The sequence below is a fragment of the Plutella xylostella genome, chromosome 17 (genome assembly GCF_932276165.1).
Source record: "Plutella xylostella chromosome 17, ilPluXylo3.1, whole genome shotgun sequence".
Lineage (NCBI taxonomy): Eukaryota > Metazoa > Arthropoda > Insecta > Lepidoptera > Plutellidae > Plutella > Plutella xylostella.
The window spans coordinates 4399544-4543722 of NC_063997.1; the positions used below are offsets into that span (position 1 = coordinate 4399544).

At 36.9% G+C, this 144179-nt stretch overlaps 4 protein-coding genes and 4 long non-coding RNA genes across 9 annotated transcripts; 4 read left to right on the plus strand and 4 right to left on the minus strand.

Moving 5' to 3' along the window:
* Positions 1-7148: 7148 nt before the first annotated feature.
* Positions 7149-16529, plus strand: LOC119690350 (nudix hydrolase 8). The gene is made up of 4 exons (XM_038108777.2): positions 7149-7514; positions 7740-7831; positions 8745-8952; positions 15158-16529. The coding sequence occupies exons 1-4, from the start codon at positions 7406-7408 to the stop codon at positions 15538-15540; spliced, it is 792 nt and encodes a 263-aa protein (XP_037964705.1). The 5' UTR covers positions 7149-7405; the 3' UTR covers positions 15541-16529.
* LOC125489822 lies at positions 12545-14899 on the minus strand. Its single transcript, XM_048627057.1, has 2 exons — positions 14532-14899; positions 12545-14245 (listed from the first exon to the last, which is right to left on the minus strand). The coding sequence occupies exons 1-2, from the start codon at positions 14644-14646 to the stop codon at positions 13206-13208; spliced, it is 1155 nt and encodes a 384-aa protein (XP_048483014.1). The 5' UTR covers positions 14647-14899; the 3' UTR covers positions 12545-13205.
* LOC105391707 (Golgi to ER traffic protein 4 homolog) lies at positions 16109-19185 on the minus strand. The gene is made up of 4 exons (XM_011563232.3): positions 18979-19185; positions 18610-18892; positions 17744-18054; positions 16109-17489 (listed from the first exon to the last, which is right to left on the minus strand). Exons 1-4 carry the CDS (start codon positions 19089-19091, stop codon positions 17249-17251), a joined length of 948 nt encoding a protein of 315 aa, XP_011561534.1. The 5' UTR covers positions 19092-19185; the 3' UTR covers positions 16109-17248.
* A 26191-nt stretch (positions 19186-45376) lies between these two features.
* On the plus strand, positions 45377-46979 carry LOC119692536. The gene is made up of 2 exons (XR_007267232.1): positions 45377-45682; positions 45948-46979. It is a non-coding gene; the product is annotated as an uncharacterized LOC119692536 (long non-coding RNA).
* A 710-nt stretch (positions 46980-47689) lies between these two features.
* LOC125489775 lies at positions 47690-48558 on the plus strand. Its single transcript, XR_007267233.1, has 2 exons — positions 47690-47990; positions 48091-48558. It is a non-coding gene; the product is annotated as an uncharacterized LOC125489775 (long non-coding RNA).
* Positions 48559-57356: 8798 nt separating this feature from the next.
* On the plus strand, positions 57357-58334 carry LOC119694689. 2 transcript variants are annotated; one of them, XR_007267249.1, is made up of 3 exons: positions 57357-57496; positions 57793-57986; positions 58129-58334. It is a non-coding gene; the product is annotated as an uncharacterized LOC119694689 (long non-coding RNA). The 2 variants fall into 2 exon arrangements; XR_007267248.1 differs by having other exon boundaries at positions 57793-57891.
* On the minus strand, positions 57787-59142 carry LOC119693634. Its single transcript, XR_007267247.1, has 2 exons — positions 58637-59142; positions 57787-58311 (listed from the first exon to the last, which is right to left on the minus strand). It is a non-coding gene; the product is annotated as an uncharacterized LOC119693634 (long non-coding RNA).
* Positions 59143-84158: 25016 nt separating this feature from the next.
* LOC119691429 lies at positions 84159-109736 on the minus strand. Its single transcript, XM_038108768.2, has 5 exons — positions 109477-109736; positions 93767-93886; positions 87640-87754; positions 84489-84604; positions 84159-84417 (listed from the first exon to the last, which is right to left on the minus strand). The coding sequence occupies exons 2-5, from the start codon at positions 93819-93821 to the stop codon at positions 84296-84298; spliced, it is 408 nt and encodes a 135-aa protein (XP_037964696.1). The 5' UTR covers positions 93822-93886; positions 109477-109736; the 3' UTR covers positions 84159-84295.
* Positions 109737-144179: the final 34443 nt, after the last annotated feature.

A 144179-nucleotide genomic window follows, 5' to 3' on the forward strand; every position in this document is an offset into this window, starting at 1 on the left:
TAGTTGTGCCAGTGACAATGATTCATTGTTTTTATGATATGAAGCAAAATTTTGCAATGCATTGTAATAGATTGAATGGCTCAGTTGGTATGATAGTAGACTTACAATAATCGGTATGGTGGTTCAAATCCCTGTGAACTTGCAAAATTCCTTTTTTGATTTTTTTTATACATTTAGTTTATTTTTTAATATGGCTAATAATAGTATTGTAGTATATACGAATAAAAGCAACACAGAAAGTAAATGAAACAAGTTATTAAGTGTTAAAATTACAAAATTTATTCTTGCCGTAACATAAACATTAAGGATGTTACGTTTTTGTTGTTTTTCGTTGTTTATATTAATAAGGAAAATTTTCAATTTGCAGTTTTAAATCATAATAAACATCAGAAAAGGATGGACTGGCTGTTTTACTAAAGTAAATAGGCAAGTCATTAGTTATATGAATCAACATGTTAATTAGCTAGAAATAAGATAACTTATTCCAACCTCAGTAACAATAACATCATTAACACATTGGCTTACCCATAATTGTAAATAATAATAAGTATTTAACAAAATAACTAAAATCTTATACAAATGGAAAACTAAAAATGACTGAGCTAACCCCAATAACTATAATTTTCACCACTTTTTCGCCATAATATCTTACCATCCATCCTTGTCTGACTTAAAGGACTTTTCATCACTAAATATCACCACATTGTTGCACCAATCAAAGTTTAAAATAGTCAGTCGCAAAACGCACTCTGTTTCGACGATGCTGATCGGTTAGAGCAATTTTCTTCGTCGGCCTCCGACACCGCAACCCTGCAGCACGCAAGTGAACCCGTACGGTTTGTAGGGATAGATTATGTGTTGTGGCCGTAGAACGGGTGCTGCGGAACGGATCAGCGCTATGTTCAGCTACGATTTCTCGATGGCGTGGTGATGCATCCGAATAGACGACTACTGTCCCGAATCTGCGTATCGGTGAACCCATAATTGAACAGTTCTCCTCTGCAAACAAAAAAAACAAATACTTAGCTTATACAAATACAAATATTCTAACAGTCAAATAAAATATTTACAATTCTATGTTACTTACCGTTAAACGTCTTGCGATTTCACTAATTGTAATATTTTGTTCATAGAATACAATTATCTCCGCCTTTTTGAACATGGTCAAATGACTTTCCATAGTGACTGCGAAGATAAATTAATTATAAATTGACAAATCACAAAGTGAATCACTATGCAGACGCAGAGGTGAATTGTCACTAAAACTAAAAACTAATTTCGTTTATTCATATTGTATGAGGGTAGAATGGTTTTACTTCTCAAATGAAGAACGAATCATATATTTTTAGCGAAGAGAAATAGTCGACAGCTATGCAGCTTGTAGTCATTTGTCAATTTCAAATAAATTTATTTTATACTCAACAGCGTTTAAATTAACGCTAAATTTAAATAAAGTAAAATAAAAATACCCATCAGTGGACTCGAACTCACGACCTATGTTTCATAAGTCTAACATACTACCAATGAGCTACGAAGAGTATAGCTACAAGTTGTGAAATTTTGCTTCAAGTCAATTTTATAACTATTTGACTTACTCGACCGGTTGATATTTTTATGTCACAGCTGGTGTAAGGGCGTTTGCCTACGCGCAAACTCGTTTGTGCTGTTGTGTGTGTGTGTGTGGTTTGTTACTGGTGTATTTACCGATTTCTGCTTTATTGCACACATAGACCACGTTAGTGTGCACACATACACTACGTTTGTGTGCCCTGCCAACCATTTGGAGGTGCCGTGTGTACCTATATTCTTTGAATTTAGTGGCAAGTGTGGCTGCTGAATCATGCTCAGAAGGGCTAGTACGGGGCGCATTTAAGTCGTGACAAAAGTTCTACGTCGTCGCGCTCGCTCTTGAGGCTGCGCGATGTGAGTGAGCGCGATGCATAACTTATGTCACGTCTTAAACTAGCCAAGATTAACGCTTTTTCATGCTGCTACAGGAATTTTTTGTAAACTCGACACAACGCTGGCTTAAATAAATGAGTGAAATCGGGAAAGGCAAAACCCGGAATAGAGTGAATTTGAGACGATGGTCAGCCAGAAAAGAAGCATGTAATAGTTAAAGAGATTCTTGGCATGCATATTCTTTGAAATCAATCAAATATGATATTACTAAAAAGCCTGTAATGCTACAAGAAGCGGCGGAAATACTTTCGAATTTGGAGAAACTGGAAACGGCTGTAATGGTTAGTTATATGTGGATAATGTGGAATTTTGTCATATGTACTAAGTACATCAGTGATATTTTTGGACCAAACAGTCACTTGAGTCTACCAAGAATTCGCAATTTGAAGCTTAATATTTCGCAAACCAGTCACTGAATAAAAAAATGGTTTGAGAAGACCTTTGATATTTTTGAAAGACCTGTACAATACCTTACACCAACGAAAAAAATCATCCCCATTTTACATGTATGGAAGGTAACATTTTTTTTTCATTAATTTATTTTACCAGTTTGTCGATGCCGTACATTTGTACAAGGTGGATTAAAAGAAGTCATCCTATCTTGATTGGCTCTAATTTTTTTCTAAATGAAAAACTTCGATTCTTTTTTTTATTAACTATGTTTATTTATACATTTAAAATTTTATTGGTAAAGTCTAGAAGATGATATTGGCCAAATGGGCGCCGTCACAATTGATCGCCCTACGGGCTCCTTTTATGGCATTTCTCATCAATTCAGCGAGACCTTCGGGCGAGAGATTCTCGCACTCGTGTCGAATGTTGTCCTCAAGGGCTTCCAGAGACACGGGCTTATTCACATTAACACGGGTCTTGAAAAAACACCCACAAAAACTGTCTGAAACGGTTAAATCGGGCGATATTGCGGGGAAAAATGACATATAAAACGAAAAAAAAAGGCGACCCGAAAACTGAATATACAAAAATATTTGGCGTTCTTGGGAAGTGTGGCTTCCATGGCTTGTCAACTTGTATTCTGCATTTGTCTAGTCCACCAATATCAAAACAAATTTGAAATTGGCGGCCATTTTTACAAATGAGAGCAATTTCCAATAGGGTGATTACTTTTGGCCCACCTTGTATATCTTTGCGAAATGTCAGCTTTGATATTTTTACCCGTTTCTGAGAAAAAGACAGCCGGACAACAAAGTTATACCTATAAGGGTTTCTTTTTTCCTTTTGAGGTACGGAACTTTAAATAAGATTTGATGAAACATTTGAAGTTGGTGACAGATAGACATAGAAATATCCACATCATTAAGTTCACAATCATACTAATAACGGGATTAAACTAACAAATTGAATTTCAGAAGTCAGTAGGGGCGGCAAAAATTGAATGGCCTACGGGCGGCAAATTTGTAAATCCGCCACTGCACACAGGCGTGGAGAACAGTCTACCCGCGGACCGAGACAAGAAGCGCGGGCACCGGAGGGACAGCCTGCTCACCAGGTAGGGCGAGTCAATATGATTGTTAAGCAGCTTAAACAAAAATAATTGGTCACGGTGCTCCCTTCGAGTTTCTAAGGATATACAACTGGCATTATATTCTGTAAACTTGTAATGTAGACGTTTAATAAATTTATTCTGAATTCGTTCAATTGAATCAATGTGACATTGATACTGGGGATTCCAAACAGTTGAAGCGTATTCTAATATGGATCTTACAAAGCAATTATGTTTAGTTTTCTTGAAAAAGTAATAATGCAGCATTTTTTTACGTTAAGATATAGTTTGTTTTGTACGCAATACTCTGATACCCGGTCTAGGTCACTTTGCAGTTTGAGACAATCGTGAATAGAAGTGATTTTAACAAATATTTTAGTATCATCGGCATAAAGAAGTGGCAAAGAACTATTGAAACATTTAATGACATCATTAATAAAAATGTTAAACAATAAAGGACCAAGGTGGGATCCTTGAGGAACTCCGGAAGTGATAGGTACAAAACTAGAGACGTAACCCTTGACAGCTACTACTTGAGTCCTGTCGCGAAGATAAGACTCCAGCCACCGTAGCAGATCGCCGTGCACACCGAACAATTCCAGTTTTTTTATTAAAGTATTATGACATATTTTATCAAAGGCTTTGGAATAGTCGGTGTACACTGCATCTACTTGGTGGCCTTTGTCCATAGCATCGAGAACAATATCTATATATTCGCAAAGGTTACTCTCCGTGGACCGTTTGTCAATGAAACCATGTTGGTTTATTATTAAATAAGGTCTGACTCTTTGATTATATACAACCCTAGATTCCCCTTAGTAGAAGCAATTGCTGCCATACATAAACTGGGGTACTACTGCCCCGGTACAAATTTCGCTCTAGCAGTGTCTATTGTGTCATAGCCGGTGCTACACATATTTGACAATTGGCATTAATTTCGATTTTGACCTTTTAAAATGCGTGTATGTGCTTTAAACGTGTGCAGAAATTACAAAGGTCGACTAAAAACCACACACAAGGTCACCTACCATCTGTAAGAAATGTATTAATATAAATAATTTAAGAAAGTAAATATTGATATAATTTTCTTCGGTGTTGCCAGTTTTTACTTGAAAATAAATATACCAAAAAGTGAGTATAATTTATATTAACCGCTTGAATGTCCTATCGACACACGGTCGACATGACAAGTGTACCATAAATTGTTTCGTGAGTGGATTCTCAAAATTGAAATTAGGCACATACCTACCTTGAATTCATTAATAATGGATGGAATTTGAAAATCCTACGCATTTATTAAAATCATTTCTTTTCTTTGTTTCTATGGGTGTTGGTTTTGCGATTTACGAAAACGAAAAAGTTTCGGTATTCTTTTGTCAACTGTATACCTACATCATAATGTCTAAATATTCGTGATAAGTTTCAGCTGAGGCGAAATTGTATTCGACAAAACGTAAACTTTTACACAACTAAATTCTAATACACGTACAGGTATTATCAGGATACCGAATGATCCCATTATACGAAGCAAATGGATAGAAATAATTAGAAAAAGCAGCGGAGAGGACTACTGGAAACAAGCAACCTCCTTAATAGTTTACCTCAGGATATACGACAAGAGCCTATATTATCTAAATTTAAAACTAAATTTAAAAAAATATATTTATATTTTACCTACCTTGATTTAAGTAAATCTCAGAATAAAAGTGATTATTTGTTGTGATACTACCAATTATGTATAAAAATACCAACTTAAGTACTTACTTAAGTAATTTGTTTTGTATAAAGAGACTCCGATCCCACAGACAAACTGTATACTGGGTGGCCCAAAGAGTGTCCTGAAAAAAAATGCCCTGTATAAACAGTTTTGTTGGACACATTGTAAAACTACAATCATTATATTTATGTTAACCTAATAAATAAATAAATTATTTAAATTCCACATTCCAGGCATTATTTTTATTACCAGCGGTGGTAACCCATTCGAGTGAGTCGGATAAATCATAATGTAAACGATTTTAACTAATTTAAATTTCCCAAAAAAATATCACCACATTATTATGAATTTTCTACCAACTTAGTAGAATTTTTTTACGTTGCCACCTTTTTTCATGTACTCTATGACATGACAGGAGGGAATGACAGTACAGTCACGCGCAAAAGTAATAAAATATTGGCCTGTTTACAATGAGGGCGATGTATGGGATGAGTCCGTCTAGGGTTGTAAATGGTCGAAGGTCTGACTGCAGGAAAAAGCGCGTCGTAAATAATCTTTTCAAAGATTTTAGGTATTATACATAGTTTAGATATACCTCGATAATCTTTCGCATTATGCTTATTGCCGCTTTTGAAAATTGGTGTTATTAAAGATTGCTTCCACCTAGCTGGAAGATTACCAGTGTCAAGTGACATACGGAACAATACTGTTAGAGGAGTGGCAAGTTGCTCACAACACTGCTTTACAAAGAAAGGATGTAGTTATGTCATCAGGACCACAACCCTTGTTTACATCAATATTCTTCAGATACTTCAATACTAAGTCGATGGTTATATTAGTGGTACTTATGAGGACAGTGTTACTTTCTTCTGTGTTACCCGTGACATTAATTTGACATTGACTGGGTTCAAAAACAGATGTGAAAAATTCATTAAACAAGTTGCATATTCCTTGGCCGTCCGACGCTGTGCGATTATCTAGGTTTATCGTATCCGTTATATCATTACAGCTTTTTTTGGATTTAACAAAGGACCAAAAATGACGAGAGTTACGACAAATATTATTTTCAGCATTGCAAATGTAGGTATTATAGCATGAAACTTCAAGACGTTTTTGATCTCGACGGAGGGAACAAAACGTTTCATAGTCCTGAAGTCTACCATAAATTTTCCACTTTTTGTGAGCTTTTAATTTTTTATTAATTAATTTTATGAGAGGGCGTGTATACCATACAGGGTGTTTTTGACTTGGGATATGTACTTTGACAGGAACATGTTCCTCGATAACTTTGTAAATGACAGAATAAAAGTTATCCACGGCAGTTTCTATATCATCAACAGACAAGTTGGAATCCCAGTCAATTTTGGCTAGCGATTCATTGATTGCGAGATAGTCGGCAGCATGATACCTACGCGCAGTCCGCGGCGCCTCGGGCAGGCTCGCGGGCGGGGACGGGAACCGGACAGTTAGTCTCAGAGCGGGGTGGTGGTCGTCTTCACGAACAAACGGCTCGGCCTTACTTACCTCACACTCACAACTCGAAATCACCAGGTCTAGCATTTTATTGTTTTTATTTAATATGTGGTTGTACTGGCCAAGACCGGTCAGGGACAATAAAGCCGACATATTATAAGTAAGCCCGTCAGCTTGTGGGTTAACAAGTACATGACAGCCAGAGTGTGAAGAGCTCAGAGTCCACAGGCCATTTGAAATATTAATAATCAAATAAATTATGATACCTAAAGGCCGTCATCGTATTTTTGTAAATAGAGGGCCTTTTCACGGTATTTAACTCAGAATAATAAAAAAATATGTGTATATGTGTATGTATGTAACTCAGAATAGACCAAGCCGTAGTAGAGTGGAGACTGACATTGACAGTTAATGTTATGTCATGAGGTCATGACATGGTCATGAGGTGACAGGGTGACAGACAGAAGTTGAGTTGACAGAACAGACGTCAGATTTTACAGGTTGTTTTCAGCCAGCTGTAGCTGTAGCTGTATTTCATGATTGTTCATGATCTTGAATTATTTTTACGTTTCGTCAGTTTCGTATTCGTTTTATTGTCTACGAATAGCAGAGGTCTCCACATAAACTACTGCTGAAATAAGTTTTGCGGGCTACCGACTTCGTATGCAAACCGCAATCAAGAAAATACATTTTACTATTATTCATTTTTAATTTCGGAGATTACTGCTGAAATAACTACGGCTTTGAAAATCATGGAACCCTCCCCGCACTTCAACGGCTCTACCGACCGCTACAATGGTGTTACAGTTGATTCAGTGGAAGAACCTTGTGGTGAAGCACTGTTCTTACCAAAACTAAAAGGTATGTATATTCCACCCTATTTTATATCATTTGAAATATTTTATTTAAAAGACTAACTACTTATATTATACGTACTAATATGTATATTATAGCTCAAAGATTACTTATCTATATTCTTACAAATTCAAAACCTTACATAATATTTTCTTCCTTATCTGATGATTTGTGATAAACATCAACTCAGACAATACTATTGCTAAGTGACTTCCAATATTTTTTTTGCAGACTCATTGAAAAAATGGCAAGACGAGAAGAAGCGCTGCATTTGGTTCAAAGTAAACATCAAGGATGCGGCATGGGTGCCTGCGCTTGCTAGTGTAAGACTTTAGTTAGCAACCTTTTCTAAAAAAAAATAGTATCATGTTTACAGTATGTGGTATAGAACAGTACTGTTAAAAAAGAGATCACCAGTAATTAAATTATCATGGCCCCATGTGTCCAAGATATCCGAGATAGGGTTTTTTTTTTTTTTTTTTGTCCTCTTTCTCATCTGCCATCGACATTCTGTCTTCATCAGATTGTATGTTCATTATCCCGAGATAGGGATAGATGTTGTTGCTGTCCTATGGTACCCCGGTGGTACAGAGGGCCTTTAAAAGCGTGCGCCACGCCGTTCTGTCCTCAGCAACCGCTCTGGCTTCCGTCCAGCTCAGGCCTTGCGCTCGCAGCTCGCCGTCCACTGTGCGCCGCCATGTGTGCACGGGGCGACCGCGTCTGCGGTGGCCGCCAGGCGGTTTCCATTCGAAGGCAATGCTCGCTTTGCTCTCGGCTCCTTTTCTGATTGTGTGGCCAATCCATCTCCATTTTCGCAATGCGATTTCTTGTTTGATGGAGGTCTGCTTACACACGTTCCACAGGTCAACGTTCCGGATTGTGTTCGGCCAGAAGATGCGGAGGATCGACCTCAGGGATTTGTTGACGAACACTTGTAGTTTGTTCATCAATCCCTTAGTCACTCTCCACGTTTCACAACCGAACAGCAGAACCGATTTGACGACGGAGTTGAAAAGGGAGATTTTCACGCGACGCTTGAGCACGTTGGAGTCCCACACTGGTCTTAGGGATAGGGATAGATAATATATTTTATTCATAATACATATCACAAAAATTCTAAAATCTACTGTACCAGTGACAAGGGTAAATATCAAAAAAAGGGAAAAATAGGACATGATACTGGGGTAGCTTCTTAATTTTGCCAAAATCAAATGTAACCTAAAATCATAATTACAGGAGGGTTTCAACTTCCACCACGCCCGCGGAGAGTTTGTTATGATGTACAAGTGGCTGCCGGACAGCCGCTCCAACCTGCCTCCCGCGTGCCACACCAACCTCGGGGTCGGGGGGATGGTGTTCAATGAGAGGAACCAGCTGCTGGTCGTGACCGAGCAACACTACGAGTACCCACACTGGAAGCTTCCTGGAGGATATGTGGAAAGAGGTGAGTAGTATACTATTTGCTATGATACAATAATAGCATACACAGTACAGTTCCCCAAAATTGATAATGCACATAGAAATCTTCGTCATTGTTCGGCAACGGTCGTATTCCCGAGCGTTAGAAAACTATTATGTGTTTAGAGTGGTTAAGTGCATTTTCTTCATGAAATTTTAGTAGAATTATGTAATTGATGCTAAAAGAGATAATTGATTTATCAGTAACGAAATTTGATTCGATAATTCATAATATTCCATAATATTAAAATTTACTTCTAAAATGTTACAGTAGGTACTTTTCAAGTGTCTTACTGAAGCTGATGTAAAGATGGATGAAAGAAGGTTTGAATAACACAAGGTTTATATTATAAGGAGAAATGGATTTCAAACAAAGGTTTATATAAAAAAATTTAAATCTCAGTTCAAAAGTATTTACAGCACTGATTATTTCACATTAATAAAAATGTTTACATTAAAATCTCAGTTCAAAAGTATTTACAGCGCTGATCATTCACAATAATATTACAATTACAAACTTGGTCTTTTGGGTGTAGCTTTATTGGCAAAGTGAAGTCTATCAATGTGACGCATATTTTATTCTTAAATGTGCCTCATAATATGGCATCGTCAAAAATAATTAAAGTTGAAATTAAATTCACATTTGAAAAAAATAACAAGAACGATGTGTAATTGCAGCTCTTTATAATTCCACAAAAGTAATATTGATCTTGACCTTGAGACCCTTGACTGATCGGTGACAGCCACCGACCGCCCAAATTGTTTTCGATTATGTGTCACATGATATTTGAAGATCAAACGAACTTACCAAGTGAAGTTCGATCATAATTATGTGAGCAGCTTCATTCGATGCGATTTATGTTTACGTATTGTAGTAGCGCCATCTACTGTAGGCCTTGCACGATAGTTTAAAGTTTCTTTTTTTTTTTTTTTTTAAGTTGGCATCTCTGACTGTGTCGTGTTGGTGACAGGAGGTTATATAAGCCCCTGCTCTAGGAATTTCTCGTCATTTTGTTTAAAGGTATAGCAATTGTAGGGAAATATATTTATTTTATAATCGTCAAAATATACAGGGTCGGGATGGTTAATTATAAAATAATTAACTTTTCACTTTTATTTAGGGTGGGTGATTATAAATCGCATCGAATGAAGCTGCTCACATAATTATGATCGAACTTCACTTGGTAAGTTCGTTTGATCTTCAATTATGTTTCGCAGCTTCATTCTTAGCGATTTATGTTTACGTATTGTAGGATGTTTATAGCTTCGATTATAGAATAAATATATTGGTATATTAAGCAATGTACCGAAGGTATGTTGGGTAAGTAATACAATAAGTACTTATTTTTATGTAATCAACATTTATTACAGTAATCATCTTAGTAGGTAAGTACATCATATTATTATTACAATCATTCTACAGAATTAAGAAGTGATTCAGCGAACTGATCATCATTAGTTACAATATCTTTGTTATAGAAGCGAGCAAAGGCGGAGGATGAACTAGACCAACCAGCCGTCCGTTTGATGACTTCTATGCTTACTCCTAATCGGTTTGCTTTCGATGTGGCTGCATGTCGTGTACTATGTGCACTAAATATTGAAGTGTCTACACCACTCTGTTGTAGCATATCTTTAATCCAATGACTAATGGTCTGGCTAGTAACACTAGAATGAGGCTTTTTTGTACTTAGAAATAAGGTTGTCTTGTTATTATTACGTAAAGGTTTTGTCTTATTTAAATACACTTGTAAACAACGAGCTGGGCAGATTTCTGGACGTGGATTATAGAATGGAAGCCTTAAAACGGGTTGCAGTGAATTTAATTTTGTTGTTTTAATTGTATCTGGAATTTTTATTAAAATTTCGTTTTGATTAATTACTATGTTATTTATTTTGATTAAAGATAGCGTCTGTGCACGATGTGCAGTCACAAGAGCAAGTAAAGTGAGCGTCTTCTTGGAGAGGGTTCTCAAATCAAGACTTTCATTGGGATATTTTTGTCCAAGAAAGTTAAGGACGATATTGGGGTCCCATGTTACATTGTATTTGGGATTAGTTGGTCTTAATTTGAATACTCCCTTCATGAAGCGCTTTAGTCTTTCATCTTCTAAATTATTTCCTAATAATAGAGCTAGCGCAGATTTATAAGAGTTTATTGTTCCATATTTAGCACCCTTGTCAAATACCTCTGTTAGGAAATGGATAATCACAGGTATAGATGCCTTAGTGTATTCGTAATTATGTATATTACAATAATTTATCCAGGCTTTTATTGAGCCGTCATACTGTTTGTAAGTGTTATTTGACAAGGACGCTAGCATAATTTCGACCGACCTTGGTGATAAAAAAATTTTCAGTAAAGTCTGCCGGATAATCTCGCGGCAACCAATGTTAGACTGCGATGAAGCGTGTGGGTTGATCTGTAAGGTGATTTTAGGAGGTTAACATCCGGTGGGAATTGTATGATTTCAGATTTACATATTCTTTGGAATAATGGAAACCAAGGTTGCGTTGGCCATAAGGGAACAACAACTATTCCTTCCGCTTTATCAGTAATTATCTTTTGAATCATTTTTAAAATCATTGAAAATGGTGGAAAAGCATAAAAATTTAATCCACTCCATAGTACAGTAAATGCATCGATAGCCCATGCATCAGGCTCATTTCTCCAGGTTACGTAAGTATCACATTTAGCATTACAACGGCTGGCAAATAAATCAATAGCTGGAATACCTAACTTTTCTTTTATTTTATCATATGCGTAATCACCTAATTCCCACTCTGTTTCTTGAAATTTTTTCCTAGATAAAAAATCAGCCTCTCTATTATCTTTTGTGTTAATGTATGATGCAAAAGGTATAATTCTACGCTGTTCACACCATTTCCAAATGTCGCGGGCCTCATCATTAAGATGGGGATATTGCACACTGCCCATCCTGTTAATGCACGATATGGCAGTAACATTATCTATTCTTAGTAACAATTCACAATCAGAACAATCACTAGCAAAAACTTTTATTCCAAAAAAGGCTGCTTTGAGCTCCAATTGATTAATATGCAACTTTGATTCATTTTCCTTCCAATAACCAAATGATTCCTGGCCGTTGCAATATATCCCCCATCCTGATGATGAAGCATCGCTATAAATTTCTTTTATGTAATTATTAGTTTTTATATTAGAATGGCCATTATCTATATTATTTAACCACCAATTTAGATCTTCCCTTATGAAATTAGGTAGTTTAATTGTTTGATTATAACTGTTATTTTGCAATAAAGATTGAAATTTAACTTGTTCGAATAGTTTTGTATGATACCACGAAAACTGCATCGCTGGACATGCAGATACTAAAAGACCGATCATTTGGGCGAAATCTCGCAATTTACATTTACGAATATGTAAAAATCTTTGAACATAAGTTTTTATTTTTAATCTTTTGTCCGTGGGTAATTCCATAATCATTTTGTTCGAATCAAAGATGAATCCAAGAAATTTACATCTCTTATTTGGTATTAAGCTACTTTTTCTTCTGTTTATCATAAATCCAATTTCTTCTAATATCTTACAAGTTTGTTTAACATTTTTCATACAATCATAATAAGTTTTACCTACACAAAAATAATCATCTAAGTAAATTACAGAGATCATGTTCCTTGAGCGTAAATATTCCATTACAGGTTTAAGTAATTTTGTAAAAACGTAAGGAGCTGTGCATAAACCAAACGGTAAACAGTTAAATTCATAAAGGGTTCCGTTATAATTAAAACGTAAGAATTTTCTATGTAAACTGCAGATATTTATAAAAAAATATGCATCCATTAAATCTATGGATGCCATGTAACTGTCTTTTGTTATTAACTTAATAGCTGTTCTATAGTCTTCCATTTTAAAATGGTTTGTTGATACAAATTTATTTAACAATTTTAAATTTAGAATAAAACGTTTTTCACCGTTTGGTTTAGGCACAAGGAAAACGCTCGAAATAAATTCTCCTTCCTCATGTGAACATCGAGAAATAGCATGTATAGAGGTTAGCTTATTGATTGCCAAAACAAAGTCATCATGCTCCTGATCAGATTTTGGTCTAGTTACAGGACAAACATCTTGTATTGGAGTAGATATGAAAGGGATTTTATATCCCGTTATCCATGACAGTAACGTTGAATCATCGGTTAATTTCATCCATTCTTTATGAAAATATTTTAATCGACCAGCGTACTGCGTTACCTGAGTATCTACCGGCGGTAGGGCCTCCTCGTCGGCGACGGCGCTTTGGGCGGAGGTGGAGGCGGACGCGCGTACGGTGTGGCGCGTTGTTGGCGCGCTGGTGGTCGTCCTCTCGATGACTCGCCCTGTCTGTTCGGTGGTCTCTTCTGAGTCTGACCCCTGTAGTTTAAATTCCGGTTTCTTGGTAAGGCCAAGTTTTTATAGTTTGAATTTTTGCTTGAAGTTGCTACTGGGTTGGGTTTGAGCAGTGATTCCCCGGTTCTTTGAACAGATTTAGCGGCTTTTAGTTTTTCTGTTAGATCTTCGCCAAATAAATACTTGTCACGGCTGCTGTTAGTGAGAGTTTCACGTAAGCTAGTATTTATAGTGCTCATCACAATGCTTCGCCTTGTCTTGGTCTCCATGTTGTGGCTGTCACACAACAAGCGGCAAGCATCACTTAATGGCTGCAGAAGTAGCTGTGTAGCAGTTTCTTTCTTTACAATCATTTCTATAACTTGAGAGAGCGCGGCTAAAGCCACACCGATCTGATTTTGTTTTTGCAATAAGGTGCAGTCTCTCTTTGCTAATATATCAGGAACCGCAGCTTTAGCTTCGGGATTTAAAATCGGTGCAACCAGGTAGTGACAATTGGCGGGAATGAGATACTTTTTAAAAAGTTGTTCCTTTGACTCTTTGGTCATACCTTTTAATAAAATATCTTGCCAGCGAGATGCAATATCTCTATGAATGTTTCTGCCTAAAACAATATCCGGCTGAGGTGCTTCGCCAAGTATCTGCAAGATATCTTCCTCTAGCTGAGCTTCAGACTCCTCGTTGGGAGCGCCAGTTGTGGTGGAGGGCCCAGGATCTGACGGCAGGCCTGGCTCATGTACTGTCACATCCGCTGTGGTAGGCTCCGGGTTAGGCTGTTCAGAAGGCGATGTATTCTGCATAGGAGACAACAAGCTTGGCATGTCTAAGCTCATTATAATATTACTTCGTGGCGAAGTTGCCGGTGAACTGGACGGCGTCAGATCGGGCAAAACTTGCTCCTCAACGTGTGAGTCTGTAGACAAATAAACATAAAACATGTTATTTTTATAAATTCAACGTAAAACTATCCGTTAACAACGGTAACTATATAATTTAACAAAAAACTTTTGTTAAAACAACCATAAATAGGTTATGTCTCCAGACAAAATAATAAACGTCAACGACGTATATTCAGTTTTTGGCCGTCAACGACAGTCGTTTTTTATTGGTTTAGTATAAAAATAACTAAACGCCAACGGCGGTAGCTACGATTTTTTCGCCAACGGCGACAAAAAACATTATAAATTTTGTTCACTTACCGCTATCATCCGATGAAATTATTCGCCTCCCTCGTCGTAATTTATTTTCCAGTAGTTTTATCTTTTTAGCAATCCTGTCGTTTTCAGCGTCTCGAATTTTCCTTTGCTTTCCCATCTTGTTATTTGCTTGGAGGGTATTTGAAAAATATCGCAGAGTGCCAAATACGTGCGAAGGCTACAGCACGATAACACAGAATGACGAGAAATTCCTAGAGCAGGGGCTTATATAACCTCCTGTCACCAACACGACACAGTCAGAGATGCCAACTTAAAAAAAAAAAAAAAAAAGAAACTTTAAACTATCGTGCAAGGCCTACAGTAGATGGCGCTACTACAATACGTAAACATAAATCGCTAAGAATGAAGCTGCGAAACATAATGACTACTATTTCTTTCGAACAAGGATCAAAATGCAAGTGCTTTGTTTAAGGCACTGATTCGGGTGTTTCCGGGAATACGACAGTTTGCGAAGATTTGCATGCGCATTATTAATATGGGAGAACTGTATCTGTTTTATTGTATACTTTTTTTTCAGCACTAAATTATGATGAATGTTTAAAAAAATATATTTTTTGATGAATATTATTTAAATACATTAACTAACAAATATCATAACTACATTTCAGGTGAGGACATAAAAGATGCAGCTATAAGGGAGGTAAAAGAAGAAACAGATATAGATGCAGAATTCGAATCCATGGTGACTCTCAGGCATACGCACAACATGATGTTCGGAAACTCCGACATCTATGTCATAGTGAAACTAAGAGCTACCTCAGACACCATTGCCAAGTCCGAAATCGAGATAAAAGAATGCAAATGGATGGATGTGGAGGAGTTCCTGAACCATCCGCATGTTCACGAATTTAACCGCTTCATAGTGCGCGAGGCCTTAGAACATGATAAAAGGAAGCTGAAGCTGAATTTACAGAAAAATGCTGTTAAAATTGGCAGCATGTCGCGTCAAATCACAGCTCTAGTGCTACAAGACGTAGTTAATACATCGTAAAATAGATTTTACAATGATTGCCATACATTGCGAGGTCAAGAGATAAGACATGTTTAGGTGATAAACGATAAATACGCAGTGTGTTGTTATGGAGAATGAAATGTTCCATGTATCTACGTAATTACGGGTTTTTGGCTGGTGCAAGTAAAAGTAAATAGGCCTTAGTTACCATAAGTATTCATAGAATTACTGGTGGTACGAACACGTTAATTAATAGGCATATAATAGAAAATACTTTAAGATGACTCTAAGTACATAGTACCTAATACCTACCTTCCTTGTAATAAAAAAAATTAAAAAATGCAAGTAACATAAAATAATTTAACATTTCAGTCAATCATTCAATCGTGAAATATATGCAGGTCTGGATTCGAAGCCTAGTCCTTTGAGAAGCTCGCTCGCATTAAGAATTCTGCATTATGTTATAATTTGTCCTGTATACTTCCCTCTTAATTTATGCGTTAAGTTCAAGGTTTTAGACCTACCTATAATACATGATATGAGTATTGTAGTGCCATTTGATTTTATGATGTAGGTAAGTATATTTTTATTTAATGAAACCAATTTATTCTACTTTGTGATATTTTTATTGAAATTAGGATTTTATGCTAGTTGACCATAATGTGAACAGAATTATGTTATGAATACTTACTGTGTATCAAATTATTAAGTTAATGTTATCTATTTTAATCACCAAAGTTATTGTTACCCAATAAACTAAACGTGTGCTACCTCAACAACAAGTAGGCAAATGGTTAAAGGTCATTATAATTTACATTTTCCACAAAGGTATATTGTGTGTTCCATAGATTTTCAAGATAATGTATTTAGGTATTCTATTCATATGTACATAAATAAATACAAAAGATAACAAAGTAAATCATTGTTTTTGAGAAGGTAAATAATTATGTTGACTATAATATTGTTTTTAGTTGTGTACCACATCTTATTTTACATTAAATATTTTTAATAAATAACATCCCACCACACAGTTCATTTAATTCTTGGTAAATTTTAATACATATAAGCTGGTGATTTCTTTACAAGTCTTCTTTAGCGCTGAGGATAAGAATTAAACATTTGGACAGCAGTGTTAAAAATAGCCGACATTGTGGAAATGAATCCAGTTTCATGAAAATACTTGCCCACTATTATAATAAAATTATAAAATGCCGCGTCTCCTTTTAGCTGTGTCCTTGAGGTTGAGAAACAAATATTTGGTGGGCGAGTTGTTTTTGAACATTTTAGTTGTATCCACATTTTATCTACCTCAAATGAAGATGACATTTTATAACGCCGACCATGAGTATAAACTCTTTTGGCCAGAATAGTCTGGCTATGGCCACAAAAGCAAGTCTGCCATGTGCATCAAAACATATTTAACTATGATATATTGCACTTTACCATAAGTACCACACCTCAAGGACCAGTGAACCGGCACCCAGAACGCACAAAACAAGCCAATTCATTGCAGCAGGGAGCAGTTAGATGAGTTCATCAGCATCAAGTTGCTGATAAGTCAGTAAAATAAGGGTCACTTACACCAAATATTTAAACATATTTAAAGCATGTCTTGCAACTGTCCTATCACCTACCACGTCCTTTTAAAGCAAGCAAGCCATGGATTTAAATACGTTTAAATGTTTGGTGCAAGTCACCCTAAGGGTAAGTTAAGTTAAACTCATAACTGATCTATAATTACATTTAGCTAATCTAAGTCGGGAGCGGCCGCGTTGCCCGCGTACTCTTCATCGTCAGAACTGTCGTCTTCGCCTATGATAGACTTGAGGAGTCCGCCAAACATTGTGTTGGGATTTCTGTTGGTCTGTGGCACCTCCAGACCGAACCAGATGCGGCCGATGTTGTCGAGGTACACAGAGTAGTTGGGGTCGCGCTTTATGCTTATGGAGTACCAGTCTCTCAATATTTTGAATTGTGGAACTTGTTTTCTGTAACAAATGAAAACATAGCAATTTAGTTAAGTTAAACATTCCCATTCACATTTAAATCAATAAGGCGCTTAGAGTTTGTTGTGTCATTTCTCCCATGGTTAATTCATTTTTGTAAAAGAAATAATAGTTTATTTCATCAAGAGTTGTGGTGAAAGCCTGGGTGAAAGATTGGTCTGGTAACAATACTTTTTTCCTTGACATAATATTAAAATTCATTTAAAAATTAAAGCAGTAAAAACATGGACACTTACTGTTCAACAGCTACAAGTAGAAACCATAGGAAATTTAGCAATGGGAACAAGTATGGTGGTCCTTTATCATTCTTTATGGTCGGGTGTGAGCCCGTGTACTTGTTGAACGTCTCTCGAGCCATCTGTATGTTGCGGAGGCACAGGAACTGCAGCACCGCTTGCGCTATGAACATGTCTATCTCTGACTTTAGGCCTTTAGTTGTGTGCAACTCTATCAGCATACTGGCATAAACAGCTCCATCATTTGAATGTAGGAAATGCCTGTGTGCCGCTGTGTATTTTTTTTCTTTCCAGTAGACTTCTGCTATTTTCTGTAATGATGGAAAACATTTGAAGTTAGTTTTAAAGTTGAAACAATTTTTTTTTTTTTTTTAGTAGGTCTTATTGGATAAATAAATGTTTGTGTGACTATATCCATTATTTATACACTAAAAATCTATCTATCCATGGCTCCTCAAACAAGATAATTAATAATTCTAGGCACTCTCATAGAATATCAATCCTCATAGCTATGTTGATGCAATAGGAAATATCATAGTTATTGTCTATAAGACCACAGCTCAGAGGTAACCTATAAGTCAAGATCGACTTTCACTTTGCAGTTTATAGCTTTCTCTAATACACTACCACATCTGTGGAATATACCTAGTAGCATTCTTTAAGGCATAAAACTGCTTGATGCCTGCTTAGGTTCACTATTGAGCACACTAAACTCAGTAGATCTCTTGTTTTGAAAGTGGGCCCTGGATTTTTCCAATGGTACTAAATAATAACTTCATACTCATATTTATAGTACAGTGGTTTGTACAAAGCTATTCCCTATTATTATCTATAGATTTTTGTAATGTAACTGAACTATTGTTTACCTGATGTAGTAATGGGTGTCCTTTTTTGTTGCTGTCCATTGACCACTTCACAGAGTTGGTAAGAAATGTTTCCCGCTCCGGTATGCTGTCGCTCATGAGCTCGAACAGCCGTCCTAATATCTCGATCCATTCCTTGTTGGGCTTAGTTACTGACTTGTTGAGAACTTCTACAAGTAGGATGGCCAAGTCTGCGCCGCTGCCCTGCTGGTCTCTTTGCAACAGAAGTGTTGCTCCTTTGTACAATAGATTTAGTAGATCGTCGTATTTCTTTTGACCTAGATACCTGAAACAGAGCACGCTGATTCGTTAGACCAGTCAGTCTTTTAGAGATATGACACAATTCCGATTGGAGTTTATGTTGTTGCCCACCTGAAATACAGTGTCCTGTACATTTGATGTGCCTCATAGTATTGACCAGAATTTATGGATGCCTCTAATTTTTCTAAAACTCTAGCAACCCCTCTTTCCGTTCGTCCAGCCATCGTTTTTTAACCAAAATATTGTAATTTTTTTCACAATTTACTTTTCACTGCGCCACATGAAATCATTTTTTGAGAATCGCATTGACAAATTACTCGGCTAAATAAAAAAGTGTAAATCTAACTCAAATATTTCAAAATCCTATAGAAATGACGCTAGTGTCAGAAATTGGCTTCATTTTAAATTTGGCCGTATAGTACTGCGTTCAAATATCAACTGAAGACCGAAGCGAAAGCCACTGTAGACTTCAATGCTGTATAAATCACTGATTATTAATTATTAATGGTCGCATTTATAAATTTATGATAATGATCCTATTTTAAGTGCCCTACATTATAAATTCACCATTAACTTTATATTTATAAAAAGTAAATATAGAAAATTTCCTACGCAACACACTTGTGTAGCTCATAATAATGATTCTGAAAAAGCAAGAAAGAAAATGAGAAAGAAAAAATAAAGAAAACGTCAAGCAATAATCATTCCGATTATACTATAGTAGTCTTTGGCAATAATCTAACCCACACAAACCCACAATAGCGAAAAATCGTCGGTTGGTGTCACATTTCATATAAGTATAGATAAGTGCCAATTTCTCCATAGTTGGTTACTTAGAGCATAACCGAATTTTATATGGAGATGACGTATGATTGATAATCAATCCTTGGTCGGTTAGATATCCGACTATGGAGAAATTGGCACTAATGTTGTCAAACGGGTTCTCTACGTCTCTTGTACATGTAGGCTTCGGCCAGTTCGGCCCCATGCACGCCTTCCAAATGCCCGGGACCCCATAAAATAAGTCCCTGCAGCTTATTTCAAAATACTAAATTATATGATGATGGGCACTAATCTATGGAAGCTGGGACCAGCACCAATAGAAATGAGCGAGGTCGTTGAAACGGTATTTTTTTTGCAGAATATGAATAACGGCTAAGCGCTAGTCCTGATTTACTATCCAATTAGAATAATCGTACCGTTATTGTACCTTGAAAGTTTTATAAGAAAGTAGGTATTTTATTTCTGTATTACTTAATTTTAATGTTTTTGTTATTTTTTCACATTCATTTTGAATTTTTATAACAAATCATCATCATTCATTATAATTATTATCTCAGTAAATAAAACCAGTTGAAAGTAATTTCGCCCATTTTAATTAATACGCGTATTACGCCCTAACTGTCATCAGGAGAGAGAGTGCAATGTCGCTGAAAAATACTTGCTTCTGACGAATATATTTCAAAATGGACAACTTATACGGATTTGTCGTCATAATATTTTTTTGCTCACTTGAACTCACAAGAGCTTTCCAACGATGTTGACTCATCTTTATTGGACATAGGTCCCAAAACGCCCATCCTCTTTTAGTACACAAAGTAGTAAGGTACCTTATATAGGTAATACCTACCCAAGTAAATCCCTGACAAGTAAACTTTAACTTCCATAACAAATTAAGGGTGGATTCGTCCAAACATCACGTTACACGAGAATAACTATACCGGAATTAAAATTATACGCGAGTAAATATCTAGGATAAGTACATTTGCATTCTACCAAGTTATACCATGATTAAATTGAATGAACGAGGAACGAAACTGTAATGCAACTAAAATAAAAATAGCTGCGTTTCAAATCATGCAATAGAAATGACATGCCAACTTAGTTTGAATGGATTATAAAAGTATGAAATTGTTTATGTTTTAATATTTTATTCGCTGTTGTTATTCTGAGACTTTGCCTTTTGTTTATGTTTTGACAGATGTGTTTATATGTCATTATGACGGTTTTCTAATCAGCTAATGTGCTGCCGCCATTACAAAATTACTCTCGGATAAGCTCGTTACACGGTCAATTTTGGCGGTATAACATTTTATTCTTGGGATAAGCTAGTTATCTTGGTTTCAGGTTTGATAGAATGCAAAATCTGCTTACTCGCGAGTAACTGGTACTTTACTCGTGAGTAAAAAGTTACTCGACGTTGGCCGAATCCGCCCTAACACGCGTAAAAGTTCTTCGCAAATTTTCTCATCGATGGATTATAACTTATTCAGTTGGGACTGACCCGACTATTCGATTCCCTGAAGGCCTATTCCTATACTTACAAGTCTTACAAGCCTGTTGGATGTTGGTTCTTTTTATACCCAGGTGTTCTTTTTTGGAAGGCAGCCAGGGGAGACCAATATCGCACCTCCTGAATCAGATTGTGTGGCCGTGGCTCACACTTTATGCCTCACATTGTAGCAGAAAGAGGGTTAGAATTTCTTTGAATTTAATATTAAATATTGAAGTAGGAATAATTGGCAGACAGGTGTGTATTTATTACATTTTTGACCGCTTATAAATGTAATGGTACGTACTCCGTGCACTCGCGAGCAATGTAGAAGTTCCAGTGACAATAGCACTAAACTACTCCTAAACGGAAAATGCTAGCTAGAGTACTATAACTTACTATCGTCCTACCTTACCGTACCTACTTTATATATTTTTGTTTAGGCAGGTAGGTGCACCTAGGTATACTTAATTACAAAAATACCTTACCTACCTAAAGCACAACCCTGCCATTTTAGCAATATTGAATAATGTGCAATCTCTAACTGGCAGTCACACTCTTGCTTAATGCGCTTATTATTATGGCCGGGTATAAAGGGTGTCCATGAAAGAATAAATCCAAGAAACGGGTCATTAGTTATAAACAAATTTTGTATAGTGACTTTAAAAAATGCTTTGGTCTTAGGTAACTAGGTAAGTATATAGGTAACAATTAAACTCAACTCCCCGTAGTAAAATGTTACGCTAGTACGTGGCCAACAAAGTTTAGATAGAAATGCTTAAGTAAATACTTTATATGTAGGTAAGTACTTATTTATTCGTGAAATATGTAAGTATCCTTAATACTTTTTAAATTTGAGGTTTTTTTATTTACATAATTTATATAATTTACAATTACAAACTAAACTACCTATATATTATACAAACTAAACCTATGTACATAACTAAAACTATATGTAGAAGAGACCTTCTAAGCCTGGTCCCTGTGGGAGGGTTCCTTAATACTTACATATTTCAAGAATAAAAAAGAGGTTTAGAATTAAAACATGAGTGACCCCTCCCCCCATATTTTATCTAAATAACCCCCTTTTATCACTTGTATAGCATTTTTGCATCATCCTGTATGTATGTTTATCACGGTTTCCTGGTGCTCTCGAACTTGAAGCCGTGCAATCGCAGTCTGTCCTGTTTTGGTTCCCAAGACGCCCCATTTATTATTCTTACGGGTCGCCATTTCTTATTCATGCCGGGATTGAAATGAATTTATACCTGTATTAAATTGCAATTTCCTCCTGTAAAGAATCCACCCACTTGAATAAATTATACTTACCAACAGAATACCTAAATATTGTGTGATACAGATGCATGATAGAAGTGTAAGGTGAGGGAGGATTTTAAATAATACATAGTTACCCTAACGGTATAAATAAGTAAATAAATACAATGATATATTTTTAATAAGTATAGGTATAGCATATTTTTAATAATGCTAGAAAATCGAAATGTTCTAAGATCTTGACAACAAGCCACCTGTTCTCAAATGTTACAGTCTGCCTACAGTACCCGTATCACGAAAATTCGAGCTAACGTATAGAATCGAATGCGAGTGCGACAACTGTCAATTTTATAGGTAAAAAGTGTTCGAAAGTGCTGTCAAGTTGCCACTAGTCGCACTCGCATTCGATTCTATATTGTTCGTGATCGCCCTGCTGTTTACTCACGGCACAGGCTTAGCCTAGTGTGAGAACCCCAGCTACCATAGTTTTTTTTTAATCTGGTCCAAATAATTTATAACTGTTTTATATTCATAATATTTATTAAGATAACCTGTGTAAATTTTTTGGTTTAATAAACATTTTTTCATTTTCATTTTTCATCTCCGGATAAGCGATATATTAATATACGCAAAGAAATATGATATTCATAATAATTATATAAGTAGAATAAATATTTTTTCCCTTTTTTCTACTTCGATGATGATTATATTAACTATTGTTATTTTTAAAGCAAATCGTGATATACTTAGTAAAGTTTATGCCTATTTTTATCACAACTTTTGTTTACTTACTTGCCCTATAAAGCTGTAACAGAGATTAGGGACGCATCAATAAATAATACCCTTTAGGGGCAAAACAGAAATTCCTTTGGTCTGTGAAATAGAATTGGTTTCCGCTGGCAACACTGAACTTTGAGCCCGTGTTCACTAGCGGCTGCAAGGAGCTGGTTGCAGCTTTGAGTCGCCCCGGGCTATACGGCGTGGTGGGGTTGCCAGATAAAGATGTGTAACTTAATACTCGGCGACTGTGAAATAAATTGAATGTACCTACCCCTGACTTACACATAATGTACTTAGGTACACAAAATAAGTACCCTACAGTTCTGTGTAAGCATCGCACCAATGTAGTAACACGGAGACTGACGAAGAGTCATCCATAGAAGTAAATAAACGAATGGACAGGCCCAGGCTCACTAACTAATCCTTTGACCATGGTGACAAACTATAGTCAAGGTCTAGAACTTCTCTGGTTTTTGTCACCAAAAAGCTAAGTAACAGAGAAGGAGGTAAAAAGTTTTCCCGCCATTCCACAATAATACAGGAAAATATGTTAATTTATTAGTATTACTGAATGCGGATAGGAATTTAAGGGCAAAAAATATAAGTACCTAATTTTAATTATTACCCGTAACTTTTGCATTTTTTCTCGACTGGCAACCCACTATCCCGGGCAAGCTCGCTCGACAACGTAGACGGTGTACATAAATACATGGTTGGGTCCTCTGTAGGTACCTACGTGTATAGAAAGGACATGCATATGTTTGCATGTAATTTGTATCGTAATTCGTAATTAACATATGTAAACGGTAAATGATTTCATTCAATTACGCCTGTATTACGATATAGTTCATGTGTCTGCATCTATAATATAAGTAGGTACCTAGGTACTTATGCATATAACATGGCGGGATTTTATAATGTAAGAGCTAATTAAATCATAGGAGATAGTCAATTTACACATTAAATATTTAAAGGTTAACTTCATTATAATTATTGTTATTGTTGTAGGTAAGATAAGGTATTTCGGTCGGTATACGTATGTTAAAATAATGTAACTATTTACCTAATACGTCTGTAAGTAATCATGTGAGTTTACACTAGAGACGGTGGACTTTTATTAGTGTACTTTTGGATAGCAACTATACATAAGTAATATATACTAAGCCACTTAGCCGATATACATTTTTAGGTATGAACAACTTTCATTATGACCACAAATATTTTTTATTAATTACTTACCTAGTTAGTTCTAAAATACTTAGTAAGTATTTTTAACATCTCTGAAAACACGAAGAAACAATTGTTGGACGGTGTCTGGTGACGTGACCTGAAACCTTCCTGAAACGTTTTCTCTATTTCCCTTGCGAATGGTCTTAGAATTTATTCAGTGAAAAATCATGAATTTTTAAACCTTAGAAAGACCAAAAATATTCTGTGGTCCACTACAGGTTCTAAAAAAACACAGTTTTCCACAGTTTGATGAACTACAGTTTTCTGGATATCGCATGTTTCATAAAAACTGTTGGTAAATAAAGACATATATCGTACGGTACGTAAAACCGGTGGCTACAGGAAAACCAATAAATTACTTCCAACTTATATATGAGCACCTGCACATGTACCTACCTCTATGATTGTAAGTATGCTCACACACAGACACACGTGCCTGGAATAGTTTGACGATTATCCACAAACACCTTTGTGCTTCATTCGTAATTTCAGGCACGGAAATCGAGGTTTTTTTATTTCTACACGCACTAGCACGCGACAGCCAGGTGGAAATGTTTAAGGCAATCCATCGTTAAGTTTTGAGAACGTTTTGAGCAACGATATTTTTATAGATGGAGTGTCAGTGGAAAAGAATTGTCTCGAGAAATACAACCCCTCTTCTACCATTCCTTGAAAGTCCGTTTAGAAGAGTTGTGACTTTATTCATTATGTTGTAACTAAACGGTTTGACAGTAATCAAAATGCGGACAGTTTTTAGCTTTGTTTTGTATGTGATACTACATCTATTTCGTATGTCGTTAATCTAAGGTCTTGAGCATCGAAATTTCGAGGATCTTGAGGCATATTTTTACTCAGTAGTAGTGTCAGAAGCAGCAGCATCCGTCAACGCGACGAGGTATGAAATATTCGGGGGGTCAGCGGGGGCGGGGGGAGTCGTCTCGGAGCGAAATATCATAAATACTGGAGCGCGGTCGCTGTTACTAATACTCTCTTAGAGCGTTGGAGCGCGGACTCCAATGTGCACAAATTTGCGGAAAACCACTTGCGCAGAGCCTGCCCGGGTCACACTTCCCCATTTTATAAGAGCACTCATATCCCATGAGTGTTTTATAATTTAAGCGCTGAACTAGAGTCGTACAATACGTACAAAAATGTGTAGTCTGCGATATTAGTGGTCCGACTCCGCCGCGCTTCCGGGTTCGTGTACGCTGCGGATTAAAATCTACAAACGTTTGCTTTTGTACGTGCCACCGGTAGTAGTTTGTGATACTTTTAGTACAGTCGACTCTATGAGTAAATATGTATGTATGCACTTGTCAAAAAGTCAAATGTTAATTCTATTGTACCTACCGTAATATTAGTGCGTTGCGTCGTCGCTGCCTACTACAGCCACATAATTTTATGAAAGTTGGAAACCAATGGAACCTCCCCCTTACGTAGCAATGAGGTACTTACCCGTATATTATGTATTGAGATTGTTTTTATTAAAACACTTTGTATCCAGGAACGACTTTAGAAATCGAAAAATTATCGTAGTACATGTATAACCTGAGCATAACCCACAATTTACTTAACAGCATTACCTAATAATAATTTTGATCCGTAATTGAGTAAATGTCGGCCTCATAAATTGTGTTTACGAGAAGGTTCAAACCGATTATGATTATATGATGAACGATGTACCACTTCGAGGAGATCATGCCTCTCACTCTTTCGCCACATGATCGATGGAGACAGGTGACCTAGTATTAGAACTGCCATAGAGATAAATTTAATTGTGTAATCAAAAATCAGTCAAAAAAAAAAAATATACACTGCCGGGCAGTGAAAAAGTTTCACAAAATTCCGACAACAAACGACCGCAATTTTTTCAAAGAATCATTTTAAAATTGGTACAAAATATTACCGATTCTAGTTGGTAATATCCTGATGCTCTGTTAAATGTACCTACTTCAATGTTGCAGAAGACGGCATTAAGCAAGCTTTTACCGTTTAGAAGTTATTTAGTGCTTTTCTCAGTGGAACCTTTTCATTGCCCGTGAGTGTAAATATTGATCGTTACAAATAGAGTACATTTTATTTGCTAATTATTGGTCTTGTACACTTCTATATTTAGTTATACTTCTACTAAACACTGAATTATTTTTAAAATCTAACTAATCAAGCATTGTTCTACATTGGTGACAAAAACAGTTTTATGCTATCGGTAAATTTGCTCATCGGCAACAAGGAACCCAAGTTTCTAATTTTATGCATTCTAGTTCGAGCTACTAGTTTATCGCTCTCATGCCTCAGATGAGATGGATAACAGCCGAGCCGATAGCCAATCGTGTGCCGGTATCGCGCCAGAGCGTTTGCCGCGCATTCTGTAACGGAAATGAAGACACAGACGCCGAGCGCATTCCGAATTCAAATTCCATGAAGATAGATGCTCCATAAAGTGGTGGATTGGAGCTCTACGTTCGGGAATGTGCAGTTAGCTGAAGATTTGTTTGTTCTTAGTCACCGATTTTTAAGAGAGGCTAGATGTTTTTTCCAATCTGTATTGTGCTTTGAGGAGTTTTAGGTTTCTGTGAATTATTTGTTATCAATAAATATTGTTATGAATGAATAAATTAGCTGTTAGGAATACAAACTTAGCTATGGTACTTAGAAATAGATTTCGGCTTTTGTAAATAATACAGCAGCCCGACTACTACGGCGTAGCTGCTACGGCGTATCTGCTACGGCGTAGCTTCTACGGCGTAGCTGCTACGGCGTAGCTACTACGGCGTAGCTAATACGACGTGGCTACGGCCAAAATAGCTGTGGTACGGCAACTTAGCATTTTTATTCAGAAATTTTCCTGAAAGTAAAATAATAGTCTGAAGTTAAATAGCACCGTATAATAGGATGATTGGGGTGGAAAGCAGGAACGAATGAAACCTCCTTGAGTGACCACATGCTGTCAGTGACCCATGGTACATAAGTATAAAGAAACCATTGATGGTGTTGCGACACGTCGTTTTCTACAATTTAAATATAATCGTAACGTAAAAATAAATATAAACGAAATAAGTTGCTACATATATGTACAAATATACATCAGTGCTGAAAATCATAAATAAATAATTTTAGCGTGAGCTGAAATTGACGCTAATTCGCCGAAGCTGCTGACATCTCTCGGATGCAATTTGCTGCCACAAAGGCATCGTCCAATTTCATTTTAAATTATTTATGTTTTCATTTGTCAGTATAATTAGGACTTCATTCGGCGTACTTTGATGGTGTTTTGTTTAGTAATACCAAGAACTTAATATTTTTTAGAACTTTATTGTACAAATATTCTTAATAGACTTTGTCTACCTGTCAAAAGAGTTCATTCTTTTGAGAGGTAGGCAATAAATATAAATATTTTGAGACCTTCTAGATACATACAGGGTGTTGCAAAAAGGGTATACTACGCCGAAACCATATTTCCATCTCATAGAAACTTTGTTGGTCACGTGTCTTTATACTATAGAGAATGAATATTTTTATCGCTAATTTTGAAATTCTGATTTCATATTCGGGCTCAGATATAACATGCTGCACATGTAGGTTTCACCTTAGTATACCTTTTTTGCAACACTCTGTATAGGTAGGTACCCAAACAAGACTACATGTACGAGCTTAAACCACAACTGACTGACTCACCAATAAAATCTTCCAATTAATTTAGTCCATAAACCACGCAGACGGAGCTGGCGAAAACAGTCCACATACATAGGTATTAGGTACATAAAACTTCCACATCGGGGGAACTGTACAAACAAATGGATGGAACTTTTTCGTCTCGCGGGACTTAACCCGTTCTCACCCTCTCCAGCCATACCCTCCAATCAATACCCAGCTGGCCCATTCTCTAGCTCGTCACTGCAAAATTCACAAACCCAGCCCGCCGACACTACTTACTGAAATTGCATTCTGATTTCTTAACGCGTTCGCCCAATAAGAAACCGCTATTCCGAGTTCATAGTGTTGCTTGTTGGTGGTGTGAAGTAGGGAAAATATTGAATGTGTCTGAATAGAAAATTATTACAAAGGTACTCAAGTATGTTAAATACCTACATGTTTTTGTTTCTTTAGAACAGTGTTTTTCAACCTGTGGGTCGCGACCCCCTGGGGGGTCGCGAAGCTTCTGTAGGGGGGTCGCCAGAGGTCCAAAAAAATTGCGTACCCATTAGTTGGATACCATAAATAACAATACTGTAACATACACATACATTCTGTGTAAAAAGTATCGGGATTAGATCAATAAAACAAAAAAGTTTGTTATTCATCCAAATTCATTTTATCACCATCGAAGTATGCTCCTTCAGGAACGATACAGATACGCCAACGAATTATCTAATCATCATAACATTTTTTAAACGCTGTTTTCAGAGTTGTGTTTTGTACTCGTGGCGATTTTTCTTTATTGTCTTCTATCGATTGAAAACAGTGCCTCGAAGTGGTAATTTGAGTTTAGGAAAAAAAGAAGCTAGAGCCGTGACCTGCAGCCATATCTGGTTAATACGGTGGATGCTCGACGGTATATGATGAGTGTTTGATCAAAAATTTGTTCACAATGATGATCCTTGTGCGAAGGCGCATTAACGTGGTGCAAAATCTTTTCGATTTTTTCCCGCAAATCTGGCCTTCTTCGTGGAATTTTCTGTATTAAATTCCACATAACGCGCAAATAATATTCTTCACCTACAGTTTGACTTTCTAGCAAGAATTCCGAGTGCACAACACCACGATAGTCAAAGAAAACAGTTAACATGACTTTAACTGTCAATCGATTGAAGTCAAAAAGGAAAATTTTCCGCGAGTACTAAACACAACTCTGAAAACAGCGTTAAAAAATGATGTGATGATTTGATAATTCGTTGGCGTATGTGTATCGTTTCTAAAGCAACATACTTTGAAGGTGATAAAATAAATTTGGATGAATAACAATATTTTTTTGTTTTATTGATCTAATCCCGATACTTTTTACACAGAGTAATACATACAAGATAAAAAAATCGAAGAGTCAAGGGGGTCGCGGATTATTTTTTTATACAAGGGGGGTCGCATCATGAAAAAGGTTGAAAAACACTGCTTTAGAACAATTCTCAAATTACAGACAAAGTTCAAATCAAAATAGAACTCGATCAGTATACCTACATTTTTTTCATGGGAATTTTGAGAGCGGAGAATGTATGCCCTGGACCTAGAGCCTAGATTTTTTATTATTCGATTTTCTAGACCTACTTAGCATTCCATTATCGAAAAGCTAAGAGCAGTTGTAGTAGCTTAGACTAGCTAACTGCTAATGCATTCGCATTTTCTAGGTAGGTTAGGTATCTATGTGTAAGTAACATAGATACCGCACGTTTTCATCAGACGTATAGGTAATACGCGCACGTTAAGCCGTGGGTCCCGGTTGCTGCCTCGGCAGCAGTCGTTGAGCCTAGTCAGAGGCCTTCGGGCGGCTTGAAAACATCTGACAGTCGGGTTGCCCACTTACCCGACGACTCTCTCAGCACAAGCTTGCTTGTGTTGGGGTCCACCAACCCGCACTAGGCCAGCGTAGTGGACTAGGCCTAAAACCCTTCCTTCATTGGAAGGAGACCCGTGCCCCAGCAGTGGGGACGTGATGGGTCGTGATGAAAAAAAAAAGAATGAAATAGGTAATACGAGCCAGCTGTATTTTTATAACATGAGATTTTTTCCGTTAAAATTATTATTTAGCTTTATTTATTGAAAGTAAGTTCAGTTCGTATTTATCCACTAAGTGAATAAATACGCACAAATACGAACACATATATGAATATCCTATACAAAGTTCAAATTACTTGAGCTTCTACTTTCTATAAACTTCAAGAGTTTCCACTAAATTCATAAATCAAGCTAAGTACCTTTTCAAGAAGTAAGATTCATAATTTCAACAAAGTACGGGGGAAATAAATCTGAATTACAATATCCAACTGATCAAGTTTCATAAGTGAGAATTAAGGAGTCGCGGGTCGCGGCCAGAGTTTTAAACAGTCTGCTGTAGCGCGACGAGCTACCCTGTCAAATTGAAAAGGTTTTGCATGCTAATTATTACTTTGAAAACTGGCTTCCTCGCAATTATAATAACTTTCAGTTGTAAAGCTTCAGCGTCGGCTTGTTGACTCAAAGTGTAAAAAGGCGAAGATAGCCTCAGAGTTCTCATGAAAAACGTTGGTTAAACAACTCTTTGAAACTGTCGCTTCAATCAAAGCTGCAGTCAAAGACGCGGCCAACGTTTGCGCGACCACCTGCTATTCAAATAAAAATTGTTAGTAAACAGCTCTTGCACAGTCGCCTGTGCGACTGTCAGTCGACTCATTGCCCGAGATCTCAGATCTATTGCAAGTTACACGTAAATGTATGTAAAGCCCTTTCAATGGAGACATGACAAGTTCATTTGTTTATTCAGGTCGCGCCCTGAAGGCTTCATTTAAGTTCGACTACAGAGATACAAGTTACTGTTATGACATCGATAATTATGATGAGTTTCTCAGTCATCCCTTGTGGGCAGAGGTTCCTAGAATGTTATCAGTTAATTTTAAAGCTCTACTACGACGACGGGACACTCGCGAAGTACCTATCGTAAATATGTAGTTCATAGTGTAACATATTTATTTAAATATAGCACAGCGAGAGCAGGAGCTAATTAAGACAAACCAATACAATATATTATATTTCATATTTATCATAAAAACTATTTCTAAGCTATTTAAACTGCATGACCACTGAATAGACGGCGAGTGCTGACGCTCAACCCTCGCTAGTTGACACCAACAGTCGTGCGTCATACGACACCCGTGCTTCATCTGACACTCGTGCGAGTCGTGCGTCATGCGAGAGTGTGGCTGGACGTTATCGGCAGTGTCAGCCGCTGCCAGCGTTGCGACGGCTAACAACAGCCCGGCCCCGCTGTCAGACAAAGCTTTTGCAAAGCGCCTCCAGGCGTGTGCCTTTGTTTGAAAGGCGCATTTAAAATAGGTAATATAACTCGTTTTGCCTATTTAGATTGTAGAGTGGCTTTTTGAATATTCTTTATTTGTTTATCTCAGTTAGTACGTGTCTTGGCAACGAATGTACATATAAAATAATTAAGAAGGTACACAAATATGTACAGCACTCAAACCTAAAATTTCTACAGAATTGATCTATAATATTTTCCTTTTTCTTTTGCCTTTAATAAGTTTGAAAGCCCACTCAACTCATTACCTAATCGATTTCAAACTTTTGTTATGGCCAAACATTTGATTATTAAACCCAATTAGTCCGCTTAACTGGTTGATTGTTGAATCGATAAGTAAACGAAAGAAAGGGAAACCTTATTGAAAGAAGCCGATGATGTACCCACGGGATCAAACACGGTTAATTTGGCTCAAAGGGTCCCCCGACAAGCCAACAATCCCCACATTCTGAAGGAACCCTAAAATGTGTAAAGCTTTTTCGCAACAACCTTTCCACATGTTTTGGGTAGACGACGCGGCTTGAAAATTGTCCGTTAGCCCTTTCATAAACTAGTATCATGCTCTATTGACATCGGAAATATAACTAGGTGTAATTAAAATTATCATATTACTTTTACTATAAATTACTTATAATATCTCAATTATATAAGTAGGTACGTCAAATTGCCACGAGTCGCCACTCTGTTGATTAAAAACCAAAATATTAGAATACGTCTTGTCTTGAAGTCGGAGGTTGTTCGTTTTAATTTAATTAACTAGAATAAGTACACTCCGCCATTTTATTTCCCGGTTGTTCCAGCCACGTTGGCGTAAGGTAAGACTTTTATATCGATAGAGAAATTCTTTAAGCAAAATAATATATAGAGTTACGTAACGATTATTTTCACATATTTTTTATAGCGAGCGTACGGGTGAAACCGTGAGATGCAATGGCAAATTCATAATATCACCTACATATATATCTGGCGCTAGAGTTACTACAGGTTTCATTAAATTTCAAGCATACTTATTTAGTTTTTCATATAAGTTTCTTGTCTTCAGAACTTATTCACCACATATTAAGCCAAAAACTATTGCCATGATTAGTTTGGTTATCCTCAATGAGCTTTGCCATTGAATGTGCTGCAACTAGAAGTACAAGGAACTGCAAGTTCAGTGAGGTTCGCCGGCTAATTTGCTTCTGCAGAGTGAAGGTCTACTCCCACTTCTCGACTACGACAATTGCACTTAGACCAAGAACAGAGTATCACATCACGTTTCATCCATCGCGGTAGCCGACCACTGATGGACTGTAAGAAATGAGATGGAGCCATAAAAAAAAAAGTTGTAGGTACTATTTATTATGCTCACCACTAACTGCCAGTTTCTATAACTCTATCTATCTATAACTGGTAGTTACTTTCATACGATTTTGACAGATTGTTACTTTTGATTATGTCAAAATCGTATGAAAGTAACTACCAGTTATGGATAGATAGACATATAGAAACTGGCAGTAACTGGTAGAACCCGAGTTACATGCAATATTTCTCCAAGGACAAAGTATCAGTCACCTTTTTATTTAAAAGCGATCTTTCCAGCGACCTCTCTGGTGTTAGTAAATCCGGTGAGCCGCGGGGGCTGGCTGAACTTTCTCCTTTGCTGCATCTTAACTTTACAGGAATTCTGTACGAGTCAAGTTACTCCCTCGCTTGATGTGGCTATGTGCAAATAAATAGATATTTGTAGTACATATACCTGTAAAAATATTTATCCTGATATCATTAGCCCGTAATCGGCATAGGCCTGAAAATGAAACTTATGAAGATAAAATAATAAACTCACAGGTTTCAAAAGTGTCAACTGTTTATACAGGGTGTCCCAAAAGTCAACGATATGCCTTGGAGGGCTGATAGACCAGCTCACGAGAAGCCAGAATATCAAGCTTAATAAAAAATCGATAGTTTTCGAGATATTGACACTTTTATAAATTTGGTGAAAATCGACATCTTGGACCAGTTTTTTGCGTGCCGCCCATACAAAATTTCATATTGTTAGTATTTTTGGGTGTTGCATTATCTAAATTAGGTATATAGAACGATTCTGGTTGAATGTATAACTACCCCACACTTACACAATACTGCATTATGAAATGATGAGTAGGTATGATGACTGTGGATAAGGAAAGTATACTGTATATGTACCTACTATAATAAGTTACTTATTAAACTTCAGTAATCTACTGAACTACACCCTATTTTCGTTCAAACGGCAAATTAATGCAATAATGTAAGAGGCAAGTCTCGCTAATGAATTAGTTGATGCGGTGTAAGTAAGTGCCTGGAGGCGCTCCGCCAACTCATTAGTACACGAATAAATTTCTTAGGGTAATTTCCGCTGGGCGGAAAATAGTGGGAAAAAATAATGTACTTACCTTCTTGAAAAAGAGGTGATAATCGCTGCTGTACAACGGGAAAGGAAACTAGCAAACAGTCTCCATTTGTGCCGATAGTGTGTTGTTTTGATAGTTTTCTTGTTTGCTGAAGTAAAAACAAATAAATGCCACGAATTTAACGATAGCGCCCGGGTACGGCGATGCGACTCGCCTAATACAAAGCAGCTGAAAAACAACATCTCCAAGTTGGTCGTGGAAAGCGTCAAGTTTTCTCAGTGCATTTCACTCGAAACTCGATAGTTTGATCTCGGCCCGCTCTCTGATCTAATTTCCGACCCAAATGCAAAAGAGATAAGATGCAAATCGGCTTAGCTGGGCGGTTCGGTACGGCGCCACACAAAACTTCACGTAAGTTCACTGCTTTATTTTGGTGGTTTGTGAAATTTACTGTACAATAGTGTAGTTTTAAACATTTTTGGCTGCAATATGCATACATTTGGGCATTCTACAGGTTATTTCATTGCTATGTTGGTAGTGGTTCAGCATAGCAGTAAATAGTTTATTTCTTGTGCACAATAAATAAAGAACCTAAACTTACTTAACCATAAACCTGACAAGTTTATCCATGTTTAATGCAACCACATACTCCAGCTAGGTTCCCCTTAAGATAAGCTTTCGGTATAAAAGGTTTTCAGCAGAGTGTTTCAGTTATTTCAGTCTCACCATTCAGAGAAAAGTTTTTTCATCTAAAGATAGGAGTGCTAGATTGAAATTGTTCTTTTCATTTATTTTATGAAACCTTTAACTATGATGTTTGCTGGTAAATGCATACTAAAGAACGTTCAGACAGAGTAATTTTAGACTTACATTTCAGGAATCATCCATCATACACGTTGTTTTAGCCTAATTAAGTAGTATAAAATAACTTGAACAACCCATGACCTCATACTCCTAATTTATCTCATTACACATATTTCATACTCAGGCTTTTTATTTATTTATATGATTCGCCAACAAAGATTACATTAAATGAATGCTAGTAAAAATATAATAGTTTAATGATAAATGCATCTTCAATAACAGGCGAATACAGCATGCTTGTATTATTATATACTAGTCTGTTATGAGTCACTAGGTGAAACTCCTTTCCAACAGGTACCGACCGATCGGCGAACAGGTTGCCTACTGGGAACGCAGCCACAGTGAGCATCAGTGATGAATTGTCATGGAGCACGGGGGCAGGAGGGTTATTCTATACTGACGAAATACAAACGAACGTGAGCTGTCGTGCAATAGGTACGTTTAGGCCCGGGTCTCCTATTACGCGCCGTAGATCGCGTCCAGCGTCTCGCCGTAGGCCGCGTCACGATGCTCACTACATCTACGCGCCAACGTCGGCGTGTGAGGGAGACCGCTTCAGTACATTTCTATAGTGAGCATCGTGACGCGGCCTACGGCGTGACGCTGGACGCGAACTACCGCGTAAATAGGAGACCCGGGCCTAAATACAACGAGAGTTGAGAATGACTCGTGGCTCGTACAGCAGCGCTCTGAAACTTAGTTTTCCGTTATATAGAGTGACCCCCCAGGGCGGGCGGGCCGACAGCTCTCGTCCACATAATGTGTGATTACATGTGTCTGCCGCTGAAGGAGGCTGTCAGAGTAAATTGAATTTTGTGGCGCGTCTGCAATCCGCAACGTGATTGCCGGCATTGTTTTGTATAAAACAGTTTTTATTTTAACAAAATTTTTACAAGTTTCAGATTATATTAAAATCTCTAAGCAGGAAAAAAATACTATTAAAAACTTATAAGTTTGAAATTATTATGTTTTAGATCATCATTATGTTGTACATCGATTTGCGTAAGTTATAAAAATAGGATATATATATAAGAAAATGTTATTGTGAAAATGACAATGATATAATATAATATGTATATGTAATGATCGGAAACAATTACTTATATTTATATTAAAAATGTTATCTCTCAATAAATATGTTTTCATTTGTGCCTACCTGTAACAGTAATTCATTCACTCCCTTTGCTGCCCCATTTATCTTTTCTACTTTTTATACTTAATGAATCTTTCACAATTACACAAAGATCAACATGTAGCTGTCCTTAATCCTTAGCTTAACAAAAACCGGAAGTCGCAAATTACCGCGACAACGGATAGCTGTTCCGAATGTTCCGACACAAAGATTACAAGATTGCAGATTGTTCGAGAAAAAAAATATGTATTTTTCCAGCTTTTCCCGGCTGTTTCCTGTCCGTAATCCGGGACACAGCCTCCGCGCCATTTCGTCCTGCTGACCTTAATCTTCGTTAGGAATATTACCGGATGATTACCAGAAATATCCTGATATAAAAAGTACTTGGAAGTGTACAATATCATATTACAGAATCAAATAAGGAAAATAATGCCGGACTTCATGGATTAACCGCCAATAAAAAGGATTACTGGTGTCTGGTGTACTTGCTGACTAATATATGTTTTTAGGTAGTTCTATCAAAATCCCCTCGACAAAATCAGTAATATTTTCAAAGTATCTTTCAAATCAAGAGTCCGGTCGTCGTGGCCCGGATGGTGTCCGGACAAATGGAATAATTAATCCTGTGCAAGGCGCCTCGGTGCCATCTGGCGATGTAGAACTACTGCATGAAGTTACACACAAACCGAAATGCTCTATTACAACTTAGTCCTACAGCTAACTTCACACCATTGTCGAACTTTGATAATATGTGTGGCTGTGACGCTGCAGATTTGATTCTCATAGTGTGTGATGCGCATCGAATGGGTGGCTGGAGTGAACTAGTGTCATGTCAGAGCCATTAATCTCCTTCTCGTTAGAGAAGTAGATAGATAGATAGAGTTCTCTTTATTTGTACACCAAGAAATCATTAACAATTTTACATTGACACTTAAATAGGGTACAAAAGGCGGTCTTATCGCTAATAGCGATCTCTTCCAGACAACCTTTGGATGGATGGACCAGAGATATAAAAGGGGTACAGCGTACTTACTTGTGTTCCTTGATCTCTATACACCGAAAGTATTAGCACACCCATGCATGACCCATGTGACCCACAGATACAAGGAATTTAAAATTGTCTCTAATTTCTCGGGACGTGAGGTGTTAAAATAGAGATTTATCTGTAATAACTACTTCCATATAATCTAAAAAAATACTTATTAGCGTATCTATAAGATAAAATGATTCGAGTGTGGAGAGCTTGGCTGTGGTATTAATCCAGTATTTATGTATATTTTTTTACATCCTAGGGTGGCTATGTATAGTGTGTTATGACTTAAAAAGACCAAAAACTGAAATTTGGGAATAAATAGTCCAACTGAGTATCCCTACTTAATCAACCACCTCAAATACTGTATTGTAAGTATTTCAAGATTATGAATAACGAAACGAAGCACGAAAGTAACATATTTTATTTGTAAATAAAATTGCAGAAATAATTAATTTGTTCGATAACTCATTAAACGGTCATCCTATGCGATGTATTGAATACGTGAGGAAAAGCCAATTAAAATTCTGTTGAACTGAGCTATCAATATTCGATGTGAGTACGAGTAAATGTTTCTGTTCCTTTTTTTCCTGTATAATAATTTAAAAAGGGATCTCTTATTCATTTATAACATGTCACTGATAGATTATATTATTATAGAGGAAACCGTTAAGTATTATGATTACACAATAAACTAGGTAAACATACTTTGTCTATACCCACTGCTCGCCACCTGTCTTTTAGAGTGGATGCGGATATACAGGGTCTTGCAAAAAGGGTTCCTTTTGCATAGAAACTTTGTTGGTCACGTTAATTTTTAATATGGTGAACGGTTTTTGTTTTCTCGCGAAGTTCCAAACCTCTTAGAACCAAAGTTGTTCAGAATGATACCCTGAGTTACCACTTCGGCTTAGTGTACAATTTTTGCAACATCCTTATTATGTATAAATCGTTCCAATTTTTTATAATCAGAAACTCTCATAAGTTTAAATCGGTTTAAATTCAGAATCGCTTTCAATCTCAGTTTTGCAGTAAACCGCGGATTCGTGACATGAAGAAGCGAATTAATCCGGGACCTGATTAGGGTGAACCGAATGTGAGTTAACATGTCATTCGCAGCGTGTAACATTCACAAGGGTTGTTAGAACGAACAGCCGTTCACAATGCGTCTACTCCCGTTGGCAGCTTTAAATTACTTCAATGCGCCTCAATTCGCTAAATACATTTAATGCTATATACCTATAAGGAAGCGTACCTGGAACATGCTCCTGAAAATTATCAAAAGAATAGTTTCTAGATCAATGTTTCATGTCATGTGTCATTAATTGCTCGAATCACCTATGAAAGCTAGTAAACCACCAGGATATACATACAAGACAGAACGCTGTTTATCTGAAAGGTAATATTTTGTACGGAGATACAATTATGAACTTTAGTTCCATTTCATTTTATTAAAATATACAAACAAACCATCAGATCCATCAGAGGCGAACACAATCACGGTCGAAACAAACATCACTATTCCAACAATTTCCAATAAACAGGCAATGCAACGAATACTATGTATACAGGGTGGAGCATAAATATGATTTTGCAAAACGCACAAAAAAACGTAACTGTACTCTAAAATGGAATGGAAGCGTCCGTAGTCGAGCGGGCGAGGTTAAGCAACAACTGGCATGGTCAGCCATTGGATGGGTGACCAATTTCAAGTGGTTCTTTTCTGGACGCTTCCGTGCTTCGGACGGCACGTTAGGCCGTGGATGCCGGTTGCTGCTTCGGCAGCAGTCGTTAAGCCTAGTCGGCCTAGCCTTCGGGCAGCTTGAAAACATCTGACAGTCGGGTTGCCCACTTACCCGATAACTCTCTCAGCACAAGCTTGCTTGTGTTGGGGTCCACCAACCCGCACTAGGCCTACAAACCCTTCCTTCATTTGAAATATTACATGTTCACAAATGTAATCATTATTCAAAAATTCAAAACAAAACTAAGTCGGTATGTATCTTCTGGGAAATAAATATAATATAACGTATTGTTTTTCATGAATATTGCCAGGATGATAAAATAAAATCGCTGCCAGTAGATATTGGCCGTAAAAATGTTTCCGTAGCAAGAAAGGTGATAAAATTGAATCTTACGATTGAAGTGAGATAATTGAATCGTGTATCCCATTCTCAGTGACAGGAATACGATTAAGAAACTCAATACTCCAGTAATTGAGTAGAGAAGGGAGTGGGTGAGTTAATTATTGCCGGCAATAGGTAACTAAATGTACTCAAGTTAATGTTTTGCATTATATTTATTAACATTTGCATTATATTTGTGCAATAAACAATTAAATAAATATTTTTGATTCAAGTTTGATTTTTAAAAATTGAGTTATTTAGGTATGGGTAGATTAAATTTGATCCCGCTTCCTATCACGAACTTGTTTTCACAACAATTTTCGGATTTAACCTGTTGTTATAGACATTAATCAAGTACTTCTCAAATGACTGGCACCACACTATTACTGCCTTTCAATAAACTGTTAACCACTGGCTGGTAGATACTTTCATTCGGTTTTGAATATTTTTACATTTTATATGCTAATAAACTACTTATCAGTAATCGGTAAATTCGGGTTATTTATTGGAAGCTGGCAATTAAACACCTTTTCTTTCAATGCTACGTCGTAGTAGAGTTTCGTAGCGGCTACGTCGTAGTAATATTTCGTAGCTGCTACGTCACCGTAGCTCTCCTTATAACAATAAAAATACAATACGTCATGTTATATAATAAATTATAGCTTTAACTAATAAATTATATAAGTCTTACTACCAAAACTATACACTCGTTAGACATATTGTAACGTTTCGCCCTACCTCCTGCTAACTTAACTCCTACCTAATAGATTTATTAGAAGATATTTGAAACTACAACTTACTATTAACACTGGATATCTACACTGGTTATCTACACTGGATTCTACACTGGATTCTTCCCACAATGAATCAATACTTTTATCAAAGATCTTCGAAAACCGCCAGAAGGAAGCTCAAGATTCAACTGAAAGTCTAGAAGGGAAAACAGCCTAACAAATAAACTGGAGACTTAAAAGTGAAACAAATACTACTTTAGTTTGGCCATGAAACATCCAGGGAACCCCTACGTTATGTAGTGTAACCCAATAAACGAAAGCTAATGAATTTAATAAAACTATGAACGTGAATTGAATACAACCTTCCTAACTACCTGCCTAAAGTTATTGACCTATATATTCACTACAACTTTTATTTGTATGATAACTACATATTTACAGGTAAGTGCTATTAGAGAATTTGAATTTACATAAAGGTAAAAATAATGTTTTTTTTTTTTTTGTTGGTTTAAAAGGCAAGCCCCTCCATACGCTTTGTAGGCCTTGATCACTACAATCGATTGAATCAATATATAAGACTCAAAATAGATAAATAAGTAATAGCAAATATTCAATCGAAGCCTTCGTGGGACACAACCATGGACTTGGACATCCCTCCGCCAACAATCACTTCCCTTGCTCCTAACCTTACATATTTACATGTTTTATTTTTATTTCATGTAAATAAATCAACATGAATACATGTTGTCAAAGCTAAAGGGGACATATTTATAATCATAAACAAACTGAATATTAGAATAATCCAATGATTTCTAGTATAGTAACTATGTAAGTATGAATTTCATAATAGATAAGTAGGTACTTGACAAATACATGACTCTAATTAATAGCCAAGTGGGAAGTGATTTATTCTTTTAAATTACTTAATTGAAAGGTTAATTATTATAAAATAGTTAATATTCTTTGATCTTATTGGAATATGTTCTGAATAGTTGTAGTAAATATATAAGACAACAAAATATCCTAGCTTTATTTATTTACATAAGAATATAAAGCTTTATCAAGGAAACAAATACTTCCACAAGTTAGAATTTACACAACTTTCTGAAATGTGCAAATTGTGACTGAAATCTGATCATACTTCAAGCTATTTGTATCTATTGAGTGATTATAGAACCAGAAATGATTTGGTTTAAGTATCTAGAACCCTTATTTGTGGTATCTTGACACTTATTAGAGTAAATTTCTCCGTTAATCAATTCTACCCCCAATCTGATACAAAAGCTTATTGTACTCAAAATCAAATAAACTCTTCTGTAATATTAATATGGATTATTGTGAAACAATAAACCAAAATAAGCTAGATAGACCATAGATTCTTTAAGTAGAAGTATTTGTTTACCTAATGAAAAAATCAATAATTTAGACAAAGAACTATAGGTCAAATTTGAGGTTATGTGAAATTATTTTATCTGATAAAATTATTAAGTACTTTTGAAGTGATATTTATTGTAAGATATTATTTAATTTATTATTTATGATGAAGTAACTACTTTCCCCACCCTAACCATGAAGTTACCTGCCTATTTGTGTCTAACCAGAAGGCCCTATTCTAATCTAAAATGTGTTGAATCAAAACTAGGGAATCAATCCCACATTTACATTTAATTGTGTGGTGTGTAATGTGTAGGTTTTCTCCGGGTGATTGGAGTGCACCTTGTCTAGCTAGCTAAATACTGAATGAGCGGGGTAGGAGACCCCTAGTGTACCTAAGCCCTATACCTGTGTGTTGGAAATTGCAGCCGTGGGTTAACGGTATGGCACCCGGGCGACTTGCAATCTCCGAGTGTGTGTTATAAGTATATAAATATATATGTGATAAAGATCAAGTAATAGTCCAGATTTTTAAATCAAAGATCTATTCTTGAGGAGTGTATCCCTTCACGTTCTAGCAAAAGAGGGACCCTGGTTACTCCATAGCCAGGCCTAACTAACACTACCCGGGGGCCCTAAAACAAGACTTGGTTGAACGACACCGTTAGGTATCCGTCTTGCCACCTTACCATGAAGGATTTAGACTCTAGAGTACACGTTCCCCCAAAATGCTAAAGATCTAGTCGAAAGCCTTGGCAATCTAAAGATCTAATTAATAAAAGTTTCCAAATTACGACAGTGCTAATCACTAAGGGATGTCCTTGCCATATACATTTACATATATGGACGAAAGCGCTTTCCCAAAGCAATACCACCATCGTACGTTGAAAACTAACAATAAACAAAATAAAAACTAAACCAACGCGAAAAACTCCCAACGTGTACCCGATCGCAAGAAAATTACTAATGGCCGCCGCCGCCTCTCGCATTCCCTTTTATACCTTCCTACTAGTCCTGTAAAACAAAATGGCGGAAGCCCGGAGCAGGGCCGGAGCAGCGCCGGAGCAGGGCCGGAGCAGCGCCGGAGCAGGGCCGGCGCAGGGCCTACGCAGGGACGGTGCAGGGTCTATGCACGGTCGGCGCAGGATCTACGCAGGGGCGGTGCAGGATCTACGCAGGGGCGGTGCAGGGTCTACGCAGGATCGGTTCAGGGTCGGTTCATGAAGTTAGCCGACTCCCTAAACAATTTCATAGACTACCTTTCACAGCAAAAATCTTTTTGAGAAATAAATGTCTTAAACCGTAAAATCCCTCGGGAAAACCCTTCCTAGCGCAACAAACCCTACGGGAGCCTCCTAACATAGTTTAAATTCATTATTTGCGGAATCATTAATGTTTCGGCATTGATGGAACATTACATTCAACCCCTTATATTTTTGTAGTATCGCAAGTATATTATAATTAAGATATGGAAAAAATATACACAATAATATACACTACCCATTTTTGCAAATATCAAATTCATTGAATTTAAACGATGAAAAGTTAGTAAAAGGAAATTCCGATTATCACCTCAATATGTCTGTGTGTATGTGTGTAAAATGACTCAGATGATTAGCCAACAAGATCCCCAGAAATTATCAAAAATCATCGACCATCCCATTTATTATTTATTATTTACATAACTATTGATCGAATACTTAGTAGATTATTCATGCTCCAATAAACCGGGAACAAGGGGATACCCTGTCGATCAGAAGGATCCAATGCTAAATGAGAAACCACAGAACCTTAAATTTATTTTTAAGAATTTTGTAGCATCTTTAACACGCCCTCTTAGAGCACGAACTCTCCCACGCCCTATGTTTTCGACGATGCATCATCAATAGAAATTAATAAAGTTCAAGTCTCATTCTAACAATCCCCAGGAACAATGTCCACCAATCTCCGAGCTTGATGTAGAGTGTAGAAATATCAAGTATCATTTTACCAAAACTAGAAAGAGAATTATTATTGTGAACCATTATTGCATTCATGTTTACAACTGATTCACAACTTTTCAATCCCCCTCCAATCCAGCAAAATGACAAAATTTTGTGTTAAAAAATATTTTTTTTTCTTTAAGTAAGTACATGTTGAGTATAGAATATTATGAAGATACTGTACATACAACAGTATAATTTGACTATGCTGTCCTAACCTAACACCAAAATCTTCATAAATATTCTCTTTTGTATAGTGTTGTGTGATTAAGGTGAAATCGGAATCTTTCCTTCAGTGCAGGAGAACAGCCATGATATTTTACTAAAGCCACTTTCAATTTACTATATGTTTGTAGGTATTATTATTTTTCAATACATAGGTTCTTAGATATTCAATTCACCATAACTCTCATCCTCTTTCTCTGATTCACGCCACTCTAATAAACATCAAGGCCCTCTTCCTCCCCACTGATTAAATCAATAAAATATCATGTATCTAATTAATAATTTTCTTTTCTATCATTTACCTACCTAAATTGAAAAGAAAATACATCTAGTTTATTTACACTTCGATCAGAATGTGTTTTTGGTGTAAAGTGTATTTGTTTTCCGTCATGATCAACTTTTGGTATGCAGGTATTTTTCTAAAGCAAATTGTTTCAAAGTAATTGTATTTTTTTTTTTTTTGTATAAAGTGTAGTGTGTCGTGTGGAGTCTGTAAAAGGTACTTTGTAAAAACATCTATAGCCTGTATAGACGTCTCATGTGTTAATGCGTGCATAGCTAACTTAAGTAATAAATCGACTAAAGCGTTTGTACCACGTTTGTGCCCGAGTAGAACCGCCTTTCTTCGCCAATTTACTACAAAAGCAAGACTAAGAGTGTATGGTGTGTAAATTACTTGAACCAATTTGCACACTACTAACTAACGGTCCGATATTATACCCATATTTCAGGCTCTGCCTAGTTTAGGGTCGGATGGCCGTGTGTGAGATGTCCCCACATATTATTAAGTTAGTAGTTTTTAAATGAAGTTAACTATTTATTATACAAATCTTTTTTTTCTTTCAAGATTTTACTCAGTATTATTTTTTTTTTTTAAATTTTATTAAAATACTTTTACATAAGTAGCAATAATTTTTGTATCTACATTAGTTGATCATTTGGAAAATATTAGTGAAATAAAGGTAACTTTTGGAATAAATTTATTATTTAGCTACATATATAATTGATAACTACTCAATCAAGTTTTACAGAAACAAATATACCAAAGTTTCCCTTATAAATGTGTGTGTGTGTGTGTCTAAACGAAGTATCAATAAACCCTTCATTTCCCAGTTGTATTTGTCATGATTATAAATCGCATTCAATATCAAATAATTAAAACTTCATTCTTCATCATCCTTTAATCAACTTCGTAAGACCTGATCAGGTACCTTTAACATTATTATCATTCAGACTTTAAAAAAACGTTTAAAGTACTTTTCTTCCTTCCACATTCTTTGCTCTTTCAGTTTTTTCGAAACATTATAATCACGACATAATCCCCGGGAAATGGCTATGTAAATACCCTACCCTTTTGTTTTCTCTATAAAAGAAAATTATATCAGATCAATTTTACCAAAATTGAAAGTTCCTACTCTCAGGTAACAGACAAATCCACCCCAATATTCCATCGATACCAAAACACTAAAATACCGCCATCTAGTTTTTTTTTCTACAACCTAATACACTATTTATTTTATCAAATATGTCTAAGTACTACTTCTACTACAACTGTTTTCCTACCCTCCGTAACTACCTAAGTCGAAAATAATGTTACTAGGTAACTAAAAATATTTCTGGGATTTTACAACTCTCCCTCACAACCCCTATTTGAAAAACACGGTCTCCATATCCTTTATTCTTTCCTATTCTTGGCTGTTTGTGTAAATGTGCCGTGCCTTACCTGTCTAACTGTCAAATTTATTAAAACTAAACTGTCAATGTCAACCTGACATAACCTTAACCTGTTTGGCTGTTTTTTTTCCGCACTAATCAAAACAAAAGCATGCGTCGTTGTGTTCTACAACATCGATCGCACGAAGAAATCTAAAGTTTACCCGATTAAACTTACGAAACCCTAAAATAATGAGTGAATCTTACAGGTAAGTGTCATTATTCTTTCAAATACCCTGTATGCATGCTACTAAACTAAGTCCTCATGCCCAAATTATCGTGATTCAAAATAAACAACCTCTGAATTGTTAGATATTTATACATACAATAGCTCTGTTTTACGGATCTTGTGTTTATAATAGACCTATTGTTATAAAAATCTAACTTAATTAAATATCTCCCATACAGTTTTTAATTGATACTGACAAGACTAACCAACATATTTTAACTTATTGTCAACCCCTCACCTTTTAAATAAGTACCTATCCTAATCATTTGGTCTCCAACTCCTATATTTACATAATTTTATTTGAATTATACCTATATCATTATTTGTTTTATTTCAGGACCAAACATAACAATGCAAACCCAACTACACTCTTTGTTGAACTAAAACCCATGATAAACCACTGATCAAACCATCCATTGTGACAAAACATTCATAATGCCTCACTATTTATAGACCAAAGTTACTATTCTTCAATAAGTAAGTACCTATTTCTTTTCTACATATTGTAATACATTTTTTATTTATACTTCCTGTACTTAGATTTTGTTAGACTGTTATGAAAATCATAACCCTGTAGATCCAATATTGATTACCTATCATAAAACCATTCCCTAAATGTATTATCCTATTAATCTACTTAAGTTATAATGAACTAAATAGTCTTTTCATGAATCAATTACTATAATTATGTAAATCCTCATAATACCTAGCTTTTTTAATTAAATTCTATTCTTCTTTTCAGGATATGACATACTTTTTGAATGCTGATGATGATGATGATGTTCTATATTTGACAACTAAACTCTGAGACTATACATATACTATGAAGTAAACATCCTGAGTCAGGTGAAGAAGCGGATTGCAATGGCACTCAAAATAAGAACAACTAAACTACCCACATAATTCTTAACTTACAAAGAATATAATAATATTAATACTAAATCATTTTGGATAAAAGATTACAATCAAACTCCTAGCCTACTTTACCTGGTCTAACACTTTATCAACAACAGTAACTTGCTCTACATTCATTGTTTTCTAAATTTATTATTATGTCTGACCGCTACCCTTTCTTCACTAACATCTTTTTAAAATGAGATTATTGTTATATTTTCTTTTCTTTATTAACTGTAACTCATACTTGTATTTGTTTAGGGAAATATCTGATAACATCTGCTACTAATTTTCTCTTTGGAATTTGATAATTAGACATTTGGGCTTTTCCGGTTACTCTAAGTTAGGATGTTAGCATAGATGGTGTTACAGTTCTATCCCAACTCCTATGATCAATGTTGTATAATATATCTACTTTTTCAAACATTCAAGTACCTATAATAATTTTAGAGCCCAGTTTTTAAAGTACCTAGTCAATGACAAGCAAAGATCCGATCCAGAAGCACAATCAACCACATCAACAAACCAAAGAACCCGCACAACAAAACTCATACAACCAATACCAAACTGAACCAACCCAGCCAAAAGGATGATTAATAATTATAGACTAGTTGCTATAACTACCGATCCCCCCCCAACCAGGCCAGTCCAATCCAGCACCAATCATACAAGCCCCGCCACGCAAACTCCCCGATCCACCGATGCAGCCGACCGCACCTCCAGACCAAAATCCCCACCCCTCATCTACCTAGGCCAGAATTTCTTTATCTATTCTAATCATTTCAAGTTGTTCATAAGGACTAAAATGCGCCGTCTTTTCGCTACATTTGTTTCTTTTTATAAATTTTTATTTTAATAAATTTACTGCTTTTACCTAAAATAAGACCATATCATTATTTTACCTACAACCCCTATTCACTTATAATTCCCTAATCAGCTACATAATCAGAGGAACCGTTCATAGTGATTCAGACCAACACTAATATGACCTACCTACCTACAGATAAATCAGTCTCTATACAACTATGTTTTATGTTATTCTCTTTTATACCTTTACCTACCAAATAAATTTTATAAATAATGTCCTGAACTAGAATCCATTATATATCCAACCCCTGATAATGATGACGATTATTTCCTCTTACTCAACGAGGAGCATAGCCACATACATATACAATTCCTGATGATGATGATTATTATTTCCTTTAACTCCACGAAGAGCATAGCTTAGCCTTATACAACCCCTAATCTTTTGTAATTCATTAATGAGCTACATAACATTACTACAACCCCTACTTATTAAGTAAATTTTAATAAATGGATTAAGTTTTTCCAAATCCGCATTCTAACTTTATCAACTACCTACCTATCTATCTTCACAAATGCTTCCCTAATTACGTTCCGTTCCAATACAAAACCTAGCCTCTTGCGCTTCCTATTTCATGATAAATAATTCTTTCGTTTATAAGTTCGATCACTCCACGGCAACAAATTGTGATTATATCAAGGATATAATCACTTTCCTACCCCTAGTATGTAACAAATCATTACGAACAAAACGCAAGAGACTTATTATAACGTTAACATCTTGCAGTGATTTTGTGCAGTCATGAGTGTGCATTACACTACCAAATATTATACTAGTCTGTGACGCAATAAAAGTTACTCTGTAAAAAAAAAATAACCTTTTGACTTTTTATTGTTTGTGGTGCAATGCTGCATAAAGTTTTTCCAACTAAAGTAAAAACAAACTTTTGAAACTTTATTCTAGCCAAAACTTGAAAAGAAATGCCTTTATGTAGTTTATGTGAAAACCGCCATATTGAGTAAATATATACTTACTATAATCGCAAAGGCAAAGAACAAACCTTAATGTTTTTTCGAGACAAACGTAAGTTACCTGAAAATAATACTATGCAAAAGAGTGTTCAATATTGTGGTTTATTTGTAAATAAGTACTATCTTAATCAAATTGACTTGTAAAATTTCAGATAATAGAACAGAAAACTAGCTGCCTGACACCTAACAAGAAGAGATGAAGCAAAATCTAATATCCTGGTCTTTCGGTACCAAATTGTAACGTTTCGCCCTACCTCCTGCTAACTTAACTCCTACCTAATAGATTTATTAGAAGATATTTGAAACTACAACTTACTATTAACACTGGATATCTACACTGGTTATCTACACTGGATTCTACACTGGATTCTTCCCACAATGAATCAATACTTTTATCAAAGATCTTCGAAAACCGCCAGAAGGAAGCTCAAGATTCAACTGAAAGTCTAGAAGGGAAAACAGCCTAACAAATAAACTGGAGACTTAAAAGTGAAACAAATACTACTTTAGTTTGGCCATGAAACATCCAGGGAACCCCTACGTTATGTAGTGTAACCCAATAAACGAAAGCTAATGAATTTAATAAAACTATGAACGTGAATTGAATACAACCTTCCTAACTACCTGCCTAAAGTTATTGACCTATATATTCACTACAACTTTTATTTGTATGATAACTACATATTTACAGGTAAGTGCTATTAGAGAATTTGAATTTACATAAAGGTAAAAATAATGTTTTTTTTTTTTTTGTTGGTTTAAAAGGCAAGCCCCTCCATACGCTTTGTAGGCCTTGATCACTACAATCGATTGAATCAATATATAAGACTCAAAATAGATAAATAAGTAATAGCAAATATTCAATCGAAGCCTTCGTGGGACACAACCATGGACTTGGACATCCCTCCGCCAACAATCACTTCCCTTGCTCCTAACCTTACATATTTACATGTTTTATTTTTATTTCATGTAAATAAATCAACATGAATACATGTTGTCAAAGCTAAAGGGGACATATTTATAATCATAAACAAACTGAATATTAGAATAATCCAATGATTTCTAGTATAGTAACTATGTAAGTATGAATTTCATAATAGATAAGTAGGTACTTGACAAATACATGACTCTAATTAATAGCCAAGTGGGAAGTGATTTATTCTTTTAAATTACTTAATTGAAAGGTTAATTATTATAAAATAGTTAATATTCTTTGATCTTATTGGAATATGTTCTGAATAGTTGTAGTAAATATATAAGACAACAAAATATCCTAGCTTTATTTATTTACATAAGAATATAAAGCTTTATCAAGGAAACAAATACTTCCACAAGTTAGAATTTACACAACTTTCTGAAATGTGCAAATTGTGACTGAAATCTGATCATACTTCAAGCTATTTGTATCTATTGAGTGATTATAGAACCAGAAATGATTTGGTTTAAGTATCTAGAACCCTTATTTGTGGTATCTTGACACTTATTAGAGTAAATTTCTCCGTTAATCAATTCTACCCCCAATCTGATACAAAAGCTTATTGTACTCAAAATCAAATAAACTCTTCTGTAATATTAATATGGATTATTGTGAAACAATAAACCAAAATAAGCTAGATAGACCATAGATTCTTTAAGTAGAAGTATTTGTTTACCTAATGAAAAAATCAATAATTTAGACAAAGAACTATAGGTCAAATTTGAGGTTATGTGAAATTATTTTATCTGATAAAATTATTAAGTACTTTTGAAGTGATATTTATTGTAAGATATTATTTAATTTATTATTTATGATGAAGTAACTACTTTCCCCACCCTAACCATGAAGTTACCTGCCTATTTGTGTCTAACCAGAAGGCCCTATTCTAATCTAAAATGTGTTGAATCAAAACTAGGGAATCAATCCCACATTTACATTTAATTGTGTGGTGTGTAATGTGTAGGTTTTCTCCGGGTGATTGGAGTGCACCTTGTCTAGCTAGCTAAATACTGAATGAGCGGGGTAGGAGACCCCTAGTGTACCTAAGCCCTATACCTGTGTGTTGGAAATTGCAGCCGTGGGTTAACGGTATGGCACCCGGGCGACTTGCAATCTCCGAGTGTGTGTTATAAGTATATAAATATATATGTGATAAAGATCAAGTAATAGTCCAGATTTTTAAATCAAAGATCTATTCTTGAGGAGTGTATCCCTTCACGTTCTAGCAAAAGAGGGACCCTGGTTACTCCATAGCCAGGCCTAACTAACACTACCCGGGGGCCCTAAAACAAGACTTGGTTGAACGACACCGTTAGGTATCCGTCTTGCCACCTTACCATGAAGGATTTAGACTCTAGAGTACACGTTCCCCCAAAATGCTAAAGATCTAGTCGAAAGCCTTGGCAATCTAAAGATCTAATTAATAAAAGTTTCCAAATTACGACAGTGCTAATCACTAAGGGATGTCCTTGCCATATACATTTACATATATGGACGAAAGCGCTTTCCCAAAGCAATACCACCATCGTACGTTGAAAACTAACAATAAACAAAATAAAAACTAAACCAACGCGAAAAACTCCCAACGTGTACCCGATCGCAAGAAAATTACTAATGGCCGCCGCCGCCTCTCGCATTCCCTTTTATACCTTCCTACTAGTCCTGTAAAACAAAATGGCGGAAGCCCGGAGCAGGGCCGGAGCAGCGCCGGAGCAGGGCCGGAGCAGCGCCGGAGCAGGGCCGGCGCAGGGCCTACGCAGGGACGGTGCAGGGTCTATGCACGGTCGGCGCAGGATCTACGCAGGGGCGGTGCAGGATCTACGCAGGGGCGGTGCAGGGTCTACGCAGGATCGGTTCAGGGTCGGTTCATGAAGTTAGCCGACTCCCTAAACAATTTCATAGACTACCTTTCACAGCAAAAATCTTTTTGAGAAATAAATGTCTTAAACCGTAAAATCCCTCGGGAAAACCCTTCCTAGCGCAACAAACCCTACGGGAGCCTCCTAACATAGTTTAAATTCATTATTTGCGGAATCATTAATGTTTCGGCATTGATGGAACATTACAATATGTTTTGGTGCTGTCTGTTCAATAATTCGCTTTTAAATCTGAAATAGAAATATAAATTAAGCCATGTAAGGAGGTTGGAGTATTAAATGAAAACAACGACCATATTGTTAGGAGTATATTCCAAGACTGACTCGTATACACTGAGTGAGCTTACATTATAGCTATGTTAGTACATTACATTGGTATATAGGTTTTAGTTATTATAGTAAGTTAATATTAAAGTAAGAGACACATACTCCCCTACATCTCCCTCCTTATAAAAAAAAATAAAAAAAATACATAGTTTATTGTTTTTTTTTTTTTTCAAATATTTATACTTATACAATCTTACTAACTATGGCATATACTTATTCTAACATTATAATGTAGCTAGGTTTAAATAGGTGACAATTTAATCTTTAAAATATGGTTTTGTCCTGTTTTTATGGACAGTTTCGATTTTGTTATCTTTATTAATTATGACATTCGGTGAATTGTCCTGAATTACAACATATGGTCCTATCCAAATAGTATCAAGTTTATTACCTCCTTCATTTTTTATCAAGATTAAATCGTCTTTGTTATACTTTACTGGCTTAATTGATTCATCATATTTCTGTTTCCTTTCAACTTTAGATGCCACTAAATTTTTTCTAGCCTCTGCTTGACATTTTTGTAATCGATATTTTAATTCTAATGAATAATTTTCAGAGTTATACAATGGTTCAACAGTTTTACTTAAATTACTAGGTAGATTACAACGTTTACCAAATACCAATTCATATGGTGTAAATTTTGTAGAGGTATGTACGGTATTATTATATGAAAATGCCCAAAATGGAATCCAACTACTCCAAAATCTTGGTTCGTTGTCTGTTTGTATACGTAAGTATGAGTTTAAAGTTTTGTGAGTATTTTCTAGGGCTCCTATTGATTCATGATGATAGGCTGTTGAAGTGAGTTGGGTTATATTTAAAAGTTTGCATACTTCCTTCATTGTTGCAGATATAAATTCCGTACCTCTATCACTGGCAATTTCGCGGGGAATTCCGTAACGTAATATGAAATTTTCGACGAATGCTTTAGAAACGCTTAAAGTATGGATCCTTATTTTCTAATGCATATGCTTCTATATATTTAGTTAATTCGCACTGAATAGTTAATATATATGAATTGTTATAATAATCCCTACATAATGGGCCTACAATGTCTAAAAACACTTTATCAAATGCAGTAGTAGCCGTTGTAGTTACAACCATCGGCTCTTTTGTGTGTACAGAATGTTTTTGCTTTTGACATTTGTCACACTTTTTAACGTATTCCTTTATTTCATTATCCATGTTTGGCCAAAAATAGTACTGTTTTATATTGTTAGTCATACGCCTAGCGCCAGCATGTCCACTCGTTGGTAAGAGGTGAAAGTCGTTCAGAATAACTTTTTTATCATCTTTGTTATAAATCCTTTCTACTCCTTTTAATAAACAAATTCGTGGTCCAGACCACATATTATTTTCTTTTATTTCCTTTTTTAACCAGTTAATATATTTTTCATTATAATTATTTTTTATTATATAAATCTCATTAATATTTATTTTCATACAAAACTGCTCCAGCTCTCTCACATATACGGCTCGCGTTAAATATGATCGAGATGATGGGCAAGTATATATTGTCAAATTAGCAGCAAAGCAATTATACGCAAACAATCCATTTCTTTCTCTAATTTCTTTCATATTGTTTAAATTATTTTCTGTTGTAAATATTAACTCAACAGAATCACTCGGCTTTTTAATCATATCCAATAAGTTTGGAACATGATTAGTTTGTTCTTTGATAGACACGTTATTATCCGAATTCTCCTGATTATCTCTTTCTAACTTGGCTTTTTGTGCTCTTGTCACGACGTGTACTACTCCGTCGTACATACATTTTAATTCATCTGATGTTAGAATCACTCGAGATAATGCGTCTGCTGCCACATTATCTTTGCCTTTTACGTACTCGATCTCAAATTCATAGTTTTCTAATTCTAATCGGAACTTAACTTACTTCAGAAATATTACATACTATAAACATAAATTAAGTACTTATATGTAAGTAAGTAATACAATTTTTGTTATACATTAAGTATCAACTTTTCTACAAGCCACCTACGAGTATATTGCCATAAATGTTCCGCGCAGTCATGGGCATCGTCCTTTCAAAGTATCCTCATAAAAAGGTTCGCGCGTGCATCAATATTTCACACGAAGTGAAGTGAGGTAGTGGCGGGCGCCGGGCCGGACCGACATTTACCTGATTGATATAAAACGCCCTCTGAACGCGTAACGATGCCTATTTTTAAACTCCACGCGAAAAACAGCGGTTTCTGTATGTTAGTCGATCTGTCTGTCTCTTAGTATCTAATTTTAATATGGACCTACTAATAACCGATGACCGGTGCGGTAAATGAGTATTGGAGTGTTGGAATGGACTTGGAGTTGGATACCCTATGGCTCGCTTTTTAACTGGCCTCCTAGTAGTAGACAGGTAGCCGGTAGTGGTTGTGGGCAACGGATATGTTTCATGAAAATCGGTTTAGTCATTCAACCGTAAACGTAAAACGCACTCAGTTTTTAGAAGAGAGATCGGCAATATTTAGTGTTTACTTATTGATAACTAATTGTATAGTTTCTCTCCTGACTCGGTTCTTTTTAGTCTAGTTTATTTTATTGTTGATTTATTTATTATTTTCAAGCGTTAAACAACATTTTAGAGTTATCCATAAAACCGACATAAAATTTCCGTCAAATCAATCATCTATTGAAAGAGAGGGACATAGCATCTTCTCGAAGTGTCGGTCTTGTGAGGTCTCTCATTTATCATAATCGTTAATGGCTTAAGTAAACTTTCCCGTGAATGCAAATTTATGATTGCGCTCACTCCCTTCCGACTGATACTGATATTTGTATTTTACATATGCGACAGAGTCGCTCTAATTTTTTAAAATACATAGAACAAAAGTTGTTTAGTTATCCCCTGAGTTAGCCTGTTTCTACTTATATTATTTTTATCCCATATTTCCATCCGCGTTGAATATTCTTACAAATAGGGATAGCACAATCGGATTTCATTTATAGGTATAAAATGACTTTGAGCAAAAGACTCAAGTGGACGTATCGATGTACTAAGACCTGGTTTGTGTGTGAGAGTGTAGGTGTATGTGTGCAGTACTCATGCCTCAAGTTGGAAGTAATTTATTGTCCCTCGTATTCTCGGTAACAGGTTCACGTAAGAAAAGTCTTTATTTACAATTCCTCTTTTCCGACATTGTTTGGATTCTCAACCAACTTTATTCGTATACCAAAGTACTCTTTATTCCTTCAAATATACGTAATTATGGAACGAAGGAGATGTCTCGAGCAGTTTGTTTTTTACTGCTGTGGAGTAATAGTTTCATTAAAGCAGAATAGTTCACTACAAAACAGGAGCTAAATTGAAATATTTCTATTCGGGCCAACATAGTAGTGGCAGTGGCGGGGTTTATTAATAAAATGCTTTCCTCTGAATACCAGTTGATCCACCATTTAATTACTCCACGTTTATCGCATTCGATATCTTTTGCAGGCGCGAGGTAAATCTGTTCACTAATTAATTTAAATTCAGATCGCTGGTAGGTATTTTTTGTTCGTGGTGGCCAATTTAAGTAATATTGTATTCACAAGCGCATTCGCATACGGCATTTTTTTTTTATTGATTTTATATTACTTAAGTGTATAAATTATTTACAACAAATATAAAATAATAACGAAAACAAATTAAAAAATCAAAATATAAAATTATAATTGAACTAAAATAATAATACTGTTTTAAAAATGTATGATTGCTAAACGGTGCAATACGAGTAGATAGAAAGCTGACGTAAAATAAGATAATTATTTGTACCTTTTACTTAATACTGTGATTGCCTGAAAATTAAATCGAAACAAAGGTATTTATCAAAACAAGTATTCATTATATTCTTAACGATAAATACGGTGAAGATGAATGTACCTACATTTACACCACGGACTACACGAAAACAGCGTATTTAGTTGATGTAAGTATGCACTTGCAACAAAATAATAACCCACAGGAAAGACGAGAAAGGAAGAGGAATAAGTCTAGCTCACCGAAAGTACCATCGGAAACCATTTGTAGAGAAACACAAAGCACACCTGATACAAATAACACCATACAACCTGCAAAGAAAAATAAATATGATATTAAACGATTCCTGCAAGAGCCCCCAAAAACAAACACCGAATACTAGCAAAAACAAAAGCCTCCTTCATGCCTCCCAGAAAGGCTGGTCCCCGTGGGAGAGTCAGACAAAAACCTTCCATCCCCCTGTATAATACAGATAGAATGTAAAAGCAACATATCAAATTTTTGTACCAAAAACGGAAAACATAGAGCAGCGAACAAATGTAGAGAGCAGCGAGAGAGGATGGACGCAACAAAATTAAACATAGCTCAAAGCATCAATTTCCCCAATCCGGCTGGTCCCCGTGGGGAGAACGACCACTACCCCCTAGATCCCCTAGACCCAAACAAGAAGAAAGAACCCAATTTAAAAGAGAACATAAGACACAAAAATATAAATAGAAAGATCGAATACATCCACATAGCAAGTTTTAATGTACGAACATTACTCTCCGATGAAAGAATTATAGAGCTAAGCTATGCCATCAAGGAATTGAAATGGGATATAATCGGATTAAATGAAACAAGAAGAAGCAATGAAAGCTTGGAAGAATACCAAGATTTTATATTGTATCATAGCGCCACTACCAACGGCTTATACGGAGTTGGTTTCTTGGTAAAAAGATACCTAAAAGAAAATATTATCGGATTCAAGAGCTACTCCGATAGAGTAGCGACACTGGAATTAGATTTCTCAAACTACCAATTTTCTCTCATTGAAGCATACTCTCCTACTGAAAAATGTAAAGATGTAGAGCTAGATCTATTTTATGAAACGATAGAGAACGCAATAGAGTGCGCTGATTCAAAAAATCTCATTATCATGGGCGATTTCAACGCCCAAATTGGCGAGATACAACCAGGCGAGGAATCCATTTTTGGAAAATACTCGCACGGAAAAAGATCTAAACACGGCCAGAGACTTGTAGAATTCGCGCTGGAGTAAAATTTGAAGTTCTCAAACAGTATTTTCAAAATAAAACCTGATGAAAAATGGACTTGGCAATCCCCTGACGGACTCTACAAAAACGAAATAGATTACATTATCCTTAATAACAAGCTGGATATAAAAAACTTTGATATCATAAGAAATTTGAATTATAATTCCGATCACAGAATGATAAGATGCAAAATAGCTTTAACAAACTACAGGAAAAAAGGAAATGTATCCCAAAAAACATAACAAGAAATCTACCAAAACTAACTGGAGAAAGCGGGAAACAATGGGAAGAAAAGCTCATAACTGCAGTCAAATCGGCATCAGATACACAAACTCAATACAACAACCTAGAAAACGTTATGAAAGATTTGATGAACCAAATACCAGTCTCTACAAAAGCAAAAAATGAACTATTAACTACCGAAATACGATGTCTACTACAGGAAAGGAAACAGTTATATACGACAAAAAGAACTAGAGAAGTAAAGGAACAAATTTCAAAAATCAGTAAAGACATAAATAGACAGATTAAATTGCACAAAAAGAGTTACAGATTGAACATTTTGGAGAAACACATAACGAACTCAGGAGCTATAAAGAAAGCATACAAAGATCTGCAGCGATCTTCAAAGTGGGCTGTAAACATGAAAAATAAAAAAGGTCAATCTCTATCCAAGCGTCCCGATATCATAAACGAGGCAACGGAGTTCTATCGGGATCTCTACCACTCAGAAACAACTTCATCTATTGACATAATTAATTCTGAATGCCATGCATACATCAATGAAGAACTTCCTACAATAATCGAACCTGAGATCCGGCATGCAATTAAATCTCAGAAAAACAACAAATCACCTCAGCAGCATGGCTATCACATAACTTCACTGTCTTTGACTTGAAGGCAATCCTTGCTTTCAACTGACAATTTCGTATCACGTAACATGATGGTCAATGCAAAGCCAGAATACGGAAAGCCAGCATTGAAAAGAATGAACTAATTTAGGTTTTTGACAGTTAATCGTATCACGTAACAATTCTGTCTTTGATATCCATGGATTTGAAAGAAATTATTTCCTTCGATTTCTGCCATTGAAGGAAGTTGCTCTTGACTAACTTCTTTCAAAGTTTTTCAACAAATATTTTTCAATATTTGGGTACTAACTGTTTGGATTGTGTCTGTGTTGTGATGGCACATATATTGTTGATAGCATTGGTGGAAAACGAAGCCTGAAGAGGGAATTGGCAATAAACCGAAAATTTTAAGGACACGCAGTGAGCCACTTAATCTACCCGACGAGGAGTTCAGAAAAAAATTAGGCTCATCCGACTACAATTTAGCAGGTTGTGCGAATAAGCAGCTGATTTAAAGGTGCGTATATGTTAGGCAAGTTTTACCCCCGTATTCATAGAATTATATTACTGCCTACCCCGCAAGGGAGTACATTAGTACAAGGCGTGAGTGTTTGTTTGTTTATTATTGTTATTTATATTTTATCGGCGCGAAACAGACTAATTTCATCTTTTTCTGGCTATTCCTTTCAACCCTTGCCCGTATATACAAACTGTATACTGTTAAAAGTCACCGATTCACTAAGAATATTTTAGAACACTGGAACATATTAAATCTGTTTAACATATCTTAATTTTTTTTTAAATTTCTTTTAGATTCTTGCTGCTGTTGCCTTTTATGGGAATGGAATGTACTTACCAGAAAAAAATTGTGGCCTAGTATCACCTAACTATATAGGCCTCTCGCATAAAAAAGTACCTATAATATTATGTTTTCATTTGTTGCATTTATTACCTAAACATGGCAATTTTAATAATTTACCTTAGATCTACATAAAAATCACAGTTAAGTATGTATTAATTTGTTGCATTTATTATCTAAACAGTCATTATAATAATTTACCATGGATCTACATAAATATCACAGTATATTATAGCAATATTACAATTAAATAATAAAAATCACAGTAAGTATATTATAACATGTTTTAGGGGGCGAGTTGGCGTTCCTAGTTCCTGCTCAAAGGCGAGTCGTCGCTCCTCCACGGCGAGTTGTTGCGTCTCCACAGCCAGCCGACGCTCCTCAAAGTCGATGCGACGATCCGTCTGGCGGAGCCGACGCTCCTCCAGCTCCACGAGCCGAGCACGTACCGCCTAACCAACCCCTTCCGACAGCTGAAAATAAAAATTATATGTTACATTACTTATTTTTTAATGGACCACATAAAATCCGAGCTAGCTCGTCTCAAACCATCTTTATGGCAGGCACTAATCAAAGGGCAGACACTAACATATTTTAAAAATATTAATGAAATACCTTAGGTATTTATAACCCTACTTAACATAAACAGTCACATCTACGCCTCTGCTCCTTAACGGGGTAGGCAAAGGTGCACTATTGAAAGTTATTTAGTAAATGTAATTTTAAGTGATTTTGATATTAAAGTAGGTAGCATGATTTTACAATGAAAATATGTTGTACAAACTAAACTTTACTTACTTTTTGCATAAAATCCGGCTCCGGCAGTATAGACCTACTCGTATATATTTCAAACAAAGATGAAAACACGTGGAAAACACTTCAGATAAAAGAAAACACGAAAATTTACGAAAACTTAGTAGTTTATGTTGGGTGTAATTGACATTTAGCAAAGCGGTTTGTTTAACCATTATAAATAATTATGTTGAAAACAATAAATTATTATCGAAAAAGATTATAAATATTTATCTTATAGTATCTATAAGATAAATAATCGCTCGATATCATCTTTATTTAAGGATTTAATGAATATAATTTATTCTGGACTGATTTTTTTCTATCTTAACTATTATGTAATTTGAGAACAAAACGCAACGGTATGTCTGAAAACAAATATTGCACAAGTGTATTTACGGTCAAATGGCTTTCAGTTTGGCAAAGCCAGTCGTTCACTCTACCATTCACAAATGTTATGTGATACCACCAAAGCAATAGCCATTGGACAGCGCTGTCTTTCAAAGTTCAATGTCTTTAGTTATGTGATAGCAATGCACTGGTGAAGACAAGATAACAAATGAACTTCTCAAATCAATGGCAGAATGTCTAAACAGACCTCTACAAGACTTATTCAACAATGTGGTGGAGACCAAGCAAGCCCCGAAACAATGGTCCGCATCGATCACGACCCTACTCCACAAAAAAGGAGATAGAGACAATTTGGGAAATTACAGGCCGATAAGCCAAATGTCAAACATATACAAGATATTCTCCAAAATACTACTAAACAGACTCTCAAAAATTTTGGATGAAAACCAACCACGAGAACAGGCGGGTTTCCGTAAAAACTTCTCAACTATCGACCACATACATGTCGTAACGCAGCTAATAGAAAAAACAAAAGAATATGGAAAGACTCTATATATATGTTTTATTGACTTCACCAAAGCATTCGATTCACTGGAGTACAGTGCAATATGGCAAGCACTACTAGACCAAGGAGTCGACATTAAGTATGTAGAGATACTTCATAACCTCTATACAAAATGCTCCACTAAAATACGTCTAGAGAGAGACGGCCCAGAATTTCAAATCAAAAAAGGAGTGAGACAGGGTGACCCCATATCACCCAAAATATTCTCATCTGTACTGGAGATGGTGTTCAGGAACATTAATTGGGAGAGTAGAGGTGTAAATATCGACGGAGAACGCTTAAGCCACCTTCGATTCGCAGACGACATTGCAGTGTTCGCAGAAAATCCTGCACAATTACAGAATATGATCCAAGAACTAGCAACAGAGAGCAATAAGGTCGGCCTATCAATGAACACCTCAAAAACCAAAATACTGACAAATGGTAGAGAAGAAATTATTTCAATACTTGGCGAAAATATCGACTATGTCAAAGAATACATATACTTGGGACAATCTATCTCATTCGATGATCTAACAGAAAAAGAAATCAACCGAAGAATTGCTTTGTCCTGGAAGAAATACTGGAGCTATAAAGAAATTATGAAGAACCAAAACATACAAATGAATTTAAAACGGAAACTATACGAAATAGCCATACTACCTTGCCTCACATACGGATGTCAAACCTGGGCCCTTCGTAAAAAAGATGAGACTAAACTTGCAATACATCAAAGGAAAATGGAACGAAGTATGCTAGGAATACGATTATCTGATAGGATATCAAACGAATCAATTAGAGAAAAAACAAAAGTAATGGATATATGCGAAAGAATAAGAACACTAAAATGGAACTGGGCAGGGCACGTATGTAGAATGGAAAATAATAGATGGACAAAGAGACTAACCGAATGGCTACCAAGAGATGGAGTGAGAAAGAGAGGCAGACCAAGGAAAAGATGGGAAGATACCTTTAGAGAGAGATGCGGGCAGACTTGGAGACGACAAGCCAGGGACAGGGTCACGTGGAGGAGGTTAGGGGAGGCCTACGCCGAAGAGGCGACTTCCATAATTACAAAATAATTAGTATGGCCTATAGTTAATGGAATGAATGTTTATCTAATTTAATTTAATAACTAAATTGTGATTAAATGATATGTACTTAATGAAATAAATGAATTTATATTTAGTAAGAATTGTATAAATAAAAAAATAAAAAAATGTTGTAATAATTGTAAATAATTGTAATACCTATATGTATAATGAAATTGTATTGTATTGTCTGAATTTAATTTTTAATTGTGAAATAAATTTATAAGTGCGAATTGATTATAGCATGATATTAAGTGTGATTTACTTGTAACATGAGGGCCATAATACTCTAACTTGTTAATTTAATGTTAATATTTTATGGTAGAAATAAAGGCTTTTTTATTTTATTTATTTTTATTTTATTAAGTATGCACTTGCACACCTATTTTTTTTAAACTAACGTCCGGTGAACGGAAATTGCTTTGAGGATTTATGTCTTCTCGAATGAACTCCTACTCCACTTTCAAACTAAACTGAGCCGAAATACTTCACACTACCCTGTTGGACATCGGCCTACTGCAGTTGGACATACTGCGGTAAGGACTTACCTGCCACTTGTGGAGATTATTGCAGTATGAATCAAAATAAATGTCTCATCAATGTGTAACAAGAAAGGTGCCAGTACGTACTAAAAAAGTACAGATTTACAATATACCGTAAATATCATTGTACTCATTGCAAAATAGAAAAAACAAATGCCACCTATTACGTGCGTAGGAATAAATATTATTCAATTGGGTTTCAGTTGTGATCATGCGTGCATAAAAAAAAAACTACTGAATATCTAAGAACTTATAAAAAATATATTCCATAGCTCAGCTGGTTTTTGAATCTGCGTTTATCGGTAGGAGTTTATACAACTATTCAGCAGTCAATAGGTACAATATTACAAGAATACAAGAATAATTAATTTACTGGCACGCTCTATTTCTTTCATTATTAATTTTACACATGAGAAAATTTCGCCTAAGTCTTCAAAGTAATTAATCAAAGTTTCTTACTGACAGTCCAGTAATTTGATGAAAGCGATCAAATTGTTTGCCTTGTAGCCTTTGGTAAGTAATCTTTCTTCAGACAGTTTTGCAACTTTAGCCCAAATTATTTGTAGTAATTTGTACTAGTACAGTTGTGTCCAGGACACAGCCCCAACCATTTTTTTTTTCAATACTCTATAGCTCTATACTTGACCCGTAACAAAGGAAAAGGTATTCATTTAGCCAAACATTAAAATGTCAACCTCAAGTAGGTACATTTAAATGGCCTTTAAAACTCATTCCACTATTAATATAAACATCTAACATTTTACGGAACAAAGGACTCTGGAAATAAAATGGGAAATTTACTCCTCCGAGTTAATTAAAACACAAAGTTACGATGCGACGCGGTCTCTAGCTTCTATTTTTAATAAAAGACGCAGCATCGATAAGTTCTGCTGTTCTCTTTTGATGTCACTATGCAATATTACATGTAACTGAATTTTTAGCCGCCCTACTTTAGGAATAACTCCTGCCATGAGTTATTGGGGTCATATAAAAATTAAAAGGTACCACACAAAAACAGTCGTATCTCGTATACATGTATATTAAATTAAATTTCTTATCATGTAAGTATGTCAAAATGCCGTTGTCGCTCCGTTATACGTTCTAATGGTTAAATGATAAACCAGCAAGTGTCTCTATCTACTCACAGATGTAACCAGAAATACCTGTATAACTATTTAATAATAAGCGTTCATGTCTGGTAAACACCTGCACTGGTGTCTTCGCACACTGCCGCTGTATATTGCTGTAATAATTGTTTAACACGGAGCCGTACATTGTGAGTATGCCGGTATGTCCCGCTCTTCCTCTCTGCAACTAAACACACCACTTACTACTCAAATTTAACTCTTATGACACACGAACTAAGAGCGGTGCAAACGTTGATTGTTATAATTTTCGAGCTACAGTCCGGTAAATAAAGATGCAGATTATTTAATTTAACTCCAGCGCCAATCGCCATGAAAAGTTAATTTTGTAGGCTGTTGCACCGAGTGGAACACATTCTCAATGCGAACCTTGACCGGACCATTGTGAACAGGTGTGGCGCTAGCTAAATGTACAGTTTACACCTGGAGACTGTAATAAAATCTTCTTCTTTTGTTGCTACATTCAGCTATATTTCTCGTTTTAGTATACATGCACATACTTATAAAGAAAGTAACAATTTATTTTAGTTGTGAAACACGTGTAAAACATCCAATCAGCAGCATAAAATACCTGCAGATCATGAATTTTGAATGTTGGCGTCGCCCTCTTCATTCCCATAGAGCAGGTAATTCCGCCCAACACCAGGGGGCTCTCTAAGACGAAAAACTAAGTTTCAGAGCGCTGCGTGAGCCCCGGCTAATATTAAACGTGCCGATTGCACAACAGCTCTCGTTCGTTTGTTTTTCATCAGTATAGAGTAACCCTCCGGGCGGGAGTTGTTGCGTCGTTAGATTGTGGCGAGTGTATGTACGGTCAGGTGCAAAGAAACCTGACCCCCCTCTCATACTAACAATGCTTCTGAGGGGGGTCAGGTTTATCTGCACCTTACTGTACCTGCAGGAATTGGTGAATAATTTAATGTGAACGAACTGATAGAATCTGTGGTCACAGCCGCGAGGCTTGCGGGCTATTCTAAACCCCATTAGGGTCAGTCACCATTATTTATTTAATACTTTTTAGCACAAATATAACATACAAGTGTACAAAAGGTGACTAAAAGCATTTTAGTACCAGCCAACCTACAGGAGGCACAGGAAATTAAGTAGAAAGATGCAAAAAATATATATGAAAGCAGAAAAAACAAAATATAGAAGTCGCTTGATTAACTTAATAGAAATACATAAAATATTCGGGTACCCCTCATCTCGCCTAATCTTTATTTCCCAAAACTCGTTTCGCATAACTCGTATGGTCTAAACTTTTTTGGTCGAATCATTACTTTGCCAAGACTTATATGGCATAAGGCTCTTTTGGTCTAAAGCTCTTTAGGCACAATCTTGAAACACCTAAGTCTCGTTTTCTCAAATTTATGTTCGTCTATACCTACGTATAATCTTGATTCCCCTAATGTTATCTTAATAAATAATATATTAAGTATGTAGTAAATGTACAAATTGTGCTATTTTTCTCCTACATCTCGAAAAACACGATATTAAATGATTAAAAAATCGAAAGTTAACGAGCATTATATTATTACAAACCCCATGGGATCGAAACCTAAAGATAGGTGCGTCGACGAGCAAAGCGAGGAGCGTGTTAGGTGCACATTATCGTCAAAACCAAAGCGGAGCGCAGCGAAGCGGAGCGGAGCGTTTTCCAAACAGCGGAAACGAGCTATATAAATGCAAAAATAACTCTAAAGCACTCTGGAAGACCATTCGATCAATATCAAACACCAAAAAAACACTATCACCGTCAAATGTATTGCTTAAACTCAATCATGATCCGACTATTTCAGTAAATACGGTAAATAAACACATTGCAAACGTTGGAGAAAACCTAGCAGCCAAAATTGTTCCACCTCGCACAATGGTATATACTCACCCCCACTCATCTCCTAAAGATTCTCTGGCTATCCTTGAGCTTGATTATAATGACATAGCTATGCTTATTCGTGGCTTGCGAGATGATTGTGCAGTGGGGTGGGATGACATTTCCTCTAAAATTCTAAAGGCCGCTCTAGAAGTCATTGTTCCACCCATCACACACATCTGCAATCTAGCAATTGCTACTGGAGTTTTCCCTCGGGCATTCAAAAAGGCGGTGGTTCATCCAATCTATAAAGCAGGGGACAGAGACAGTGTTAATAACTATAGGCCTATTTCCGTACTGACTGCCCTTTCAAAAGTACTAGAAAGAATCCTTAATAGCTCTCTCGTCTTTTTTATGGACCGCAATAAAATTATTTCAGACAAACAGTTCGGATTTAGGTCAAATATCTCAGCTGAAGATGCTATTACCGCGCTCACGACCTCTATTGTTGATCATATAGAGAAAAAACACAAATGTTTGGCTATATTCTTAGATCTCTCTAAGGCATTCGACACTGTCTCTGTCCCTCGCCTGGAAAAAAAGCTTGAACAGATCGGTATAAGAGGACTTCACATTTATAACGATTATCTACACCAAAGAAGACAATCTATTAAAATAAGTAACTTTATAAGTGATGAGGAATTCATTAAATATGGCATTCCGCAAGGTAGTATTCTGGGGCCTACACTGTTCCAGATTTATGTCAACGAACTTTGCCAAATGAGTATGCCCAACTGCGAAATATTTGCATATGCAGATGATACCGCTCTACTCATTCATGGATCTGACTGGTCTAAAGTAAAGTCACATGCCAAAAACAGTTTGAGACACGTCATGACATGGCTGTCATCCAACCTCTTAACCCTAAATATAGCAAAAACCCAATACGTTTCCTTCAGCCTGAACAGACTATATCAACCACCACCAGAGTTCAAAATATTTGCACATCAATGTACGGAGGAAGAGCTAAGCTGCTCTTGCAATCAGCTGACGAGGGTGACCTCCGCTAAATACCTAGGTGTACATATCGATGAAAGGCTCGACTGGCACACACACATTGAAGCGTTAACTGTCAGGGTGAGAAAATTAATGGCGGTTTTTATGAATCTTCGTCGGTCGGCCGATGTGACTACCTTGATAATGGTGTACAAGGCGATGGTCGAATCTATACTCACGTATTGTATTAACGTTTGGGGGGGTGCCGGTAAAACCATCTTCCTAAAATTGGAAAGGGCCCAGCGAGCTGTGCTCAAGGTGATGCTCTCGAAGCCTTTCCGGCATCCAACCACACAACTTTACTCAGAGTGCAAAATGTTGACAGTCAGGCAGCTGTACATATTGAAAGCTATTTTAAGAATAGGGAATATGCAAGTGGTTCAAATAAAGGTCAAATATTATTTATAATAAACTTTGTTGTTTCATAACTACGACTCCATCATTATTTTTGATTATAATTTATTTTTGAGCAAGTAAATGAAGTTGAAAAGTACAAAAAAACTTCGGTAAATTCTAACTTCCGAGAAACGTCACCCATTTTCTTAGGGCGGATGTGACGTCATAATTCTTTATATATCAATCTCAGAATAATAACTTCTTTGCGTTTGCGTATAGTTAAATAAATGTCAAGTGTAAACAAAGAAATGTTAATGTCACCGAGTATTTATGATGCTCGTTGTGATCAGATACGATGGATCACATAAAAATTCTTCCAATACGAGTAGATCCTAGCCTCCTATAACCTCTCCACTTCTTGTTTGATATGCTTGTTTGTTTGCAAAGTTTAGAACTTTTTATATTTTTTGTTGGTAGTGTATGGGCTGCCACTAGTTGTTCTATTGTAATGAGGCGTAAACAGCCATTCGCTAGTCAACGAGCCACTCAAATATGCTCCATATCGCAACACAATAAAATTAAATTTGTATTGTAAGTATTATGACATGAACATGACACAAGTAGCTCTTTCTACTTTTAGGTTATAATGGCAGTCGTTAGTATATTTCAAAAGTTGTTATTTTTTTCTAAATTAAGTTATGGAAGAATTCTCGTAATCAGAAGAACTGGACACATTAAATTTATTACGCAGTATGAACGAGTAAACTGTGGCCAGCTGCGGAAAAGGACAGCAAAGACTATTGAAAAGTCGAGAGCCGTGTGCCCAAATATTAGGGAATATGCATATATTTTTATACTCTTATTCGATAGTTTAGATAAGGGGGTTTAGACCTTTGAGATATGCACAATGGTTCCATTCAAGAGAGCCAGGTGCAGGTTCTTACACCCCCACAGATAATAGAATAGAATGACCCACTAACCCTAGTCTCTCTTACTGAGAACCAAAGTTACAGTAAGTACTTACATACAATACAAATATTACTTTATGTTCATATTGCCATAATAGCGTAATATTGTGTACAAAGGTCCTCTGGTTTGCGCGCTCCCGTTTCAAAAGAGCTACTAGCAGCTATTTACGAGCTCCCATTACAAAACAGCCACTGGTCACACTTTATTACCATTACAAAACAGCCACTGATCACACTTTATACACTTCCTTTTTCGTTTGTTACCATGACAACATTGGTTTGTTGAATATACAAAAGTACTCTGTGATTACTTGATTAGGTAAAAAATCTATGCCGACTGACGGGACTCATTATTCTGAGCCGTGAAATTAAACGATTATGACGTCACGACAGCCCGCCATCCTGACGGGAATTTCAAAGTGGTCGTGATGGTTGTAATTTTTTAACTTTCTTTAAAATACCTTAAATTACTTATTTTGGCGTTGAATTTTTTTTTACTATAATAAAGTGATGTAAAACTATCCAATAAAAGTATAAAAAAAAATTACGCATATTCCCTATTCACCGTTCCCTTTCTGCAGCACAAATAGCCAAATACTCTAAATCCAGGCCAAATAAAAATGTGCTTCCAACAGTAAAACTTAGAACCCGATTCGCTGGTCAAAACTATGTAGCCTTAAGCACGCGCCTCTACAATAAAATAAATAGGAAACTATCCATCTACTGCCTAAATAGGAATGAGTGCAAAACTGCCGTTACAGCCTTTCTGCTTAAGCTTAATTACAGTGACACAGAATGCTTGCTCGAAACCCTATTGTAAACGCAGTAGTGTTCCCTTTCACAGTATTTATGTAAATTTTTAGACTGTATACAACATAATAGCAACTTTTTTTTCTTTCTAAATCACTTTCCCATGGCATAATTTGTTAAACTTTAAATTTATTTCATAAATATAATCTAAAATACTTTCTTAATTATCATGTACTGAACAATTTAAAATCAACGTTTTAATGAATAAAGCAACTGGCCACAAATAATGCCTAATTTAAGTATATATTTAACTTCTAAAATACAGGTTTTTACCTAGTTTAGAAGTTATAAAAATACATAATAAACTACTGCATTATTTGTTACCACCAAAAACTCAAAACAGATATTTTTTTTGTATAAGTCTAAAGTTAAGTTAATTTTAGGCCATATTAATATTAAGTTACTTTTTGTGTGTTTTTTTTTTTTTTGGTCAAATAAAACATTCTATTCTATTCTATTCTACAATACAAGGCACCAGTTTGCGCTATGTATGGAGACGCTCCGTTAAAGTTAAAGCCAAACTAATATTACCTATTAGATATTTTGTATAAACCTATGCCATAGCAATATTGGTCTACTCAAGATTTGGCCATAAGTACCATTATAACGCTAAACAAGATTATGCGAAATAACTTTTTACTAAACGAGATTTATGCCATACGTCTTTCGGCGAAACGAGACTTTGACCAAACGTTACTATGTAATACGAGATTAGGTTAATAAATCTTACGCCTAAAAAGATAGAACCAAAATATTCATATTATATGAAATCCTATGATAGTAAATTAGTTTGCTTTCTCTGGGTACCGCCACTAGAGAGTTCCCCTGCTACGTGCCCCGTCTATAACTAGCAAACTTAACGTGTGATTAAAAGTAGTAACATGTGTAACTTACCATTTTTATCCGGTCACTAAATTCTAAGCAACCGGGATTGATCAATTTATAAACAGAGCATCACCGTCTCAAAATACGTGACATGGTTGATGTGAACAAAGCTCTGTTACAAACATTTTACTGAATACTCGAGAATGGTGAATAGCACGAGCAGAAAATGCTATTCTATCAAATAATTCTTAAAAAACCGTGTTACCTCAAGCTTTATGTTTCAATGTGTATTTTCGGCAGTTATCGAACAATTAACTTAAATTTACTTGAAAATTTGAGGCGAAATGAAAGTGTTTAGATTCGGTTGAAGTTTGGAATCACAGAGCGGGGGCGTACTAAGTAGTAATTAGTAGCAGGGGCAGAAGGAAGAAAATATATCTTCATTTTCCTGTAGAAATTGTTTTGTGCTGCCCACGTAGACGTTAGGAACCTGTAACTGTTATGTGCAAGAGAATTTAATAAAAGTACTACGAGCGCCCGCGTACTTAGCACACGGTATGATACTAGTACTTATTAGTAAAAATATGTTACACGAAATGTATGAATTCCGAAGTTGGATGTTTAAAAAACTCCTAGGAAATACATATACAATTCCGATATTATTTTAAATGCACATACTGCACATATCTCTTGGAATTATTAAGGTACAATTTCGTTCGGTAAGATATGCCGCGCCTGAAAACTATTACGGCTAAGCATGTAGATATGAAGTTACAATATCAGTAAATCCAGTAATCCTTTGTAGGAATACTTAACTACGTACCTGAGAAAGTTGTGCAGTCACGTGGGTGTGTTCACATTAATAGTTAAACTTAGACGAAGCCTTCAGGGCGCGACCTGAACAAACAGATGAACTTGTCATGTCTCCATTGTAGGGGCATTACATATTAGATGTGGTCCTCGTTTACGTGTGGACTTCAAACGCTCACGATGAGTCGCCTGACTTTCAGTTTCTCACCTGAAAATAAAGAGTAGGTACTCTATCTTTCAATATATCTAACTTCATGTTCATATACATTTGCTCAAGATTCTTCTTCTTCACTAAGACACAATAGGAGATTGAGTCAGCAAAGAAGATTTACTCAAGTGAAAAACTGGCCTAGGAGTAGCACAGGCGACTGAGCAAATATTTACTTACAATTTTTATTTGAATAGTAGATGGTCAGCGAGCGCAAACGTTAGCATCTTTACTGCAGCTTTGATTGAAGCGACAGTTTCAAAGAGTTGTTTAACCGACGTTTTTCATGAGAACTCTGAGGCTATCTTCGCCTTTTCACACTTTGAGTCAACACGCCGACGCTGAAGCTTTACAACTGAATGTTGTATGTTGTAATTGCGAGGAAAATATTTTTCAAAGATAAGTCCACGAGCTTGATGTAAAAAGCCCAGTAAATACCTATACATATACCTACATATATTTTACAACTTGACAAGATCATCGTGCTCAAATAGCGAGTTGTATAAAAACTTGTTCCAGAGTTCTAATATGTGGAGTGGGTGGAGCAATAGGACTACATCATATTTTAGAAACAGTAGAGAATTGACAATGCTTTAAAATATCTCTCCAACGAATTTCCCTGTTCGACACTGCCGGCAGGTCACAAAGTCCAAAGAAATAAAGTCCAATAAATTGTACAGTGGAAAGCTCAAGAATGCAGCTTCAAAACTCTTGAGTGAGCAGAGGAAGCAAGTTCACTCGGAGGCAATACGATGTACACTTAATAATTCAGCGACAGTACATTGTGAGAGGGGAGTTTTCACTTTTGTAGCTCCAATGGCGTTTTAATATTTCATGAGCCGCGTGACGTCATGTCAGATTCAAGTAATCCTGTCCTGCTATTAGCTGTTGAATGCAGTATTTCATTCGGCTGTCCACCGATGAGGAATCACTCGCCACGACGAAAGTGATGGATGGAGAGTTTCAATATCCTATCTAGATATTTATCCTTTTTTTGCAGTTTTTGTATGAATTCTGTAAAATATTCCATGTATCACTTTTTTTTCGCAAGCAAAACTAAGCTGACTCTATAGAATATATTTATGTTTTCTATAGAAAACAGAACCAGTGAATTTTCTTGAAAACTCTGTAAGTGTCATAATCCAATGGAATACCTTTTACCTTATTTATCATCATTATTAAGAGACTACCCTCATAAAAAGGTTTACGCTTTTAACTTTTCATCCTAAAGTGGGTCGCTACATTATGGATGCCAATTGAATTCTGATACTCGGCCGTGAGAGTTCTATCGTAATTTAGCTGATTGATAAATACTTCCGACCATTTGTAAATAGGGTTCAGGAGAAAAAGGCGGAAAATACCTAAGTATCCTGGGAAACGTTACATGAATTCATAATAAGCACAAGCATCAAAAGTGATAAGGTGTGATTGAAGCTAAATGTTTGTATATTGTATTCAAAATCTACGGTAAAGTCCCGGCGTGAAGACAATCGATACAGCTCACTCTATTTTTACGACATCCCAGATTTTACTGTCTGCCTCCTTACGAAAGACATGATACCGCTCTAACACGTAAAAAGTTGATCTTACTATTTCCAATATATTTTTCTCGACTCGCACAGATTTAGTTTTGCATTAGCAGCAGCAGAGTGTTTCTAATTTCTATATTTTTATTTCAGTTATGTTAGTTACATAAAGAGGTTTCGTGTGAAAATCGAATACCAATAATAATAATTATTGCTAACAATGTTAATTTTATACTGAAATTCGGAAAAAATATCAAATATAGATATTGATTTTATCATTAATAAAGGAAATAAATATTGAACAACAAATTGTTAAAGCACTTTACATTTTTTTCAATAGTTTACATTTTCAATGGCTGGAGAGAAACAACCTAATCCAATATTTTATTATTCTTACAGCTATACCAAAGTTGCCGCATACCGAAGTTACCGAATGAATTTACAATTTGAGTGAATTTCGACAAGGCACCAGCAGTTATTGGTTTTCGGGTAAAAGCCCCGGTGCGCCGCCCGCTAGTAAAGTGTATCGTGGTAAAACCACCGCCACTCTGATAATACGAAGCAGCTATTGAACGTTCAAGATACCAACATGATACTAACTAGGTACCATAGGTACCATATTACTATTACATATTATACATGGTAGTAGGTATCCCATTTTTTTACATTTAGGTATTTAATTTAAAATTTGAACAAAATGTTTTTACATGGTAATATCCTGATGCTCTGTTTAATGTACTTCAATGTTGCAGAAGGCTTAATTAAGCTAGCCTTTTTCGTTTTGGAGGAATTTGGTGCTTTTTTCAGTGGAACCATTTCAGTGCCCGTGAGTGTATTTGTTAATAATTAAAAACGTGTGTTTGTAGAACCTTTGAGACTTGAGTAGTAAAGTTTTGAGAAAGGACTTACCTATGGAGGTACACACCCGGTGTTCACACAATTCCAGGAATAAAATAAATTTACTTAATACATAAAAAAAATGGTAAAATAAACTTACTTGTATTGTAGTTTTAATTTTAATGTGCCTATGTAACATCACAGGTGTGTCATGCATGGCGTGTTGTGCTACTTAATGAGCTACAAGCTGCAAAATTAATTTAATAATTATAAAGTTTATAAATAAACAAAAATTGCTTCATCTTAACTCATACAGAGGCTAAGACAGGTAATTATTTAACAATTTAGGCTAATTGTCCGTAGAGAATAGCCAAGATGTAGGGTCCACCTTGGGTCCACCGGCGATTTCCTTGACACTTGCTGAGTTATGTCCCTACTAACCACCATCAATCATGTTCAAGATACAGTAAGTAAGTACCTACATAAATTATTATCTGCAAACGTATTTAGTAAATATACTATAATAATTATAATATAATAAATACATAGGTGGAAAGATAGATAGGGCAGCAAGAGCAGATACCTACCATAACTATTTCTTAGTTTAACCATTTAACACACACACACACGCACTCACGCCTTGTACTAATGTACTCCCTTGCGGGGTAGGCAGAGGTGCATTGCTGCACCCACTTTTCGCCAGGGTGTTATGTTAGTCCCAATGTAATATGGGGCGGGCCTATTGCCATTTTACGGGCACATCCAAGACCCGAGAACAAATATCTGTGTTTAACCATTTCTACCTAACTTAAGAATATATTTATCTAACTTGGTAAGGCTCAACTTACATGCCAGAGTAAGTTTCATCCCGGAATACCCACGGGAAAACCTTTAGGGCGAAGATACGCTCGAAGGAAATAATTTTTCAAATAATAAATATACCTATGTAGCTACATAAAAATATCAAATCTTTTTCGATGTTATTTTATGTAAAGCTTGATTGAGCGAGCCGGTTTTAGCGTCACGTCTGTTTGGCGTCGACTTACAGAGTTTTTGTTCAAAGGGTATCTTTCAGCGAAGTTAGGCCACACTTCGTAACTGGATTACAGATTCCACCCTGGGGGTCAGTGTAGCTTACGTGTTACGAAAAAAAATAGTCTATACGCCTAATATTACGAGAAAAAGTGGTTAGCGTAACGCTCCGGATCATGATATTTTTGTAAGTATTGAGCCAGTATTAAACGTACCGATTGCTTGTCGATGCTGGTTTGTTTGTTCTTCGCAAGCTAAAGTGACCCTCTGGCCCGCCGGCCGGAGAACACACTAAACTTTTCTATGAATTTATTTTGCGGCTCAGTAAATTATGTACTTATTAACTTATGAAAAACTTTGTTCAATCTTAGTAATAGAACCTTTGAAATCAATTTAATACGGTTTACGGTTTTACGGTAAATAAAGTACATAACGATAAAAAAACCTATTTAATACGGTTCTAGAATTTATGACTGAAAATCTATTTTGATTCCCCATAGTGTGCAGATAGGATTCTTTCAATTTTCAGTATTTATGTTTAAAGATTTTTCAAAGAAAAGCAAAGCATTTTCACCTGTGCCGTGCCGTGGCCCGCCGTAATGTATGAATCATACTCGGAACACGAGAAGAAAAATGGAGGCTGATACTCATGCATATTTCTACCCCCACTTATACCTCGTTGTTTGCAGATTGTGTAATACAATGTGGAGGTATTGCAGCCGAGAGTTTATTTACAGAATTATCTATAAGACATAGTTTTAATCTAATTTATATGGATTTCATATTTATTATAGAATAGAATAGAATAGAATAGAATACTTTATTTGCGTAAAACATGGTATTACATAGATGTCAATATTATCGAAAAGTGCTCATGTTTAGCCAAATTATATTAGCATGCAAATCATTATTTCTAGAGTAGGTACTTACAAACTAATATTTACATTATTAACTACTCTAAAAATTCTTGTAGGCTATAGAAATTGTTTTCTGTTAGCCATTTATACAATTTGTTCTTGAACATATTAATATTTAGGGATTTGAGTTCATTCGGCAACTTATTGAATATTTTGACACACATAATAATACAACTTTTGCTATATTTAGCCGATTTAGGTACATCGTTATACACCAGTCTGTGCGGATTTCTTTGGGCTCTATTTCTCACATCGTAAGCATTCAAGAACAAGAATTTATGTTGCATTACAAAGACACTCATTTCAAATATGTAAAGTGATGGTAGTGGTAGCAAGCCAAGCCTCCCAAACAGAGGTTTGCATGACTCATCGATAGGGACTCCACATATAGCCCTGATACATTTTTTTTGCGCAACAAATACTCTTTTGATGTCCGTACTATTACCCCACATTACGATGCCGTATCTTAGTATAGATTCCACGTAGGCACGATAGGATATGACAGCGGTTTTCTTGTTAGTAACTGTTTTTATTTTATTTAGTGCGTAGGCAAATCTATTCACTATTATGTGTATGTATGCAATACATTTGCACGTTGTATTCGCCTATAATTGAAGTTGCATTTGCTCGTATCACTAGACTTTTGTAATTTAATTCAGAACGTTGTCTTGTTTGCGAATCGCTTTGTTTGAAAAGCTGTGTTTCTTACACATTGACATATATTACTAGACTATTTCTTACATGTCTATTTAGTGACTTTTGCGTTTAGACATGAGCAATGAGCATCCCATCCATATTTTGTGACCAAATATCTCAAGTTTATGCCCCTCATATAATTATCTGAGTGAGTAGGTATATAATATACCCCTCCTCTCGGTTAACAGCCCAATTCAAAAGATAATACTTAATGATATATTAGTGAAACTTAAATTCCATAAATTTTAAGAGTACTCACACGGAGCTACGTAACTAATAGAAAGACAACAAAAAGTTAACTGCAGGCCAGCGACTGCGGGGCCAATGCTAGTAAATTATGTCGCTCACAATAGCCTCGTAAATTAAGTTACAGCCTTTAGAGGCTCTAAAGTTTGTTACGGGTTGTGGTCTGTAAACACGGATACGTTATTGAATAACCACTAGGCGGTATTTTGAAAGTTGTATCGGGTGTAGTGTAACTGTTGAGGGCGAAGTTTGCTTCGCCTTAAAAAGGTTTCATGATTGAAAATACAGGGTGTTAAGATGAATGCGTTTAACGTGAAATGGGGATTAGTACTAGTTTGTTTGTTTATTGTTCATTTATTTATAACATTTCTTAATAATACATGCAGTGCTCTTAAACCTATTAAGGTTTGAATGGGCACTCATCACTCATGGTTGCCATTCATAGTTAAGTAGGTAAGTATTATGTAGGTATCTAAAGGTACGATACAATATTAATATGGGTAGGTTCTTAATACAATACAAAATGTAAGACCAATACATATTTGAACATTTTAAATATAAAACACATTCTAGCCAAAGTAAATAAGAAGAATAACACATTAACAAATAAAAGCGTCATGCTCACGCATCTTCACTATAAATTACCTATGCATATGCACATATAGGTCGGTACACACGCTAAATATTTATCGTAGTTTTGGACACTGCGCGATCGGCACGGTGAGTGATACCGGTTCCTTATCAGCGGTCTTTCCTGTTTGGTCAATTATGTCTGTGGAATTATGAGCGGTTTTTTTTAAGTCTATCCAAGCACTAGTCTAACTAAGAAAAAAAGTGTGAGATTATCGAAATTTTATGTCTAAATTCAATTCATAAAGTAAAGTGGATTTTTTTTTATCTTGAGTACAAACATGGTCACCCTACACAAACACACATCGTTACAAGCACCTAATCTAGATTTTTTTCACACAAAAAAACAACAAAAATTTACATTTACTTTTTTAACTTTGAAAATAGCCCCCCTTTGATGGTATTTTTATGTATTATTTTAAAAGTATTTGAGTTAAGCTAAACAATGATACCAAAACGGTATCTGTACGTCGAGGCAGTCAAGAATTATTGAAAGTTCAAACACACCTAACGGAGCTCATGTAAGTTGATTTCCTTTACAATCAGAACTCTTTCACTAAAAATTAGGAAAGAAACACCAAAAAAGTGGTTAGGTGTGTTTTGAACTAGCAATAATTCTTGACTGCCTCAACGTAGAGATACGGTTTTGATATCATTGTTTAGCTTAACTCAAATAATTTTAGTAAATACATAAAAATACAATCAAAGGGAGCTATTTTTAAAGTTATTCAAATGTAAATTTTTGATGTTTTTTGTGTCAAAACTGTTAGATTAGTTGCTTTTAACTTATTTTATGTAACTTTTTAGCAGTTTTGGATATTTTTATTGGATAGATATGACTGTTTGCGGATAAAATCATTTTATTTCATGTCCGTAAGGCGTCTAAATCTCGAGATATGATTTTCTATGAAGAAGAAGAAAAATTTGAGTATCTAAACTTTAAAATGGTCGCCATTTCTAGAATATTGAGATTTGACCCCACATATGAGGGTGTTTTCTCGATTAAATCACTCGTAGAATACACCCTTAAAGTTTGTCGGGTTCGAAAAAAACACATTGTATAGGAGCGGTGGTAGCTCAGTCGGGTAAGCGCCCGCTTCTGACGCAAGAGATGCGGGTTCGAATCCCGGCGCTGACATGTACCAATGAGTTCTTTTAACTTAAGTACAATGTATACCATCGCTCTTACGGTGAAGGAAAACATCGTGAGGAAACCTGCATATCTAGATTTAGCACATCAATCTAGATATGTGAACCCACCAACCCGCAGTGGACCAGCGTGGTGGGAAATGGTCCAAGCTTGGGAAGGCAGTTTAGACCTTGGGAATATGCACAAAGGTTCCACTCGACAGAGCCAGGTGCAGGCACTTACACCCCCACAGAGAATAGAATAGAATAGTGCCTTATATAAATAAAATAAAATATAAGAAGCCTCACATATTCCGTTAACATAATCTACACATAACACTACACATACACAGCCTAACATACACTTTTACAGTAATAATTCTGAAAGAGTTACTAACGCTATTATAACACTATTCAAGATAAAGACGCTTGCACACAAGGAGATTAGCACAAAGGCGCACTCACAGCGTGAGCACAGTGTGACGGGCCCTTTGTCCCCTCACTCGACGACACCTGATCTTAGACGGTGCTTTGTAGCTTAATCTTGTAGCTTTAATAAAACACCTACCTATTTTACTCTTCTGCAATTACTTACCAGGAGTTTCTAATGGCGAGTTCACATTAAGTATTCCACTCCGGTAATCCAGCTGTCCGTTCCAGTCCATTCTTCTACTTATAGTAATGATACTAGTGGAGTTTCGAACTATTTGATTCCCCAGTGTTGTCTTTAAAAGTTTTTAAACTACCTACCTTTCTGTTACATTCGTTATAAAAATGTGCAGCTGAGAATAGAACACGCTTGTAAATATATACAATTTTATTTGTGTCATATCCAATTATCCATATTGTGAAATGCGGGCTTAGTTATAATCGAATGATATGTGTGTCCAACAATTTCAATAACGCCGTTATCGGATTAATCAATCGAAATGATATGGGCCCTAAAAATAACATTCATATTCCAAAAATAATATATGTTACAATTCATAATTCACAGTTAAGAAAAAGCGAATGACCATCACCATTCTCCTGTCTCCACGGTCCACCACGACACTGCGTGGCAGGCCTGCCTCATTCAGCCAATAATAGTTAAATGTCCAAGCTCTTTGGTCTACGATACTTCTCTTCGATTATGATGAATATACCCTTTGGTGATGGAAAACATCGTGAGCAAACCTGCACATCTGATTCTAGATGTGTATCCTAAGTGCATTGTCCTTATCCCAAAACGGCGATATGGTTCGCAACCTATCACGTCAGTACAAATGTGCTGCGAAAAGTGGGTGGCTCACTTGTGAGCCACCTCTGACTACCCCTTCGGGGATTACAGTCGTGAATGCATATACATATACCCTTCGGATATCTTAGCTTCATTGAAATTAATTATATTTAGATAATTATTAAGTGACGTTTTTAGTTCTTTCATCTTTCATGTTTATTTTTTTTTGCACATCTTTATACCAGTTTTCCTGTACCTCCTGTAGGTTGGCTGGTAGAAAATGCTCTTAGCATTAAGCCCACCTTTTGTATATTTATTTTATATTTGTGCAATAAAGAATTAAATAAATAAATAAATTATTTTGTCCACTACTCAAGTTCCTACTCACACCCATTAAACTTTTTTTTTATGCTTTTTGATATTTTTTTTCTACTGACACTGTTCGGTGCATTTGCAACCTAACACCTTGTGTGCGCCCGCCGCGCCGCCGCCGCTTGGCGACACTTTACCTAAAGACATCAGTTCACGTTCGGACAGCAATTACGCCGCGTGTGCTCACCAGCATATCAATAATTATCATTGTTCACCATCAGTCCATTCTAGTTATAACATATTGAAGTGAAATAAACTATTATTAATTAATCAAGCATCTTATCATTTGAACTCTAGTACTTTAACGTACAGACACTAACATACCAAATGTCTACCTATTAGAAACAATTCATTTCATATCTTACTCCCTATACGACAAAAGAATGTACTTACGTTACCATTTCCTACCCCCTCCGTTTCTTGAAGAAAAGAGAATAACGTCTGCAGTATGTAAATTTTAGTCTGAAAGTTGAGAGGACCCGTGCATAAAACAGTTGTCATTTACATACAATTGTGCCGGGCGCCTGCCTAACAGTTATGTCGCTACCTGACTGTGCCAGCACTGTGTTATTGTTTATTGATGTTTAGTTCGATAAGAATTATCATAATGTAAGCTTAGTTACTTTTAAACAAGTATTCATTAATAATACACTCGCAGAATTTTTTTGGAGACTAAGGATTCCTTGCACCAAATAATTAAGCGAAATTAAATCTATTGCTGTCCTGCTCACTCAGTAAGTATAACTGTAATAGCAAGAGAGCAATAGATAAAATTTAGTTTAAATGTTTCGTGCAAGTCACCCTTAGTCTCCCAAAAAATATCTGCTCGAGCCAGGAATAAACCCCAGGATCTGTACACTAAGCGTGTGTTTCCCAAAAAACCTGCAATTGGCTACAGCAATGCAGTGAGCCTATTAATTTATGCTGAGCAAAGTTTTCCATTTCATTATCAAACGTGAAATTTTAACTAGCAACAAAGTTTAGGTAGTTACGTAACATTCAGTTAGTATTTTACAGTCGCAATAGTCTGCGACGAAGAGGTTGTAAACTTTTTATTAAAAATATTACGACCTCATTAAAAAAAACAAGCATGTAATTAGGAATTTTACGTACGGTCGTATTTCCGGAACATTTTAACATGATTGTTGATATCTAACAAATAGGTAGTAACTTTTTATTAATGTTAAAAATTAAATAAGTACTTACCTGCTATCTATCTATAATTATACTTATGCAATTTTCAGAGAATGATACAAGTATACTTAGCTCTATCATAAAAAAATATAAGGTTTTTGCATAATATTCAAAGCAGTCAAACGTGATGTTGATAATGATGTCAGGTAAATAATGAGGCAAATATTGGAAATCTGATCGACACCGGACCTGAATAAATTTATGTCGTAATTTTCTTTTTGAATTATAAAATAAGTACCCTCTTCATATCAGTATCGGTTTGCTTTCTATTTTAAAATCCAGAACGTCAAAAGTAATATAAATAATGTTTAACACTTAGGTGGAATCTCACCAAACATATTAAATGTCAGTCAGTTAGCACAAAATGTATTTAAAATTTGATTTAAATACAATTTAAATACGTTTTGCTTTTGGTAAAAGTGACCTTCAACACCGGTTTTACAGGTGTTTGTGATAAAAATATTTCACCATGTGTAATGTATATAGGGTGTTGCAGGGAAAATTCGCGAAAAAAAAAATTCTTTTTCCATAGAAACTTTGTTGGTGACGTGACTTTTTACTATGGAAAATAATATATTTTTTTGGCGAATTTCCAAATTCTGATTTCAGTTTCGGGCTTACATATACCATGCTGCATATGTAGGTTTCGGCTTTGTATACCAATTTTGCAACACCCTGTATACACACAGTTATTTCTAAGTGTGTGAGCGTAACTAACATTTGTTACAATTTACAAGTAGTTGAGCAAAAACGCCATAATCCGCGTTTCCACACTCCAGCTAAGACCCTTGTGTCAACGGCGCTTGCCAAGAGAGGTTTCCTTGTAATAAGTCAAACGACTATACTTACCGTATACCTACTTAGACAGAAGGGGCATTATGCTATACTTATTGTTTAATACATAGGTATACGTGTACATCTGTAGACGTCACAGCCGTCAGAAGAAAGCTTTTCTGTGTCATTCTCTCGCTCCAGTCGTAAAGTGAAGCGACGCGATTTTACTGAAGAAAAAAGTACTGTGTTTTTTTCTAATGAACTTGGCTGGTAGCCACTTCAGTGAGTGATAAAATACTTTGGGTTGGATATAATTGTTTGTTTTAGTTAGTTTTAGTAAGTTTAGTTTGTGTGTTAATTGTATTCAAAGGAATATACCTATACAGTATACAAGTGCTCTTTAAGTAATAATATGTAAGTATAACATTCTTTGTAAAATTAGTGAATAAACAGTTCTTTTGTGAGTTTTATTTTTACTTCTGTGATAACCATCCAATTTAGAGTCATGCGTAATTCTGGTATGATATTTCTGCAATGCCGGCGGCTTCTTTATTATTTGTTTCCAGATTCATCTAAATTATATTTATAGTTGTATCTTTCTTTAATTTGTAGATACTAACACTAGTTTGAGCGTTGTTTAGTCAACATTTCTTACCGGTTCTCTTTGACAAAATTAACCTATTTTCTGTTAAAATTAACTGATCGTATGTATCATGTGTACTTACATATACTGAATAAGTGTTACTTTTAGATTATTGTATCACCTGTAAATAAGATGTTCATAGTAAAATAATGTTATAATTTTATATACATTTATTTATTCGTGACAACTTGTTACCACACATTAATAAATAAAAAATATTAGGTATAATATGCTTACGTTTTTTGAGCAAATATTAAAACTTGGATTAATTTAACTACATGGCACTAAAACAAAACTAAAATAATACGAAGATCCATGCAATGCATGCAAGCTGCTTTCAGATGTTCAACCAAGATGTCGCAGCATCTTTTATAAATGGCACATAGTCGATATATTTTTGATTGAAGGAGATATTAAACAAAAGTGTATAACACTTACATAGTCTCATTTTTTTAATACAGAAACTAAAACAATAGGTAAGTAGTCTATAAAATGTTTAAAACACTGATAGTTATCTTTAATTATTTCAATGTGAAATATTATTTATAATACAAAGGATAGGCACAGAAGTTTAAGTATCTAAGAATAGGTCTTGAGAAAATGCTCGTAAAAATTAAATGGAATTCAGGCATTAAAAACCATTCTAATTTCGATTAAAATTAGCTTCAGCTTGAATTTGCGCGACATCCTTACGGCCAAGGGGAATATAAACTACTCAAAACTTTAAGCATGCATTTGGCGTCAAATTAATTCTAAATTCATCAGCTGGTCGAATATAGCATTATATTATTGGCCTTAAAAAAATCTTACATGATTATTTGAAAATCGTTACAATATTCAAATTTTCAACAAAAAACTGAAGCTTGTTTTACAGGATCACTGTCATCTAAAAAAATGTAACGAGCATTCCCCCAAGCTCAGGGTTAGGATCCGATAGTTCCACGTAGTACATAGTCTAACATTACATTAACCTAAATGAGATTAAAATACTTTTATGTAACTATATTCGCCTACGGGTAGACTTGTTACGGGTAGGTACTAGGTATCCTAGACTTCATGACTATTCAGTCGGTTTACTTAACTAATGATCTTAATCTAATTTGATTACGTTGCGTAAAAAAATCTTATCAGGGAGCGTTTGCACACAACCGCGAGGTGGCTCTGTGAGAATTTCATGAAACGTTCGTTCCAAATTGTAATTTGTACCAATATTAATCTTTTTTCTATGAAATTTGCGGTTTCTAAGGAAAAAAACATCGGAGAAATTCTCACTGTAGAATCACCTAGCTGTGTCAAGTTAAACTTTATATTATGTTCTGGGCAGGTGCACAAAGCCCGGTACACAAAGAAACTGATACCTAAACGGCTGGACAGATTTACAAAGACAGGTAGGTATATAGTTTTTGTAAATAATAGGTAAGCTAATTCACATAGTAAAGTTTGAGCTTGTTCATAATTATGAAGCACAATATTTATTATAGTATAGCATTATCAATAAGTATTAACGACAATAATTATCTAGTCTATCACACAGTATTGTGCAAGTATGATGAAGTTTGAAAACAATAATGATGGGACAATTATTATGAATGTCACGAAAATGAGGAACTTTTTTGGCACCACTTACAACTTACACTGGCTTGGCTGTAACTTCTACTGGTAAAAGAAACTTTGCAAAAACATAATATAATACCTTACAGGGTGGTATTTCAGTCAGTATACAAACCGTTAGCTTACTAGTTACTTATTAATATAATGTTCTTGACATAGCTACCTAGTAACAGAGTGCATTCATGGATTTGTCCACTGACTAATCGTAACAAAAGTAAACGTTAAATTATAAGTATTATACGAAAATGCATACTAACTACAGAATAACTTATTTTAGTAATATTTTTTTAAACATGTAATTTTATACATCCACTGTGTTTTTATTACTATGAATGAACTATGTAGTTTATCTAATATTTATACCCTAATTATTAAGAACATGAATTGAAATGCATCGTATTTAAATACACGTGAACATGGTATATTTACATGGAAAGGGCTAGTACAATAAAAAACAAAATATCTTGAAAAATCTTTACAACGAATTATTTCACTATCCTACATAATATATGTTTAACGATATATACACAACATTTACTACATAAATGAGGAAAAGTGTACACTGATTGTATTCACTTTAAATTTACTATCTGAGAATCGGTCCTCCCCGAAACCTACAAGCGCTTGAAGAACATGTTCACTAACACTCCAAGGGATATTATTTTAAAATCGATCAAGAATATATTTCCCCGCTGATAGGAACTGTACATCCATGCTTGGACGAGCCTGTTGTACGGCTTTCTTAACAAAATTATTTTGAATAAATGCGTATTGATATAGGAAATTGTGACCTTTACACCTTGTCTTACTTTTTTAGATTTGATTTAATTTGGTTAAAATGAGATTCTAGTCACAAGTTGCAATTCTGCATGTCATGGTGACTTTAAAAAAAAATTGCCCTGATAAGTAATATATGTATCTAATTCGGATGTCAGTTAGTTTAGTTTTACAACAGGTATGATGTAGAGACAACTTAATATAAACTAAACAATGGTACATGTACTCCTACTTCTCCATAATATAAACGTGTTAATTTATGGCTTACGTACCTAGCTGTACAATTACATAAGCGTAAATTGTCTATTCGTAGCAAATACCCTTCAATAGCTATAGGCAATTACAAAAATGTTGGATTTGGCATCAGCTGGGTTCAACTAACATCGTTGCAGCTCGAGGTTCTGGCATTAAACTCATTTATTTTAGATTTCGACTTTATTTTAGATGGATGGATAAAAAACTTAAGTAGTTGGCAATCACTTAATTTTGTAATTATTCCTTAAATAAGCGTAGGTATCTAGGTCTCACGCCCGGTCATTCGCAACTAGTATACTGTATATTTTATTTCTTTAACTCTAGTAAAATCCGTCGAAACTTTCTAAATTTACTTCTTTATGTCGTTGTCTCTCAAATTGTAACTATCCTACTGCCAAGGGTATAAATATTCAATTGACGTGCGTTTAATATACAGTAAGATATTCTTACTTGTCCTATAATAGCAGGACTTAGAGTAGAGAGAATGATCATACAAGTCGCAGCGCGTAAAGTGTCGAAGCCAAACCAAGAACTCTATAAAATGCAACTCCATAGACAGGCGAGAGACAATGTGTCAAGGAAAGCGTCGTCAAAAATCCTATTGTTAATTACGTCCCATCCAAAGTCTATAGAATGGTGAAGGCACGGTGCTGTGGGTCGGCGCGCGGCCGCGACACTACATTAAAGATTCAAGTCAAGGGAAAGCGTTTCAAGGCACATATTTTAGAAACGACAGAACGTCCAGAAAGGGGCCTGCACCCTGCGCGGGGGGGCGAAGTAGGGCGCTTCTACGCTAAGAGACCTATCAGTTGCACAGATACGCTACCGAACTACTCACAACGTCTGCTAGTCGCTTTACCTAAACACATAAAACGTGATCATGATCACACGTCCATTTAAAATACACAATACGAAATTCATTCTTAAAAACTTGTTTGAAGCTCTTAATGTCCAGTCGTTCTCACGAGATTATCAACAGTACCACGAGTCATGGTCGAGGTGTATATAAAACAGTTGGACACACTCGGATAGAAAGTTACGCGTCGCACACTCCGCCGTTGAGGACGATAATGTTCGGAAAGTGGTTTCCGTTAGTCTTCTCGTGCAGCAGGCAGGAGCGGCGCGCGGGCGGGGGTCAGGCGCGCGCGCGCAGGCGCAGGCAGGCGGCGCGGCACAGGCGGCGCGCGGCGCACAGCGGGCGGCGCGGCGGCGGCGGCAGCACGGGCGACAGCGAGCCGGCGCGCGAGCCCGCGTCCCCCGGCGCCGGCAGCGGGCGCTACACGTGCGTGCACGCGCCCGCCGACACGGGTCAGCCGCCCGCCAGGATGTCCTCCGGCTCCGGCGACCAGCAGTTGTCCGACAGCCAGCACCCCACCACCACCGTCAGGAAGCCGATCAGCAGCGCCAGCACGATGTACACCTCCGCGTTACCTGCGGCAGAGAGCGGCGGTGAGCGGCGGGCGGGTGCGGGGGCGGGGGCCGCGCGGGGCGGGGGGACTCACCTAGCTGCTTGCGGATTCCGAGCGGCTGCCGGCTGCGCCACAGCGAGTTGATGAGCGTGGGGTCTCCGCGCGTCCGCCAGTCCCGGTAGCCTCGCCCTCTGGAATACTGACTGAATCTGCAGAAAAAAAACCGCCACATCAACGAACACTTACACACGCGCGGCCACACACACACACACACACACGCTCCGTAGTTTCACACGTACTCGTACCACTCGACGCTTAAAAGCTCTATAAAGTTCGACAGCTTGCAAATGCCGAGTGCCGAAATAAAAGTACTCAGCGGTCCGGTTCCCCGAGCTACTTGCGCGCTCGTGACATGCTGCCGGGCACGGCGCGGTCTTGCCGACTAATTGCTGCTCGAGTGCCGAGGGTGTCAAATTACAGAGCGAGTGACCATTTAGACCAACTGTAGCGAGTCTGCTGCTGCGGCCACATACATCAATAATACAGCAGATAAGTAGTTCAATGTGCTACAATACAACTGGAGTGAAGCCAAAACCTGATGGCTGAAGCCGGGCATCCATACAGTTACAGCGAACAGTACAGGGCTTCAGCAAGTTTCCAGCAAAAAAAAAACGAAATTGAATTGTCACACTTTCCGTCCAGACCGAAGTGGTTCGGACGACGCGATCACTGAAATTATTACTTATGCCATGCCTTTATTTAACTTGACAGCATTATGTGCAAATCGCGATCTAAAATAAAAGTGTTTCATGCGAGTATAAGAAAAAATCTAAAATAAAACTCATTAGGCGTCAAATTGCAATATTGATAGGTATTATAATATTAAATTTGTTAGAGAACTAAAGCTGACTCTATAATGAGGATAGCTGATTGACTAATCTAGGAAACTAAAGTGAGATAGAGGAAACTGATGAAATCAAGAACAATAGTCGAAGAAGTATACAAAACAATTCAATTTCGCGGGCTAGATGACTTTTATACAATGCTTAAAGGTAATGTAACAAACCTTGTTGTGATTTTTGAATACTTAAAAGGAATAATAGTATCATGACCCAATTGATAGTTTTACTTTAAATTTTATCTTATTTGGAATGAATTAGTATTTACTAACAGCACCAAACATTGCCAATGATTCCTAGTTGGTCAAATCTACATGTCATAGTGTAACGTGCAGTATTCAAAGTTTAATACAACATGCAGAGGAACCACACTAAAATATAATAACAGATTCCCCGATCAGGGTTGATAGTTATCTTTGGACATTGTATCTCATTTTGGCTCCGTAAATATATATAAAAAACAAAACTGTAAAATACTTGTTCTAATTTTACAATTTACTTACATCGTCTCGTCGTACCCATTTTGTGGCAGATATGGAAATATTACATGACTTTTACATCAAATTGAATTACACACAAAACTTAACCGAAGATTTCAAAAACGTTAAAGTGAAAGTCGTCAAGAACCTTAATGGGTACTTTAATATATTCCTTAATATTTAAATACCTACACTTCAGTAGCTGTTGCTTGTTTATTTATTTTACTATTTGATATAATGTAATAATACATAATGCATGAAGAAAGTCTTAAAGTGGTGTTGCCAAGTTTGGCAAATTTCCCACAGAAAAACATAAATTAGTCCGGGTTATTAGCCACGATGACACTTAAACCGCCTCCTTAGTCACACCGGAGCTCACGTGCCCGCCATATTTCAAATTGTATTTTTCACATCTTTATGGCTTGTCTTTTTCGGTTTGTTTTGATAAATCAAGGACATAAGTGTGTGATCTACTGATTTAAGTTTGCGGTTCACGTTATAGCCGATAGGTCAGTGCCGGTGCAGCCGTGGCTTGCCGGCGAGTGCGGTGCAAGCGGGCCCACGACCGTGCACGAGCTGGGGTAACATAGCTCTTCCCTTCAAAACTAAATATTCAAAATAGTGCCATTGAAGAATAGGCGCCTTCGATTATTGTGAACTTACTATATAACACTGATTTATCCAGTCCTTAGTTAATATGGAAGCTCTATTAAATGATGGTTTTAATTTAACACAGTTTAGTTGATGGTTTACTTAACAGTATAAATGTTGGCAGGCCACGGACTCTGCGACAGCGGTAATGACTTGGGTGAACTTGAGAGTTCGTGGCCGGCCAAGACCACTTATCTAGTCAGCTGAAAAAGTCGATGTTAACGAAGTATTTTATTTCTCGAATAGTTGTAGCGTGACAAATTTATTAAATTGTGTGGTTCGACATCAACTTTTTCATCGTTCTTTGTAGATAAAAATAACGATAGTCCAAAATCGACCAGCACCATACTACGTGCAAGAAAACGTCAGCCTTTCAAAGTTTTCCAATATCGAAGCCTGTTTGCAGTTCGATCACAGATTGCCGAATAGTATAACGCCAAAGTGGCGGCGGCGCGGCAGGCGAGGCGAGAGTTTAGTCTCTGACAATGACAACACTGCGGATGCGGTCAGGCGGACGTTTTTGCTTTATTGTGCAAACGGTGCTCGGGACAATGTTACCCAACATTCTGCGGACTAAGAGGTCACATTAACCGTGGAAACAAAGCCCCGCACTGGAAAATGCTTGAATAACGAGGAAATAGACTATCAGCGGGCGTTAGGTTAATTCGTAGATGCGATCTGTGCGGAACAGCGCGGATGTCACGTCCGTGACTCGAGCTCGCCGTCGTGTCTGGATTCCATTTGATTTTATCGCGAACGGATCAATTCAATCAGGCCGCCTAGTTTTTTTGTTACGAGATAACGACTCTGTGTACAAGATCATTTGACACAAAACAAGTTTCGCTTAGGATTAGTGAGAGTAAGTGGAAAAGATAAGACATGATTACGTTGTTGCCATTTTGTTTATCTAGACTAGAGACTATTTATATTATGTTAGTTAATAATGATTTACGTATAGTCATGTCTGTTTTTTCTCAGAAGAACCCTTGCTACTTTTATTTTAGCTATAAAGGGATAATAACTTATAATGCCTTTATAGTGTCTTATGATATATGAGATAGGACATGTTCTGCCTTCTACGGTCAACTAATTAGACTTTTTACGCCAGATAGTCAACACTTTTGAATCAAACGCATTCAAGCAAATCCCAGGTCGATTGAGGACGACCGCGGCACCGAGCGGTACCAGGAGGGCAGGGGCTGGAAGAGTTCGTACTTGCGCACGCCGCCGACGCCGGGGGGGGCGGTGGAGTGCGGCGCGCCCGGCGGCACCTGCGCGCCGCCCTGCACGCCGCCTTGCACGCTGCCCTGCGGCGCGCCCGCGCACCAACCTGCAGCAATGTACCAGGCGGACATAGTTAGATCAGAGTTAATTTTACAAGTTATTACGATAAAATTAGAAGTTGCTACACCGTAATGGCTACGCCATAGTAGCTACGCCGTAGTAGCTACGCCGTAGTAGCTACGCCGTAGTAGATTCGCCGTAGCACGCATGATTGGTTTTTTCATATTTTTTCCATGTGTTTTTGTATTTTACACTATTTAATGCATATAGGTACTATACTCGTAATCACTTGTACGCCTTGATATCACAATTATTCTCAAGCAACGCCAGAGTCTATTCATGATATGATGCTGTTCCTAAAATCTTAATATACGATGAGAGCTAAAAGCATGAAATTTCAAAGCAAAATGGCGTCGCTTGGAGACTTACTTATGCAGATGTATACAGGATGTTACAAGCACTCGGGTTAGTGATCATTATTCTCTTCGGTCTGGAGTTGTTAGTTCACAATTATTTATATTTTATATTTTTTCTGCGAGTATTAAGCAAATTATATAGAATAAATTATAAAAAAACATAAAGTTACTAAATGGTAGTAAAATAAACTGAACACACAATGAACTATGACTCGGTGTATCAGTATTTTTTAACTAATGCGACAAAAACATTTAAGTCTTGTTGAGCATAACACTTGATACGATCTCATATGGTCTCTCAGCACTCTTTTTCATATATTTAAATTAAATATCTCATACGAGTATCTATAAGATACGGCAGCAAATTTCAAGATTACCTTCATAAAGTGTATTTTATGACGCAGTAACGAAGGTCCCTGGGGCCATTGTTTAATTAGGGTTCCTTAGTTCTACATAAACCAGTCCGCAACATTCGCTACAATTTGTGTATTTGCTTTACTACTCATAAAATATTCTCCGTACTGAGGAAAATATTTAGTGATATAATTGAAGTATTTCTCCGTTTTTAAACAAAGAATAATGCTAACAAAATTTACCGTAACCTAGCGAAAATATGCTAGATAGAAGTGAAGTAAAAATGAGAATGAATAAAATAATGTTATGACTACTGTGATATCCAATCTCCGCTAACGTAATAAAAGCTCAACAGAAAGGGTGTTCATAAATTATATTGCAAGCGTATAGCATTGCAAAGCTACATATAACCCCATATTACGCGTAAGTATTTAATAGTAGCAAAATTATTTGAAAAAATACTGTTACTCATAATGTACTGTATACTACGGGTACTTATCTACATGTATACTGACTTTTATATCACAAAGGTTAATAAGGGCTGACTCGCTTACCCGCCCGGTTTCTATATACTGTCAATTTTTTGTACACGTGTATTGTACACGGTATACATATAAAGCTAAATTACTTATGTTTCAGGAAATTCATAAAGCCTAATGTGAGTGACTTAGGCTCGATAAATAACACAAGTTCGGTAAACAACTTAATTAACAAACTTTCATACGTAATATGAATTGTTATTCTTAGTATCTTTAAAAGTACACAGAATCATGGGTTACTAAAGTGCTCATTGTGACCCTTTTTTGCCCCAAATCTTTGTAACGCCCTTTACACGACAACAGTCGACGGAAAAATGAGGCCTGTGTAATAATAACATATATTTCCCCTCTTTATGAGCACCATAAGGAAAAAGGTTGGAATGAATCAACAGGTCTCCATACAAATACCTACTTCGTTAAGATCCGCCCGGGAAATCTTTCGTTATTCTACGGAGAAATTGCGACAAAGGATTATTTTTGTGGTTATATATTCACAAAAGAGGCTAGTTTTCTTTACATATTCATAAGAAATCTTTTGTTGTTATATTTGTTAGCTGTAGATAGATATATGTGTAAGTATTTTCTTATGAGCGATCTTGTTTTTTTTAAATGATTAGGTAAGTAAAAATAAATAATTAAAAAAAAGTAAATAAATGACTACTTGGGAGTAATCAAAGTATGTTGAAAATATGTATAGTTTCTTGGTGAATGTGTAGTTTAAAAATGTATAGTACATTAAAAGTACATAAAAATTTTATAGTACATTAGGTGATAGATGATAAAATTGTGAAGTAAATGATCCGGTAGTAGGTATTGAGTAGAACGGCCGAGCTCACAGCGGACGCTTCACTCCAACAACCTATTGTTTTCATAACAATTCAATAGAAACTCTATGACACTCCTCTTGTCGCGCACCTCTTTCAGTCTGCCAAGTTTAGACACCCCTCGCAGGTTGAAAAATATGCTCCGTACACGGCTGCTAAGCGTAAGAGCACCTAAACAAATAAGCGAGATTTTCTTTCTATCTTTATGTATACTGTATACATACACTTATCTCTGAAATCATGAAACTGTTGGTAAACATTTCTTTTTTTAAATATAACTGGGACAAGTAACTAAGATTAATAAAAACTATAATAAAATACTGACTAGTTCATTGTGGACGCAGAATATATGCTGTTGTATAAAGTTGCAAATGCATTCAATTTTTATGGCACCATATAGTTTTTAACAGTATTAGGTACCTAACGTATTCAATCAGACTTTACATTATACCGACGCGAATGATATGATTTTACAATATACCTTCATCATTTCTAACATTCAATACACAACAAAATCAATACAACGCCTCAAATCATTCGAGTTTGAAACCGCAGTTTTAAAATATAATTGAATAGAAAGTTGTCTGGAGTCTGTTTGTGGATGCGGATGCGAGGGCAAACATCCGTCCGCCGTGATTCGGTTTGTGCCTCCACTCCGGCCCCTTTGTTTACTCGGCAGGCTGTGCTACTCAATAGTAACTCGTTTTATTTGTTAACAAGCTGGGAAAATATAAGGCCGTATATTGGGTGTTCGAAAAAAATATAATAAACAAATGTAGGTTTTGAAAATTTTAGAAAAAATATTGGGAATGGAATGAGCTATGTAAACTGTCTATAAGCCTATCTATAGGTTAGTATTACCTACGTAACAGAGATTACACTCCATCTGCAGTTTTATCGCTCAGTTTTTTTCTGTGGAATGTGTGAGAGAAAGAACAATACATATCAACAGCAAATTACTGTAATCAAGAGGAAAACAACTTTAGTTGTCCCCTAAATCTGCGTAGGTATTAGCATCGTACACATGGGTATAAGAATTACAACGCCTTGTGGCTAGTGGAGAACTGCAAACAGAACGGTCCCAGGATCGATGACTCCGCTAAGTAGTTGTGAAGATGGATGAGAAGATCACTCTTGCTACTAATTATGTTTTACGGCCGACTTCCTTACTTAAGAGCCTTCGATTGGAAAAGTTTCGAGTTTATTATGTTTTTTTTTTAACAGTTAGTATCCGAGGAAGTTTAGATTGTTATTTGTAAGTATAGGTATTTTTATAATAAATGGGACGGAACAGTTTATAAAAGAGCGGTAGTAGCGCCAGGTAGCACTGTCGGACGCGCCTGCTTCACGTTATAGAGGTGTAGGTTGAAATGTCTAATTCGTAATTTTTTTGAATTTATATTTAGTAAATCCCATAATGCTCTTACAGTGAAGGAAAACATCGTAATGAAATTGAAATGTGTAAGTACATGTGCATGGATTTAGCACATCAATGTACAATGTGAACCCCATAGTGTGAAATTTTCCAAGGAAGGAAGAAAAGGTCTCAACTGAATGAGCCAAGTAGTGCAGAAACTAAAAATGTGTTAATATATTATTAATACACTCACGGGCAATGAAAAGGTTCCACTGAGAAAATGGCTAGCTTAATGACGCCTTCTGCAACATTGAAGTAAGTACATTTAACGGAGCACCAGGATATTATCAACTAATAAAAACGGTAATATTTTGTTCAAATTTTTTATTAATCTTGTAAATAATTGGGTTCGTTTGGTGTCGGCATTTTGTGAGTCGAACCTTTTCATTGCCCGTGAGTGCAGTATTATCAATGAGAAAGTTAATAATTTGAATCATCAATAATGCAAGGTAAAATGTTCCACAGTTATTTTCCGCTCACACTTTTAATCCCATCGTCACAGCATAAACAAAGCAAGCTGTAAACTCGAGCTAGTTTATGCTTTGTCCCGGTCGCAGTTTCTATTGCAATTTTAACCCGTACTCTGTCGGGTGAGTCCGCCGGCTTTGTTAGTTTATTGAACCGAGCGACCACCCCGGACAGCCATACCGAGTCCTATTTTAATACCTATAAATTCACTACCACGCAAAGTGGCACGGATTTTTACTTGTACCTCTATACAAAAATAGGAGATTTTATTTTTGTAAAACTCGCTCGCTCGCTCTATGTTTTTGAAGCATATATTTTTATATTTTGGTTAGAGATACAATTCATTTCTTATTTTACTAGACATAAAGTCTAAAGTAACGCCTAAACTAACCCCTACGAGTACACTAGCTGTAGAACTGTACATTACATTAGTCGTTAATAAATAAAGTAAATTATTTTCCCGGATCATTGTCATTAGCCACAGGACCGCGGCCGCATACCGTTCAGGATTACGTCCACACTAGGTCCACACCAGGTTCACACCAAGTCCACACCAGGTCCACAACCACATCCGACATGTATCACCACATGTGGACCAACATGGACCTCTATCTAACTATACTAAAGACAGTTCAAAGTTAACATTTTGTCTGTTTTTTTTACTATTATTACTTTCACTAATATTTTGTATGTTTTATGTTATCCACAATATGCTCAATCGTCGATTTTTATAACGTAAACATATAAGTTTGTACTTTATCTTAACGTATCAACAATTATATGGCATAATCCCAAATCGGGTGGCAAATGCTATTAAAATAAGTTATTAATATCCCGCATAAATTTGAATAGGATGAGTAAACTGACTGAGCTTTATTTGCCACCAACAAGGCGGGAAGACAATGGATCGATTGATGAGAAGGGTTTCGGTTGTTGACGTTGAGATAAGGGTTATCTAAAGATAAATCGTCAAGAACGATGCGATACAATAACACAATATTCCAAATGAGAAATAATTGCCAATAATTATTACAAATCAAATATTTACAATAACACTATGAACGATGCTATCTTATATCTATACTTCTGACAGTCATAAAGCCAATACCGGTGTAGTAAGCTGAAATGAGGGTCATTTTCGACAACGCCTAATTTTCTACTTTTGTGAAATTGCAAAAAAAAACTTCTCGATAGAATCAAATATTGTTTATACTTGCAACACCCTGTATACTTTATAACCAAGAACATCGGATGCCAAAAAGTAAAATAGATGCTAAACCCAAGATGCAGCGGTAAAAAGTTTTGATTAAACCCTCAGATAAGCTGTGGCCTCTACGATGCCGGTCTGAAAGAAAATTATATCTTCACTATTGTCATAGTTTTTGTGAAATTTAAAGTTTGGGCTGATACTGGCGTTGCGCCAGTGAAATTTAACTTTATTGTTTTAAAGTGTTTCCAGTAGACAGAGTGCTTGGCCACCGTCATCATGTGGCCACCGGCATCGTTTGAGTATTTTTGCCATAGTCATGTAGCCACAGCCTTTACGCAAGGCTATTATTATTTTGTGAAATAATAATAATTATTTTGTGCTTATACATATGTACAGATTACTATTATACTTTGCCAATGTGCTTGTTGAGGAAACCATCGAAGAATACGAGTATGTAAAAACCATTCAACGTGTTTCTTTAACAGATTTAATTAGTCTACTACCACTTCAGTAAGCTGCTTTCGAAAACACTCCCTTGAATACACTACTACTTCTTTAGAGTTGGTAACTTTTTTCCGTAACCTTTATATTTTTTACACAATACAGTAAGTAGGTATGTAACCTACTTACTGTATTGTGTAAAAAATATAGAAGTACGTAAAAACAACGTAAACATAGTACGCCTTTCTGCTTTATTCCATAAGTCACTCATTCACCCAAAGGTTTCCTGGATCACTTTTAGAAATAAGACCGCATATTGAGCTTCCTCTTACTTTGTAATGTAATAAGTATGTTGTGAGTGTTGCATTTCAATATTGTAGTATTCTTACCAGCAAACACGAGGAGAGCAGCGGCGGTGAATACGGCGGAGACACTGGGCGCCATGTCAGAGCGAGCCCCGCCGCGCCGGCCGCGTCATCGCGCGCGCATACCGCCGGGCGCCAACCTCTCTGCAACAGAACAAACAAGTGAGTCAGAAGATTCACCTCTCTGGCCCTTAGCACGGGGCGCTATTAAGACGTGACAAAAGTTCTCCGTCGCGCTCGCTCTCGAGGCTGCACGATGTGAGTGAGTACGCTCTTGTTACGTCTTAATGCGCCCCGTACTAGCCCTTCTGAAAAACTCCCATAAACCCTTAGTCAAAACATCCGAACCCACGGCCTCAAGAATGAGAGCTGAGACGTTGGCTTCATATACTTTTGCGGAACTAGTGGGGGTATCATATCCATGAAAAAGTAACCAGGCCCTGTCGCACAGGTCGCTATTAAGATGTGACAAAAGTTCTCCGTCGCGTCGCGCTCGCTCTCGAGGCTGCACGATGTGAGTGAGTGCGATGCAAAACTCTTGTCACGTCTTAATGCACCTCGTACTAGCCCTTCTGAACAAAGGTCCCATAAACCCTGAGTCAAAACATCCGAACCCACGGCCTCAAGAATGAGAGCCGAGACGTTGGCTTCATATACTTTGCGGAACTAGTGCTGAAAGTGCGGGCATTATAGCCATAGAAAAAGTGACCAGCTCTTTATAGTAACCAGCTTTTTACCTTTATAGGTACGTCATCAAGTTAAATGTCTCTAGACTGGTAGCTGTATTGATTCGCGGTGGCACTCCTTGGGGAAGTATGTATAAAAGCGAAGACCAAAATAATGAGCCCTAAACGCAAACAAGACTATATAATTTAGAAGTTTTTTAACCTAAATACACAGTATCATAAACCATAGGCACTGTTAATATCAAATATGATTTTGCAGCTTTAAAGTGAAAATTCGGCCTACCGGTGCTATGTAGCGGGACCCGCGGAATACGTTCCACGGTCTGGGCTCAGACAGGCGCAGATTAAAAGGCGGAACGGGCAATTTGTTACTTACAATTTAACAGTATTTTAACTGAAATGTCGGAGCTGGTTCTGACTTTAAAACATTGCAATAGTAAGCACTACTGTAATAGGGTAAGTATTTCGTTTTGTTTGTTAGAGAGTGTGTTGCAAAAGTTGTAGGTATAGTAAAATTAGGCCAGGCTTATTCTCAACAAATTTTGTTTCACGGCTATGAATGAATGAGCCGGGAGTCGATCCTTTTCTGTTCACTACCGTATACATAAGAAACAGTTGTTTTAAAAATTATATAAAGAATTAAACAGAGTATCTAATAGTTATAGGGAACTTTATTTATGGAAAACAACACATAGTCATATACCTAGATACCTCGCGCGCGTACCACGTCTGGCGCCATGAACAAAATAAGTAAAAACAGTAACAGTTCCCGTTATTAAATGTCACCGCGGCGCTGCTATTAATATGAAAATTCCAAAGAGGTTTCCATAAAATAAAGGTTAGGGTTGAACCTTATATAAAGAGTGACTGAAATACCGCGAGGAGACTGTGGACGCTAAGCTAAGCCTTAGTTTAAAGTAACGAGATGCTAATGCTTTAATAACGCTACATCGTAGACGCGATAAAGCTGTTCAGAAGCTATTAGCTGTGCGGCCATCGCTGGAACTACATGGCTTTAGTCACTCCAACTGAATCCACCCCTGATGGTGGGCTACTCTGGCTTGAAGAAACATGAAGTTTCAGAGAGCTTCTATCACTTACAGTACGTCTAGTACAACGTTTAGCGCATTACCTCTCAAAAACTCCGTATTTTGACGAGCAAAATTAAAGCCTCCCTGAACTAATTCAATGGAAACCTTCACCGAATAATGAAAAGAGACAACCATAAAATACACAAAGCCACCGAAAACATTAATTAGAAATTAAGGCAAGATTATAATCTCTATAGAAAATCCGAACAAAACATTTCATTAAACCGCTTAAGTAGCGTCTGCCAGAGATCTTTGTGTTGACAAAGACGGCCTCGCTACAGGTGGTTATTTCATGGTTATCGCTTGGGTACAATTAATTGGTCGGTATTCAGTCGTTTGGCAAGGCGCGGCGCGGCGCGGGCGGGCGGTATTCGGCGGGATTGTGCGGGGGCCGGCGGGGTGTGCGGGGGCGGGCGGGGCGTGCGGGTCACGGGGGTGACGAGGGTGCCCAACAACAGGTCCCAGTTTATCTGGTGGTCAGCAAGGAGACTGGTTTATAAGGAGTTTAGACTTAGAGCTTCAAACTGAGTTTTAATAAAGATTGTCTTCATAGATAAAGCTGCCAATCCACCATGATAGTCTAACATAATTTTCGTCAAAATATTTAGATAAAGTACCTACTTTAAGAAATACTATTCATATCAATTTGAGACAGAATAGATAAGACTCCGAATAACTAAAAGTAAACTTCTAAATCCGTGATATCAGATACATACTGAATACTCAAGTCTAGACGAGATAATAATTCTCGTAACGCGTAAGTATAAGTACATGCTTATTCGTTTTCAAGTTAGAAAACACACTGGGGCCATAACATAACAATCACATTTACCAGGAAAAAGCGGGCTCGCGCGACAAACAAAAATAAAACTCATATTAGCAAAAGCACTCACTCGAATCTTAATTAGGTAAGTACAAACCACACCAACTGAAAACTTCGTGTTATGTTAAAACCCACTTTCACAACATTATTTTTAAGTAGGTACAGCACGTACAATTGTATTTTTTTATTTTCTTTAAGCTAAACACTATAAAACTATGTAGGAATAAAGGTAAGATTCTGAAAATGTAGGAACTGAAAGCCAATGACTAATGAAGGCTGACTCTAGGGACTCGATAATAACCTAATGGAAAGCCGTAGTCTACGTCCCATGGGAGGCAGGCGTGAGTATAAATATGCTATTGAGGTAGTACTCGTAAGGCTTTCGCGATGACAATACCCACAGCCGGGGTATCGGCGAGGGATCTTATGAAATACGAGATGTACTCAGTTATAAGATAGTAAGGTATGTGATGTGGGTATAGGCTAACCCAACTAACCACAAGATGCTCACTTGTTTAGAGTCTTGGTTCCTGAAGAATAGCGATGTTATGAATGTAGAACTTTTAGCCTACACCCTTCCTACACCCGGCAATAAGCAAGTATGAAAGCTTAGCAGGCGTATATATGTATCCTAAACGGACGGATAGATTCGAAATTGTATTTTTTTTTGGAAGGAATGATAGAATGCTTCTGCGCTAAATCCGTTCAGAGTAAATTATATTTTATAAATAACTTCCGCTTATCCATATCTTTACAGTTATAAGAAAGTGCCACCATACATATATGGTGTTACCGCTATGTGCCTCTGAATCAGCTTTCCTATAACCATAAAAAAATATTAACAAGAACTGTGACTCAAAACAGCACTACGAAAAGTATCGGAAAATTCTTAAATAACTATTCCGCCCCACCCCCACTACAACTCTGCAACATGACAAATGTTGTAGAGGGCAGCACAATAGTTGTCGACCCCGCGGCCGTAGCCGTCCGGGTGAATTTACGACGAATTCCGGCCACCCTGTATACATGACGCGATAGAAGGTGGTTTAGAGCCTCTGGTATTGAATCGAGCCGTTTTGAACGCTTAATTTATTACATTTTATTGGATATGTTCTTTCTGAATTTATGTCTTACGCTTTTGCTTCTGACACGGACTTGCGCAAGGTGGAGTTGAGCGTTGGTAACTTTACAACTGAACACCTATTAAACTAAGGTATCAGGGGTGACAAGTAAGATACATTTCCTACGATGTAGAATATCAGATGAGCAGGTCTGTTAATGTACTAAGATACTAAGGCCTTTGATATGTTCTAGATTATAACCCAATAGTGCTTTTCTCTAAAAACCAACTAACGCAAACTTCAATTACCTTAAGCATAACCATCTTTCAGTGTTACCTGCCGACGTACCACAGTTCTCTTTTGCTTTGTTTAGAAACCAATTATGACTTTGTGAGAATATTGCCCAACTTCCTTTTACTTGCCGCGACATCGACATTACAGAACACCATTAACCGAGGGTTAACTCCTTAAAAATGCAAACTCCGTGCAGGTTGGTATTGGTGCACGGTGAAGCACAGTAGAACTGTGCCAGTAAGAGCACTTCCGTGTAAGATCTTCAGCTGCCTTGGAACGACTTAACAAATTTAGCACGGCAGCTGTGACGAATGGAACGAGGCAGAGACCTCCCCGAGTAACGTTTCACATGTTCTTTATTAAATACGTCCGACGCACCATCTATCACCATAACTTTTATATTCTGTAAAAGAAACTTCTAATACATAGCTAAAGAAGCGCAAAACCACCTATAGCCGGTACATCCAGAATCCTTTATGCAAACTAGTTTATGAAGCCATCGTGATAATAAAGGCATTGACTATTCATCGTATTCACTCAGTGAACTGAGTCGAATCATTTGTGACTAGCAGCAATAATGCATGCATGAGCAGCCCCGACACAACCCGGGAGCGGCGGGGAAGGATTCTCGACCGAGTGATCGCAGCCTCTCACCAAATCGTATAGTGTGGATGAAGTCACTGGTATTCGTATGTTTACTACAGTCAATCCTATTAACACTGTTTCATTTTGGTTGTTAATATGAAATGTTGTTTATTTATTTATTTATTTATATAAGGTTACACCAACAGGATAGCATACATACAGGTTTTAATATTATTTTATACAAGAATTGTTCACGTACGTACCCCAATTATAGGTGAACACAACATTTTTATATTCACAACAGCTTACTTAAACTAACATGCAACTATGAGTAGATATAATAATAATAAAAACCTAAACCTAATTAACCTAAATGTAGGGCGTCCAGTACTTTATTCCTATATGAGCCGAGAGAATCATGATAAACGTCAATATCTTTATTTTTTTTCGTGAAGTCTAGCGTTTATCCTATTGTAACCCATAAACATACGGTAGACAGGGGAGTTTCGGGTGGTATTTGCTTTTAATACAGGTATGTAGAAAGTTTATTGGGAAATTGAAATTGGAAGTTATTAGTTTTGATAAAACTTGAGTTGAAATTTACAAGGATATTTACAAGGATTTTACATAAATCTGAGGAATACGCACGCAAGCTGTACGCAGATAGCTGTTAAAAATAAGTGTCATTTTTTAATTAAATGGCTTGTGGTACTACTAATTGATTTAATTTAAAAATAAACTACTACTTCGAACAATCCAATACAACCACTTCAATCTGCTAATGAAATAATAATAAAGCGAATCATGAATGGTGCAGCTATTAATACCTGCATACGTACTCTGCCTACGTATTTCACCTCCAGTGCATTCGCAGTCTAGCACTGTTCTATTAACTTTGTTCATTGAATTCAAATAGGTGTTATCGATTTTAGCACACAAAAAGAACAATGGAATTCTATTAGCGTACATTGTTCGGAGGTTCTAGACCACAAACTGAAATGCTAATCGTACTCGGACATCCACATTTGAATACTTCTAAACCTTCCCCTGTTTTTTTAATGTTTGTTTAAAGTGTTCATATTACAGCAAGATTTATAATAACTTACAACTGGCAAAAGTAATTGATGCACCAATTTTTTGTTTGTGAGCTTAATATATTTGTAAATTTACGAATATTGAAGTTAGCGATAACCTAGTGTATGAAATAGCTGATTGCACAGTTTTCAGCAACCTGAGTGCCTGAAGTAGACTTGACTGACGCTGCAGTTTGTGCCAACTTGGCTTCTGTTTGTCAGATTTATAGGTGCAAACGTAGGAAACATGAAACTTTTTGTTATCATAATCATCATCAGCCCGTAATCCATTGCAGGACATAATGGAGGTCCCGAGGAGCGCCACAACACTCTGTCCTTGGCCCCCCTCAGCAGGCATTACCTCAACAGGCCACCTGTCTAAGGTAAAAATTTATGGACATTAAGGAATCATATTCTTCTTAGAGATTTATTTAATTGATTATATCTAGGCGAGCACCCGGTTACAGTCTCTAAAGGTCCTTGTTTCATAAAAAAATTAAAACAGTAACCACCCCACGGCTTATGTTAGATGCTAACGATACCCACACTCTATTTATAAATGAAACATCCTACGTTATTTATGTCCCTTCATAAAGGTAGAGATTTTTGTGTGGGCACAAACAAAGGTCAATTTAACAGATGAGTTGATAAAAAAGTTGTTAGCTTTTTACACACGGTCTCTCCATCCTACAGGCTTTTTATGGATTAAATATTATATGCCATTGCCATAGGTCGCTGTGGAACACTCCAACACTTCTTGATAATGATAAACCTATGAGTTATAATTATAATCAAACATGCATGCATGCACGGGTGTAATCCTTGGATTTATCATCATACGTGACTCGCAAGCGGCCGTTATTTATCCCGAGATTATTCCCGAGGCTCCGCCACTCCGATTGGATGTCCATGTTCAAATCGCGTGTTTACGCGTATCGTCCATGTAGTCACCATCCGACGCGAGATTCGTGAAAACACAACTTGAAGCTAAGTTAAGTAATAGACTATTCTATACGTTCCTAGCAATACCACACGATATAACTTACTGCCTGTAAGCTGTGCCGTGTAACAATGTAAACGCACCTTTACAATTTTGTATCCACCTTTACATGCGCAGAAAAGTGCTCAATTACTGAAGCGTGTACAGTTCCTATAGGTAAGTAGGTATTCTAGACTTAAATTTCTTTATGTGAAAAGGTCCAAGGGTCTGAATGTCCATTATTAACATATCTTTGTAATTAAGATCTTGCCAAAAGGCTTTTATTTTTCGTCTGTGAAACCGTGATGTGTTATTTTAGGTCAGTTTTACACGAATTTAGGTTCAAAGGAAAGTGAGTGTTACATTACCGTACAAAGTGCAGATGCCTACATATTTAAAACATATTACGTTCTGATGTTTCGTATGATTAGATTTCCAAGAATAAAGTAATTTGTTTTTTGCAAAGACATTTTTATGAACACAGTGTATAATCCCCTCGATGTATATACAATATACATGTTTGTACAAAGCCTAAAAGCACATGGCAATATTCAATATTCTCCATGCAAAATTTAAATTTGATGCTAATAATTGAATCCACACGACTATTTAATAGGTCATTTATGTTGTAAATAGGAAATCGTTTCAGCCGCCATAATTGGTTATTAGCCAACTCGCGCGAGCTTTGAAAGGGACAACATCAATATCAGTACCTACTTCAAAATGAAACGTACTAAGTAGGAGTAAGTACGATATCTTTTACTACGTTTATTTTATTTTTTCAGGTACATTGAACATTTTAGGTAAGCATATAGATAACGATAACAAACCCGTGTAGCGGGAGTAAATACTTTTTCAATCATGTTTTACCTAAAAACGAAGTTTTCAAAAGAATTCGAACGAATGACATTCAAGAATAAAAATTATACCGTTTATTAATTACAAATAAATTGAAAACCTCTGAAACCTAAGCCACCACCGATATTTGAATACGAACGTTCGTATATTGTTAATCTAAGTAACCCACGGATCGCCTGATACCTTGTTTTACCTACGCACTAATAGTTATATGAAATCTGGTTTGAGTTGATCCGTTATAGCGGTGGCGACGTGTGGCCTGAGATTAGAACCCGGAATGTGGGTGTCTGGGTGTGCGAGCCGATAACTACTGCGGCACATAGATCAGGGGTTACTGTAGCAGTGTACCTATCACCAAGCTATTGACAATGATTTTAGGATTCAAAATGTATTGAATTTGATAATGATTGCTTCGTACATGTTATTTCGTTTTGCTTTCCCCTAAGCCCTGGATAAACCACGACCGAACGGGAGCTGTCATGCAATGTACTGTGCGTTTATGGTGATGCGCTATGCCTATGGAAGTAATATAAGTAGGTACCTACCTAAAGTTATTACTTCCATGGCTATGCCAACTACACTAGCGATCAATGAAAAGTTCTACGAGCCAATGCCGTTCCATTTGTCACTGAAACTTACACCCATATTCTAAGTCATTTCCTTCACTTAAGATTCTACTTCACTTGTTGAAGGATGCCATAAGGGATCTCTCACAGAACACTTCAAATCGGTATTCTAAGTCGGTATTTTGACATTCCTTCAAAAAGGAAGCTAGAAATATTTCGCTTAGGATTTTTTTACGTTCTATAGCTAATTAAATCATTTCCGGTCTCATTTTCTTTTGTCTATGGTAGAAATACGACTCCTTTTCTTGAGATTTATCAACACATTTCGTTCTACGCAGATGCTACAATCTATGACACGGAATAAATAACTTCAAATCTTCAAACAATGTCAAAAAAAAATTGCAGTAACGAAACGTGTTTAGTGTCATTGTATAAAAAAGAATAACAATCAACATTAACATCTATGAAAACAATTTCTTCACTCCTGCAGTTTTAACAGCGTACCTATTAAAATCGTAATCTTTAGAAATTTCCTGTGATATCTAATCAATAGGTGAAAATGAGTGGAAGTGGAAGAATTGACTAATTACATAGTTTTTTTATCTTTAATTATTTAATAAATATTTGATTATTTGTTGTTCTACATTTCCTATGTTATTTCTAAAGTTTTTTGTCAGGTAGAAGCTGGATGAGGAAGACTGATTCGTTGATTATTATGTAAAACATTGTGATACTTAAATAAAACATTTTGAAGTACCTGTTATTTTTTATTACAAAATCATACATATGAAAAAAAGTAAAAACGATAAAATGTTTATTTAGCTAAAAACTGTCTTATTTATTTAACAAAAATCAAACTTTCATATCATACCTAATTAAAATGCCTGGTTATAAATGCACTCCTTATTATGCTACCTCGCGCTGCGTTTTTTAAAGGGTTTTCAGCATCCCTTATGTATCGCCGTGCCAAGAAATTATATGGTTCTCCTAAAACGTATTCAATAAATTCGTCAAACTCCGCTATTTCTATCCTTAGAGTATCTATAAGGTAGCTCAAGAGGTACCTTCACTTTGACAGTTCATTCCAAAACCTTGAGTAAGAAAATGCTTAAGTGAAGGAGACTTTTTACGACTATAGCTACCGAATTAAGGAAGAAACCTTAAGTCAAGGAAATTATAAGGAAAGGAAGTGACTAAGAATATGGGTGTTAGTATTTCTTTGAAACTTCCTTTTTTATAAAATTAATCAGGTCTAGTCTCCCTAATTCCGAGTTTTCATTACACCACTTTTGCACTGTGAAAATAGAGTTTTTAATTTGTTTATAATCAAATAATAAAATCAAATTTATATTTAAAGTACTTTTTAGTTTTAGCTTCAATTATGTTGTAAGTCGTTTTATTGTTATTTATTAATAGATATAAGTTTATTGAACCAACCATCAGCCTCTTGTAGTGGTCAGTATATGAAATGCCACTACTGACCAATTGTCTTGCCCATGACCCGTGTCGTCTATCAAAGCAATATTATGTAAATTTGATTTAAAAAGCACCAGCATAGCGTATTCTCCTGAAAATGTAAACGCCACTAATGCCTAAGCTGCGCTAAGCAAGAAAGATGATAAAACGCATCGCAATCTATTTCACATTCTCCGAGTGTGCCCGGGCCGCCCGGCTGCCGGGTCACACACGCCGTCCAGTAATTAGAATCTAGACCAATCTACACTAGCGGACCTACCGAGTATGGCGTTCAATTCAAACATAACTTAGTACGAAATCAGGTTCAAGGTTGAAAGAAAATGTGGGCTATCAACGTCTTGCAAATTCTTTCACTACTTATAAAAAATTTGGTTTGTCACCAACACGATAAGAAGATAAAGAAATAGAAAGTAGCGTTACTTATCTGGCTGCATTACAATACTACCTACAAATAGAAAAGGGAAGCTGAAGCTCTTCAGTAATTTACATTTATGAAACCAGCCGTGTCTGCTCAATTATGCTATTAAAAACGTAACATTTGTTCAAGAAATTGCTCGTAATAGATGATGCCCAGGACCGTCCCATCCGATCTTCAAGAGATCAATCAATAGGGCATTTGCCTTTAGTAATAAGAAGAGTTTATATGTGCTTTTCACCATTTTTTTTTATTGTATACCTCTAGGTAAATACATAGGTACAGTAAAATCTTAAACTAAACTAGTATACAAGGGCGGACTTATCGCCTAAACGCGATCTCTTCCAGCCAACCCTGATAAAGATAACAACTGTAGGTACAACTGCCTATATATAAAACCCCTCTAAAACCCATGGTCGCAATGAAATTCGCTAGGCGGTCGAAGGAGACCCGCAACAACAGTTTAGATATGTCCGTAACATGATACAAGAGGATGTGTGTCTGTGTGTAGATAGTCGCCTCTGCGGTGTAATAGCTGATAGGGCGCTTCAATTACCAACGAGCACGATACGTTCATAAACTATGTAATAGTTAGGATGTCAAGATTTAGGTAGTAAAGGGTTTAGCTGTATTATCGAGGAATGAGATTCCGATTACATCGATAAATTAATGTTGGGTAAATTATGTTGATCGAGATTTAATATCGGAATATATAATATGTTGGTTTTAATATTCATGTTTTGTTTCGACGAAATATGCAGGGTTCTTACGGTGTGTCTTGCACCAACCTTCGAATCGAGATTAAATATTTTCCTGGCATGATTTGACAGTATTCATACAATAAGAAAGTGACAGCAAGTGATGTAAATCAATCGATGCTCGGGCGCATATTATTATTATAGGATACACAGAGGGACTTGCGCCACATATTTAAATTTAAACAATGAAGTCATTAAAACAACAACAAATAACATTTTAAGATTCACACTCTAAATAGATCCGAAATACAATACGTTTGAAATTGAATACAGCTTACTCGCGGCTTATTCAACCAAGCAAGTACCGAACTGAAATCCAAAATACATTTCTCCGTTTTCCTGCAAAATAACGTTTACTATCTGTTCCGGCTGCCTGCAGACACTTGAATGACACTACAATTCTCTTGTAAAGTAAATACAGTAGACAGTGCTATATTTAAATAAATAGGATCCGAAGGTAAGATAAATATGTTTCCCTAATTTATTTATAACGAAAGATTAACTTAATCTTCTACTGGTCGAATTGATATACATATTTATCTTTCTAACTTTGCATCTTATTGATTCCGGCATCGCAAGAATCACAAGAAGTTATGGACATAGCTCATGTTAGAGTCACCAGTTTTATAATATCTCCGTAACACGTATTTTAAAATTTGGTTTACTGAGGCTCAACCCTAAAAACATCACTAAAAAACAAATTATGGAGGTGAGAATATGCGGTGAGTCATGCGACGATGCAGCAGACGGCGCGACGTGTCCCGACGACAAAATGTATCCTGTAGAAACGTTATGTCATTTACCGGAAAGGGCCTTAAATCACATAGACGCGACTACTACTGTACAATATACATTAGGGTAAGCGTCAATTCACACGTACCACAACCACACCACGTCGCAGCGACAAAATGTGGTCAAGCTGTGGTTACGTGTGAATTGTGTGACAGCGGCTTTTTGCAGTTGCGTTGTGGCAGCGACAAAATGTCGATGTGGTTGCGTTGTCGCTGTCATTGCGATGTGGTAACCACGTCGTCGTGTGCAGTTAATACGGAAAACAGGTTGCCGCGGTGCCGCCGCCGCCGCGTGGCGGCGTTGCCGTTGCGATGTGGTTGCGTTGTGGTTGCGATGTGGTTGCGATGTGGTCGTATTACACAGGTGGTCGATAACAACGGCAAAATGTGGCACGTGTGAATTGGATTATTCATTGTCAATACAAAATATACCCCCGACCACACCGCGTGGTTGTGGTGTGGTTGTGGCTGTGGTGTGGTTGTGGTACGTCTGAATTGACCCTAAGATATTCACAAACATAAATTCAAGTAAAAATAAGAGCACAATATACAACAATGAACATTCATTCACATCGCACCCTACATGTCAAAGGAGAAAAGAAAGCTTTGAAAACCCATTATATTGTACATAACAGCTGCCCTTTTGCCATACGGAGCACAAGGCCTTATGAAGTGGGAGTAACGATCACGACCTCGATACTGCCGTAATGAGATGGGAGAGGGGTGGGTACCATGAGATTTTAACAGACATCGGGAAAAAATATCGATACTGAAGTAGATATGTTTCCTAGGACCACTATTTTAATGCTAAAAGCCGGTTTCACTAGACCGGAGATACAGAAATCTCTAAAATGTATGTTGGTTTAATATTATGTTTTTAATTTTTATGCCTGAATTCTCAGATTGTAAACTTGACTTTAATAAAACCCTAATTTTATGTTAATGCTAAGTCCAATTTGTACTGTACGTGTAAATTTAGCTAAGGTTGAAATAGCTATGTATGTATGTCCAATATATTTTAGTCTAGCTAGGCACAAGTTTAGACTACTTAGACAGATGGTACGGGAGTTTAGGAAACACAAACGTACTAAATGTTTCTTTGGGATGAAATTCTATAGTTACAGTAGGTAATGTATACTTACATCTATTGTATTTTCGTCAATGAGATGCAAATTCCTATTAAAAAGTATGCAGTCAAAGACTAAATAAAGAATTTATAATTGTATGTATATTGTAACCTACCTACTTTTCATAGATTTCTTTTTACTTTCGAGTACATTAGACACAATTTGTTTTTCTTCATTTGTTTCATGGTACGGCCTCTAATACTGGGTCTGAAATCATTTCTGAGCAACCCATGCCTCGGTGACGAATTGCCACCGTGATTCTTTCGTGAAACTTTCACCATACAATTTCATATTTACACATAAATTAAAAAATATATAATAATCATACTCCCTTTTTCCCTGCCCTAATTAAAACACCACAAAGAACAGACAATGAAAAGCACGCATAATCTATGATATTTTTTATCAACTTACATAATATCTTTATACACCTAGTTGTATTGTATTACATTTTTGTAATACTATTATGTAGGTACTTAGTAGGTATAAAATACGGACATATGACTCATTATGTGGCATTAAAAGTTGCAAAATCATACCATATAGGAATATTTTTGTGAATAAATATGAGAGTACGATTAAATATACCGTTGAATACAAATGGACAAGCCTGTGCGTTCGTCGATATCGACATGGGTGAAATATGGCTTCCCGAATGTAAAATTCCGGATATTCATTCAATACCGAAAACATGGTAAAGGACAAGTTTTTTTAAATAAATTACTCTCATTCAAAGCCGCAAAAAATATTTGTAAAATTAGAAGGATTTGCAAAAACTGAAAAAAGTACACAAAATCATCTTACATTATACATATACATTTACTGTACTACTACAGTAATCCCTTATACTTACTGTTACTAGGAACTCTGTAACGAACAAACGCTTCCTCTTAGCAATCCAAGCGGCTGCTTAATGTATGTAAAGCAATCTAGTTTACAATTCAGTTTGTGAAACCGAAACTTTCGCAGCTACTCGCAGCTTAAGGTGCGGTTAAAGGGTCACAGGTACGCTGTACGCTACACATATGTTTCCCTGTGAGAGGTGAACACATGGGTACGCTTGACACTTGAGGATTTACTTGCCAACCGTGTGTAGACGTGCCTCGAATAGAAAACACGTGTACAGAGAGGCCCTCTCATTGAGCTGGCGTTATTTCGATAGTTTTGTGAATTGTAAAGGATGAGAGGAAGCCAAACGGAATACAAGACTGGTGGTAAGCCAGGAACGCTTTTGTGGAATACTCGAAGCACGCTAGCGCTACACTTCTTTTGAATTTCTCCTTACCTACAAAGGATCAAGGAATGATCTTTCATTTTATACTGTAAGAGAGCATGTTATTTCTATAGATACATAAACAATATATTATATTCTAATAATAGGAGTCTAACGATGATAGATAGTATGATAGAATACTAAATGAGTATATAAGGGGAAGTATGAAAGTGGCTCCTATAGTGGAGAAGTTGAAAAGCCATCGCCTTTCTTGGTTTGGGCATTTCATGAGAAGAAAAGATAACTATGTTACAAAGAAAGTGTTAAAAATGAGATCTGAAGGAAGGCGTAAGAGAGGAAGACCAAGAAAGACGTGGCTTGATTGTGTAAAAGAAAATATGAGAGAGTGTGGAGTGAATGAGGATATGACAGAGGATAGGGTAAAATGGCGTGACATGACGCACAAAGCCGACCCTAAATAAGGAAAAGGCTAGGAAGAAGAACAAGAAGAACAATAGGAGATGTCTAACGTAAAACTATCCTCGGCGCGACGCATGATGGCTAATGGCCAGTTTCAATAGCTCTATTTACTGCTACTGATAACGATAATAGATAGTTAGTGTCGTACAAGGATATCACATACAAACCTATTACTCGTATTTGTCAAACTCGTATGAAAGTAGGCTCGAAAGTAGTTACCTTGACGACGGGAGCAGTGGTTAGAAACTCTGACTGTTGTGCCAAGGAGTCCCTCAGAAATATATTTTTTTTCGATCCCACAGTAGGTATCGAACTTTGTATGGTGATTACACCCTGTATTTGTCTTCAAATCTTGACTGTGCCCGATAAAGAAGACAGAGGGATAGGCATAGCCATATAGGCTCACCTTTTATTAAGTACATTGGGTCTAAAGGCAACACTGGTGAAAAATGTACCTCTTCCTACCCCGAAAGAGAGGACTGCTCTCCTTCTGTATCGTTGTAAATGTGTGTGCATGTATGTGTGTGCGTGTGTGAGTGTGTCCACGATTTTTCTTTACCAACCTTTATTTCTAGTTTCATTAAAAGGAGCCACCGATCCTTCTTATGAATTTTCCATTCATGTTTTAATTTTGGGTAACACCGCAATTAACTTATACAAAATACTTAAATAATAAACAGGTGTTTTTGAGAGTTACAATTTTAGTCCGAGTAGACCAACAATTTATGTAAAAAATCTCGAATAGCATATGTATATTTAATTCATTTATTTCAGTCCATGTTTCCAATGTTTTAAGGATCGAGTATTATTTAAATAGTACTCAAGCATCTGAAACACGATGCGCACAATAACTCAGGATGAAAATCCTCTTAAAATTATAAGGTGAGTAAATAATTGCCCAGAAGGCTCTGATCAATAGGAAAATGGAGGGCATGAATATTCTGTAAAAGATTCGCATCAAAAGGTAATCTCTCAAAATTCTAAAGATGTTGAAGAAGGGAAGTGATTCCCATTTATAAACGAACCTGTATCAGACTTAGGATCCTATTCAAGGAAGACCTTATACCTGCGCGGCGCGAAAGCACTGATAGTACCTATAAGTAGCTACGTTTATGAAAATATGGTATCGAATTTATAAAAGGCTCGTCGCTTTGTTATCGCAGACGAAATTGCCTCCGGACCGCCTCATTCTTCACGCCGCGCACCCGACAGTAATAATGGGCAACGAGACGCACGCTTTATTAACCACTTTTTCGGATAACCACCGAAAATTTGCCCCATTGTTGAAGGAATTGTTAGTCGAGGAAATACAATGAGATGTCTAAAGCAATTACAAAGAGATCCTGTTTGTACTCAGCCGGGCAAAAGTTAAACAAAAAGGCGTATAACGAGCGCAATAAGAACGTAATTAACGGGCACCATACGCACGCAGATAATCTGAAAGTAACGGCCACTCACCCCCTGATCCCGGGGCGCTAGCTCGGCCGGGGCGCTCAGCTCGGGCGGGCGCGCATTGTGCCGCTGCCTCCGCGGCTCGACACACACTCGCACTGCACAGACTCCGGTCGGACGTCACTGGCACCGAGTGGGTTGAGGCGGTCCGGGGCGCCACCTGTCGCTGCGAGCGACGGGGCGGCGGCGTGCGGCGGCGGCGGCGGCCGGGAGACGACTGAGCCCGGGCACGTGGCGGCCGCCGCCCAGGTGCAGGCTGCACCGCGCCCGCGCCCCGCCCGCCCCGCGCCGCCCCCGCCCGCCCTGCATCCGTCTGCACTACCTCGCGAGGCTAATGCTAATAACGCTAATTAATATTTCCTGAAAGTCTGAGTGACACATCAGAATAACTCGCTTTTGATTTCTTTATTTAGCATCGCCATATTATAGATTTCTAAATCGGTATAGAATGAATTGCTTAGGTTAAAAAAAGTATACGATATTATTAAAGTGAAATTTTCCAAAGTAGCAATTCTACGAGAAAGTCCAATGCCGATCGCTGCAAAAACACTTTCCTGGTTTTAAGACTGAAATATACTTTTGAGAGATATTCGCTTTATCGATCTATTGCCGGCTACATACAGACAGACTTAACGTAGCCCAGTAAATAAAGTATTCAAAGACTTGCAGAGCTTATTGCAGTCCATGTAGCACACCGCTTGTAATACACATTATATTTTCTGAAAGTCCGGGAAAGGCCAAAAGGTAAATCCGTATACATAAAATTTAAGCAGTTGGAGCAACAAGTAAAAGGGGTTGGATGATGTATATAAGGCCGTGTTACGAAGTTAATCGAAAGCCTATAACGCGTGCCAGATGAGGCGTTAAAAGTTAGGCGGCACTTGCCAGCGACAACACGGGTTATCAACTTATCATATCGTGTAGCCGAGCTAATGTGGCGATAGGGCGTCGTTCGGGGCTCCGCGTTCACTTACCAATGTTGCTGTGTGTTCGGAGGATAAATATGAAATATGTTTTGAAACCTGTAGATACCACTATGTATTATAGTATTGTCGAGGAACGTACGGAGCTGTATGATTGGAACAGTTGCCTTACAAAAAGTTAATATGAATTGTTTTCTTTCAAGTGGTGGTAATTAATGGATATACAGTATTATAGTTGAACGTAGCTATTGCAGGGTATATATAATAATATATTATCTTGATGCCAATGTTTGTACATGAAAAGGATTCCGGTAAGATTTTATTAGTGTGATTTTAAATGTGAATTACAATAAAGTGTGTCATTATAATATGGTCAATATAACATATTCAATTCATTCATAATGGTAAGGAAATAATGTTAATTCAGAAATAAACTGAAAAAGAATTCTCAATATTTTTCTGAAAGTTCGCCGGAAGCAAGTGACAAATTTTAAATGTACGTTTATCGCTGAAAATGTTTCATAGGAGAAAATCCCATGTTCAAAGCACTCACTTTACTCACGAACACGTAGAAAGAGGATTTTAGTAGGAAGCTACATTTTTTTCTTGTAATATAGCATTTTGCTGTTGATTATACGGACACATTTCCTGTGATCAATCATCATCATTGTCAGCTTGCAATCAACCACGGCTGAATGTGCTTTCCAAAGAGCCCTACAGTCATCAGTCCAGCGGGCTGGAGGGCGTCCCACGCTACTTTCTTAATAATAAAACCTTGCCTCTGTACTGTTTTTATATAATATTTAATATTTAGAAATAAGGAAAACCCGTGTGCCCTAAATACATTTATATATTTTAATCATTCGAAAACGACGATACGGCTCGCGATTTATCTCGTGAGTAAAAACAATACAATACACTTTATTTGCACCAAGAACAAAAATTACAAAAAAAAATACTTAAAAAAAATAAAACAGTACAAAAAGGCGGCTTTATTGCTTACAGCAATCTCTACCAGACAACCTTTGGGTGGAAGAGATTGGGTCTATATACGATTGTGAAACAAACGTCCAGCGAAAATCGAGTGCCTCGCTTGGGAGTCATATCCTTCTGACTTACTACCCCGTCGGGCATTACAGTCACTATTTAAAATATTAAGTTATCACTGGATGCTTTGTCTTAAAACCAAATAATTGAGTAGGTACTTTAAAAAAACAAAGTATAAATTACTAACTTCGCTACACTTCGTCAAAAATATAGTGTGAAATGCAATAACACAAAAGTGAATTATTACGAACAGTAAATTATAAAATCCATTTTATTGAATGGCGGCTGTTGGGCGCGCGTTACCCTGAACTCGCCGGAAGTGGTATATATTTTCGCTTCCGCTTTCATATTTAAAAAAAGTAAAATTTGCGTCGGTGCCTACGAGCAATATGAACGATATTATTTATGGCGTCCAAAAACACTTTGTAATTCATTAGATAAATGGATAAGTATTCAATATTTGTGGACTAAAAGTAAAAACTTATATGATAGCATACTTATAATAGATTGTGATGTATACCTACATACCTAAGCTTGTTTTTAGACTATATTAATTAATGTATAAAATCATCCGAATCCTAAATGTTGTGCTTGTCTATGTTAATTTAAGATATACTTTTAGCTATACCTCATTCTAAATTAACCTTAAGTACTCTTAAGGGGATCCCTAAAGCTAAAATGCTAAAGTCGGCTTGATATACTTGATTAGATTGGAAAAACGGTGGCTTCTATCACATTGATAAAAATATATTTTGTAGCAGAGGGTATACTGAACATGTTAGTTGCTTATAAATTGGTGCAGGATTATAATAAGTATGTTAAAAAAAATTGCAAACACACCATGTCTTTTGCCATTTTTTGACTTATTATGAAAAAACCCTCGAAATCAGAGGGCCCATTTTCATGGAATCTTATATGTATGTGTAGGTAATTAAATTCTTAACAAAGTTACCTTAAAGAGTTGGATTTAATGGACCAGAAGTCAACTTTTTTTGCAAAAAACTAATAAATTCCGGTTTAAAAATTATGACACCGTGACAGATTTCAGATTTCTTCAGTCGTCGCCCTGGTGGCGGCCTGTTAGGAGCGATACCCACGCCATTTTATTTTTTATCAAATATTTCACAAAAACTGATTAAATCAACAAATTATGACTACAAGTATTATAATACATATGCATTTGCTATGGAAAGTTAATTTTCTAATCATTTTAAATGCAGAAAAGCCGAAAATTCTTAGAAAACATTTCGCCTTTTCGATTTGTTTACATTTTTTACTATAGAGTTACAGATGCATAGATAAAGGTAAACATTGCACATAATGACACTTATTAGATTCTCCGAATAAGAACTATACGGTCAATGCAGTATGCCAAAGCGCGAGCCTGTTTATATTCTGAGGGGTAATTTATTTTATTTTAACGGTTGTGTATGGTAGGTAAGCTACACAATATACAGGGTGTTGAAAAGTAAGTTCATAATTTGTTTTATTTGAAACCAAAAACCGTAGTTAATTAAAAATATATATATTTTAAGATGTGGTAGTCTGTAGTCTGTACACTACAGGTTGTTAAAAATAAGTAAGTATTTTAAAAAATTGAAGATCTAAAATTTACATAATTTTTTAAATCTATTTAACAAGCTTTGCAAAAAAGCGGTTAAGTGCGACTGTATCTCGCCATGAAAAAAATGAAATGTTTACTGTAGCTATGAATTTTATGCGTTACAAGTGGAATAAAATACCGCATAATATTATGTACAACTATGTAAGAGCCTAGTTTAAAAAAAAAAACTCATAAGAAAATATTAAATACACAGGTTTTTTAACCCCTGAAGGAAATAGAGGGGTGTTATAAGTTTAAAGTAAGGGCTGAATTTTTTTTTTAAATTAGGGTGATAGGTAATGTATATTTTTAATGATTTTTTCAAATAGATAAATGTTATACCATTTTTAAATTGCCATAAAATTACCTATAGTTATAGTTATAGAAAAGGGCAGGGCTACCAGTGCCCATTCGCCACTGCAACCTAAAAGATCTATAAATTATGAATTATGACTCCCCATGCCGAGTCTCACTCTACAGGCCCAGTTCTTTTATAAACCTGATATTACCTATACAGGATGTTGCAAAAAGGGTATACTGTGCCGAAAGGGTTTGACTCAGGGGTTATTCTGAACAACTTTTGTTCTCCAAGTTTTGGAAATTCTCGAAAAATAAATTCGGTCTCTATAGTAAAAAGTCACGTGATCGAATAAGTTTCTATGTAAAAGGTTTTGCTACGTGAATTTTCAAAATTGTAGAAGAAAAGTGGATCAGAATGGCACCTAAATCCACTTTTGGCTAAGCTTTATACCCTTTTTTCAATACCTTGTATAAAATATCGTCAGCGTCACCTTAGATCGTAATCATCGTAACTCCTCGTGACCAAATTTTAGAGGAGACAAAAATACTGTTTTATTTGTAGTTCTAGTTGGCATACTACCCACCTAAAGTTTTTTTTAACTAGCCTAAAAATGATTTGTTTAGACAGTCTATCTTCCTGTTCAACCGCAGCCTGAGTGCAAGTGACTCAATGACTGAAAGGAGGCCATTAGTGCTCCTAAAAAAATAAAGCAGGCCTGTAGATTATCTTTCAGTGTACCGACACATCTGATTGCTGTAAGAGCCTGATAAGCTCTTCGAACGAGTCATACCTCTGTGGTGGTACGGTTTCGACCTTTCGGACAGTCAGTTTGGCATCCGAAATGCGGATTCGAATAGTGGGTACAATACTTTGCGTTCGTTCACTGTCGGAGCAGGATAAGGAGCAGGATAAGAAGGAGCAGAACCACGGGCGAGTTGTTGCGCTGGCTGTTTGCTTAAAAATAGTAACCGCGTTCAACTCTATCCCCTAGAGGGCGAACCTTTAGGGCGGCTCTTGTATACCATCACTTGTCTTCTCTATCTCGTCATCTGCAGAAAATTGACAGAGGTCACACGTGTCTAACAGGGGAGAGGGTTTGTTTTCACTGAAGAAGTTCAGTTGCGGAGTTCCACAGCGGTAGGTCTTGGACCCCTCTGCTGTGGAACTTGGCATACAACGCGGTCCTGCAAATCAAGCTCGCAAACGGCGTTAGCACAGTGCATTTTTCTAATGTCACACAGGTCGTGAGGTAGGCTGAGAGCCTCCTTCGGGGATGACATCCCAATGATTCATTACGAAAAAATTGCTGCAGCTGTGCTCGCCATGCAGTGCATGGGCTACTTCCGAATCTGGGGGGCTGTTGCAAAGGAGTCCGTTGCCTCTATACGTTACGGGTTCCGTGCGATCTATGATCCTTCCGGGAGCACCTGTCTTGTCAAGTCGAAGAGAATGGCTCGTATTCGACGCAACCTGCAGTACTGGTGGGATTGGTTGGAGGACAGGACAGCAGGAAGCTGCAGCAGCCGTCATGCTGTGATTCGACGCATAGATGCAAAAAAAAGTTGAAAGTAACTTCATGTTAATAAAATATTAGATCTTAATTTAACAACATAACATTGCAAAAAAAAATTAACATTGTTGAGTATGTTATTGTAATTTACTAAAGTAGTAATAAAAACAAAGGCTTATTGCATAGTTTTCGTTCACGTTCGCCTACATCGCACGTTGTATATGAGAATAAAGGGTATAATTACTAAGTTTTCTTGTTTAAAAATCACGGTTTGGGGTTTAGAGGAAAACAAATGGTAAAATGCGGAATACACTTTTTTTTCGAATAAAGAGGAAAACATGTGAATTCAAAAAACGTTTCTATTGACACCAAAGAGTACTTTTCGCCGAGAAAAGTGGAGTTACAATGTTTGCGATCTAAAGTGATGATAGATCTAGAACTTATTTTTTCAGTTCACCTGCTGTTGAGTGAAATCGTAATTAGGTAAATGACTCCTTGACATGAAAATAACTTTTTTTTTATAATCGTTATAACAAAACCGTTTTTTTTAATACAGCAATATTTGTAGGTGTACTTACAGTGAGCAAAAGAGCGCAGCAAGGTGTAAATTTTTTGGTTTTTAAGAAACAAAAATATTATTTCTATCATATCCCAAATACACATAAGTACTTAAAAAAAATACACACTCTCGCCTTGTACTAATGTACTCCCTTGCGGGGGTACTTACATGTTATTATTTTTCTGGTGACCTCCCCATATCCCTTTGCCAGCTACGTAACCTTTTGTGACACCCTGTATATGCAGAGTTCTGCAAACTACTGTTCTGCTTTTGAAACACCAAAAAAAAACAGGTCGTCTAACTAAAAGGTCACGTGACCAAAAAAAAATTATATGAAGAAGCGTTTTTTTCATGAATATAAAAAATTACGTAGGATAAAAGTTTTTCAGAGTGACGCCTGAGTAACGCCCTTTCGGCTAACTATACTTTTTTTATTACACGGGGGCAGAGTTTAATACAACACCCTGAACTATTAAACTCTGATAATATTTTCGCGATTTTTTTACATTCTGATTTCATTTCCTGGCTTAGAAATAACATCAATAACATGCTGCACACGTAGGTTTCGGCATAGTATTAAACCCTTTTTGCAACAACCTGTATAAATATCGGCACGGGTACGACTTTATATATAATTAATTCGATCATCACGACCCATTACGTCCCCACTGCTGGGGCACGGGTCTCCTTCCAGTGAAGGAAGGGTTTAGGCCTAGTCCACCACGCTGGCCAAGTGCGGGTTGGTGGACCCCAACACAAGCAAGCTTGTGCTGAGAGAGTTGTCGGGTAAGTGGGCAACCCGACTGTCAGATGTTTTCAAGCCGCCCGAAGGCCTCTGACTAGGCTTAACGACTGCTGCCGAAGCAGCAACCGGGACCCACGGCTTAACGTGCCGTCCGAAGCACGGAAGCGTCCAGAAAAGCACCACTTGAAATTGGTCACCCATCCAATGGCTGACCGTGTCAGTTGTTGCTTAACCTCAGCGATCAGTTACGATCACTGAGGCCCGCTCGACTACGGACGCTTCTATAATTAATTATTAAATATTAAAAATACTTTCAAATAAAAATAAATATTTTCGTATCACAAAACAATATTACTTACTTAGTATATTTTTAACAAAGTGGCATGTCTTCACTTTTATGTTTTCGAGTACTATGTTAAAATTTCATGTCATTGTCCGTAGAACGCCCCGCATACCTCAACCCCCCCTCACTAGATTTGACAGATTCTGATTTTCTTCCAGCTTTAGTGACAGCCTTAAGTTCTTACATAGTGAAATCCTTTAATGGCCATATTTACAAACAATACTCACAAACTATGTTAATTAAGATGCTGTGGATTTTTTATCATAAATAATGAATGAATGAATGAATGAATGAATGCACCCACCCAGCCAGGAGTCACCCTGTATCACGGAAAGTGCCGCGCCTACTGGGGGACGCTCAGTTTTTAAGGGGGGGGGAACACACGCTCGAGGAAAGGGTAGGAATGGAGTATAATCGACCGAGTATGCACCCTAATTAGCCAATATAGGATGTTAGGTAGAGGAAGGAGTTGGGTTTTGTGGAGAGCGTAAGTTGGTAGCCTTCTCGGCACTTTTTTCATTTGGAGTTCGCGTCCTATTGTCTTTTTCTTGATGTAAGGGTGATTTGGTCCGTAGCAGCTTCACAATAGTTCGGGCTTGGTTATTGTGTTTTATGTTTCTGATCCTGCTGTGTAGTGACTTTCATAGTCCGATGTTTCGTCGTTACTGTCAGTTTCGCTTTCATTCAAGGCCTCGTATGCTGCAGCCTTGAAGATGTCTCTATGTGGGGCTAGGCTGACCCATTCATCCGTGGTTTTATTGTAGGTAGCTAGGCTTTGTGTTAGTGAATCTTTCCAGGTATAGATGGGTCGTCCTACCTTTTTTTCACGTGCTTGATATTTTAGTGCCGCGTGTAGTAAGTGCGGTCGTTCTCGCCTGAGAACGTGCCCGTAGTAACATATTCTGTGACATTTCAGCCTTTTGGTTATTGTTTTTCCCTGTAATACATCTTTGGCTTTCCTTGTAGGGGGCTTGTCGCGGGCGTGTTGTAGTAGGTCCCAAAGAATTAATCTTTCGTACCTTCGGAGGCGCGATCTGTTGGCTTTTGTAAGTGCCGCTACCTTCAGTCCGTATAGCATACCGGGCACAATTACCATCTTGTATATGGTACGGACAGTTTGCCAATCCATTTTTGCTTCTTTTACAAACTGAATTAACGCCTTTCCATTTTTTTCTGCTTGTTTGCAGCGGTTTCTTATTGTACTTTTTCTGCATAGTCCAGATGTTATGTAGGTGCCTAAATATTTAATTTCCTCCACTGGTTGAAGGGCAACGCCGTCGACCGTAATGAATTGCGGTTGTTTTGCTAGAAAAGGATCCCTAATTAGTATTTTGGTTTTTCCATTGTTTACCTTTAGGCCCACGCTGTATAATAGAACTTTAATTTTTTGCATTATCTCTTCGAGTTTGTCGAAGTCGTTTGAGAGTAATATTAGGTCGTCTGCAAAAGATAGTATAATCGGCAGCTGAATTGCATCGTCCTGATTCAGTTTTAGACCTGAGACTTCCTCTTCCAACGTCTTCAAAACATCATCAATTAGAATCGTGAATAGACGTGGCGATAGTGGACAACCTTGCTTGACTCCCTTGCCTTTTGTTATTTGGCTGGTTTGTTGACCTAGCCATTTTATAGAGGTGTATTCATTCATGCAAACTTTAACGATGCGGTTTGTTAAGGCTATGTTGGTTCTGGAGAGTAGTATATCTCGTAGCGCTGTGAGATCTACTGTATCGAATGCTTTCTCGAGGTCTATTGCCATTACGTATAGTCTTTTGCCTTCTCGCCACTCTTCGTCGAGAACTCGGCGAAGTGTGAATATGTGGTCGTCGGTAGATCGGTTTTGCAGGAAGGCGGCTTGATAGTTACCTGGTTGTTCGATCAATGAGTCGAGGCGGTCTAGTACAAAGTTTGCATATATACGGTATATGTTATTGCAGATTGAGATCCGTCTGTAGTCATTTACTAGTTTCGGGTTTGTGGTTTTCGGTATTGGTACCTGTACTGTTCGATTCCATGAGTTGGGTGTTATGTTATAGAGAAAAGCTTGTTGTAAATGTTTAGTTATTTCCTCTATCATTTTGGGAGGAAGTGCTTTGAATAATTCAATAACTATTTGGTCCTCTCCAGGGGCTGTTCGGTTTCGCATTTTTTTAATTATGTCTTCTACATCTTCCATGGTTGGTGGGCTGCCTAGCTTCGTTGTGTCTTCATCCGGTAGTAGTGGGACTCTGGGTCCTTCAGATTCCTTTAATTCCAGTTCCCATTTTGACATGGGGATGTAGTTAAGTTTTTTCTTTCTCTTCATGTCCATTTTGTGGTCTCTGTAAAATAGGTAGATAATCTGCATACGTTTAGATGGGTGCTTCTTTTGGAGGTCCGAGAAGAACATTTCACATGCTTTCTTTTTGTCTTCATCTTTTGCTTTTTGCAGCTTTGCTCTGCAATCCTTTAAGATTCTGTTAAGTTTTGCATTGGTCGGGTATTTCTTCCTAAGAAATTTTGCTTTTTGTAAGTTAGCCGTAGCAATTCTAATTGGTTTCGAGTTCATAAATCTTATGTTGAGCGACTCCCTTGCTGCTGATCTTATTGCTTCTGTTATTGATTCCCATTCCATCGAAGGATTGTCATCCTCTTTGTTCTGATTAGACGTAGGCATGCGGCTTAGAATTCCACTTTGGTATTTCATTCTTGTTGGTATGTTGGAGAGTGCTTCATAGTTAAATTGCTTATGATTGAATCCTGGTTGTTTATTATTAGGTGTTTTTGGGGATTGGTTTTCTTGCGTAGTTGGTGTGTTGTTCGTTTCAGTGTATAAGGTTTCTCCCCAGATAAGTTTGTGGTCCGATATCGTGTTTCGTTTACCGGCCCATTCTCCTTTAATGAATTTGAATCTTGGGTTGAATGGGTTTGTCGAAATTATATGGTCAATCTGTGATGTGTTTTTGCCAGATTTCCAGGTTGTTTTACAGGAAGGTCGGGCGGTACTGGTTTCTAATAGGAGGTTTTCATTTTCTATGGTATCTATAAGAATATCCCCATTAGGATTGTTATATTCATGGAATAGGTTATTTCCAACGTGTCGTTTCTTTAGTAGTTTTTTTGTATCTACGTAGCCAATGTGGGAGTTGAAGTCGCCTAGGATTATCGTATTTCGATTTTTAGGACTATTTCTTATGAGGAATCTGAGATTATTGAATGATTTTAACGCCATTTGGTTGTTGCTGGGGATGTGTGCCGTAATAATATGCCAATTTACGTAGTTGTTTTTCTCGTTCAAGGTTTTTAGGGAGACATACATAACATTTTTATCTGTTATAGTTTTCTCCAGGGTGATGTTATGGTTTTTACTTATGAGGATAGCGAGACCTCTATGAGCTGTGGTTTTCACTCCACTCAGGTGCCACGTGTAGTTTTTAGACTCGAAGATACCAGATGTCATTTTTGTTTCTTGTATAGCTGCTACGTGTATGTTTCTTAGTGCAAGTTCATGATCAATTCTTGATTTTTTTACTGGTGAGGACGTTCCTCTCACGTTCCATGTTGCTATAGTAAGGCTGTTAACTAGGTATTTTTTGATATACGATGCTTTTGTTCTTAATAGTGTATATCCCGTGTTGTCAGCTACATCCTCAGCACTGTTAACTGAGATTTGCGTTTCGGTTTGTGTTATTGATTGTGCTTTGATCGGCGATTGGCCGTTGCTTATGCTGTCAGGTTCCAATATTAGGCTATCATAGTGGTTATTTTCGAAAAATATGTTTATATCCCCTACGGGTTCAGTAGGTTTTTCTGGCCTGTAGGTCAGCATGCAGTCTTTCTGGTGGACGTTTACATTAATTATGTAATAGTTTGCGGCTGCAATAATAACTTCTTCACCTGCCCACATGCCATCGTTGTAGAGGCTTTTAAGATAGCGAGACCGGCCAGTTTCATCCTGAATGTTTATGGCTAATTCAATATTTAGGTCTTGGTGGTGTTCGTTAACGTACCTAGCTAGATCTCTTCGTATCGCGGCGTGGTCAAAAGTTAGATGGAACAGTTCATTTATTTGGTGCGCTAAAGCTCTGAACAAACAGTTTCCGTCCCCGAGCATCTTTATGATTTCCATTGTGAATTTAAAGTATTGGTTTTCGTTTTGAAAGTTTTATTGCCTAGGGTTGCGTTATTCCTCTTGTTTGTTAATTGGTTTTTCTGGTTATTGTTTTCGTATCGGCAGTGTTGCGTCGCTTTCTTGTTTATGACTTGCAGATGTTGAGCAATTTCTGGGTATTGTTTCGGGTTCTTTCTCTGCTGGACTCTTGGAATGTGTTTATTTTACCTAGGTTCAATGTTGCTTTGTTTTTATTTTATAGTTTGCATCTGGTTAAGTTTGCGCTTTACGTTTTTGTTATTTTTTTTTTTAATGCTTTTCACTGAATCTTTTTCTGTTTTTGTGTATCTGTAAGAGGGCTTAATACTAAGAAGTTTCTTCGCTGTGGGGTAATAAATATTAGTTAATGTTAGCGAGTCTGCACATGTCGCAGGATATTTGTGAGTATAGGTATGTTATATTTCCAGGGCTTGATTAGGTAAATAATATTTTCTACAGAAAGGTCAATAAAACAAAGCGCGATTGTTTAGGGTGTGGTATTGTTTATGTTATAATGTATCTACACACTACTTGTTATGTTATTATCACCACATGAAGGGATGTACTAATAGTTACCTAAGTTAGTATACCTAATAGTACAAAATGACAACGGAACTGAATCTGTAGGCTTTGTGCCTATTGTCTAGCACGATGTGAAGGTTTTGGTTTTATTTATAGGGGTTTTTGATGAGATATGAGCCGCTGGTATTATGTTTCAGATGCCTGTGACTGTGTTGACGATTTAGTGTTTATTGGCTGCCCTACCTCTTGACTGTTGATTATGTTATTCTGATGGTTGGCTGGCGTTTTCACGTTGTCCTCGGGGGTTAAGCATCTAAAGTATTAAACAGTATGGATTTATCTTCACCCGCGTTTTGTTTAGATTTGGCGCGTCGCTGCTTCTGGCTGGCAGAGAGTGTCGTCGTATGTCACCCGGAAAGAATAACACTATAATTATAACTAAATGATAACACTACACATTTAGATGGTTCCTAGGAATTTGTGCAGCGTCACCAATCAAAACATCAATTACTAGCGCAAGTTAATGTGTTATACTCCTGATTTGTTCTTCGTAGGCGGTATCTAGATCGTATGTATTGGAATTCTCTCACCAAATTATCGCACGGTTCTGCTTCTGGGTGTAGCGTTGAGTTGGGTAGAGACCTTCCGTCGCGCCTGTGGGGGAGGTGTATCACTCTGCCCAGGAACACACTTCACAACGAACACTAACACTAGATGCACGATCGTTAAATTGTAGCCCGGTATACAATTAATAAAGTAGAGGACTTTAGTAACATTTGCAATCAAGGAAGAGATCACTTTGTTAGCACTTGTTTAGGCGTTTTCGTTTTAGGCAATAAACGAAGGCCCGCGAGACAAAGGTTTTTTTTTTATGTGCGGCGGGTATTGCACAGCGGCCGACGGTTCGCACGTGTTGGGGACTAGGAGCGGTCAGCGGACACGTCTGTTCACCTCGGCTGTTCGACAGCAACCCTGTGGATTTTTTATCATAAATAAAATAAAATAAAAATTAATAAAATATTTACTTAACACCTGAGTTTCCGATTATTTACCTATATTTATTCTAATTCCAAGGTGGGTGTTAAGCATACCATGTTGACTACCATACATGGAGAGGCCGTTTGCGTCAGGCCAAACTGAGACCGTTTTGGCTGGTCGGATTCATCCACACACAACTCGGATTTTCATCCGTTCAGAAGGGCTAGTACCGGGTGCATTCAGAAGTGATAAGAGTTTTGCAACCTCAAGAGCGAGCGCGACGGAGAACTTTTGTCACATCTTAATAGCGCCCCGTGCTACAGGGCCAGACATAACTAAAAGGTCTGACTATCGTCAGTCGGCAGTTACCTCACCGTGCATGACACATTATGAGATCATTTAGATTCATTTAATATTCAGACTAGTCATTTTCAATAACACAATTTATATCCTAACTAATATTATAAATGCGAAAGTAACTGTGTCTGTCTGTCTGTCTGTCTGTCTGTCTGTCTGTTACTCTTTCACGCCAAAACTACTGAACGGATTTGAATGAAATTTGGTATACATACGGTCTAGACCCTGGGAAAGAACATAGGCTACTATTTATCCCGGAATTCCCACGGGAAAACTTTTTAAGGCGAAGCGGAGCGCGCGGGAACAGCTAGTTAACTATAAAAACGAAACTATGTAGGCACATTTGTATCACAAAGGTCTATAAGAACTATAAGAAGAAACTCCGGAGCGCTGAATTTCTTGGCAATGAAGTAGCATCCGCTAACAGGATGTTTCACTTCATGCGAAATGCTACTTGGCTCCGGCTACTAACTGAGCTCTCATTAGCTCTGCTCCCTACTAATTTGCTTACTTTTGGTTGCTCTAAGATAATGTGGCCAAATTGACAGCAGCACCTTTTTTTATAAAGCATGGATTTACTATGGTGTTTAAAGCGTAATTAGCAATCATTGCAGAATAATGCAGGATTAAGAACGACTTTTACACAACAGTCTCGTAGTTTGGGATGTTATTTACCTAGCATCCCTCGTTTTACAGATATGCTATGTGCTTATACCATTGGATGGTATAGAAAGCACCCCCACAAGCACATAGGATAGAATCCATCAATATCTAGTCTGCATAGCTTACGAGACGACTACATAATATAAATGTAGTTTTCACAATTGAAAGACTTCAGTCCAGCGGGCTCGGTAAGTAAATTACAAAATAAGCCACATGGGGGCGCTGTAAGCAGAATTTCAACTCACCCTGGAGCCGAGCCAAAACTCACAAATGCCCGCTAAATAAATATTAAAACGCGCCCTAATATTCTGATTATGTCCTTAATGGGGACACAGTGAGAAATGCTTTTGAAACGCTGCCACTTGGCCAAAATATCGCTAATGGCTTTTGGAGTTCTTTTCAATGCTATTTCAAATATATATTTGACCCGTAAAAGTTAAACAAAACAGGGAAGAAAAGAACAGAAAACCAATCAACACAGTGACTTGACGTTGACTGTCCAGGAATAAACATAGAACAACACAGACTCTGAGGTACCTACCCTACTCAATGGGAATAAACATCTATTAAATAAATATAAAATTACATACAAAGTTGCCCTATCCTTAACTTCTCATCCGACGTAGCTTTAGCCTTTCAATGCGATCTTCGAATACTGTCTTAGAGTAACAATAAAATACCGGAGCATGCAAACACAGCTTCACTTAGAAAGTTGAATATTCAAACATACGGTCTACCTACGGTACGTTTGCTTTGATCCCTCTGTAACTTTGTTTGACATGATACAACCATTATTTAATATCAAAACTTACCTCTTACAAGTTCACCGTGGCTTGTGGAGCCAGTGTTGCTTCATTGTTGTAGCTCGAAGCTCGACTATGCTAATTTGAATAAGTCTTTGTTTCGTTGAAATATTGTTCAAAATATTTGTATAAGTAAACCGGCGAGAGTTCATGTCTACATTTAGGTACTATGATATAGATTGACCATAAAATAATGACAATACATAATTATATTCTAATATAAGAATAGGATCCATGCTAAATGTACATAATTACATATACATGTGGTTGCAAAAGTTGTATGAGGGTGACACTCGGGGTCATTCTAAACAACTAAAGTTCTACGACTTGAAAATTCTTAAATATACAATTACACATACTTACCTGTATAATTTTGTTACATTTGGATGAAGATCGACAAATATTGTTATAAGACTTTTAAGACAATACATTTGTAGCTATACAATTGTTCACAAAGCCACTTCGTCTCTGACAAACAACACGACGACTCTCAAAGGTGTAGAAGAGTGTAAATTCGCAAAGTTCTGAGACAAATTGTAAACACGGCGACACCGGCTAAGTTTACAGTTAGACAGGGGAGAGTGCCACACTAGGAACTATCACATACACAATAAATTGTCAGTAAATATCATGTATGATTTTATTATGATTTTTTTTTCATTCACATAGCATCTTAATAAACAATACACGTATTTAGCAACATTTTCACTCAACTTCGATAAGCTATAAGTAAAAAATACGTAAGTATATATAATTTAGACCAGTTGCTGCCGTGTTAAGTATCTGAAAAGATCCAACCTTGTTTTTTATTTCAAATGTTGATGTTAACATAGCGGTATGAAGGCATTTCCTAGAAATCGAATACGCCACTCACGGTCCAAAAAATATCGTACAAAATACTGGCGTGCAATCTGTTACGCCCGTCCGCCCCCACTCGATGTCTCTCGCCCATCGCGCCGGCCTTCATAGCAGTACATAACATGTAACTAAAATACTTACTAATAAATTATAACTAAAATAACTATCTTATTAAACCCGTATACATAATTACATACTTGAAGGTTCTGGGTTTGATCTCTATTTTATCAAATGTGGCGCGGAAAGGCCTATACAGCATGGTTTGAGACGCCAATATCTAACTGTAGCTCTTTGATAAGAAAACACTGTAACATCAAAATCAATGCGTATGCTCCCGCCACTTACTAATAATAATACCAAATCTTCCATTCGTCAATAAATAAAATCTGAAAAGACATACAGGTTGATTTTACATGAAACCAATTAGCAGCAACGAGGGACCGTACATCAAATTAAATCACCATGACCAGGACAACATAAACAGGCCGCAATTCTCCACCAGCGGATGCTGACGTGGAAATCCGGACATGAAGTGTTGACCCCTCTCCCCTCCCGCGTATCTCACCCCCCAACACCCTGTTCTTGTCCCACTCGTTCAGTTATTGGTTGTCCTTTAAATCGCTTATGTGACTCTCATTGCGTTCCCATAAGTGCTATTTTGGTGTACGATGGTGTTGTTTTTGCGCACGGGGAAATGATTATATTGAACGATCAACGTAAACAGAATATTCATGCGTAATAATGCGCCGTTTATGAAGTATTCGCGGAACCAATAATTGCTACGCGCAGGGCCGAGGTTAGGTCAGAGGAGTGTGCTGGCTGCTGTGCGCACGTCCATACACTTGCAAATATTTTTGATCGCATTAGCTAGTCATTTTTACCGTCTATTTACGATTTTTTGTTTTTGAAATTGTCTATTTACGATTTACGTTTGTTTGTATTTGCAATTGTCACTCATCTTTGTCTCATCTACTTATACTTATTAAGAATGCAGTATCGCGTAAATCAGATATACAAGATTACTTCCATCACCTGATGGACACAACCTTTCCATTGGAGAATATAAGAAGATGGTTTTTTAAAAAGCGATTATGTGAACTGAATGACCTGGAACAATTCCGTCTTCTGGGAAACTAACATTATTACACAAAAGTCCCATTCCATCCCACAAAAAGTAACATCGCATCATTCTGATCACAAGGACTTTATGACCTGTAACATAATAGCTACTTTGGCGTCCTACTTTATACCTCTCTTAAGTCTTGAGTCGTATGAGATAAATTTAAACCGCAACTGTACATTTATCGTACCTCTAGTATAGATATATGATTATATGCCAATAACTACTAAAAATACTGAACTCTCGAACAAAGAATTTAATGCCTTGTCCCAGGAACCATATTTATAAAAGAAGAAAAATACATACAGACGAATTGAGAACCCTCTCCTTTTTTCGAAGTCCGTTAAAAACTTCGAACTCACACCATACATATTTAAAATTAAACTATGATGAACCTTCATCATAGTTTAATTTTAAATATGTATACTAAGCATGATACCCAAGATAAAACTTCACAACAAAACTTGCAGGCAAACCGAGAATGCATGAGTATAATAGTAGAGTAGAGTAGTTCCCGAGTACCGATACACTGCATGCATGTGAATTAATGCAGCGTGCGTTTTGTGTTTGTGTTCATTTACATACAGTACACAGTGACCGCCATAGAAATGCTGTGGAAGCGAGCTTGAATTTTTATTATTGTCTACACCATTGCTGGAATTTGTCAGAATAAAAACCTACCTTATAAAAAAATAGCACCGACATTGTCAATCATATCAGCGCTACACATCTCGTAGCACATTTGTAGCAATGCTACGACTTTCGTAGCACGAACGTAGCTGTGCTACATTGCTCGTAGCATATTCGTAGCAAGGCTACGTCTTTCGTAGCACATTTTGTAGCAGAAGGGAACTATTTTTTTTATCAATGTGTCAGTAGGTGTCGGTAGCGTAAGTACATGATTATTAAATGAATAGGTATGCTTGGGACTGAGATCAGTGGTACCTATTTAAGGTATGATTATTATTTAATTTATTATAATATAAAACAAAATCCTAAACACTTTTGGAGTTTTATTAAAGAGAAGATGAAATAGAATCAGTAACTATCCGAATAAAATGTTTTTATGCGATAGAAGTACTGAAAGTGTTCAAGAAGTATGTGACCTGTTTGCTAAAAAAATTTCAGCGGCGTTTACTACTTCAACAAATCTTAATGTAGATTATGAGCAAGGCGGAGATGATCTTTATCAAAACGTTGATGCAAAATTTTCAAGTCTACAGTTTACTGTGGCTGAGCTTTTACAGGCCCTAAAGAAAATTGATATTTCTAAAGGTCCCGGTCCCGATAACATCCCCAGTTTATTCATTAAAAAATGTGCTAATCAGCTAGCTTTAGACCTGGTTTCTCATGATTCTGTTAGTTACAGTCTCAATAACGGATTTGCTGACGACGCGTTTAAGGATTATTACCCTTGTTAACTGGATGAGTCCCACGACGAAAATCTAAAGCCCCATCCATACGCTTGCTGTTTGTCACAAACACAGCAAACAGCAAACAAAGTCACAAACACCAACCACAATCACCGAACACAAACAGCCATCCACATGCTCGGCGAACGCTCATAACATTCCGAACCGGCAAACACGGCGGACGACGAGCTATTACTTTCGGGTTGACATATTTTTATTATATAAATTAAAGCAAGAGAAAGAAAAAAGGAAAATAAGAAGAAAGCAAAGACGATGGTGTAATAATGGTGGCGATAATAATAATAATAATAAAAAATAAAAAAACTGACTTCTTCTTTTTAATTATTATTTTATTTTATAGTTTTTAGTTTATTTGCAATAATTTTTAATCAAAACTAAGATGCAAATGATACCAAAAAGTCCTACTAATCAATACGAATCATTCAAGCCTAAACACGAGGTAGTTGCTATATACTGTTGAGGAGTTCCCTTGACTGTCTTCCGTTTCCATCATCAGATCAGCTCAAGGTCACCATCATATTTTTTTGTTACAAGAACTATATTTATGTTTTTAATTTCATTAGAATCGGTTAATATGTGTCCAAAATGGAAATTCATACCCTGTTTTTACCCCTTTACCCACCCTTAGGGGTGAGATAAAATTCTGAAAAAAATGGGACCACCTGGGTACTCCACCCAATACAACAAAAAAAGAATTTTCAAAATCGGTTCAAAAACGGCGGAGTAATCGGTGAACATACATAAAAAAAAATGCGCGTCAACGAAAAAGTGTAGCAAGTTGATACGTCCGCCTCCTCCAAGCTCAGCGCGCATACTGATCGCTGCCAGACGTGTGGATACGTAGAAAACTGTTTGCCGAACATCCTTTGATCTGGCAAGAAAAACCGACACCGATGCCGAACACTGGCGAACACAAACACAAACACAAACAGGCAAACAACGACAAACACCCATCCACACGTCAGTGTTTGCTGTTTGCTGTTTGCTGTTTGCCATTGTTCGCCGAGCGTGTGGATGGGGTATAACAGAGCATTCATAAATCCAGCATTATGTGTATCATTCACTCATTTCCCTCACACTTCACTCAATATTCTGTCATATTCATTGAAATTTGTTGTCTATGTCTCTGTGATTTCAAACAACCTCAAACAACCAAACTTTTTGGTTTTGAGGTTGCCATGGTTACTATTTCTACCGAGGTTGTTTTTTGACATCCGTCATTGAAAATAATATTATTACGCCATGCCCTTTGAAAAACAATACAACGAACAAGATGGAGTGTCAGTGCAAAAGAAACTACTCGGGAAATAACATATCAATTTCTAAGTAAGGTCTTAATTTAAAATATTTTGTTAGAAGATTTTTCACTTAATTCAATAGTTCTCATTAAGTCATTAGGTTTAACTTCTTGAATCTACCTCTGTGGTCTAGTGGTAGAAGCTCAGCTTCATCACCCAGGGATCCCGGGTTCGATTTCCAGGTAGGGCCATCAATTTGTGTTTCTATATTGCGGTTCCAAGTTAGGTTAGGACATTAAATTTAAACTTTTATCTCGGTTTGACATTATATAAAACCCAGACAGTATTTTGCTTAATTTTTATGTCACACAACATCTAGTTCGTATATTGTTTATCAAAGGCTCTGTTCATTTTTCCATCTTGAATCTTGACAGAATGAGTGACAAGTAAACAACCCGTTGCCAGGTTACCGGTCTTAACCAAGTCTTAGCGGAACCCCACAGCAGCAATCAAGTTTATCACCCGATCAAGGGAGTTAACCCCGTGATTTAGCATGGTGGGACACTCACTAACCTTAACGGTCCAAAATGTAACCAAACCGAGGTATTTTTAACCTAACCGAATGGTGTGAAATTAGGCCTTACCCTTATCCATAATTTTTAATGCGTCATTAAAACGCGGTCAGTTTCCTACTTTATGGAAACAAGCACGAATAGTTCCTATTTAAGAAAGGAGAAAAATCCAACATAGGGCACTATAGACCTGTGTCAATACTAAGCTGCTTTTCTAAAGTGTTTGAACTGCTCGTAAATGGCGTATTAACTAGGCACGTTGACAACATAATCAATATTAATCAGTTGCCCGAGCACAGGATTCGAAACCTCCGTTTACGTTGCGTATCGTCAAATGTCACTGTCAAAATGTAAGGCAAATTTGTTAGTTCCAAAAGTGGCATTTGTTTTTTCCATGTTAGGTGGAATTTCACCAAACGCTAAACGTATTTAGTAGCCTGTCATACGTCTGTCAGTTGGTACAAAATGTATTTAAAATTTGATTTAAATACGTTTAGCGTTTGGTAAAAGCGACCCTTCGTGTAGATTCGAAAATAGTATCGAATCCTATGCTCGCGCCTCAGCACGGTTTCTTAAAAGGACGTTCCGTTTCTACTAACTTGGTATCTTATTTACAATATAGTCGATCGCCGATCCCAAGTAGATGTAATTTACACGGATTTTACGAGTGCTTTTGATAAAGTCGATCAATATTTATTATTACTCAAATTAAAAAGATATGGAATCTGTGCATACATGTGGCTTTGGTTTCTATCCTATTTAACAGCTAGGCCTCAAAACGTAGTCATAAATGGTTTTTCTTCTGGAACATACTACTTTACATCTGGAGTACCGCAGGGATCGCACTTAGGACCTAAACTATTTCTGATTTTCATTAATGACATTGTTGATTATTTACCAAACAGCCATAGTGCATTATTTAGAGTTCAATGCAGTCATCTGGGCCCCACATGAGATGAAGTATGGTCTTATGTTGGAGCGAATTCAAAATAAATTTATTCGGTATATATACTTAAGACAGTATGGAGTTTACCCTTTTTATCCCCTGATGTATCCAACACTGTTCGTATTAGGCATGGTGGGCTACAACGAACTACGGGTAAGAAGGGAACTAGCGTTGATGACATATTTATTTAGATTATTAAATGGTAGAACATCAAACTCTGCAATATTGGGTAGGATTAGTTTAAATATCCCGGACAGGTACGTGGAGCGGCGGCGGCGGCCGCGGCTGCTGGCGGAGCCGGCGGCGAGGACCAACCTGCTGCGGGAGGCCCCCCTCACCCGCGCCCTGCGCGCGCTTAACATTGTAGCGGAGGGGTTGGATTTGTTTCACTGTTCTCTGGTCGAATTCAATAGGAATTGTTTATACGCGCTATGTTATGTTATAAATAATAAGATATAGGGTTTAATTTTAACTAAAAACTGTATGCTTGCCTATCGCATAGGAGTAGCTGTAATGATAGGTTTTAAGTTATTAAATAAATAAATAAATAAAATTTGCCGATGACTTAAAATTGTATAGGGAAATCCTTTTAAACAATGATGTTTCTTTACTTCAAAGTGATCTTAATGCTTTATCCGTTTGGTGCAAAAGAAACAAAATGCATCTCACTCCCACAAAATGTTTCCACATAAAGTTCACGCGTAGAAAGAATCCTATTGCATCAAGTTATCAAATTGAATTGGTCGAGTTGGATGAAGAAAATGAAATTCGTGACTTAGGCATAATCTTGGACAGTAAACAGATTTTCATTAGCCATATGAACAACATCATCAGTAAATCTGCCAAAATGATAGGTTTTATTAGGAGAAATACAAAATAATTCCAATCTATTTCGACGAAAGTGACTCTGTATAAATCTCTTGCACGTAGTATCTTAGAATTTGGCAGTGTTGTCTGGAATCCCAGCTACGCGGTACACTCACAGCGCATAGAGTCAATTCAACGCGCTTTCACTCGACATCTGGCCTGGAAGAGTCCTAGTATTTCGGCACGCGCCAGCTATCAAGAACGCTCAAAGCACTTTAGGCTTGATCCACTGCATAAACGTAGAAAAATATATGACCTCACTTTCTTGCACAAATTGACACATGGAGGAACTTCAGATAAGACCTTGTTAGAAAAACTTAAATTCACAGTGCCTCGACTACCGATTCGCAAAAAACTACTGAACACTTTTTATCTCCCAAATTACCTAACTAACCTTGGAAGACATTCTCCCATTCCTCGTATAGCATAGCACGACTCGCGGCCACCTGATGAAAATCAGCGTCACAGGCTTCTGTGACATTATGTTGAGACGGTGACCAATTTGTTTGAGACACTTTGTAACCTAGTGTATTTTTTTTATTTGTTTTATTTATATGTTTTGTGTCTTGGACGAAATAAATGCCTTTTTCTTTCTTTCTTTCTTTGTATATGTAGCACATATAACCATATAAGTAATAATATTCATATATTCTCCAATACCTTACCACCTTTAACAATTTAAGTCAAAATTATTAAAATTTATGTTAAAGTTCATAATATCAGTAAAATTAACAACACACCTAACTTAAAACTTAGTTCTTAGATATTTAACTTAAAACTTTATGTTTTGGCAAATGTTGTGAATACATATTACTGGTACAAGTACTAGAATAAGACCTATGTAACTATAGTTTAAGAATGATTTGTATTGTGTACTGTTTGTATTCCTTTACCAATAAATAAATATATTATATGTTTTATTTTTTTATAAAGCGCAATAGAACCAGAGTATTTTTTATGTAATATAAATTATGATATAATCATTTCATATTTTTCTTTCCTATTACTGCGCCGCTAACAACATACCTGCCAGTTACAGGCAGTTGGTCTGACGGCTCACAAACTTGGGTAATTAGTAGCGCTGGTCTGAATCTTGAAGTCTGCTACTACATACTTACTTCACAAGACGGATTTCCCATGAACTAAGTGTAAGCTAAATTGAAATCGTAATATTTTCGTGACGTAGCTTTTTCACCGCTCACTGACTATGACAACAATGTACAATGTACTAAAAAGATTATTTTATAAGTATTAAAAAATTACATCTGGTACGAACAGCTTGACCAAAATGTTCATTTAATTTTACGCTAAAAAGTAAGTGTACAACGATTAACAATGATTCAAACTGAAAATGAAAATTTGAGTAATATAATATGATGTTAGAAATTTCCACGTAAAACTAGGCAAAACAGAATGGCATTGTCAAACATACAAGAGAACGTTGTGTGTAGTCAAATAAAAAGTTAGATATTCTATTGTAATATCATTCTTTTGGATCCACTGAACTATAGTGGACAGGGATACAACAAAATGGCTAAGTGCAAATCGTATTTTGTCCTTAAAATAATACTTACTGTAGGTACCACAACTACATAATCGTTTTCACTCAATTTGATCAATTCACTCTCTTCCATCTAAAGGTGGCCTGGTAGAGACTGCTTTAAGTAAGAAGGCCGCCTTTTTGTACTGTATTATTTTTAGGTTTTTGTTTTGTATTTTTTTTTTCTTGGAGCAAATAAAGTGTATTGCATTGTATTGCGTTTATTAAATATTTTCAACAAAGAAGCCCTGTAAAGAATCATGTTTTGTTGAGAAAATTCACGTGTTATTCCGGCAATGACGTTGTTTGAGGGGCCAACAATATGCTATGCTTTCCAGCCGTGGTATTATTGTTCTCGTGGTAACAACCCAAATAGCTCAAGGCGAAATAAAAGTGCTTTTGCTGGGTTGTGTGAAATAAATCTTCCAGCAAACGGACTAGGATATATTTTACACCGTATTCCAGGTAGACTAAAGTAGTGTTTTGTACGGAAATTTAAGTCTACTCTCCGTTTTAATTTAATTACTTCGTTGGACCAGTTTAATATTAAGTTTTTTATGAATGCAAAATTGAAACGTCCCGCATTGCAATACTGTTTGTAGTTCTTTTTATAAAACAATTGTGATAATCGACATACTTAAAAACGACTTAGCATTACGCCGCGCTATCAACTGCCTCTATCACCATTTGCCAGTTTCCTGTCCAGTGTCCACTCTTTACAGTGCAGCGAGCACAGGATTCGATATGCATACTATTTTCGAATCTACACGAATGGTCACTTTTACCAAACGCTAAACATATTTAAATCAAATTTTAAATACATTTTGTACTAACTGACAGACGTATGACAGGCTACTAAATACGTTTAGCGTTTGGTGAAATTCCACCTAACATATGGAAAAAAACAAATGTCACTTTTGGAACTAACTTTGCCTTACATTTTGACAGCGACAGTTGACGATACGCAACGTTAACGGAGGATCGAAACTTGTGCTCGCGACTCTGATCACCCTGTATTCATTGCAAACAACGTCAAATGTGATTTCCAATATTTATGGCGATCGGCGTATAAAGTTATCCCTGGCATAACAGGCGATTTATACGGGCTCCGTACTTCCACGGCTCTGATTCGCGAGATCTGAATAAATACATTTTGATATTACGCGTCTGATGTTAGTATGTTGAATATGTTCCCCCGCGTATTATGCGCTACAAATCTATCCACACGTTATCGTGTAAGAAATATCTGTTATTGCTTCTTGATGCCCTCTGAACACTTGGTCCGACTGCTTAGTCCGACTGATCGGACCAGGTGAACTTTTTTTTCCTATTGGTTCGAATCATCGGATGAATAGGAAAAGTGAGTCCACTTTGTCCGACCGATCGGATCAAGTGAACTATTGATCCGAATCATCAGACGAGTAGGAAACGTGAGTCCACTTTGTCCTCTCTGCTTATCGCTGCTGACAATTTTACAAAGGGACTCCAAATTAAACGTAATAAAAATGAAGGGTGGTTTACAACAAAAAAGATCAAAGGAAACCATTTATCGTGACAAATTGATAAAGACTACAAATATGATGCTCACTGACCATAAAATTCCTGTTGGATATTTTTTAGAACGCTTGGCGTGCAAAGGATCATTATTTAAGTGAAGATTAATAAGGTTATGTATTAATAGCCACGTTCTCCCGTGTCCAATAACCGTTGATGGCATGACCCTAGAAGTTGTTCAACAATATGTCTACCTTGGACAGACTCTGCAGCTGGGTAGAAACAACTTCCAATCAGAGGTCAATAGAAGAATACAGTTAGGCTGGGCAGCATTTGGCAAACTTCGTCAAGTCTTCTCGTCGCCTATACCACAAAGTCTCAAGACGAAAGTCTTTGATCAGTGTGTCATACCGGTTATGACCTATGGGGCTGAAACGCGGACACTTACAGTGGGACTGGTTCACAAACTGAAGGTCACTCAGCGAGCTATGATTGAAAGAGCTATGCTTGGAGTCTCTCTGAAAGATCGCATCCGGAACGAAGTAATCCGACAGAGAACTAAAGTCACCGACATAGCTCACCGAGTTAGTAAGCTTAAGTGGCAGTGGGCTGGTCACATCTGTCGAAGAACCGATGACCGATGGGGTAAACGTGTTCTGGAGTGGAGGCCGCGACTAGGCAAACGTAGTCGCCCTCCGGCTAGATACTCCGGCTGGTTACGATTGGATGCGGAAAGCTAAAGATCGCATCCAGTGACGTGCTTTGGGAGAGGCCTACGTCCAGCAGTGGACTGCTATAGGCTAATGATGTAATAAAGTCTCACTGTTGTTCTCTTTTTTGTTGTGCTTAGAATGTTTTTAGTTTATTTTTTTTAACCTATAGTTCTTAAGTTACCTAAAGTTCCGAATAAAGTTTTGTTTGATTTCTAAAAGTTGTCTCACTATTCTATTCTATTCTAAAAGTTTTAGTTCTTTCTGTCCGACTACGACTACTTGGTCCGATCAGGCGGACCATAAGTTCTAATTTCAAAGTAGTAATGATAGTCCGATTCATTAATCGAACCAATAGGAAAAAAAAGTTCACTTGGTCCGATCAGTCGGACTAAGCAGTCGGACCAAGTGTTCAGAGGGCATAGAAGTACATTTAACAGAGCATCAGAATATTACCAACAAAAAACGAGAATATTTTGTTCAAATATAAAATTAGATGTTTGAAAAATTGGGGTCGTTTGGTGACGGCATTTTGTGACTGGAACTATTTCATTGCTCGTGAGTGTATTAGTATAATCTGTTAAAAGCATTATTTTAGAAGAAAAGCTGTAATTTTCTGTACTGACTTGTAGGTATATTATATCACATACGACGTTATAGACTCCCATTCAAATACTAACTTCTGATCTGATGGATGCAGCAAAACGGTTCTACCTTTTTTGGCATAAGATTTTTTTGCCTAATCTCGTATTGCATAGTAACGTTTGGTCAAAGTCTCGTTACGCCGAAAATCGTATGGCATAAATCTCGTTCTGTAAAAAGTTATTTCGCATAACATTGTTTAGCCTAATAATGGAATGGCCAAATCTTGAATAGCCTAATAATGCTATGGCATAGGTTTATACAAAGTAATAATATTCGTCTGGCTTTAACTTTCACGGAGCGTCTCCCTACATAGCGCAAACTGGTGCCTTGTATTGTTTCCGCTGTTTGGAAAACGCTCCGCTCCGCTTCGCTGCGCTCCGCTTTGGTTTTGATGAACATGTGCACCTAACACGCTCCTCCTCGCTTTGCTTGTCGTCGCACCTATTTCTAGGTTTCGATCTCATGGGGTTTGTAATAATTATATTGGTCGTTAACTTTCGATTTTTTGATCATACAATATCGTGATTTTCGGGATGTAGGAGAAAAATACCACAATTTGTACATTTCCTACATACTTAATATATTATTTATTAAGATAACATTAGGAGAAACAAGATTATACATAGGTATAGACGAACATAAATTTGAGCAAACGAAACTTAGGTGTTTAAAGATTGTGTCTTCAAAATACCACAATTTGTACATTTCCTACATACTTAATATATTATTTATTAAGATAACATTAGGAGAAACAAGATTATACATAGGTATAGACGAACATAAATTTGAGCAAACGAAACTTAGGTGTTTAAAGATTGTGTCTTTAAACACCTAAGTTTCGTTTGCTCAAATTTATGTTTCTCCTACATCCCGAAAATCACGATATTGTATGATCAAAAAATCGAAAGTTAACGACCAATATAATTATTACAAACCCCATGAGATCGAAACCTAGAAATAGGTGCGACGACAAGCAAAGCGAGGAGGAGCGTGTTAGGTGCACATGTTCATCAAAACCAAAGCGGAGCGCAGCGAAGCGGAGCGGAGCGTTTTCCAAACAGCGGAAACAATACAAGGCACCAGTTTGCGCTATGTAGGGAGACGCTCCGTGAAAGTTAAAGCCAGACGATGTGCCTAAAGAGTTTTAGACGAAACGAGCCTTATGCCATATAAGTCTTGGCAAAGTGATGGTTCGGCCAAAAAAGTTTAGACCATACGAGTTATGCGAAATGAGTTTTGGTCAATAAAGATTATGCCAGATGAGCGGAACCCTGTTAAGCTACATGGAAACTACTTAGGTACTTAGTCAACCAAAACAACAACAGAAAATTACCTACTTGTTTAATTAAAATTTTCCCATTACAAAGACTTTCACAAAACCACTTTTTTGAACGTCAACAAGAATGCAAAGCAAATGGCGACTATTACGGCTTGCTAACCTTCGCTGGACTGAGTGCAATTACAGCTGATTCACACTGCTGTCTGTCCCCCGTCTGCAACTAGTCACAAACAAAACTAGACACTTTTATCTACAGAGTAAGAGTCCCGGACCATGCTAATCTAGAGTTTTCTTAAAGTGAACGTTAGGGGTCGAGTCGTGAAAACTCACCACTTGATTTACCTCTCACATTCATTTGAGTTAAGCGTCGCTCGCTTTAGAAAGACTTGAGGGAAGACAAAGAGAAATACAAATTAGTTATCGTGCTGCCATTTTATTTCTTTACATTAATAAGTGCTTAGGACTTTTCTCACCGTGCCTTACGAATGGCTTATTTCCAGTTTTATATTTCATATTATTATAACAGATCGCATCCTAATATTACGTTGTACCTATACCTGCATTTAGTCTGCACAAAATTAAGTTGTAACTTTTTATAAGTGTTCGTCCCATTAATCAGTTTTTCCATATATGTCACAGCAGCTACTGAACACATACTCAGGGTCCATTATTAAACGAAACGATTTTCAATCTTACTTATAAATTAAAAAGTAAAACTTGTCATGCGTTACAAGTAAACGTTAACATTTCTTGCAGGTGGTCTTTCGTTTAATAATGGACCTTGAGTATAAATGATATTGCCATAATCTTATTCCTATTATGTTTAGATTATAATTTGTAGGGACTGCCAAAAAGGTCGATGTATAAATGTTAGTATCGACTAAGAAATATAGTAGGTAATCATCTTATTGTAACATTTGTATTGTCTTCAAACTTTGTTGCCAATATCAAGAGATTCGTGAGTATAATAGTAGAATAGTTCGTTGCGTATACGGATATCCGAAGGGGAAAATTAATTAAGCACGTCCTAAAAATAATATTCCGTCGACGTATATCCTACCGCTATCTTATATTATATTGGTTTGTGGTTCGAGTTACTTACACCACTAAACATATCTGATATTAGATAATGTAGGTACTTATATAATAATACTTCTCTAGTGGAGAGCAAGAAATGCTATCCTTGAGTAAGATGCCCCTCTAGGCCAATAGCTATAAACTACCTTCACGAGCAATGAAAAAGTTCCGCTTACAAAATGACGACACCAAGTATTAACCCCAATTTTTTTAAAACATTTGATATAGAATTTCTAATATTATAACATTCTTGACGGCGCCATTAAACTAGTCTTTTCCGATTATTAGTGATTATATGCTATTGTCATTAGAAGGAGATGCTTTTTCATTGCTCACCAGTGTATATCTCATCAATCACATGTAAGTAGGCATTCAGGAATTCAATCATGATCGTTTAGTGGCAGCTAACCGCAACCACATCCATTTCACCCGGCTATTTCAGTTCACCGAGATTCAAGTACATGAGTAGCTAGTTGGTAGGTACATACTTACGGTTGCTGTCACACACACACACACACACACACACACACACACACACACAACCATCTACTGTACGTATCTAGACATGGGCTTCCTCTGAGATGGAGGGTTGTTGCCATAAAATCTATGATTAGCAGGGTCGGACATATGGGGCCGTCCATTAATCACGTGAGGCTCAAAGGGGGGGGGGGGGAGGGGGTACGGAAAACCTCACGAAACATCACGAGGGGGGAGGGGGGGTCTCGTTAGACATCACGTGTATTAATTTGTTGTCAAAAAGCGGTAGGTATTTCTGAACCGAAATATTGAACGGCGTAAAAATTTGAACGATTTGTAGTATAGGATAGGATTTATAGGATTAAAATAATAAATTTTATTGCAAATACTACCTAAATGTTTTTCAATTCAAAACGAAATTTTCTTTATATTTTTTCTACTCAAAATAGCCTTTACATAGACTTCCAAAAAAATACACGTGATCCAGAGGGGGGGAGGGGGGGTTGGTCCCAAACCTCACCAAATATCACCAGGGGGGAGGGGGGGGTCAAAAGATGAGAAAAAAGACCTCACGTGATTAATGGACGGCCCCTATCACAAAAATATCTGTTTTTTAATATGTCTGCCCCGGCCGGGGATCGAACCCGAGAGTTCGGTACAAGAGTTCACTCAAGATTCACTAACCACTGTGACATCCAGTACATATTCTATAGGTCATGCCAAGGATATTCTGTAGGTCTAAAGTAGAACACCTTCAGCCTTGTCTTTTATTTTTGTATCATCCCTGTATTCATTAACTCCCTTTCACTCTTTGCTTATAAATAGCGTGCTATAACTAGAGCATTGGGTAATAAATTATTTAAATAACAATGTTTGCTGCCATATTGCTTATGCCTTTAAAGGTGTTGGGGTGTCCTATATTTAATGCTAGATGCGGGAACCTATGTATTATACACTCACAGGCAATGAAAACGTTCCATTCAGAAAATCACCTTATTACACCGAAACCGAAAAAGCTAACTTAATGACGCCTTCTGCAATATTTAAGTGCATTTATCGGCGCATCAGGATATAACCAACTAAAAACATACATATTTTGTTAAAATTTCCTATTAAATGTTCAAAAAAATTTACGCCATTTGGTGTCTGCATTTTGTGTGTGGAACTGTTTCTTTGCCCGTGAGTGTAAGTAGGTATATTCCAGGAATAATAAAACAATTATGTAGTATGAGTACAGATTTATAAATCCATCAAGACCCTCTGAACACTTGGTCCGACTGCTTAGTCCGACTGATCGGACCAAGTGAACTTTTTTTTCCTATTGGTTCGATTAATGAATCGGACTATCATTACTACTTTGAAATTAGAACTTATGGTCCGCCTGATCGGACCAAGTAGTCGTAGTCGGACAGAAAGAACTAAAACTTTTAGAATAGAATAGAATAGTGAGACAACTTTTAGAAATCAAACAAAACTTTATTCGGAACTTTAGGTAACTTAAGAACTATAGGTTAAAAAAAATAAACTAAAAACATTCTAAGCACAACAAAAAAGAGAACAACAGTGAGACTTTATTACATCATTAGCCTATAGCAGTCCACTGCTGGACGTAGGCCTCTCCCAAAGCACGTCACTGGATGCGATCTTTAGCTTTCCGCATCCAATCGTAACCAGCCGGAGTATCTAGCCGGAGGGCGACTACGTTTGCCTAGTCGCGGCCTCCACTCCAGAACACGTTTACCCCATCGGTCATCGGTTCTTCGACAGATGTGACCAGCCCACTGCCACTTAAGCTTACTAACTCGGTGAGCTATGTCGGTGACTTTAGTTCTCTGTCGGATTACTTCGTTCCGGATGCGATCTTTCAGAGAGACTCCAAGCATAGCTCTTTCAATCATAGCTCGCTGAGTGACCTTCAGTTTGTGAACCAGTCCCACTGTAAGTGTCCGCGTTTCAGCCCCATAGGTCATAACCGGTATGACACACTGATCAAAGACTTTCGTCTTGAGACTTTGTGGTATAGGCGACGAGAAGACTTGACGAAGTTTGCCAAATGCTGCCCAGCCTAACTGTATTCTTCTATTGACCTCTGATTGGAAGTTGTTTCTACCCAGCTGCAGAGTCTGTCCAAGGTAGACATATTGTTGAACAACTTCTAGGGTCATGCCATCAACGGTTATTGGACACGGGAGAACGTGGCTATTAATACATAACCTTATTAATCTTCACTTAAATAATGATCCTTTGCACGCCAAGCGTTCTAAAAAATATCCAACAGGAATTTTATGGTCAGTGAGCATCATATTTGTAGTCTTTATCAATTTGTCACGATAAATGGTTTCCTTTGATCTTTTTTGTTGTAAACCACCCTTCATTTTTATTACGTTTAATTTGGAGTCCCTTTGTAAAATTGTCAGCAGCGATAAGCAGAGAGGACAAAGTGGACTCACGTTTCCTACTCGTCTGATGATTCGGATCAATAGTTCACTTGATCCGATCGGTCGGACAAAGTGGACTCACTTTTCCTATTCATCCGATGATTCGAACCAATAGGAAAAAAAAGTTCACCTGGTCCGATCAGTCGGACTAAGCAGTCGGACCAAGTGTTCAGAGGGCTTCTATGTTGCAGAAGGCATCATTTAGCTAGCCTCTTACGTTTAGGAGTAATTTAGTGCTTTTCTCAGTGGAACCTTTTCATTGCCCGTGAGTGTATAATATTTTATTAGCATTGGCTAGGTCCGCAGGTAGCGATGTGTAGCTATACAGGGTGTTGTAAAAATGGTATACTAAGCCGAAACCTTCATGTGCAGCATGGTATGTATATCTAAGCCCGAAAATGAAATCAGACCGAAAAGTATACCATGCTGCACATGTAGGTTTCGGCTTAGTATACCCTTTTTGCAACACCCTGTATAAATCCAACTACACTGGGACTGTTGGATAAGTAAACATAATTTGGAACTGAAGCCATGGAGCAATGGCTGCTATATGGCCGAACACATCCCCGAGGGAAATTTTTCAGCGGCCACACTGAATCGTATTTTATTACCAGACTAAAATAATAAAAAAACGCCATTCTCGAAACTATTCTACCTTAATTAATTTACTTTGCTTTGTTGAGCTTCAACTTTGTTTCAACTTTAATCGTATTTGGATGCGAAGTGAATTTTAAGTGAGACTTTTGTGGCTTTAGTTTCCTTTGTTTCGCTTGCCTTAAGTCAATAACATTGTGACGGCTTGTAAATCTTCAGCTATACAGAATGTTGCAAAAAAAATTTTTTCCCATAGTAAAAGTCACGTGACCAACAAAGTTTCTATGGAAAATGAATTTTTTTTTTCGCGAATTTTCAAATTCTGATTTCAGTTTCGGGCTTAGATATACCATGCTGCACATGTAGGTTTCGGCTTAGTATACCAATTTTGCAACACCCTGTAGAGAAATAAATTTTTTTGCGAATTTTCTAGAAAGTCATGAATCAAACCCCCTTTTGGTTTACTATACCGTTTATAACACCCTTTATAAGGTACACCCTGTATAGGGTAATTTTGTTCGTCATACGCACTGTATAGGTATGGTAGCGTTGAATTGGGATTACGACTTATGTACAGGCATGTAAGTAGCCGTGTCTACTGTTACCTAATATAGGTAATCTTACCCCTTCTTCAGACTAAGCACTCTGTTCTGTAAATCACTTGATGTATCACTTCATGTAACCTTATCTGTTTCCTTGGTACTTTGAGGAAGTGTCGGGAAGCGGTCGCACATCTGTATCAAATAGATTCTCTGAACCTTAGATTAACGATATGCCAACAAGATGGCGTGTCACACATACAAAAACAAAGCAAAAACCTATCCCGATTTGCTTAAACTGTCAAACAATTTTAAGTTAGCATTAGGTTGAATGACAACCATTGTACCAATAAATAAAGTCACAAAACTTCTTAACTGAACGAATTCAAAATAAGAGCTCAGAAGGTCTAGTACAGAGCCTCTATTACGGGTTTTGCTATTTATGAAAACGAAAAAAGTTTACGTTTTCTCCTGTCATCTGCGTACATTACAAAAAAAAAAAAAAAAACACGCACTCACGCCTTGTACTAATGTACTCCCTTGCGGGGTAGGCAGAGGTGCATTGCTGCACCCACTTTTCGCCAGAGTGTTATGTTAGTCCCAATGTAATAGGGGGCGGGCCTATTGCCATTTTACGGGCACATCCAAGACCTGAGAACAAATATCTGTGTTTAAACAAATATCTGCCCCAGCCGGGAATCGAACCCGGGACCATCGGCTCAGTAGTCAGGTCACTAACCACTACGCCATTCGGTCGACACTCTATCTCGTTCGTATTAAAATATCGTTGCGATACACGTGTGTGTGTGTGTGTGTGTGTGTGTGTGTGTGTGTGTGTGTGTGTGTGTGTGTGTGTGTGTGTGTGTGACTATGTGTCTATTCACTAACCGTGGTGCAACCACCGGATGTGCCGATGTATTGCCGCGTCTCCTCGCCGCAACCCCGCCAGGTTTGCCGCTAAATTGCAACATTTTAGTTGCTACATTTTAGTGTTACTCACATACCCGACAACTCTCTCAGAACAAGCTTGCTTGTGTTGGAGTCCGTAAAACCGCACTAGGCCAGCGTGGCGGACTAGGCCTAAAACCCTTTCTTCATAGACCCGTGCCTCAGCAGTGGGGATGTGATGGGTCGTTTGATGTGTGATGAGATATGTGATCGAAGGTGATGCGGGTTGCACGAAAGGAGTTGATATGACACTTGGGCATATCAACTGTACTTTTTATACGTCCGGCGCACCCTGGGTAGTCACCGACTATTCTGACTGGCTAATTCTTTACAACAAGATGATAAACCCTAAACCAGCTCTAGTGTTTATCATCGACACTGAGAGGAAGAAGTGCAGCGGGTTTTTTTTTAATATTATAAGGATGAGCCATTAATATCCGTAGTAAAAATGAGAAAGTCCTCTAACCCTTTGTAGATAATTTAAAAATACATACACGGATATTTTTTATTGGCACACAAACATGTACATTGTACATGTATAAGATACCCCAGTTATTAATTTTCCTTTCAGGTCATCGGCCGGATGCCACCTCCCTCAGTCTCGGTGCATCGCAGGCTCACAGCTACAGGAAGGTTACCCTATACTGACGAAAAACGACCTGTCGTGCAATCGGCACATTTAATTCAACTAGATAGAGTCGTGGCTCGCGCAGCAGCGCTCCGAAACTTAGGTTTTTGTTATATAGAGTGACCCCCTGGCTCACAGCTCGTAGACGGCTCTCTAATGAATGAAATCACGACTAATGAGGTCAAAGGGTTCGTTCAACGACCGGACCGGCCACTCTAGCTTACAAAAAAACTTTCGAAGCGTTGCAACTCTGTCTGGTTGTATTAAAAGCACTGATTGCGTGACAGTTCTCGTTTTTATCAAGGTAGAGTAACCCTCTCGGGCTCGGGAGACTGTCGATTACAATGTTGATGTGATTTTATCTTCTAGTTTAATAGTAAAACATAAAGGAGACTAGTAAACTAACTAGGTACCTCTAAATTATCTAAAACTATTACAGGTTTACCTATCAACCTTATTAACGAAAAATACTTAAATACTTTTTATTCGTCAGAAAAACAAAGATAACTCACAACACAAAACCAGAAAACAAATAACCCGTAGCATTGTAGGTTGTAGCCACAGAGCCACAGTAATCCTGCAATTTGTTCTACTTTAGAGGTGCGGAGGTACCCATTAGTCTTCTTCTTCTTAATCAGGCAAAATATTCTTAGTATTGTGGTTTTATTAAAATAATAAAACGGAGCTATTATTAATTTCAAAATGTATGTCTTCACAGCATGTCTTAGCAGTCGTTAAGCCTAGTCAGAGGCCTTCGGGCGGCTTGAAAACATCTGACAGTCGGGTTGCCCACTTACCCGACAACTCTCTCAGCACAAGCTTG

Excerpts from the sequence above, each read along its gene's own strand:
- LOC119690350 (XM_038108777.2), top strand. The coding sequence starts at position 7,406 with ATGGAACCCTCCCCGCACTTCAACGGCTCTACCGACCGCTACAATGGT. Across the intron at positions 7,515-7,739 it reads GTTCTTACCAAAACTAAAAG|ACTCATTGAAAAAATGGCAA; the intron begins GTATGTATATTC and ends TTTTTTTTGCAG. Across the intron at positions 7,832-8,744 it reads GGGTGCCTGCGCTTGCTAGT|GAGGGTTTCAACTTCCACCA; the intron begins GTAAGACTTTAG and ends TCATAATTACAG.
- LOC125489822 (XM_048627057.1), bottom strand. The coding sequence starts at position 14,646 with ATGGGAAAGCAAAGGAAAATTCGAGACGCTGAAAACGACAGGATTGCT. Across the intron at positions 14,246-14,531 it reads AATTTCATCGGATGATAGCG|ACTCACACGTTGAGGAGCAA; the intron begins GTAAGTGAACAA and ends ATTTGTCTACAG.
- LOC105391707 (XM_011563232.3), bottom strand. The coding sequence starts at position 19,091 with ATGGCTGGACGAACGGAAAGAGGGGTTGCTAGAGTTTTAGAAAAATTA. Across the intron at positions 18,055-18,609 it reads GACACCCATTACTACATCAG|AAAATAGCAGAAGTCTACTG; the intron begins GTAAACAATAGT and ends CCATCATTACAG. Across the intron at positions 17,490-17,743 it reads CTACTTGTAGCTGTTGAACA|AAAACAAGTTCCACAATTCA; the intron begins GTAAGTGTCCAT and ends CATTTGTTACAG.
- LOC119691429 (XM_038108768.2), bottom strand. The coding sequence starts at position 93,821 with ATGGCGCCCAGTGTCTCCGCCGTATTCACCGCCGCTGCTCTCCTCGTG. Across the intron at positions 84,605-87,639 it reads GGCGTCGGCGGCGTGCGCAA|ATTCAGTCAGTATTCCAGAG; the intron begins GTACGAACTCTT and ends TTTTTTCTGCAG. Across the intron at positions 84,418-84,488 it reads CGGAATCCGCAAGCAGCTAG|GTAACGCGGAGGTGTACATC; the intron begins GTGAGTCCCCCC and ends TCTCTGCCGCAG.